At 41.7% G+C, this 144,179-nt stretch overlaps 1 protein-coding gene across 3 annotated transcripts; it reads right to left on the bottom strand.

The window, feature by feature from the left end:
• Positions 1 to 85,087: 85,087 nt before the first annotated feature.
• fam49ba (family with sequence similarity 49 member Ba) lies at positions 85,088 to 142,162 on the bottom strand. 3 transcript variants are annotated; one of them, XM_045693790.1, is made up of 12 exons: positions 141,974 to 142,144; positions 114,635 to 114,753; positions 112,189 to 112,278; positions 110,180 to 110,301; positions 109,328 to 109,433; positions 101,839 to 101,975; positions 91,608 to 91,685; positions 87,719 to 87,835; positions 87,253 to 87,332; positions 86,840 to 86,966; positions 86,341 to 86,411; positions 85,088 to 85,582 (listed from the first exon to the last, which is right to left on the bottom strand). In XM_045693790.1, exons 3-12 carry the CDS (start codon positions 112,259 to 112,261, stop codon positions 85,513 to 85,515), a joined length of 981 nt encoding a protein of 326 aa, XP_045549746.1. In that variant the 5' UTR covers positions 112,262 to 112,278; positions 114,635 to 114,753; positions 141,974 to 142,144; the 3' UTR covers positions 85,088 to 85,512. The 3 variants fall into 3 exon arrangements, with proteins under 3 accessions (XP_045549746.1, XP_045549747.1, XP_045549745.1); XM_045693791.1 differs by having other exon boundaries at positions 114,658 to 114,753; positions 141,974 to 142,141; XM_045693789.1 differs by lacking the exon at positions 114,635 to 114,753 and having other exon boundaries at positions 141,974 to 142,162.
• Positions 142,163 to 144,179: the final 2,017 nt, after the last annotated feature.

Below are 144,179 nucleotides of genomic sequence, written 5' to 3'. Positions count from 1 at the left end.
ACCTGTTGCGTTCATGTTTTTGTTCAGTGTATTTGAAATACTTTGATCATTTGATTCAGCCTGCCTCGAGTGCCAGATGGGTGGGATGTGCACTTTTGGGACAATTATGTTGATTCATTAAGCCAAGCAAGCATAATCAAGCATAGATAAAGTTTTTGCAATTATTTACATTTTTATTAAGAGTATCTTGAAGAAGACTTTCAATCGATCTTATTCCCCCAACCCCGCTAAAACAAAAAAATTATAATTACACTTTTCTTTTCCTACTAGCACTTTACTGATAACTTCTTTATTGAGGAAAATGTACCTACTACGACTGTGATGTGTGGTTGTCTCACCTAGCTATCTTAAGTCGCTTTGGATAAGAGCGTCTGCTAAATTACTAAATGTTAAACGTACTAGCCATAACCTCACAGCTGCTACTGAAAATTTGACGTTTTCTGTAAGAGGCCCCATTTTCGACACGACAGCCTCACACCTCTATAATTTCAGAGGCCATAACTCATTCTGAAGGGGATCATCAGAGGTTATGCTGACATGTGGTCACACACAGCTTCCACCCGCAGCTCCCTGGAGCAATTGTCCAAGTTGACACCAAATGGTTACCAAATGCTTCAACTTCATCATGATGGTTTTACCAACCACTAACCAGGCCTAAGATATATCTGGTATCATAAATAGGACTTCAAAAAAACATGAAACAAATATACACAACATGGATGACGTTGGGTTTGTGTGGGGGGAATGTCCCGATTGTAAGTCTGGCTAGAGATTTGTAATGAGAAGTACGTGAGGAGTTGTTGAGTGAGACACCCCCTTAGGACACTAGCATAAATCAACAAGGTATACTGCTGACCATGAGTCTTCCCAGCTATTTTGGTTTCCAAGAACTGACATGTCTGCTGTTTCCACTAGCCCTCGGTGGACACTTCTACACAGAAGCTGCGGAAAACACATGCTGACCCCCTTATCTCCAACCAACGCAAATATACATGCATGCACACACACAATCACTCACTCGCATGCACACTCACATTCAGTATTTAAATATACACACACACTCTGTGTATTCTCACTGCTCCTACAACACACACAGACACACCCACACATACAGACACTGACAGTATATGCAGTATGCCCATGAACATTCCCAGCTTCAAGTGGATGTTGGACATGGACACTGTGTTCCCTAAAACAGGCTTTTCCTTCTCTCTCTACCAAATCGGTCATGATGACCTTGTGTACCACACAGTGTACAGTAGAGGCATAGTGTTAAGGCTATAGCTCACTCTGCTTAGGACCACAGCGTAAGTAGGGGACCTTGGAGTACGTGTGTGTGTGTGTGTGTGTGTGTGTGTGTGTTTATTGTAGGAGAAGTGTGAATACACACTGTGTATATATTTAAATACTGTGTATGAGTGGGTGCGTGTGTGTCCATCTGTGTGTTTGTGTTTGTTCTGTAATTGGAGGCAGGTGGAGGTTCTGCTCAACGGGAACACACTATTAATTGACCGTCATTCATAGCTCAGCCCCATCCTTCAGCTATCTACCAAGTGCAGGGCCTGCAGTTGGGCTTTATCAAACCATCTCCTCTACACAGACACCATCAAAACTTTTTGTAGGCTTGAGAAATTGTCTGTGTGAACATTGTATCAGCCCAAAATAAGATGGAACACTCTCTTTCCCTCACTCTCAATTCCTCTACCAGGGAGATAAGAAAACAGTCCCCTTGAGCCCTCCCTTAGCCTAGTACTGTATCACAACCACCCACCATTTTGTGTAGATGACTAAATGATGACTAAAAGGCAATTAGCTTTAAGTGCTGTTATTGTGAAGTGGAAACTTCTAGGATCAACAACGGCTCAGCCACAAAGTGGTAGGCCACACACACTGACAGAACTGGACCGCCGAGTGCTGAAGTTAAAATCGTCTGTCCTCGGTTGAAAAAACTCACTACCGAGTTCCAAACTGCCTCTGGAAGCAACGTCAGTACAATAACTGTTCGTCAGGAGCTTGTGGAAATGGGTTTCCATGGCTGAGCAGCCGCACACAAGCCTAAGATCACCATGAGCATTGCCAAGCGTCGGCTGTAGGGCTGTAAAGCTCGCCGCCATTGGACTCGGGAGCAGTCGAAACGCGTTCTCTGAAGTGATGAATCACGCTTCACAATCTGGCAGTCCGACGGACGATTCTGGGTTTGACGGATGCCAGGAGAACGCTACCTGCCCTAATGCACAGTGCCAACTGTAAAGTTTGGTGGAGGAGGAATAATGACCTGGGGCTGTTTTTTAGAACTGAATGACTTGAATGTTTGAAGAATCAACCCATGGGTAAATTGCTATTTTGAAGTTTTATCTTGCATCTATACACCCAAGTAAAAGTAATAAATGTGGACAAAAAAAGCTTTAGTTGTCCGCACTGGTCTATCTCAATCTTCCCTATTGCCTTGATCTTATGCAAATGACAAATCTTCATTTACACTTCATTTACACCGATTTCTACATTTGAGGCTCCAATTTGCACTGTTTAAAGAGTCTTAAAAAGACTTCCCTAACCAATAAGCTTATCGCAATCATCTCCCCCCCCCCACACACACACACACAAACACACACACAACCCTCGCTCCCAAATGACACGCTAGTCATCGTTAACTCCAGATGAACCTATGCATTTTTTATTTCCCCATCATTTCCTTATTTATGACACAGTCTGTCTGTTTAGACTCTGGGCCTGTCGGAGGACGTGTCAGGTGCTCTTAAGGGTCAAAACGAGCGAAGCAATAGCAGTTTCCCATATCTTTTGTCTGCCATATTAAAGGAAACAAACCCCATTGGGCTATGTTCATCCCCTGGCCCCTTATTTACCCCACCCCGCGATAAGAGAAAACATCTGTCGGAAGTCAGCCAGTTAACTCTGATTTACTGATGGTCGTAAACAACAATCTGCAAAGTAACACAGTGCCTAGAGTGTATGTTAACTGCAGCAAAGTGTGAGATTAAATTGTTGTTCCTTCTTCCCTCCCATTCCACTCCATGACACTCAATTCTGTGACGACTGAGACAAGACTTAGATTGGATAAGTGAATATTGATGGAGGGTATGTTAATCAAAGACTATATTTGCTAAACCTATGTTAGTAAGTAGCCTTGAACAAGATGTGGCTTGTGCATGCTGGTACAAGTACACACCCTCGACACTGTAAACCCTAAAGCATTTTTTACTCAAATACTTCTAGTGAACTCAGTCAATGAAAAGTAATTATTACTTAAAATGTTTATGTGGTATGGATTCAACACTAAATGAGAAGTTACTGTACAACTCCTCTTAAGGATTAGCCCCTTTTTTTAAATTTTAGCCTAAAATGACATACCCAAATCTAACTGCCTGTAGCTCAGGCCCTGAAGCAAGGATATGCATATTCTTGGTACCATTTGAAAGGAAACACTTTGAAGTTTATGGAAATGTGAAAGGAATGTAGTATAATATAACACAATAGATCTGGTAAAAGGTAATAAAAAATTTAAAAAACACAAGGCCATAATGTATTATTCCAGCCCAGGTGCAATTCAGATTAGTGTATGTGCAATGTTGTATACAGATCCAATGAAACATTGCATTTCTGTTCAAAATTTTGTATCAAGACTGCCCAAATGTGCTTAATTTGTTTATTAATAACTTTTCATGTTCAAAATTGTGCACTCTCCTCAAACAATAGCATGGTATTATTTCACTGTAAAAGCTACTGTAAATTGGACAGTGCAGTTAGATTGACAAGAATTTAAGCTTTCTTCCAATATCAGATATGTCTATGTTCTGGGAAATATTCTTGTACTTACAACTTCATGCTAATCGCATTAGCCTACGTTAGCTCAACTATCCCGTGGAAGGGACACCGATCCCGAAGAAGTTATGATAACAAATTCTCTTTTTCCCAGCATACTCTACTGCAGGAGTGCGATTGGGATTTTTTAAGATACTCTATGAAGAGGTAGGGCTTCAGATGTTTTTTCGGAAGATGGGCAGGGACTCTGCTGTTCTAGCTTCAGGGGGAAGCTGGTTCCACCATTGGGGTGCCAGGACAGAGAAGAGCTTTGACTGGGCTGAGCAGGAGCTGCCATCCTGTAGGGATGGGAGGGCCAAGAGACCAGAGGTGGCAGAAGAGTACTTGCATTGGGGTGTATGGTTTGAGCATAGACTGAAGGTAGGGAGGGGCAGTTTCTTTTTCTGCATCGTAGGCAAGCACAATGGTCTTGTAGTGGATGCGAGCTTCGACTGAAAGCCAGTGGAGTGTGCCGAGAAGCGGGGTGACATGGGAGAACTTGGGAAGGTTGAACACCAGCGGCCTGTGGTGTTCTGGATAAGTTGCAGGGGTTTAATGACACAAGTGGGGAGCCCAGTCTACAAAGATATTTAGTCCAGACAGGAGATGACAAGTACATGGATTAAGAACTGCCACCCTTGTTTTTGATCATGAACCTGCAGCAGCGAGTCACTGCTTTGATGTTTGCAGAAAACGACAAGGTGTTGTCCAGGGTCATGTCATGGTTCTTTGCACTCTGGGAGGGAGACCCCATGGAGTTGTCAACCGTGATGGAGAGGTCTTGGAACAGGCCTTCCCAGGGAAGAAGAGCCGCTCCGTTTTTTCAAGGTGTAATGTTTACCTTGAATGTAGTCTCCGCGAATGCCGGAACATTGCCTTCAAGGGCTCTACTCAATCTGCAGCACTGAAGATCTGTTTAAAGTGCGATTGACAATTAAAAGCAATTTTCCTGCGGTCGCAGAGACTGCATTCACGGCAAATGTTGCATATGTGGGCTCAAAAGGAAACTTCCTTTACATTTTTACGCGGACCTTCCACGATTCTTCGGTGATACGGACTGAATGTGGCCATACATTTCAATCAAGCTATAACGCATATCTTCCTTGATACTTCGGCAATACGGTGTCACGTTCGTCGTATGGAGTAGACCAAAACGCAGCGGGAATGTGTATGCTCATCTTCTTATTTATTAAAGAAACGAAACAAAACACTTGAACAAAACAACAACAAAAAAACTGTCCCGTAAGGACAAAATGACTATACAGAGAAACAACTACCCACAAATCCCGTAGAAAAACACCCCTATTAAATAGGACCTTCAATTAGAGGCAACGAGGAACAGCTGCCTCCAATTGAAGGTCAACCCAATAAACTAAACATAGAAATAGAATAACTAGACACAGACATAGAAATAGACTAACATAGAACATAGCCCAACAAACCCCGAAACACTCTAAACAAACAGCCCCTGCCACACCCTGACCAAACTACAATAACAAACAACCCCTTTTACTGGTCAGGACGTGACAAATGGATTGAATCCAGCCCTAAATCTCATCTTCAATGCAATCCTCTCTGCCTGCTCCCTCTTGGGTAACATATTGCAGACCTTACATTATTACACTGTGCTCAGAACACATTAGAACCCACACAGGACAGCATTAGGTGTGTGTGTGCATGTGTCTGTACATGCATCCATGTGCATTTGTGCGAACAGTATGTGTGTTTGCGTGCAGTGATTTAGTGTAAAAAAATAAGTGGGTCAACGCTGATTGCCGTTTTCTATACTTTAAACCTTTTTTCCACAAAATGTGGGTAAACGCTCACGCAAAATTAAAAAAAGTGCATAAGCTGTGTTATTTAGGGTGTGTCTGTTATCCCATACGAGCTTTTGTGGCAAACCCATTAAGACGTTTTAAGTGCCAAGTTTATGGTCATGTTGCAGCAGTGTGTAGGAGGGAGATTCCTAGATGTGAGAAGTGTGCAGGATGGCATGACAAAGGAAGGAAGGAGTAGTATCGGTTGAAAATGATGTGTATGCTAACTGTAGGGGTACCCATGGTGCTGAAGATCAGAGGTGTCCGGTGAGTGAAAGGCAGGTTGAGGTTGCCAGGATCAGAGTAGTACAGAAGGTGTAATATGCTGAGGCAGGGAAGAGAGTAGTAGAGGAAGATTGGTCCAGAGCGGGATACTAAGAGGCTCCCTGTGAGTAGGCCAAGGCCAATAGAGAGTCTCTTAGCGTTCATAGCCATGGTTATCAACTGTGCCGCAGAAATGGAACATAAAACAGCGAAAATACATGTATATGTTGAGGTGGCAGCTGCAGAGAAGTACTTGGGTGTACGAGATTTTACTGCAGAGGAGTTACAAGGTTACAAGGTTACTTAGAAATGCATTTTTAGAAACTGTTCTTTGTCCTGTAAGCATTACATGGCAATGTGGGAATTTTGATAGAGCATAGGGCTTGGGGCCAGAAGATTGTGAGTTCTCACACCACCGTGGACAAGATTTTAAAAAGCCTTTTATTAAAATGTCATACAATTCTATGTAATTTTACATATTAGCAGAATATTTTTTAATACCCAATTACCACACAATTACCAAAATTACAGGCAAGGACAGAAAGGACAGAGAGATTGGCCTATGTGTTCATCTTATCATATTTCTCCAATGCCAAATCAGTGTGTCTTGTTTGCAACACAACTGTCCCTGTGTTTGCCAATAATTAAATCTGAGATGTTGTCAGGTATGCATAAATGGCTGTAAGGGAGTCAGGCGCAGGAGAGCAGATATTGGGAAGCAAATGGTGCCTTTTATTTAGGCGAACCAAAAACACACGGCACAACGAACACGAAATACAATATGGGTTGACATAACCCAGCGCAACCAGTCTAACGTGCGCATACATGAAACAATAAACAATCCCACACAAAGACATGGGGGGCAACAGAGGGTTAAATACACAACAAGTGATTGAGGGGATTGAAACCAGGTGTGAGGAAAACAAGACAAAACAAATGGAAAATGAAAAGTGGATCGAGGATGGCTAGAAGACCGGCGACGCCGACCGCCGAGCGCCACCCGAACAAGGAGAGGACCCGACTTCGGCGGAAGTCGTGACAGATGTCATTAGGAATCTGAGCATGGTACTTTCAAAAGTTAGGCCTACCTTTCCACACCAGACAGAGTAGGCCTAACAACTCAGAAAAATGTAAGCTTTAACTGCTGGCTACTCTACAGAAAGTGAACAGCTTAATCAATTCTTAGTCTATGAAACAACGATATCCCCATATGGATCGGAGTCATGTCTTTCATGAGTATTTTACAGATTGTTTCTAGCATAACCTAAAGCATTGCGGACCAGATCACTTTATATAATGTTGTAGATCACTTTATTTAATCAGATCTGTTTAATTTTCTTTAAAATCTTAAGCTAATAAGGAGAAGGCCTGTGCTTTTTGCCATTTTATTTAATAGAAAGTAGGCCTATGGCATACCCTCTTATACCCCCTCAATTCGAGTCTTGGTTTTAACTTAACAGCCATTTACTGACACAGAGGTAGGCTATTTAAAGAGTGCATGGTGGGTGAAGTAATTGACTGACAATGGCTATAGCAGCCTGCAGTATAGCCTAATTTCATCTGTCAAACAGGTAGGCCTACCTTTTACTTCTTAAATAGGAAGAATGAGGCTTTAACCCCTATGATGTAACTGGAATGATGAGATAGATGTTCTTTTATGTTTTTGTTTTATTATTTCACTGCTATACTGTGTTGGATCTTGTCTAGCCATCTTGTGTCAAGAGGACCACAATGGAAATAAGTCCCAGACTTTATTGTGTGTTATCCTCTATGATTTTATTCATGTGCATGTATGGCTTTTAAGTTGTATGTGTGCTTGTTTTTTTTAAATGGTCAAATTAATCAACTAAACTAAACAACACAAAAGCCTATTGTTGTTAGTAAAGTCTAATTGAAATGAAGATGGTTTAAATGAATTATGCCTACTTTTATTTCTTTACTTTCAGCACCATGAGCTGTCCATTTTCCGATTGATCGTGTCGAAACTGCTGCTTCAAGTTTCAGCATCACAATGTAAGTTATTCGAATCTGGCTTATTGTGAGGTCAATCACTCTGATAAATACATCCTGGACAAGATACATTACGTTTTTAATAAAATCAATTATAGTAGTAGAAGGCTATCAAAGTTGTCCTCCTAATCTTCACTCTCTCCTTCTCAAACTGAACAGAACATAGGGTATAGGCTAGTCTGCTCGCAATATGTTTTGGGCAAGGCCTAATCGCCCCCCAAAATTTGAAGAAAACTTTGACTCTCTTCCTGAACTGCCACTGTAAGCCTACACAGCACAGCCATTGGTTAATAAAGAAAAAATACAAAAATAAAAACCTATTTATGGCTTTGTGATGTCACAGGGAAGCCGAAACTCCCGTCCATGTAAACAGGATAATTAGGTCATGTGTAGATTGTATTTTCAACCAGCAACTATCACACTTTTACAGTGTTAGTTTCATCAGCTGTTGTACAATATAGCACACAACACAGGGAAAACAGAATTTTGATAGCATTGGGCCTTTAATTCTTAAAAGTCTAAGACATTGACATATATTTAATCCATAATTTTTTGGAGCACATAAACTACCTCCATATTTTCCATTAATTTATATGGTTACCTTTAGACGAGTCCCGTGACACTTGTGGGGGTTGTAGAGCAAAAGGGAGCACACCAAACTGTTTGGATGCTACAGACGTTTTTGTGAAAAGGGGATGTCTCCTGGTCTGACAAACAGCGCTGTAGCTTTGCCACTTTCTACCGCAGATGCGGAAGGGCGACATAGGAGGGTGTGGTGGATTGAGACGCAGCAGATTTGGATGGGGATTTTTTTATTCTCTTACTTATTGACACACAGGTACGTCAATAGACTCTAGGGTGTTTAAACACCATCCACTGATGACACACAACCATTAACAAATCACAAATTTGGCATGAAATCCATTTAATCTTCCAACCTACATGACAACCCAAAACTAAGTCACTGTTGTCTGAGATATTACTTTTCAACATGATTTGTGTAACACGTCCAAACTCCTCCAAGTCTATAACATGCCAAAGCAGTCATTCTTAGTACATTGTGTTCCATGCCATTGCGTATACTCTATCTGGTTTAGATTATGGCTGAGATGAATACGGCTTTTCTTTGTGGGCCCTGCAAGCAATTAGCAGCAGTAGCTGCAGGGTCACAGGGAGGAAAAGGGGGGTCAAATTCAACTAGGGTGAGGTAGTGCAGTGCACATGTGACATAAAATATGAGGAAATGAGTGGCGGCATGAATACATGTACCTTATAAACATGTAGTGGTGGTTTCCCGGAGGCAGATTAAGCCTAGTCCTGGACTAAAAAGCATGGTAAAATAATTCCACAGTCAGACCATACAGTGGCATCAGAAAGTATTCACACCCGTTGACTTTTTCAACAACAAAAAAATGTGTTGCAGCCTGAATTTAAAATAGATTCAATTTAGATGTTTTGTCACTGACCTACAAACAATACCCCATCATTTTCAAATTTGTTAAAAATCAAAAGCGGCAATGTCTTTAGTCAATAAGAATTCAAACCCTTTGTCATGGAAAAGCTAAATAAGTTCAAGAGTATCATTTTTATTAACATGTCACATAAAAAGTGGCATGAACTGTGTGCAATAATAGTGTTTAACATAATTTTTTTATGACTACCCCATCTCTATACCCCACACATACAATTATCTGCAAGGTCTCTCAGTTGAGCATTGAATTTCAAACACAGATTCAACCACAAAGACCAGGGAGGTTTTCCAATGCCTCACAAAGAAGGGCACCTATTGGTAGATGAGTAAAAAAAAACATGGTGAAGTTCATTACACTTGACATGGTATATCTATACACCCAGTCACCACAATGATACAGATGTCCTTCCTAACTCAGTTGCCGGAGAGGAAGGAAACCGCTCAGGGATTTCACCATGAGGCCAATGGTGACTTTAAAACAGTTAGAGATTAATGGCTGTGATAGGTGAAAACTGAAGATGGATCAGCAAAACTGTAGTTACTCCACAATACTAACCTAATTCACAGAGTGAAAAGAAGGAAGCCTGTACAGAAGAAAAAAAATTCTGCATCATGTTATGGGTATGCTTGTAGTCGTTAAGGACTGGGAAGTTTTTAATGATAAAAAAGAAACGGAATGGAGCTACGCACAGGCAAAATCCAAGAGAAAAACCTGGTTTAGTCTGCTTTCCACCAGACATTGTGAGAAGAATAGACCTTTCAGCAGGATAATAACCTAAAACACAACACCAAATCTACACTGGAGTTGCTTACCAAGAAGACAGTGAATGTTCCTGAGTGGATGAGAGTAGGTCAGGGCGTGACAGGGGGTGTTTTGTGTTTTTCTATGTTTTCTATTTCTATGTTTAAGTTCTAGTTTTTTTATTTCTATGTTGGGGTTGTTTGGGTTGATCTCCAATTGGAGGCAGATGGTCCTCGTTACCTCTGATTGGAGATCATATTTTAGAAGGGGTTTTTCTTCCTGGGTTTTTGTGGGTTATTATCTTCTGAGTAGTGTTTGTTTCTCTCTGCGTCACGGTTTGTTGTTTTTGTAAATTCAGTTATTTATGTTTTGCAAAGTTTCATGGATTAAATAAATAATGTGGAACTACAAACACGCTGCACCTTGGTCCGCTCCTTTCGACAACCGTGACAGTGGTAGCCATGCTGGTTAAGTGTGCTTTGAATTCTAAATAAATCACAGACAGTGTCACCAGCAAAGCATCCCCACACAATCACACCTCCTCCTCCATGCTTCACGGTGGGAACCACACATGCGGAAATCATCCGTTCACCTACTCTACGTCTCACAAAGACACAATGGTTGGAACAAAAAAATCGTAGAATTGGACTCATCAGACCAAAGGACAGATTTCCAACGGCCTAATGTCCATTACTCGTGTTTCTTGACCCAAGCAAGTCTCTTCTGCTTATTGGTGTACTTTAGAAGTGGTTTCTTTGCAGCAATTCGACCATGATGGCCTGATTCACGCAATCTCCTCTGAACAGTTGATGTTGAGATGTGTCTGTTACTTGAACTCTCTGAAGCATTTATTTGGGCTGCAATTTCTGAGGCTGGTAACTCTAATGAACTTATCCTCTGCAGCAGAGGTAAGTCTGCGTCTTCCTTTTTCCTGTGCGTAGCTCCATTCCATTTCTTTTGTATCCTTAAAAACTTCCCAGTTCTTAACGATTACAAGCATACCCATAAAATGATGCAGCCACCACTATGATTGAAAATATGGAGAGTGGTACTCAGTATTGTGGTGTATTGCATTTGCCCTAAACAAAGAACTTTGTATATAATATATAATATATAATCATATTTTATTATGCATATTGCACAAAGAACCATGATTGTAAAATAAACCACGTAGAAAAAAACACTATCTACTCTAAAAATGTGTGCCTACAGAACCAAGTGCTTTTACATGGAAAATAATACAAACCACATTGACAATTGCCACATCGGAATGCATTGGCGCTTGTGTCACTTGTGGTTGTAGTTTTGGTGGCAGGTGTGGAGATTGGTGTGTTTGAATTAGTTGTGGTCTGCTACCACCTGCAAACAACGTGGCTGGAAGTGCAGCCTTGCTCTTCAGTTTAACACGATGAGTGAAACATGAATGAATCATAATCTTTGTGTTATTATTTACTGTTCACCATTATGATGTACTTAGAGCACAATACAACTTTCACATTTTGGGTGTTACGTAATTTTACTCCACTATGGAGACACCTGAGGACTTATGGAGGAAAAACTAAACCATACTTGAGCTCCTACCAAGGGCGTAGGAGACGTGGGGAACAAGGAGAAAATATCCCCGCCTCCCCGCCCCGTCCCGCCTCTGCTGGAAAGTGAGTCACTACTTCCCCCGCCCACACTGACTGCTTTACTCTCACTCTTGGTTGTTACAAGCAGTGCCAGTGTGTGAGTGAGAGAAAAAGCACTGTGCAGCACTACCATCATTACTAAAGTAATAGCTACTAGGCAAATTCCACGCTCAAATGTTCCACGCCCTCTTCTTATCGAGGGAGCCGTTTCCATGGCGTTGTCAGGCATTTCCAAAAGGGAGGAGATGTCATAAAAAATGTATTAAATGTGTTAAAATGACTAAATGACACTACAAAGCTGATGCTAGCTCTTCCATAGAGCTGACATGGCTGGTTAGCTAGCTAGCTAGCTAGCCACAGAGCCTTCTGGATAATCCCATAGACTGTATCAGTGTATCTATCATCGTTTAACAGAGAAAGAGATAGGTCTATGTACAATGAACAAAAATATATACACAACATGTAAAGTGTTGGTCCCATGTTTCATGAGCTGAAATAAAAGATCCCAGAAATGTTCCATTCCCACAAAAATCTTATTTCTCTAATTTCTCTACATCCCTGTTAGTGTGCATTTCTCCTTTGCCAAGATAATCCATCCACATGACAGGTGTGGCATATCAAGAAGCTGATTAAACAGCATTATCATTACACAGGTCCACCTTGTGCTGGGACAACAAAAGGCCACTCTAAAATGTGCAGTTTTGTCACACAACACAATGCCACAGATGTCTCAAGTTTTGGAGAGTGCAGTTTGCATGCTGACTGCAAGAATGTCCACCAGAGCTGTTGCCAGAGAATTGAATGTTAATTTATCTACCATAAGCATCCTCCCATATCATTTTATACAATTTGGCAGTACATCCAACCGGCCTCGCAACCGCAGACCACGTGTGTGGCGTTTGCTGATGTCAACATTGTGAACAGAGTGCCCCATGGTGACAGCGGGGTTATGGTATGCAGGCATAAGCTACTGACAATGAACACAATTGCATTTTATCTATGGCAATTTGAATGCACAGAGATGCTGTGCCGAGATCCTGAGGCCTATTTTCGTGCCAGGCATCTGCCGCCATCACCTCATGTTTCAGCTTATTAATGCACGGCGCTATGTCACAATGATCTGTACATAATTCCTGGAAGCTGAAAATTTCCATGGCCTGCATACTCACCAGATATGTCATCCATTGAGCATGTTTGGAATGCTCTGGATCGAGGTGTATCACAGCGAGTTCCAGTTCCCGTCAACATCCAGCAACTTCGCACAGCCATTGAAGAGGAGTGGGACAACATTCCACAGGCCACAATCAACAGCCTGATCCACTCTATGCAATTGAGATGTGTCGCACTGCATGAGGCAAATGGTGGTCACAACAGATACTGACTGGCTTTCTGATCCACACCCCTACATTTTTTTAAAGGTATCGATCAAATTCAAATCAAATTTGTTTATAAAGCCCTTTTTATATCAGCCGATGTCACAAAGTGCTTATACAGAAACCCAGCCTAAAACCCCAAACAGCAAGCAATGCAGATGTAGAAGCACGGTGGCTAGGAAAAACTCCCCAGAAAGGCAGGAACGTAGGAAAAAACATAGAGAGGAACCATGCTCTGACGGGTTGCGAGTTCATAGCCATTAAGGCCAGATTGTTCTTCAAGAAGGTCAAACGTTCATAGATGACCAGCAGGGTCAAATAAAAATCACAGTGGTTGTAGAGGGTGCAACAGGACAGCACCTCAGGAGTAAATGTCAGTTGGCTTTTCATAGCCGAGCATTCAGAGGTTGAGACAGCAGGTGTGGTAGAGAAGGAAGAGAGATAGGGAGAGAGAGGGTCGAAAACAGTGGGTCTGGGAGAAGGTAGCAGCAGCTCCACAAGATAGCACGTTTGGTGAACAGGTCAGGGTTCCATAGCCGCAGGCAGAACAGCAGAAACTGGATCAGCAGCACGACCAGGTAGACTGGGGATGAAGACAGCCAGGAGTCAACAGGCCAGGTAGTCCTGAGGCATGATCCTAGGGCTCAGGTCCTCTGGAACGGGAGGAGAAAGAGATACAGATGGAGAATTAGAGAGAGGATACCTAAATTCACACAGGACAACAGATAAGACAGGAGATTTTAACCAGATAGGACAGACTGAGGCTAGCCCCCCGGCACAGACTATTGCAGCATAGATCTGTGACCAACAGATGCATTTCTGTATTCCCAGCCATGTGATATCCATATATTAGGGCCTAATGAATTTATTCAAATTTACTGATTTCCTTATATGAGCTGTAACTAAGTAAAATCTTTGAAACTGTTGCATGTTCCGTTTATATTTTTGTTCAGTATACTTGTCAAGTTAGATGACGCTAACATTAGTTTACAAAATGAACGTCTGCTTTGGTGTATTTGGTTGGCTTTGAAATTTAGCAAGCTGAGACCTTAGGGCTCGATTGAATCAGATCAGCTTTAGCCAACATCTACATAGCTGTTGTTTTGGTGCTGTCAGATGTGTAACTGCTGTTAGAGCTGTCATATCCACAAGTGGCTCCCTGCATTACACCTAAAGCGTACAATGCCATTGGCTGTACAGACTTGCATTAACAGAAATCCCAAGCAGCACACTGGAATGTGAGATTAATCTACACCTTGACTAGATAAAATAAATACTCATTATTTAGTTTAATGATTTTTCAATTTGAGCGTAATTATTTCTTTGTAGCATATACTTTCTTTTTCTGAACTTTTAATGCGAGTGGGGCATGTCTGGCTTCCTGACAATGATCACAAGAGCAGCTGCTCACTGATTTGACAGCTGCAATTAAGTTCCACTTCCAACACTGCCAAAACATCCACAATGCGGGTGTGTGCTATCGCTGGATAAAGCTTGATCTGATTGAATCTAGGCCTTACTACTAAAGTTGGTAGTCCAATGTCCTGAGGAGAACAGCATGGTTATACCGCCCCCTGTCCAGTATAGATAGCACAAAACATGCAATATCTTTTGTTATTCTAATGTTACACCTCTTTGTCATTGATCGACTCTACATTTATGTGCTTATTCACTAACTGATTACTCATTCTTACTTACTCTGATGTATTCCAATTGCGCACCATGCAGTAGCAAAAAAAACATATAGAAAGTGCTAATTTCACTCAACAAGTTTTTTTAAAGGGTAGAAGACATTTCTAGATCATAGTCTAGCCCAAAACGAATGAGACTGTTTCAGCATGTACAAATTAACAATACAAAACATACATCATTTTAGCAAACATTTAAAAGTAAACATAAGATAATCCAAGTGACTTGTGACTGAATATATATTTAATAAACATTTAAAAACAATACATATTACTATAGACCTGCCAAATTACTCATATCCAGCATAAAAAAACATTAAACAGAATGAACAAAATGTATTCTATATTTATTTTAGAAGATGCAACAATTATTCATGAAGCAAACATTGGATAACTTGGTGAAGGTGTGGGAGAGAGAAGCTCTGTTTCCCCCCCCTCTTTAATCCGTGGTGCTCATTCAACATAGCATTTGGAGAGTCCTGTCAACATCAACAGTCAGGAACTTGTCATTTTGAACAGCACCATCCTAATTTATGTCATGGCTTTAGAAGCTTCTGATAGGCTAATTTACATCATTTGAGTCAATTGGAGGTGTACCTGTGGATGTATTTCAAGGCCTACCTTCAAACTCAGTGGATATATCGAAGCAACATCTCAAGACATCATTCAGGAAGTAAAAGCTTGGTCGCAAATAGGCCTTCAAAACGGACAATGACCCCAAGCATACTTACAAAGTAGTGGCAAAATCTTAAAACACACCTTTTTAGCTTTGCTTTTCTTAAGTCGTTGAGTTTTAACTTTTTTTTAATTTTTATCCTCTTATGTTCGTTGTTTAGTTAATATTTCAAACAAAAAATTCATCGGTTTTATAATTTTTTTCCTGTGAAGCACATTGTGTTGCATTCCATGTTTGAAATGTGCTTACCTCTGAAGTTTCTGGAGATTTTATTGAGTGTATGAACAATTCTCCATCACCAATTCTGCCTTCCTCTTGTGGTGCTAGGGGGCAGTATTTTCACGGCCGGATGAAAAACATACCCAATTTAAACAGGTTACTACTCTGGCCCAGAAAATAGAATATGCATAATATAGTAGATTTTGATAGAAAAAACTCTGAAGTTTCTAAAACTGTTTGAATGGTGTCTCTAAGTATAACAGAACTCATATGGCAGGCAAAAACCTGAGAAAAAATACAAGCAGGAAATGAATATCTTGTGGCTGTACTATTTTCAAGTCATTGCCAATAAAACACACAGTGACAAAGGATTCATTTTGCACTTCCTATGGCTTCCACTAGATGTCAACAGTCTTTATAAAGTTGTTTGAAGCGTCTATGATGAACAGAGACCGGATGAGAAGGAAGGGAAGTTGATGTCCCTGGGATGTCGTCACTTCATTATTTCACGTTCATGCGCGTTCATGTGAGATGAGACCTTTTCAAAACGTTTTTCAAGAGACAGGAAAGGTCCGGTTGAAATATTACTGATGTTTCACGTTAAAAATGGCCCTAAAGATTGATGCTAAACAACGTTTGACATGTTTGAACTAACGTAAATAGATTATTTTTTTGACTTTTCGTCGTGACTTTTCCCTTCCCTCCATGTTGTTCCATAATTTTGAGTAGCCTACCGAACGCGCTAACAACACGGAACAACATGGAGTTATTTGGACATAAATTATGAACTTCATCGAAAAAAAAAACATTTGTTGTGGACCTGGGATTCCAGGAAGTGCCTTCTGATGAATATTATTAAAGGTAAGGGAATATTTCTAGTGTTATTTATGATTTTAGATGATTCCAACATGGCGGCTATCTGTATTGCGTAGTGTATCTTTCTGAGCAGAGTGCTCAGATTATTGCAAAGTGTGCTTTCCCAGTAAAGTTATTTTGAAATCTGTCAATGTGGTTGCATTCAGGAGATGTTAATCTATAATTCTTTGAATAACAGTTTAATACTTTAATCACGTTTTATAATGAGTATTTTTTATAAATTCACTGGCAGTTTTGGGGGAGACACATTTTCTCAACAACACGCGCCGATGTAAAATGCTGTTTTTGGATATAAATATGAACTTGATAGAACAAAAAACGCATGTATTGTTTAACCTGTTATGGCTAGGGGGCAGTATTTTCACGGCTGGATAAAAACGTACCCGATTTAATCTGATTATTAGTCCTGCCCAGAAACTACAATATGCATATAATTATTAGCTTTGGATAGAAAACACTCCCAAGTTTCTAAAACTGTTTGAATGGTGTCTGTGAGTATAACAGAACTCATTTGGCAGGCCAAAATGTGAGAAGATTCTGTACAGGAAGTACCCTGTCTGACCATTTCTTGAACTTCTTTGCCATCTCTATCCATTACAAAGGATCTCTGCTCTAACGTGACACTTCCTACGTCTTCCATAGGCTCTCAGAGCCCGGGAAAAACCTGAATGTCGTCATTCCAGCCCCAGGCTGAAACACATTATTGCCTTTCTCAAGTGGCCGATCAAGGGACTGTGGGCTTAGGCGCGTGCACTGGCCGCCCCCGTCTTTGTGTTTTTTCCTCTGTTGACCGAAAAGGAGATTCCCGGTCGGAATATTATCGCTTTTTTACAAGATAAATTGCATAAAAATTGATTTTAAACAGCGGTTGACATGCTTCGAAGTACGGTAATGGAATATTTAGAATTTTTTTGTCACGAAATGCGCCATGCGCACGACCCTGATTTACCATTTCGGATAGTTTCTGGAACGCACGAACAAAACGCCGCTCTTCGGATATAACGATGGATTATTTTGGACCAAACAAACATTTGTTATTGAAGTAGCAGTCCTGGGAGTGCATTCTGACGAAGACAACAAAAGGTAATGAAACATTTGTAATAGTAAATCTGATTTTGGTGAAGGCTAAACTTGCCGGGTGTCTAAATAGCTAGCCCGTGATGGCTGGGCTATGTACTTAGAATATTGCAAAATGTGCTTTCACCAAAAAGCTATTTTAAAATCGGACATATCGAGTGCATAGAGGAGTTCTGTATCTATAATTCTTAAAATAATTGTTATGCTTTTTGTGAACGTTTATCGTGAGTAATTTAGTCAATTGTTAGTGAATTCCCCGGAAGTTTGCGGGGGGTATGCTAGTTCTGAACGTCACATGCTAATGTAAAAAGCTGGTTTTTGATATAAATATGAACTTGATTGAACAAAACATGCATGTATTGTATAACATAATGTCCTAGGTGTGTCATCTGATGAAGATCATCAAAGGTTAGTGCTGCATTTAGCTGTCTTCTGTGTTTTTGTGACATTATATGCTAGCTTGAAAAATGGGTGTCTGATTATTTCTGGCTGGGTACTCTGCTGACATAATCTAATGTTTTGCTTTCTCTGTAAAGCCTTTTTGAAATTGGACAGTGTGGTTAGATTAACGAGAGTCTTGTCTTTAAAATGCTGTGAAATAGTCATATGTTTGAAAAATGGAAGTTTTCGGATTTTAGAGGAATTTGTATTTCGCGCCACGCCCATCATTGGATATTGGAGCAGGTGTTCCGCTAGCGGAACGTCTAGATGTAAGAGGTTAAATGTATTTGGCTAAGGTGTATGTAAACTTCCGACTTCAACTGTATGTCCTGGGAAATGTTATTGTTACTTAAAATGTCATGCTAATCACATTAGCACACGTTAGCTCAGCCGTCCCATGGGGGGGACACCAATCCCGTAGAGGATTTAAGACTGGAAGGTTGGAGATTGGCTGAAAATTGCTAATAGCTGAAGAATCTAGATTACTTTTCATCAGAAGGGGTTTCACCATAGCAGTTTTTAGTGCAGTGGAGAAAGTGCCTATGAACAGGGAGTGATTAACAAAAGCTTGCACTTCTTCAGATAGGCAATTAAAAACTGTTTTGAAGAAGGTGGTGGGGATAGGATCGAGAAGGCAGGTAGAAGGCTTAAGTTGTGATATCACTTTCCTGAGCATGTCTGTATCAACCAGTGATAATAAATCCATAGTGCCTTTCCATGGTAGGCTACGGCACATATCATCATCAAACTTCTCATCTGGTCTTGCTTGACTGATACCCAGCCTAATGTTTGTTATATTATTTCTGAAATTTGCCGCAAACTCATCACATTTAGCTGTGGAGGAAAGTTCACAAAGATTTGCGGAGTTAGGATTTATTAGGCCATCCATGGTCGAAGAGAGCATTCTATAATTATTCTGATTATTAGTGATCAAGTTAGAAAAATGAGCCTGTTCGGCATTTCTAATTGCCTTGTTGTATATGCCGAGTTGGTCTCTCAGAATATCATAATGGACCTGCAACTTTGACTTTCTCCACTTCCGCTCTGCCTTTCTGCAATTTCTCTTTAATTGATTAGTTTCCTCACTCATCCAAGGGGCTCTCCGTTCAGATATGGCGTTTTTCAACTTTACTGGAGCTATGGCATCAATGGTTGCCCTTCATTTGCTATTAAAGTTATCAACTAAATCACCACAAGAGGAAGGCAGAATTGGTGATGGAGAATTATTCATACATTCAATAAAATCTGCAGAAACTTCAGAGGTAAGAGCATCTCTTAATAATGCGTTCAGTATTACCCTGTGCTATGGGCAACAAGGTAGTCATAAATACACAGTGGTGATCAGATAAAGCATCATCAACAATAGAGGATATGTCAATAGAAAGCCTCTTGGTAATAACCAGGTCCAGAGTATGGCTGTAGTTATGGCTGGGCCCAGTAGAAAGCCCCTTTGTGATAACCAGGTCCAGAGTATGGCTGTGGTTATGGCTGGGCCCAGTAGAAAGCCCCTTGGTAATAACCAGGTCCAGAGTATGGCTGTGGTTATGGGTGGGCCCAGTAGAAAGCCCGTTGGTAATAACCAGGTCCAGAGTATGGCTGTGGTTATGGGTGGGCCCAGTAGAAAGCACCTTGGTAATAACCAGGTCCAGAGTATGGCCGAGGTTATGGGTGGGTCCAATAGAAAGCCCCTTGGTAATAACCAGGTCCAGAGTATGGCCGAGGTTATGGGTGGGTCCAATAGAAAGCCCCTTTGTGATAACCAGGTCCAGAGTATGGCTGTGGTTATGGCTGGGCCCAGTAGAAAGCCCCTTGGTAATAACCAGGTCCAGAATATGGCTGTGGTTATGGGTGGGCCCAGTAGAAAGCCCCTTGGTAATAACCAGGTCCAGAGTATGGCTGTGGTTATGGGTGGGCCCAGTAGAAAGCACCTTGGTAATAACCAGGTCCAGAGTATGGCCGAGGTTATGGGTGGGTCCAATAGAAAGCCCCTTGGTAATAACCAGGTCCAGAGTATGGCTGTGGTTATGGATGGGCCCAGTAGAAAGCACCTTGGTAATAACCAGGTCCAGAGTATGGCCGAGGTTATGGGTGGGCCCAGTAACATGATGGATAAAGTCCATAGACCTCAAAAGATTCAGAAATTCAATGGCCTAGGAGTCAGTCTCTTTGTCAACATGAATACCAACACAATGATTTTATCATAGTTCTCAAGGACAATAGACAATAGTTCAAAGAAATCAGTAAAGAAAGTGCGGCAGTGCTTTGGTGGTCTATACATTGGTTATGGCCAGCACTGGTGGCTGACATTTAAACAGTATAGCATGATGCTCTAAAGACCCAAAGTTGCCAAAATAAATGTCCTTACAGCTGAGAGCATTAGTAAAAATAGAGGCTTTCGTCCCACCCCTTTTCCCTTTTCTGATAGATTATGAAAAGCTGTATTCGGGGGGGGGAGGCTTCAATAAGAGCGGCACTACAGTCTGAAGACAGCCATGTTTCAGTGAGACACAAGCAATCAACTTTGCGCTCAGTAATGAGGTCATTCACATGAAAGGTTTTACGGCTGCACCATCGAGAGCATCAAGACCGGTTGCATCACTGCCTGGTATGGCAACTGCTCGGCATCTGACCATAACGCGCTACAGAGGGTAGTGCGAACAGCCCATCCAGGACCTATATAATAGGCACTGTCAGAGTAAAGCCCATAACATTGTCAGAAACTCCATTCAACCAAGTTATAGACTGTTTTCTCTGCTACCGCATGGCAAGCGGTGCATAAGACTGCTGAACAATTCATAAAATCGCCACCGGACAATTTACATTGACCCGACCCTCCCCTCCCTTTTGTACACTGCTGCTACTCGCTGTTTGTTTCTTACCTATGCATACTCACTTCGCCCCCACCTACATGTACAGATTACCTCAACTAGCCTGTACCCACACACTGACTCGGTGTAACGGTCGTCGTAAGGAGTGGACCAAAATGCAGGGGGTAAAGTGCTGGGTAAAAATCGTATTTATTAAAGGAAAAACACTTACCGTAATTTCCGGACTATAAGCCGCAACTTTTTTCCCACGCTTTGAACCCCGCGGCTTAACCTGTTAGGGCTAGGGGGCAGTATTGACACAGCCGGATAAAAAACGTACCCGATTTAATCTGGTTACTACTCCTGCCCAGTAACTAGAATATGCATATAATTATTGGCTTTGGATAGAAAACACCCTAAAGTTTCTAAAACTGTTTGAATGGTGTCTGTGAGTATAACAGAACTCAAATGGCAGGCCAAAACCTGAGAAGATTCCATGCAGGAAGTGGCCTGTCTGACAAGGTGTGTTTTATCTTTGCTCTTTTTATTGAAGACTGAGGATCTTTGCAATAACGTGACACTTCCTACGGCTCCCATAGGCTCTCAGAGCCCGGGAAAAAGCTGAACGATATCGAGGCAGGCTCTGGCTGAAACACTTTATCACTTTTGGCAAGTGGCCGCTCAGAGTACTATGGGCTTAGGCGCGTGCCCGAGTCGACCGAATGCTTTCTTTTCTTTTGTCTGTTTACCTAAACACAGATTCCCGGTCGGAATATTATCGCTTTTTTATGAGAAAAATGGCTTAAAATTGATTTTAAACAGCGGTTGACATGCTTCGAAGTACGGTAATGGAATATTTTGAAATCTTTTGTCACGAATTGCGCCATGCTCGTAACCCTTATTTACCCTTTCGGATAGTGTCTTGAACGCATGAACAAAACGCCGCTGTTTGGATATAACGATGGATTATTTTGGACCAAACGAACATTTGTTATTGAAGTAGAAGTCCTGGGAGTGCATTCTGACGAAGACAGCAAAGGTAATAACATTTTTCTTATAGTAAATCTGACTTTGATGAGTGCTAAACTTGCTGGGTGTCTAAATAGCTAGCCCTGTGATGCCGGGCTATCTACTGAGAATATTGCAAAATGTGCTTTCAACGAAAAGCTATTTTAAAATCGGACATATCGAGTGCATAGAGGAGTTCTGTATCTATAATTCTTAAAATAATTGTTATGCTTTTTGTGAACGTTTATCGTGAGTAATTTAGTAAATTCACCGGCAGTGTTCGGTGGGAATGCTAGTCACATGCTAGTCACATGCTAATGTAAAAAGCTGGTTTTTGATATAAATATGAACTTGATTGAACAAAACATGCATGTATTGTATAACATAATGTCCTAGGGTTGTCATCTGATGAAGATCATCAAAGGTTAGTGCTACATTTAGCTGTGGTTTGGGTTTATGTGACATTATATGCTAGCTTGAAAAATGGGTGTCTGATTATTTCTGGCTGGGTACTCTGCTGACATAATCTAATGTTTTGCCTTCGTTGTAAAGCCTTTTTGAAATCGGACAGTGTGGTTAGATTAAGTTGAAAATGCTATGTTTTGGAGCAAGCTTCTCCAGCAGAGCACAATTAAAACACAAGGCAAGCGTAAGCAATAAAAACAGACAATGGGTTAGAGCAAAAAGAAGGGGCCTACTTTCACCTGTCCTGTTCTTCAAGATTCAGTGAGGATAAAGAAAATGAGACAAGGAAAGTATCATGACTAGAGAATCATGACCTGCCCTCTGGCTGGCTGTTTGCTCCAGCTGCTTGGCTCATCTCTCTGACCCAGATTCTGGTTTCCTCCGGGCAGGCAGACTGGTATAACCCTCCAGGTTCCGCTGGGGGAATCAAACCCGGCCCACTTTTCTGGAAACACAGGAAGCAAACAGGGATTGTGCCTATCCAGCTAAAGGGGACCAGAAAGGGTGTTAGACTCTGGTTTAAAAGTAGGGCACTATATTTGGGACACAGGGTGGACTACAGAGTGGAGAGGAGAGCTTTCATTCAATTCAGAAAATCACATTGATATGTCAAATTTGTTATTTGATTTCAGAACCAAAGTGTAAGTTATCATTCCAATCAGTCAAAGCACTTCAGACAGCCAACAGCGTCATCCCGCTTTTTACAGTGTATAGCCATGGGTGTAAACTCCCTCCTGCCCTCTCCACTTGCTCCAATCTCCCCCAGATATCACATATCGGGTAATATACTATCAAGAAAAACATCTGCATCCAACCTATTAACTTGCTGTGTGTATGATGTGTACACACACACACACACACACACACACACACACATCACACCACATTAAAGGGTTAAACAATAACCATACACAGCATAAAGACAATGACTGCCCATACAAGGCACTTCTGTCCTCAACAACTATTGTTCCGGTGCCAGTCCCTGCATAGACCAATGCCAGGAGAGGGCCGGAAATCACTAATCTATCTTGGCGATAAGGCACAACTGGCATCTTGGGTACACAAAGAACAAAGCCCAGGTGCCAACTTTGTTTCCTGTTTCTAAACTTATCTCTGCCATAACCCTTATCACCGACAGAGTGGTGGATTGCACACTTTTATCAGCATACACAATGCAGGTGGAGAGCAAACAAGCTACAGTTTGATCAGTGAAACTCAAACAGTATGCAGGTGTAGGAGCCAGGGTCTTAGGAGCGACTGACATTAGGGAAGAAACAATGTTTTTTTAAAATGGTTTTAAGCTTCAACATTGATAATCTTGTTCAGTACATGAGGGCATATTTACTCCACAGGTTTTTTTATACTCAGGACTTTACAGATTTTTGTTCCAGCCCTTCACTAACACCTAATTCAACTAATTGTGGTCTAAATTCAAGACTTTCCCACAGTGCTATCCCCTGGGACAGAAATCACATCATTATTTTAGAATGAGCTACAAGTTACAATGTCCTGACAAATCTACATGATAAACAATAACATGGGTAAATCTATTTATATCTAACATTGTGATGTTGCACACTTCAAATCAAATTGTATTAGTCACATGCGCCAAATACAACAGGTGTAGACCTTACAGTGAAATGCTTACTTACAAGCAGTTAAGAAAAATACAGATAAGAATAAGAAATAAAAGTAACAAGTAATTAAAGAGCAGCAGTAAAATAACAATAGCGAGACTATATGCAGGGGAGTACCGGTACAGAGTCAATGTGCGGGGGCACCGGTTAGTTGAGGTACATTGTACATGTAGGTAGAGTTATTATATTGACTATGCATAGATTATAACAACAGAGAGTAGCACTGGTGTAAAAGAGGGGGAGGGGGGGCAATGCAAATAGTCTGGGTAGCCATTTGATTAGATGTTCAGGAGTCTTATGGCTTGGGGGTAGAAGCTGTTTAGAAGCCTCTTGGACCTAGACTTGGTGCTCCGGTACTGCTTGCCGTGCGATAGCAGAAAGAACAATCTTTGACTAGGGTGGCTGGAATCTGACAATTTTTAGGGCCTTCCCTAAAGTAGTTCTAAACTTGTGACTGCCTCCTGCCTACTCCTCTCTACACCAGTGACAAATATGCTGAATAATATCCTGGGATATGGTGATTATCCTCGTGGCTGGAAGGTTCACAAGTTCTTTACATCTCTGTAGGCTGTCAGGGTGGGATGTCCTTCAACCTGGAACAAGCAGAGGCAAGGGAGGAGAAATAAACCTCACTGCTCAAATTTCAGTGCTGGTTCAAGTTGCTGAAGCCACAACTACCTTTTAATGTGCAATTGTTTTATTAACAGTTTTGCATATCTTTAGGCTTGGTCAAGTTGTAGAAGTAATAGTAGAACAACATCCTCTAATTTTAACTAGTAACAGCAACCCCAAAGGTGCAACAAATAAGGTGAAATAAATAAACATTTAACAGAGCACAGCATGGCTGCATTTCCTGCATTTTTCATCAGATGTTAAAATGTTTTACCTCCGAAAGAGTCGGGTAGGACTGTTTTCTCCTGCCAAGCCAGGTGCCAACTTTAGTCTCTGAAAACAAATGGGGAAAAACTATTTACTATATGTCTTCAACTGCAAGTTCCCCAATTCATGATTCACCAATTCATTGCTGAATCTACAATGAGATAGTTAAGTTGTTCATCTCTAAACAGCCAATAAGCAGGATGAAATCGCTGGCTAGCTAGCTATCGTGGCCGACGTGTTAAACACCACTTACTCAACATTTGAATTCACAATTCATATGAAAGTAATTTGTAGAAAATGTTTAGATAATTTGGTGAATAAATAAACGTTATACTTACGTTTCGCAATGTTATTGCTTATTCTTCTAGAAAATGGGACTTCTGTCAGCCATTAACTGTAATATTTGTTTTTCATTTTCACTGCGCCACAAGGTGTTATGGGATAGCCTCCCCAGCAAAGGTTACATGGAATTTGGACATGCCGATTTTGACGTCCTGCATAGACATTCTGCCTCAAAAGGCCTCATCCTTATTATCGCCAGCTGATGTCTCGTTAAACAAATTCACCCACACAGCTGATCTCAATTGCAACCATTATTGCTCACCTCATTACCGCTCACTAAAATGGCTACCCAGACTATTTGCATTGCCCCCCCATCCTCCCCTCTCAACACCACTGCCACTCTCTGTTGTCATCTATGCATAGTCACTTTAATTAACTCTACCCCCACACATTGACTCTGTACTTAGCTATTATTACAGGAAAATAAACTGATTATTTCTGGCTGGGTACTCTGCTGACATAATCTAATGTTTTGCTTTCGTTGTAAAACCCAGAAGACAGCTAAATGCAGCACTAACCTTTGATGATCTTCATCAGATGACCCACCTACGACATTATGTTATACAATACATGCATGTTTTGTTCAATCAAGTTCATATTTATATCAAAAAACAGCTTTTTACATTAGCATGTGACGTTCAGAACTAGCATACCCCCCGCAAACCTCCGGTGAATTTACTAAACTACTCACGATAAACGTTCACAAAAAACATAATTATTTTAAGAATTATAGATACAGAACTCCTCTATGCACTCGCTATGTCCGATTTTAAAATAGCTTTTCGGTGAAAGCACATTTTGCAATATTCTAAGTAGATAGCCCGGCATCACAGGGCTAGCTATTTAGACACCCAGCAAGTTTAGCCCTCACCAAAGTCAGATTTACTATAAGAAAAATGTTATTACCTTTGCTGTTATTCGTCAGAATGCACTCACAGGACTTCTACTTCAATAACAAATGTTGGTTTGGTTCAAAATAATCCATAGTTATGTTCAAATATCCTCTGTTTTGTTCGTGCGTTCAAGACACTATCCGAAGTGTAAAGAAGGGTGACGCGCCGACGCGTTTCGTGACAAAAAAAATCTAAATATTCCATTACCGTACTTCGAAGCATGTCAACCGCTGTTTAAAATGCCATTTTTCTCGTAAAAAAGTGATAATATTCCGACCGGGAATCTGTGTTTTAGTACAAAGAGAGAGAAAATAAAAACATGGGGTCGCCTCGTGCACACACCTCAGTCTCATTGTCCTCTGATAGACCACTTACCAAAGGCGCTAATGTTTTTCAGCCAGGGGTTGCCTCGACATCATTCAGCTTTTTCCCGGGTTCTGAGAGCAATGGGAGCCGTAGGAAGTGTCACGTTACAGCAAAGATCCTAAGTTTTCAATAAAAAGAGTCAAGAAGCCCAAGGAATGGTCAGAGAGGGCACTTCCTGTACAGAATCTTCTCAGGTTTTTGCCTGCCATATGAGTTCTGTTATACTCACAGACACCATTCAAACAGTTTTAGAAACTTTAGGGTGTTTTCTATCCAAAGCCAATAATTATATGCATATTCTAGTTTCTGGGCAGTAGTAATAACCAGATTAAATCGGGTACGTTTTTTATCCGGCCGTGTAAATACTGCCCCCTAGCCCTAACAGGTTAAAGCTTGAACTGACATCCATTCCCTGTCGGATCGTTAGCAACGAACAGTATGTTGTGCCAGCGTATCAGCCTCATGTTTCCTGAGCTAGTTTGGTTGTTTTGTGCTTGTTACTGGTTACTCACTCCCGTTCACTCTGTCTACAGTCATTCTCCCGGAACATTCAACTCCCTTGCCTGGCCGTCGGTGGATACAATGACTTCATTGGATCAACCCATTTACTCTCATCAACTCACCTCCGCTGCCGCTCCGTCTCCTGGATCACTCAAATTACACATCAAGACTACCAATAAATACTCACCTTCATTTTACTCACCTTGTCCTGGTCTGCTTCTGGGTTCTGTCTTAGATAATCGTGACAGGTTATTTGTTATTGTAGTTTGGTCAGGGCGTGGCAGGGGGTGTTTGTTTTGTGTGTTTCGGGTTTTTGATTTATGTTATATATTTTCTATGTTTATTCTAATTTTCTATTTCTATGTTGTGTTTTTCAATGATCTCCAATTTGAGGCAGCTGGTTGTCGTTGTCTCTAATTGGAGGCCATATTTAAGTGTGTTCTTTTTTCACTTGTGTTTGTGGGTGGTTGTTTCCAGTATAGTCTGTGCACCTTATTGGACTGTTTTCATCGTTTGTTTTGTTTACCGTAATTTCCGGACTATTGAGCGCACCTTAATATAAGCCGCACCCACTGAATTTAATTTTGAATTTAATTTAAATTTTGAACATAAATAAACCGCACATGTCTATAAGCCGCAGGTGCCTACCGGTACATTGAAACAAATGAACTTTACACAGGCTTTAACGAAACACGGCTTGTAACAAAAATAAATAGGCTTTAACGAAACACGGCTTGTAACAAAAAATACAAAATTAGCAGTAAGCTTTAGTTGTCTTTTTGCACTGAGTCAATTCCTCACGCTACTGTTTCCTACGTCTTATCATCAACTCATTAAGACCAAGCTCCCGTGCAGCAGCTCTATTTCCTTTTCCAACAGCCAGATCAATCGCCTTCAACTTGAAAGCATATGGATTTCTCCGTGTCTTTGCCATGATGAGGGTGACAAAATGACTACCGTAATCAGAATGATGGGAAGTTTGAGAGCGCTCGATTGAATCTAAACAGTAAACAAAAAAGTTGTTTGACCTTAACCCGTTCGTCAATTTCATTGGTCTAATGAAAGCTTCATGCCGCCAAAAAACTGAGCACGTCACAGAATGTGTTTTTTTTGAGAAAAAAATTGGAAAGCAGGAAAAATCCATATATTAGCCGCGTCATTGTTTAACCTCTATGGGCTAGGTGGGACGCTTGCGACCGCTGTTTAAAATCAATTTTTACGCCATTTTTCTCGTAGAAAAGCGATAATATTCCGACAGGGAATCTCCTTTTCGGCAAACAGAGGAAAAAATCACAAAGGCGGGGGCGGTCGGGTCACGCGCCTAAGCCCAGTGTCCCTTGATCGGCCACTTGAGAAAGGCGATAATGTGTTTCAGCCTGGGGCTGGGATGACGACATTCTGTTTTTTCCTGGGCTCTGAGCGCCTATGGACGACGTAGGAAGTGTCACGTTAGAGCAGAGATCCTTAGTAAAAGATAGAGATGGAAAAGAAGTTCAAGAAATGGTCAGACAGGCCACTTCCTGTAAAGGAATCTCTCAGGTTTTGACCTGCCATTTGAGTTCTGTTATACTCACAGACACCATTCAAAGAGTTTTAGAAACTTTAGGTTGTTTTCTATCCATATGTAATAAGTATATGCATATTCTAGTTACTGGGTAGGAGTGGTAACCAGATTAAATCGGGTATGTTTTTTATCCAGCCGTGTCAATACTGCCCCCTAGCCATAACAGGTTCAACCGCCGGATAAAAAACGTACCCGATTTAATCTGGTTACTACTCCTACCCAGTAACTAGAATATGCATATACTTATTAGATATGGATAGAAAACACCCTACAGTTTCTAAAACTGTTTGAATGGTGTCTGTGAGTATAACAGAACTCATATGGCAGGCAAAAACCTGAGAGATTCCTTTACAGGAAGTGGCCTGTCTGACCATTTATTGGCTTTCTTTGACATCTCTTTCCAAAACAAAGGATCTCTGCGGTAACGTGACACTTCCCACGGCTCCATAGGCTCTCAGAGCCCGGGAAAAAGCCCGGGAAAAAGCTGAATGTCGTCATTCCAGCCCCAGGCTGAAACACATTATCGCCTTTGTCAAGTGGCCGATCAGGGGACAGTGGGCTTAGGCGCGTGCACTGGTCGCCCCCGTCTTTCTTTTTTTTCCTCTATTTACTGAAACGCAGATTCCCGGTCGGAATATTATCGCTTTTTTACGAGATAAATTGCATAAAAATTGATTTTAAACAGTGGTTGACATGCTTCGAAGTACGGTAATGGAATATTTAGAATTTTTTTGTCACGAAATGCGCCATGCTCGTAACCCTGATTTACCATTTCGGATAGTGTCTAGAACGCACGAACAAAACGCCGCTGTTTGGATATAACGATGGATTATTTGGGACCAAACCAACATTTGTTATTGAAGTAGAAGTCCTGGGAGTGCATTCTGACGAAGAACAGCAAAGGTAATAACATTTTTGTTATAGTAAATCTGATTTTGGTGAAGGCTAAACTTGCTGGGTGTCTAAATAGCTAGCCCGTGATGGCTGGGCTATGTACTTAGAATATTGCAAAATGTGCTTTCACCAAAAAGCTATTTTAAAATCGGACATATCGAGTGCATAGAGGAGTTCTGTATCTATAATTCTTAAAATAATTGTTATGCTTTTTGTGAACGTTTATCGTGAGTAATTTAGTAAATTGTTAGTAAATTCCCCGGACGTTTGCGGGGGGTATGCTAGTTCTGAACGTCACATGCTAATGTAAAAAGCTGGTTTTTGATATAAATATGAACTTGATTGAACAAAACATGGATGTATTGTATAACATAATGTCCTAGGGTTGTCATCTGATGAAGATCATCAAAGGTTAGTGCTGCATTTAGCTGTGGTTTGGGGTTATGTGACATTATATGCTAGCTTGAAAAATGGGTGTCTGATTATTTCTGGCTGGGTACTCTGCTGACATAATCTAATGTTTTGCTTTCGTTGTAAAGCCTTTTTGAAATCGGACAGTGTGGTTAGATAAAGGAGAGTCTTGTCTTTAAAATGGTGTAAAATAGTTATATGTTTGAGAAATTGAAGTAATAGCATTTTTAAGGTATTTCAATATCGCGCCACGGGATTAGACTGGCTGTTGCGTATGTGGGACGATTTGGTGCCACCTACCCTAGAGAGGTTAAAAAGTTTTATATTGCAAAAGGTACATACTGTATACAGAGCAAAAGTTACGGTAATGTATGGCAGTTGGCTTGGAAGTATATTTGTCACTGGTGTAGAGAGGAGTAGGCAGTCGCAGGTTTAGAACTACTGCGTTTATTTAAACACCATAGAGCAAAGCAGAATGAAACCCAAATACTGTTGTGATCAAAATATATCTTCATAAACAAGAAGGCACAGGGCGAACCCAAAGTGCAAAGTATAAAGTACTCAGGAAGTAGTAGGAGCGATTCCTCTCAGGAAAACAAGTAACATTTACAATGACAAATGGCAGAGGGAGTATATATACAGTGATAGAGTGGGGATTGGTACCAGGTGTGTGTAATGATGACGAGACAAGTCCGGGGTTGATGAGTGAAGGGCCTTTGCCAGCAGTAGGTTTGGCAGCTTCTAGAAGGCCAGCGACGCCGAACGCCTGAGATGGACAGGAGGGGGAGCCAAAGCGAAGGCTGGTGTGACAGTACCCCACCCTGAGGCGCTGTCGACCTTGGGGGACGACCGCAGAGGCGCGGGTCGGTCGGGATGATGCCTGTGGAAGTCCCAAATTAGAGAACGATCCAGGACATCCCGCGCCGGAACCCAGCACCGCTCTTTGGGACCGTACCCCTCCCAGTCAACCAGGTACTGGAGAAGCCCCCAACGATGCTGTGAGTCCAACAGGCTGCGAATGGAGTACGCCGGGGCCCCTGTGATGTCCAAGGGAGGGGGGAGGTGCGTTGTGGGGTCCAGCACTAGCCAAGGGACCAGCTGCCACTGGCCTGAGGAGAGATGCATGAAAGGAGGGTGAGATATGGTAATTGACAGGGAGCTGTAATCTCTACATCACCTCATTGACTCTCCTCAGGACTTTGAACAACCCAACAAACTGCGGCCGCCGCTTCCGGCAGGGTAGGCGGAGAGATAGGTCCTTCGTGGGAAAGCCAGATCCTGTCACCAGAGTGAAAGACCGGGCCAACACTCGGTGACAATCGGCCTGCGCCTTCTGCCAGAGGACGACGCACTGGAGACGGGTGTGCGCGGTGTTCCATAGCTCCTCGGCACGCCAGAACCAATCGTCCACCGCAGGAGCCTCGATCTGACTCTGGTGCCAGGGCCGGCTGATAGCCTAGAACACACTAAAAGGGTGTGAGGTTAGTGGAGGAGTGACGGAGGAAGTTGTGCGTATTCTGCCCAAGGCAGGAATGCTGCCTTGGGTACCTGCCCATTTGATTGGGGACGGTACCCAGAGGTGAGGCTGACCATGACCCCCAGTCATTCCATGAAGGCCTTCCAGACACGGGAGGTGAACTGAGGACCACGGTCAGACACGATGTCCACCGGGATCCCGTAGTGCCGGAAGACGTGAGAGAAGATGGCCCTGCAGACTGCAGAGGCTATTGGGAGACCAGGCAGAGGAATCAAATGACAGGCTTTGGAAAACCAGTCCACAACAACCAGGATGGTGGTGTGCCCCTCCGAGCAGGGAAGGTCTGTGATAAAGTCCACAGAGAGATGAGACCAGGGTCCTTGTGGAACCGGTAGCGGTTGGAGTTTGCCATAGGGGAGGTGTCTCAGTGTCTTGCTCTGTGCACGGGTGGAGCAGGAAGAGACGTAAACCCGGAAGTCCTGGGTGAAGGTGGCCCACCCGTACTTGGCAGAAAGACAGTCAATAGTATGGGCTGTACCAGGGTAACCTGTCACAGGTGCTGTGTGTGCCCAGGTGAGGAGACAGTCCCGCCATCAGAGGGCACGTAGATACGCCCCTCGGGACAGTGGGCAGGTGAGGGATCCTGTCGCAGGGCTCGACGGATGTCTGCATCCACATTCCACACGACAGAAGCCACAATGCAGGACAGGGGAATAATGGGTGTCACTTTCTCCCTTCGTTCCTCTGTGTCATGCACCCGGGACGATGCATCGGCCTTATCGTTCTTTGATCCTTGCCAGTAGGAGATGGTAAAGTCAAACCTGGCAAAGAATATCGCCCACCTGGCCTGATGCGTATTCAGCCTCTTCGCTGCTTGAAAGTACTCCAATTTCCTGTGGTCCATCCAGACAAGATGTTTAGCACTCTCCAGCCAGTGCCGCCATGCTTTAAGCACCTTCTTGATGGCCAACAACTCACGATCCCCTACGTCGCACCAGGTTGTAGGCACTGCGTAAATCCAATTTAGTAAAGTACCTAGCACCGTACATCTGTTCGATATCAGTGGGATCACAGTGGGTATGAGAGGCAGGGTTGTGATCAAAATATATCTTCATGAACAAAAAGGCACAGGGCGAACCCAAAGTACTCAGGAAATAGTAGGCGCAATTCTTCTCAGGAAAACAAGTAACATTTGCAATGACCTACAAAGACTAATGGCAGAGGGAGTATATATACAGTGATAGAGTGGGGATTGGTACCAGGTGTGTGTAATGATAACGAGACAAGTCCTGGGTTGATGAGTGAAGGACTTTTGCCAGCAGTAGGTTCGGCAACAGCTAGAAGGCCGGCAACACCGAACGCCTGAGCTGGACAGGAGGGGGAGCCAAAGCGAAGGCTGGTGTGACAATTAATGTACTGACCTCACATTCACCCTTGTTTGAGAGGGTAAGAGAAAGTGTGTGTATGAATATGTTAGTGAATGAAGTGCATGAATGGTCATATTCATGTCATATATGAGCATTGATTACTACTCAGAGCAGCTGCCACCTGACCCCAGTGAAAACAAGATGAAACTATCTTATTGCTGAGGGCTCCTAACCGCGCCTTCAGCTCTGTCTGTGACATCAAGCTTGCTTTAACACCTCGCCTAGGGGGAAATGAACGTGGTTGAGGCTAAAACGTAGTGTTTCTCTGCTAAGACAGGTTAGCCCTTAGCACAGTGTGGACTAGAGAGGGCCTAGGTGGGGAAGAACGAGTATGTCGGCTTTCAGACTTTGACTGACAACCTGAGTTATACCCTTTTCACACACGAAAATCAAATGTTAAAATTATTTTCCAACCTTTTCTACAACAGCTTTTTTGTCTTTCTGAAAAGCTAGTCGGCTGCTTTTTCTGAGCTGGAGAGGGTCCGTAGATCTTCTGTCTGAATGCTGTGATAAAAAGTTCACAAATCGGAGGACCTCGATTAACAATTGCAATACAACAGTGTCCTGGAATGAAGAATATGTTTTGATGGATAATTCTATAGGCCTATACACTGAGCATTCCAAACATTAGGAACACCCTCCTAATATTGATTTGCAACCCACTTTTTGCCCTCAGAACAGCCTCAATTCATTGAGGAATGGACTCCACAAGGTGTTTGAAAGCAGCCTCTTAAATGGTACACATACACAATCCATGTCTCAGTTGTCTCAAGGCTTAACAATTATTATTTTACCTGTCTCCTCTACACTGTTTTGAAGTGGATTTAACAAGTGACATCAATAAGGGATCAAATCAAATTTATTTATAAAGCCCTTCTTCCATCAGCTGATATCTCAAAGTGCTGTACAGAAACCCAGCCTAAAATCCCAAACAGCAAGCAATGCAGGTGTAGAAGCACGGTGGCTAGGAAAAACTCCCTAGAAAGGCCAACACCTAGGAAGAAACCTAGAGAGGAACCAGGCTATGAGGGGTGGCCAGTCCTCTTCTGGCTGTGCCGGGTGGAGATTATAACAGAACATGGCCAAGATGTTCAAATGTTCATAAATTACCAGCATGGTCAAATAATAATAATCACAGAAGCTGTTGAGGGTGCAACAGGTCAGCACCTCAGGAGTAAATGTCAGTTGGCTTTTCATAGCCTATCATTGAGAGTATCTCTACAACTCCTGCTGTCTCTAGAGAGTTGAAAACAGCAGGTCTGGGACAGGTAGCACGTCCGGTGAACAGGTCAGGGTTCCATAGCCGCAGGCAGAACAGTTGAAACTGGAGCAGCAGCAGTTGTAAAGATGGAATGGGGACAGCAAGGAGTCATCATGCCAGGTAGTCCTGAGGCATGGTCCTAGAGCTCCGAGAGAGAGAAAGAGAGAATTAGAGAGAGCATACTTAAATTCACACAGGACACCAGATAAGACAGGAGAAATACTCCAGATATAACAGACTGACCATAGCCTCCCGACACATAAACTACTGCAGCATAAATACTGGGGGCTGAGACAGGAGGGGTCAGGGGACACTGTGGCCCCATCCGATGATACCCCGGACTGGGCCAAACAGGCAGGATATAACCCCACCCACTTTGCCAAAGCGCAGCCCCCACACCACTAGAGGGATATCTTCAACCACCAACTTACCATCCTGAGACAAGGCCGAGTATAGCCCACAAAGATCTCCACCACGGCACAACCCAAGGGGGGCGCCAACCCAGACAGGAAGACCACGTCAGTGACTCAACCCACTCAAGTGACGCACCCCTCCTAGGGAAGGCATGGATGAGCGCCAGTAAGCCAGTGACTCAGCCCCTGTAATAGGGTTAGAGGCAGAGAATCCCAGTGGAGAGAGGGGAACCGGACAGGCAAAGACAGCAAGGGCGGTTCGTTGCTCCAGTGCCATTCCATTCACCTTCACACTCCTGGGCCAGACTACACTCAATCATAGGACCTACTGAAGATATGAGTCTTCAATAAAGACTTAAAGGTTGAGACCGAGTCTGCGTCTCTCACATGGGTAGACGATTCCATAAAAATGAAGCTCTATGGGAGAAAGCCCTGCCTTCAGCTGTTTGCTTAGAAATTCTAGGGACAATTAGGAGGCCTGCGTCTTCTGACCGATGCGTAGGTGTAGGTGTGTACGGCAGGACCAAATCGGAAGATAGGTAGGAGCAAGCAAATGTAATGCTTTGTAGGTTAGCAGTAAAACCGTGAAGTCAGCCCTTGCCTTAACCTCTCTAGGGCAGGTGGCACCAAATCGTCCCACCTACGTAACAGCCAGTGTAATCCTGTTGCGCGTTATTCAAAAACTTAAAAAATGCAAAAACTTCAATTTTTTAAACATATGACTATTTTGCACGATTTTAAAGACAATACTCTCGTTAATCTAACCACACTGTCCAATTTCAAAAAGGCTTTACAACGAAAGCAAAACATTAGATTATGTCAGCAGAGTACCCAGCCAGAAATAATCAGACACCCATTTTTCAAGCTAGCATATAATGTCACATAAACCCAAACCACAGCTAAATGCAGCACTAACCTTTGATGATCTTCATCAGATGACAACCCTAGGACATTATGTTATACATGCATGTTTTGTTCAATCAAGTTCATATTTATATCAAAAACCAGCTTTTTACATTAGCATGAACTAGCATGTGACTAGCATTCCCACCGAACACTGCCGGTGAATTTACTAAATTACTCACGATAAACGTTCACAAAAAGCATAACAATGATTTTAAGAATTATAGATACAGAACTCCTCTATGCACTCGATATGTCCGATTTTAAAATAGCTTTTCGGTGAAAGCACATTTTGCAATATTCTCAGTAGATAGCCCGGCATCACAGGGCTAGCTATTTAGACACCCAGCAAGTTTAGCACTCACCAAAGTCAGATTTACTATAAGAAAAATGTTATTACCTTTGCTGTCTTCGTCAGAATGCACTCCCAGGACTTCTATTTCAATAACAAATGTTGGTTTGGTTCAAAATAATCCATAGTTATATCCAAACAGCGGCGTTTTGTTCGTGCGTTCAAGACACTATCCGAAAGGGTAAATAAGGGTGACGAGCATGGCTCAATTCGTGACAAAAAAAATCTAAATGTTCCATTACTGTACTTCGAAGCTTGTCAACCGCTGTTTAAAATCAATTTTTATGCCATTTTTCTCATAAAAAAGCGATAATATTCCGACCGGGAATCTGCGTTTAGGTAAACAGACGAAAGAAAATAAAGCATGGGTTCGACTCGGCCACGCGCCTAAGCCCATAGTACTCTGATCGGCCACTTGCCAAAAGCGATAATGTGTTTCAGCCAGAGGCTGCCTCGATATCGTTCAGCTTTTTCCCGGGCTCTGAGAGCCTATGGGAGCCGTAGGAAGTGTCACGTTAGAGCAAAGATCCTCAGTCTTCAATAAAAAGAGCCAAGATGAAACACAACTTGTCAGACAGGCCACTTCCTGCATGGAATCTTCTCAGGTTTTGGCCTGCCATTTGAGTTCTGTTATACTCACAGACACCATTCAAACAGTTTTAGAAACTTTAGGGTGTTTTTATCCAAAGCCAATAATTATATGCATATTCTAGTTACTGGGCAGGAGTAGTAACCAGATTAAATCGGGTACGTTTTTTATCCGGCCGTGTCAATACTGCCCCCTAGCCCTAACAGGTTAACAGGAAGACAGTGTGGGGAGGCTAGCACTGTAGTAATATGATCACATTTTTGGTTCTAGTCAGGATTCTAGCAGCCGTATTTAGCACTAACTGAAGTTTATTTAGTGCTTTATCCAGGTAGCCGGAAAGTAGAACATTGCAGTAGTCTAACCTAGAAGTGACAAAAGCATGGATTAATTTTTCTGCATCGTTTTTGGACAGAACATTTCTGATTTTTGCAATGTTACATAGATGGAAAAAAGCTGTCCTTGAAACAGTCTTGTGACTGTTAACATTATGTTTTCGAATGACATCCCCAAGAGGTAAAATATATAGTGAAAACAATAGTGGTCCTAAAACAGAACTTTGAGGAACACCGAAATTTGCAGTTGATTTGTCAGAGGACAAACCATCCACAGAGACAAACTGATATCTTTCCGACAGATAAATCTAAACCAGGCCAGAACTTGTCCGTGTAGACCAATTTGGGTTTCCAATCTCTCCAAAAGAATTTGGTGATCGACTGTATCAAAAGCAGCACTAAGGTCTAGGAGCACGAGGACAGATGCAGAGCCTCGGTCTGACGCCATTAAAAGGTAATTTACCACCTTCACAAGTGCAGTCTCAGTGATATGATGGGGTCTAAAACCGGACTGAAGCATTTTGTATACATTGTTTGTTTTCAGGAAGGCAGTGAGTTGCTGCGCAACAGCTTTTTTACATTTTTTTGAGAGGAATGGGAGATTCGATATAGGCCGATAGTTTTTTATATTTTCTGGGTCAAGGTTTGGCTTTTTCAAGAGAGGCTTTATTACTGCCACTTTTAGTGAGTTTGGTACACATCCGGTGGATAGAGAGCCGTTTATTATGTTCAACATAGGAGGGCCAAGCACAGGAAGCAGCTCTTTCAGTAGTTTAGTTGGAACAGGGTCCAGTATGCAGCTTGAAGGTTTAGAGGCCATGATTATTTTCATCAATGTGTCAAGAGATATAGTACTAAAACACTTGAGTGTCTCCCTTGATCCTAGGTCCTGCAGAGTTGTGCAGACTCAGGACAACTGAGCTTTGGAGGAATACGCAGATTTAAAGAGGAGTTCGTAATTTGCTTTCTAATGATCATGATCTTTTCCTCAAAGAAGTTCATGAATTTATCACTGCTGAATTGAAAGCCATCCTCTCTTGGGGAATGCTGCTTTTTAGTTAGCTTTGCGACAGTATGAAAAATACATTTTGGATTGTTCTTATTTTCCTCAATTAAGTTGGAAAAATAGGATGATCGAGCAGCAGTGAGGGCTCTTCGATACTGCACGGTACTGTCTTTCCAAGCTATTCAGAAGACTTCGAGTTTGGTGTGGCGCCATTTCCGTTCCAATTTACTGGAAGCTTGCTTCAGAGCTCGGCTATTTTCTGTATACCAGGGAGCTAGTTTCTTATGACAAATGTTTTTAGTTGTTAGGGGTGCGACTGCATCTAGGCTATTGCGCAAGGTTAAATTTAGTTCCCCAGTTAGGTGGACTTTTGTCCTCTGACGTCCTTGGGTAGGCAGAGGGAGTCTGGAAGGGCATCAAGGAATGTTTTTGGTTGTCTGAGAATTTATAGCACGACTTTTGAGGATCCTTGGTTGGGGTCTGAGCAGATTATTTGTTGCAATTGCAGAATCTTTCACCTGTACTCACCTTGTCAGTCTATGTCATGGAAAGTGCGGTGTTCTTAATGTTTTGTATACTCAGTGCACGTCCCTTGCATATATACACCCATCATTGCTAGTTGAGCTCCAATGAGTGTATCTCTGCCTGACAGCTGCAACTGACGACTGTTTCTGAGGAGACATGCAGACTGACTGACTGACTGATTTGTTTTGACAGTTGTCACAGGCCGGCTCATAGCCTGTGGAAAAAATGAGGGGACATGAACAACAGGTATAGGCCAATCAAAAGGTTCTTTATTGTAAGCCAAAAAACTATTAACTTTAAACAAAGAAAAAGGATTGAGGTGTGGAAATATCATAATGTAGGGTGTATGTAAAGTGCATGGATACATGAATCTGTGTGTGTGAACATGACTGAATGGAAACTAAGTAAACCTACAAAGGAACAAACAAAACAGGATCATACCTGGAGGAGCAGGGAGAGAGAGAGAGTGGTTAGTGAAGCAGCAGGTTTAAATACCCTGAGCCCAGGTGGCTCCAATCACGCCAGCTCAAATCACTAACGACCCTCCTCTGCCTGCAGGAGGAACCGACCCTGCACTGCAGAGGAGGGGACGTGACACAGTCCTTGGAAAAGAGTTTACTGGAATGCGGATTCTGTAGCATCGTACTGACTAACGATTCCTTGGGTGCCGAAGTGACTATTAATTATTTATAATACACAATCATTTCACAACCTGTTTTCTTAACACAAATACACAAGCACACAACTATGGACCACATAATTATTGACCAAAACTACTGACCACAGCAACACATTTAGAGACCATAACTACTGATGACAACTACTGAACAAAACGAATCACAAATAATGACCACTATTTACCAAAACTACTGACCATTACTGACCACGAATACTGGCCAAAACGACTGACCACTACCACTCAACTGCTAACCACACAACTACTGAACCACACAACTAATGACCACAACCATACAACTACTGAAAACAACTACTGACGACAAATACTGACCACAACAACAAAACTACTAACCACAACGACAGAATCACAACAACTGACCACTATTAGTGAACCTACTTACCAAAACGACTGACCAGTACCTACCACAGCTACTGGCCACAACTACTGACTAAAACTACACAACTGCTGACTAGACAACTACTGAACTACACAACTACTGAGCACAACCACACAACTACTGACCACAACTACTGGGCAAAACTATTGACCAAAACAAAACTACTGACCACAACTACTGAACATCACAACTATTGACCACAACCACACAACTACTAACACCAACTACTGACCACAATTACTGACCACAACAAACCAACTACTGCCCACACAACTAATGACCACAACCATACAACTTCTGAAACAGCTACTGACCACAAATACTGACCACAAACACCTATCTACTGACCACAACCAACCAACACAACAATGGTCAGTAGTTAGATCAGTGGTCAGTAGTTGTGTGGTCATAATATGTGGTTGTGGTCAGTAGTCATGTGGTTGTGGTCAATACATGTGGTCAGCAGTTGTGTGGTTGTGGTCAGTAGTCATGTGGTTGTGGTCAGAAGTTGTGTGGTTGTGGTCAGCAGTTGTGTGGTTGTGGTCAGTAGTCATGCGGTTGTGGTCAGAAGTTGTGTGGTTGTGGTCAGTAGTTGTGTGGTTGTGTTCACTAGATGTGGTCAGAAGTTGTTGTCAACAGTTGAATACCAGTAGTAGTGAGGTCAGAAGTTGTGTAGCTGTGTTCAGTAGTTGTTTGGTTATGGTCTAGTTGTGTTGTTGCGGTCAGTAGTGTTGTGGTCAGTTGTGGTCAGTAGTTGTGGTCAGCAGTGCTGTGGTTGTGGTAAGTATTTGTGTGGTTTAAGTCAGGCATTGTGTGGTTCTGGTCAGTAGTTGTGTGGTTGAGGTAATTATATGTGGTCAGCAGTTGTGTGGTTGTTGGCAGTAGTTGTGGTCAGAAGTTGTGGTCAGCAATAGAGTAGTCAATAGTTGTGTGGTCAGTAGTTGTGGGTTTACAGTCAGACATTGTGTGGTTCTAGTCACTAGATGTGGTCAGCAGTTGTATGGTTGATGTCAGACATTCTGTGGATGTTGTCAATAGTTGTGTGGTCAGAAGTTGTGTGGTTGTGATCAGTTGTTGATGTCAGTAGTTCTGGTCAGTAGTTGTGTGGTTATGGTATAGCTGTGCGATTGCGGTCAGTAGTTGTGTTGTGCTCAGTTGTTGTGTGGTCAGAACGTTACTTTGTTGTGTTCAGTAGTTGTGTGACTGTGGTCAGTAATTGTGGTCAGTAGTTGTGGTCAGTAGTTATGTGATTGCTGTCAGTAGTTGTGGTCAGTAATAGAGTAGTCAATAGTTGTGTGGTCAGTAGTTGTGGATTTGCAGTCAGACATTGTGTGGTTCAGGTCAGTAGATGTGTGGTTCAGGTCAGTGGATGTGGTCAACAGTTGAGTGGTTGTGGTCAGCAGTTGTGTGGTTGTTGCCTCAATAGTTTTATGATCAGAAGTTTTGTGGTGTTAGTCAGTAGTGGGGGTCAGCAGTTGAATGGTTGTGGTCAGTAGTTATATGGTTGTGGTCAGAAGTTGCATCCTTACAATCAGTCATTGTGGTCAGTCATTGTGGTCTGTTGTTATGTAGTCGTGGTCGGTAATTGTGGTCAGTAGTCATGTGGTTGTGGTCAATACATGTGGTCAGCAGTTGTGTGGTTGTGGTCAGTAGTCATGTGGTTGTGGTCAGAAGTTGTGTGGTTGTGGTCAGCAGTTGTGTGGTTGTGGTCAGTAGTCATGCGGTTGTGGTCAGAAGTTGTGTGGTTGTGGTCAGTAGTTGTGTGGTTGTGTTCACTAGATGTGGTCAGAAGTTGTTGTCAACAGTTGAATACCAGTAGTAGTGAGGTCAGAAGTTGTGTAGCTGTGTTCAGTAGTTGTTTGGTTATGGTCTAGTTGTGTTGTTGCGGTCAGTAGTGTTGTGGTCAGTTGTGGTCAGTAGTTGTGGTCAGCAGTGCTGTGGTTGTGGTAAGTATTTGTGTGGTTTAAGTCAGGCATTGTGTGGTTCTGGTCAGTAGTTGTGTGGTTGAGGTAATTATATGTGGTCAGCAGTTGTGTGGTTGTTGGCAGTAGTTGTGGTCAGAAGTTGTGGTCAGCAATAGAGTAGTCAATAGTTGTGTGGTCAGTAGTTGTGGGTTTACAGTCAGACATTGTGTGGTTCTAGTCACTAGATGTGGTCAGCAGTTGTATGGTTGATGTCAGACATTCTGTGGATGTTGTCAATAGTTGTGTGGTCAGAAGTTGTGTGGTTGTGATCAGTTGTTGATGTCAGTAGTTCTGGTCAGTAGTTGTGTGGTTATGGTATAGCTGTGCGATTGCGGTCAGTAGTTGTGTTGTGCTCAGTTGTTGTGTGGTCAGAACGTTACTTTGTTGTGTTCAGTAGTTGTGTGACTGTGGTCAGTAATTGTGGTCAGTAGTTGTGGTCAGTAGTTATGTGATTGCTGTCAGTAGTTGTGGTCAGTAATAGAGTAGTCAATAGTTGTGTGGTCAGTAGTTGTGGATTTGCAGTCAGACATTGTGTGGTTCAGGTCAGTAGATGTGTGGTTCAGGTCAGTGGATGTGGTCAACAGTTGAGTGGTTGTGGTCAGCAGTTGTGTGGTTGTTGCCTCAATAGTTTTATGATCAGAAGTTTTGTGGTGTTAGTCAGTAGTGGGGGTCAGCAGTTGAATGGTTGTGGTCAGTAGTTATATGGTTGTGGTCAGAAGTTGCATCCTTACAATCAGTCATTGTGGTCAGTCATTGTGGTCTGTTGTTATGTAGTCGTGGTCGGTAATTGTGGTCAGTAGTTATGGTCTGTAATTATGTGGTTGTGTTCAGTAGTTGTGGTCCATAGATGTGGTCTGCAGTTGAGTGCTTTGGTCTGTAGTGGTGTGGTTGTGGTCAGTACTTGTGTGGTTTTGGTAAGACATTGTGTTGTTGTGGTCAGTAGTTGTGTGGTTATTTACATTTACATTTACATTTAAGTCATTTAGCAGACGCTCTTATCCAGAGCGACTTACAAATTGGTGCATTCACCTTATGATATCCAGTGGAACAACCACTTTACAATAGTGCATCTAAATCTTTTAAGGGGGGGGGGTTAGAAGGATTACTTTATCCTATCCTAGGTATTCCTTAAAGAGGTGGGGTTTCAGGTGTCTCCGGAAGGTGGTGATTGACTCCGCTGTCCTGGCGTCGTGAGGGAGCTTGTTATACCATTGGGCTGCCAGAGCAGCGAACAGTTTTGACTGGGCTGAGCGGGAACTGTGCTTCCTCAGAGGTAGGGGGGGCAGCAAGCCAGAGGTGGATGAACGCAGTGCCCTTGTTTGGGTGTAGGGCCTGATCAGAGCCTGAAGGTATGGAGGTGCCGTTCCCTTCACAGCTCCGTAGGCAATCACCATGGTCTTGTAGCGGATGCGAGCATCAACTGGAAGCCAGTGGAGAGAGCGGAGGAGCGGGGTGACGTGAGAGAACTTGGGAAGGTTGAACACCAGACGGGCTGCGGCGTTCTGGATGAGTTGTAGGGGTTTAATGGCACTGGCAGGGAGCCCAGCCAACAGCGAGTTGCAGTAATCCAGACGGGAGATGACAAGTGCCTGGATTAGGACCTGCGCCGCTTCCTGTGTGAGGCAGGGTCGTACTCTGCGAATGTTGTAGAGCATGAACCTACAGGATCGGGTCACCGCCTTGATGTTAGTGGAGAACGACAGGGTGTTGTCCAGGATCACGCCAAGGTTCTTAGCACTCTGGGAGGAGGACACAAGGGAGTTGTCAACCGTGATGGCGAGATCATGGAACGGGCAGTCCTTCCCCGGGAGGAAGAGCAGCTCCGTCTTGCCGAGGTTCAGCTTGAGGTGGTGATCCGTCATCCACACTGATATGTCTGACAGACATGCAGAGATGCGATTCGCCGCCTGGTTATCAGAAGGGGGAAAGGAGAAGATTAATTGTGTGTCGTCTGCATAGCAATGATAGGAGAGACCATGTGAGGATATGACAGAGCCAAGTGACTTGGTGTATAGCGAGAATAGGAGAGGGCCTAGAACAGAGCCCTGGGGGACACCAGTGGTGAGAGCGCATGGTGCGGAGACAGATTTTCGCCACACCACCTGGTAGGAGCGACCTGTCAGGTAGGACGCAATCCAAGCGTGGGCCGCGCCGGAGATGCCCAACTCGGAGAGGGTGGAGAGGAGGATCTGATGGTTCACAGTATCAAAGGCAGCAGATAGGTCTAGAAGGATGAGAGCAGAGGAGAGAGAGTTAGCTTTAGCAGTGCGGAGAGCCTCCGTGACACAGAGAAGAGCAGTCTCAGTTGAATGCCCAGTCTTGAAACCTGACTGATTAGGATCAAGAAGGTCATTCTGAGAGAGATAGCAGGAGAGCTGGCCAAGGACGGCACGTTCAAGAGTTTTGGAGAGAAAAGAAAGAAGGGATACTGGTCTGTAGTTGTTGACATCGGAGGGATCGAGTGTAGGTTTTTTCAGAAGGGGTGCAACTCTCGCTCTCTTGAAGACGGAAGGGACGTAGCCAGCGGTCAAGGATGAGTTGATGAGCGAGGTGAGGTAGGGGAGAAGGTCTCCGGAAATGGTCTGGAGAAGAGAGGAGGGGATAGGGTCAAGTGGGCAGGTTGTTGGGCGGCCGGCCGTCACAAGACGCGAGATTTCATCTGGAGAGAGAGGGGAGAAAGAGGTCAAAGCACAGGGTAGGGCAGTGTGAGCAGGACCAGCGGTGTCGTTTGACTTAGCAAACGAGGATCGGATATCGTCAACCTTCTTTTCAAAATGGTTGACGAAGTCATCCGCAGAGAGGGAGGAGGGGGGGAGGGGGAGGAGGATTCAGGAGGGAGGAGAAGGTAGCAAAGAGCTTCCTAGGGTTAGAGGCAGATGCTTGCAATTTAGAGTGGTAGAAAGTGGCTTTAGCAGCAGAGACAGAAGAGGAGAATGTAGAGAGGAGGGAGTGAAAGGATGCCAGGTCCGCAGGGGAGGCGAGTTTTCCTCCATTTCCGCTCGGCTGCCCGGAGCCCTGTTCTGTGAGCTCGTAGTGAGTCGTCGAGCCACGGAGCAGGAGGGGAGGACCGAGCCGGCCTGGAGGATAGGGGACAGAGAAAATCAAAGGATGCAGAAAGGGAGGAGAGGAGGGTTGAGGAGGCAGAATCAGGAGATAGGTTGGAGAAGGTTTGAGCAGAGGGAAGAGATGATAGGATGGAAGAGGAGAGAGTAGCGGGAGAGAGAGAGCGAAGGTTGGGACGGCGCAATAACATCCGAGTAGGGGCAGAGTGAGAAGTGTTGGATGAGAGCAAGAGGGAAAAGGATACAAGGTAGTGGTCGGAGATTTGGAGGGGAGTTGCAATGAGATTAGTGGAAGAACAGCATCTAGTAAAGATGAGGTCAAGCGTATTGCCTGCCTTGTGAGTAGGGGGGGAAGGTGAGAGGGTGAGGTCAAAAGAGGAGAGGAGTGGAAAGAAGGAGGCAGAGAGGAATGAGTCAAAGGTAGACGTGGGGAGGTTAAAGTCACCCAGAACTGTGAGAGGTGAGCCATCTTCAGGAAAGGAACTTATCAAGGCGTCAAGCTCATTGATGAACTCTCCAAGGGAACCTGGAGGGCGATAAATGATAAGGATGTTAAGCTTGAAAGGGCAATGGTTATTACCACTAGATGTGGTAAGCAGTTGTGTGGTTGTTGTCAGAAGTAAAGTGGTTGTTGTCAGTAGTTGTGGTCAGATGTGGTAAGCAGTTGTGTGGTTGTTGTCAGTGGTTGAGTGATCAGAATTTGTGTGCTTGCTTTTGGTAGTTGTTTGGTTATGGTCTAGTTGTGCTGTTGCAGTCAGTAATTGTGTTGTGGTCAGTTGTGGTCAGCAGTTGAGAATTCAGTAGTTGTATGGTCAAAAGTTTTGTGGTTGTAGTAAGTGTTTTATTGGTTTAAGTCAGACATTGTATGGTTCTGGTCAGTAGTTGTGTGGTTGTGGTCATTATATGTGATCAGCAGATGTGTGGTTGTGCTCAGAATTATTTGATTGTGGTCAGTAGTTGTGTGGTTACGGTCAGTAATTGTGGTTAGTAGTTGTGGTCTGTAGTTATGTTGTTGTGGTCAGTAGTTGTGGTCCATAGATATGGTCAGCAGTTGTGTGGTTGTGGTCAGTAGTTGTGGTCAGTAATTGTGTTCAGTGGTTTTGTGGATGTGGTCAGCAGTTGAGTGGTCAGAATTTGTGTGGTCAAAAGTTCTGTGGTTGTGTTTAGTATTTGTCTGGTTGTGGTCAGACATTGTGTGGTTGTGGTCAGTACTTGTGTGGTTGGGGTCAATAGTTGTGGTCTGCAGTTGAGTGGTCTGTAGTTGTGTAGTCAAAAGTGTGTCAAAAGGGGCGTTTGGACAATGATAGTTTGTTGATGATGTGGACACCAAGGAACTTGAAGCTCTCAACCTGCTCCACTACAGCCCCGTCGATGAGAATTGGGGTGTGCTCGGTCCTCCTTTCCTGTAGTCCACAATCATCTCCTTTGTCTTGATCACTTTGAGGGAGAGGTTGTTGTCCTGGCACCACACAGCCATTTCTCTGATCTCCTCCCTATAGGCTGTCTCATCGTTGTCGGTGATCAGAATCACCACTGTTCTGTCATCGGCAAATGTAATGATGGTGTTGGAGTCGTGCCTGGCCACGCAGTCATGAGTGAACAGGGAGTACAGGAGGGGACTGAGCATGCACCCCTGAGGGGTCCCCGTGTTGAGGACCAGCGTGGCGGATGTGTTGTTACCTACCTTTACCACCTGGGGGCCTTTCCGGAAGTCCAGGATCCAGTTGCAGAGGGAGGTGTTTAGTCCCAGGGTCCTTAGCTTAGTGATGAGCGTATGGTGTTGAATGCCCTCCGAGCATCACTACTCTGGACGGTTCTGACTTAGAATATGTGGACAACTATAAATACCTACGACTAGACCGTAAACTCTCCTTCCAGACTCATATTAACCTGTTGAGGACAGACGTTCCGCTAGCTGCGGAACCCCTAGCCAACAGCAAATGGCATCGCACGGCGCGAAATACAAAACCAACTAAAATACCACAATTACATTTTCTCAAACAATCAACTATTTTACACCATTTTAAAGATAAGACTCTCATTAATCTAACCACATTGTCCGATTTCAAAAAGGCTTTACAGCGAAAGCAAAACATTAGATTATGTTAGGAGAGTACATAGACACAAATAATCACACAGCCATTTTCCAAGCAAGCATATATGTCACATAAACCCAAACCACAGCTAAATGCAGCACTAACCTTTGATGATCTCCATCAGATGACACTCCTAGGACATTATGTTATACAATACATGCATGTTTTGTTCAATCAAGTTCATATTTATATAAAAAAAACAGCTTTTTACATTAGCATGTGATGTTCAGAACTAGCATACCCACCGAAAACTTCCGGTGAATTTACTAAATTACTCATGATAAACGTTAACAAAATACATAACAATTCCTTTAAGAATTATAGATACAGAACTCCTTTATGCAATCGCTATGTCCGATTTTAAAATAGCTTTTCGGTGAAAGCACATTTTGCAATATTCTGAGTACATAGCTCGGCAATCACGGCTAGCTGTTTTGACATGCGCCAACTTCGGGGTCACCTAAACTCAGAATTACTATTAGAAAAATTGGATTACCTTTGCTGTTCTTCATCAGAATGCACTCCCAGGACTTCTACTTCAACAACAAATGTGGTTTTGGTTCCAAATAGTCCATAGTTATATCCAAATACCTCCGTTTTGTTCGTGAGTTCAGGTCACTATCCGAAGGGTGACGCGCGAGTGCATTTCGTGACAAAAAAAATTGGAAATATTCCATTTCCGTACTTAGAAGCATGTCAAACGCTGTTTAAAATCTATTTTTATGCGATTTTTCTCATAAAATTGCGATAATATTCCAACCGGGCAACGTTGTATTCATTCAAACACTGAAAGAAAAACATGGCGAGTTCTCGTGACCGCGCATCTCCAGTCTCACTGTCCTCAGGCTGACCACTTACAAACTCTGCTGCTGTACTTCGCCCAGAGACAGCAGACACCCCATTCCACTTTCTGGCGGCTTTAGAGAGCCAATGGAAGCCTTAGAAAGTGTCACATTACAGCACAGATGCTGTAATGTTGATAGAGATGCAACAGAAGGACAAGAAATTGTCAGACAGGGCACTTCCTGTATGGAATCTTCTCAGGTTTTGGCCTGCCATATGAGTTCTGTTATACTCACAGACACCATTCAAACAGTTTTAGAAACTTTAAAGTGTTTTCTATCCAAATCTACTAATTATATGCATATTGTAGTTTCTGGGCAGGAGTAGTAACCAGATTAAATCGGGTACGTTTTTTATCCGGCCGTGAAAATACTGCCCCCTATCTCAAAGAATTTAAGCATCTCCAATCCAAAATTAAATCTAGAATCGGCTTCCTATTTCGCAACAAAGCATCCTTCACTCATGTTGCCAAACATACCCTCGTAAAACTGACTATCCTGCCGATCCTTGACTTCGGCGATATCATTTACAAAATAGCCTCCAACACTCTGATCAGCAAATTGGACGCAGTCTATCACAGTGCCATCCATTTTGTCACCAAAGCCCCATATACTACCCACCATTGCGAGCTGTATGTTCTCGTTGGCTGGTCCTCGCTACATATTCATCGCCAAACCCACTGGCTCCAGGTCATCTATAAGTCTTTGCTAGGTAAAGCTATGCCTTATCTCAGCTCACTGGTCACCATAGCAACACCCACCCATAGCACACGCTCCTGCAGGTATATTTCACTGGTCATCCCCAAAGCCAACACCTCTTTGGCTGCCTTTCCTTCCAGTTCTCTGCTGCCAATGACTGGAACAAATTGCAAAAATCAATGAAGTTGGAGACTTATATCTCCCTCACTAACTTAAAGCATTGGCTGTCAGAGCAGCTTACTGATTGCTGCAGCTCTACACAGCCCATCTGTAAATAGCCCATCCAACCAACTACCTACCTCATCCCCTATTTGTTTTTGTTTTTTCTGCTCTTTTGCACACCAGTATTTCTACTTGCACATCCTCATCTGCACATCTATCACTCCAGTGTTAATTGCTAAATTGTAATTACTTCGCCACTATGGCCTATTTATTGCCTTACCTCCTTACTTCACTTGCACACACTATACAGATTTTCTATTGTGTTATTGACTGTATGTTTGTTTATCCCATGTGTAACTCGGTTTTGTTGTTTTTGTCGCACTGCTTTCTTTTATCTTGGCCAGGTCGCAGTTGTAAATAAGAACTTGTTCTCAATTTGCCTACCTGGTCAAATAAAGGTGAAGATTTATATTTTTTTAAATGCTGAGCTGTAGTCACTGAATAGCATTCTCACATACACTACCGTTCAAAAGTTTGAGGTCACTTAGAAGTGTCCTTGTTTTTGAAAGAAAAGCACTTTGTTTGTTCATTAAAATAACACCAAATTGATCAGAAATACAGTGTAGACATTGCTAATGTTGTAAATTATTATTGTAGCTGGAAACGGCATATTTTAACCTCTTACATCTAGACGTTCCGCTAGCGGAACACCTTCTCCAATATCCAATGATGGGCGTGGCGCGAAATACAAACTCCTCGAAAATCCGAAAACTTCAATTTTTCAAACATATGACTATTTTACACCATTTTAAAGACAAGACTCTCCTTTATCTAACCACACTGTCCGATTTCAAAAAGGCTTTACAACAAAAGCAAAACATTAGATTATGTCAGGAGAGTACCCAGCCAGAAATAATCAGACACCCATTTTTCAAGCTAGCATATAATGTCACAAAAAACAAAACCACAGCTAAATGCAGCACTAACCTTTGATGATCTTCATCAGATGACACTCCTAGGACATTATGTTATACAATACATGCATGTTTTGTTCAATCAAGTTCATATTTATATCAAAAACCAGCTTTTTACATTAGCATGTGACGTTCAGAACTAGCATTCCCACCGAACACTTCCAGTGAATTTTTCTAAATTACTCACGATAAACGTTCACAAAAAACATAATTATTTTAAGAATTATAGATACAAAACTCCTTTATGCAATCGCGGTGTCCGATTTTAAAATAGCTTTTCGGTGAAAGCACATTTTGCAATATTCTGAGTAGATAGGTCGCCATCACGGGCTAGCTAATTTGACACCCACCAAGTGTGGTACTCACCAAACTCAGATTTACTACAAGAAAAATTGGATTACCTTTGCTGTTCTTCGTCAGAATGCACTCCCAGGACTTCTACTTCAACAACAAATGTTGGTTTGGTTCCAAATAATCCATAGTTATATCCAAATAGCGGCGTTTTGTTTGTGTGTTCAAGACACTATCCGAACGGTGACGAAGGGTGACGCGCGGACGCGTATCGTGACAAAAAATTTCTAAATATTCCATTACCGTACTTCGAAGCATGTCAAATGCTGTTTAAAATCAATTTTTTATGTGATATTTCTCGTAAAATAGTGATAATATTCCGACCGGGAGTCGTTGTTTTCGTTCAAAGACTGAAAAAGTAAATTGGACTCTTCACGTGCACGCGCGCGCCCGTCTCATTGTTCTCAGATCGACCACTTACCAAATGCGCTACTGTTTTTCAGCCAGTAACTGCAGAGTCATCATTCAACGTTCTGGCGCCTTCTGAGAGCCTATGGGAGCCTTAGAAAGTGTCACGTTACAGCAGAGATCCTTTGTTTTGGATAGAGATGACAAAGAAGGCCTAGAAATGGTCAGACAGGGTACTTCCTGTACAGAATCTTCTCAGGTTTTGGCCTGCCATTTGAGTTCTGTTATACTCACAGACACCATTCAAACAGTTGTAGAAACTTTGGAGTGTCTTCTATCCAAATCTACTAATTATATGCATATTCTAGTTTCTGGGCAGGAGTAATAACCAGATTAAATCGGGTACGTTTTTTATCCGGCCGTGAAAATACTGCCCCCTATCTATAGCAAGTTAACGGTGTCGCTTCTTCACTGTTGACATTGAGACTGGTGTTTTGCGGGTACTATTTAATGAAGCTGCCAGTTGTAACTTACCCCTGGGTAGGTGTCTAGGAGCCTTGCACTGGGCGCACACTGAGCAGGAGGAAACATAAACCCTCACGTCCTTAGCTAAGGTGGGCCACCAGTACCTCCCACTAAGACAGCGCATTGTCCGACCAATCCCAGGATGACCAGAGGAGGGTGACGTGTGAGCCCAGTAGATCAATCAGTCGCGGACAGCGGATGGAACGTACATGGCCCACCTTGCCTGGCGAGGATTCAGATTTATAGACTGGATTAGTTTAGAAAAAGTTCGGTTATTTGTGTAGTATAAGATCAATTAATAAATAAATGTGCATCCTGAAATATAGATATTAAAACAAACTATTCTAAAAAGCAACCTGCAACAAAGTATGCTGGGAAATATGATAATGAGGCCTCTCCAATATCTTTTTCCCTCTGATAGAATTAATGGAAATTAACTGAACGCAGTCGAGTATCAACAACGCAATGTGGCGTTGATTCCACCGTGATTCAAAGAACACTTCATATATTCAACGCAGATGGCATCAATTTCAAGCCTACTGGTGTTAACCCCACTAGAATCAACACTCAGATATAACACTCACAACCCTTTTTACTTCAACATCGAGATTTTATTAATACCTGCAATTTTGTTATGTTACTTCAAGATGGCCAAAGTTGCTCCCCTCCTCAAGAAACCAACACTCAACCTCTCTGATGTCAAAAACTACAGACCGGTATCCCTTCTTTTCTTTCCAAAACACAAAAAACTTGAGTGTGCTGTTTTTGATCCACTCTCTTATTATCACTCTCAGTTCAATCTTCTTGACACTAACAAGTCAGCTCACTCAACTGAAACCGCTCTCCTCTGTTTCACGGAAGCTCTCCGCTCTGCCAAAGCTGACTCTGTTCTCATACTCCTAGATCTATCCGCTGCCTTTTACACCGTGAACCGTCAGAACCCGCTTCCCCCTGAAGCTAGAACAGTCCCTGCCTATCTTCTGAAAACATCTGAAACCTTACCCTCCGCCCACATAATAAAAAGCATGTTCCTACTAGCATTGACTTTGCTGATAACTACTTTATTGAGGGAAAATGTACTTGCTAAGACTGTGATATGTGGTTGTCTCACCCAGCTATCTTAAGATTATGGACTAATTGTAAGTTGCTCTGGATAAGAGTTGGGGCACGATACCAATACTACTCAGTGTCTTCTATTGTGTGTGCATGTGTGTGCACATGTATTACTTCCCAAAACTACACACATTGCAAAAATTGAGGATCACTTGCCGAAGCTGTTCATCTATGGCTCTGGCTAGACATCCTCAACATAACTGCACCGGAACTCTCAGCACATAAAAGGGGGTTTATGAGTAGCCATAAAATGTTGATCTTTAAAGGCTTTCGTTATCTGCGATAATATTAGCGTTACCTCTACTTACGGGCCCCATCAGTCTCTTAGCCATAAAAAACTAAGAGCTGTGCAATAAAGGTGAGAATCTAAGATGATACAATGTGATGCTTTTTATATAGTCTCAACTCAAAGTTGGTGAATTGCAAGAGGCCTTAAAGGGATAGTTTACCCAAATAACATCAAGCTGTTTTGTAGTTTGGTTGAACTATCACTTTAAGGTGATTAAAATAGTGTGACTGAGAAACAGTTGACATTAGGATGGGAGTCATTTCCATTTCAACTCAGTAAAGTCATGAAATTAACTATGATTATATTAATGAGTTGCAGAAATAGCTTGTTATTTTTGGGCGATTAGGAGAAAACATATTCAGATGATTTTTCCTTTAAAGGTATTAATATAAATAATAATTCATCACATCTCTAGACCTACAGGTAAGACCAATTAACAAGTGACCATGCTTACAGTCTGACTGCAGTGATTTAATTAATGCTGACTCAGAGAAAGAGAGTGAGTGTACAAGAATATACTAGACCATATGGTGAGATGCTGACTGAATAAAAGCTGATTTTGGGCCAGTAGATACAAAATGTCCTAAGAGAATATCTCAGCAGAAGCAGTATACTGCACAGACAAAATAGTTGTTATTACAGACAAGGGTGAGTGGCTGGCAACCTGACACAGAGTGAAATAGACTATTATGCAGTGAAAGGCCTGAGGGCTATAGAGAGTTGAGATGTGTGTCCTTGTCTTTGTCCATCGAGGGAAGAATCCAGAGCCATAGCTGATACTACTGCTCCACCTGCAGGATCTTGAGGGAACAAGAACATTGTGTACCTCAAGAATGAACACAGACCCCTAGTATAGTAGTAGTTATATAGTACTATAGTAGTAGCACAATATTTATAGTGCCTTCAAATATACAAATAACTTACAAATGTAAAACCTTATCATTAAAATTGGGTAATCTCAACAAATATTATCATTAAGACTGGGTAATCTCAACAAATATTATCATTAAGATTGGGTAATCTCAACAAATATTATCATTAAGATTGGGTAATCTCAACATATATTATCATTAAAATTGGGTAATCTCAATATATATTATCATTAAGATTGGGTAATCTCAACATATATTATCATTAAGATTGGGTAATCTCAACAAATATTATCATTAAGATTGGGTAATCTCAACAAATATTATCATTAACATTGGGTAATCTCAACAAATATTATCATTAACATTGGGTAATCTCAACATATATTATCATTAAAATTGGGTAATCTCAACAAATATTATCACTAAAATTGGTAAAATTACCCAATATTATTCTCATATAGTTTATATATTTCCATTTTAAATATAATATATAAACTATAAAGTTTTACTTGGTGAGCATAGGACATTGACTACTCCTCTCCATCACACTCTGGTCTGGGCAGACTTCTGAATAAACTTTTGCTTCTTTAAGAAAGGTTTAACAAACTGTGCCTGCATTTTAAGAGGGATTAATCAACATATAACCCCTCCCTTCTAAACGCGTTAATGAACTCGGTGTTGCATATCCAAACTCGGCAATCGCTTTGCATTAATTGATACATTGAATGTAATGGCCAATTAGAAACATTACAAGTACTGTAGTATTTCACTTCAGCTGAACTCTTACACCTCCTTTGTATGATTTTCATCCACAAACAGAATATTCTTTAACATCCTTACTCAAACATGGCACTAGTACACTGAATACACATATTTAATTTTGTCAAACATGGGTCTGAATGAATTTTCTTCTATATAAACATGTAGCGCTGTGACACAAAGTAATAGCAAGCTGAAGCACTATGTTAAATATAGATAACATAAATATATAAAAATAATAACATAAATATATACAAATAATAACATATGGAACATAGGTAATAAACCCTCACTAGACTAGATCATTCTCTCTTGGATGCTTGAGAGGACTTAGACATGCTCTGTACTCTGTATCTGTGATTCACTCATTAAGTGGGGCAATGGTACAGCATCATATCAAGTTAGATCCTAGACAGTGTTTTGACTGGATCAGAGTATCAGTGCCAGGTCCAGGACCTGATTACGGTAATACAATTACCAAACAACAGCTGCGATGGTAACCAGTCACTGCTCTGGAGCGGAATAGATCAGTCCAAAATGTGCTCGCACGTTTTCCTGCCCCCAAAAAAACGTTCCCCTGGAACTCCTTGTAGTTGTTTTCAGGTACATATTGGACTGTGAACAAACAGAAAACTGAATGAATGTTCTGGGACCTAGTACGTTCTCACAGAGTTCAAGGTCCGCCAAATGGCATGGTGTCCTTGATGGAGAAAGTGAATGCTTCTCTCAAAGGGCAAGGCATGATTCTAAAGTTGTCTGTTATATTATAGGGGAAACTATCTGTGGTTGTGAGCAGTATGGTGACATCTAATCAATTAGGCTCTAAAATGTTATTCAGTAATTTTGTAAAGCAACTGAATGCAAAAAACAACCTAGTTGAAAACGGCCTATGTGGCATTGATATTAGTCAGAAACATATATTCCAGCGACAAAATTGACCAAAAATAGGAACTGAGATTTGTGAGATTTATATAACTGAGGTCGTCACGATTTACATTAGGATTGGGTTTGGATTACAATCATGCCCACTTGTGCACTAACATGAGATGAAACAGCTGGGCTGATTGCGCTCTATCCAAATGTAGCTCCAGACAGTGAATCAGACCTGTCCATTACACAGCGCCTCGGACTTGGACTTGTTTACATAAGACAACACGTCGCCAATGTCATGTTGAAAAAATACTTGGCCCCTAAGTAAACTCGCTCTCGAGTTTGCCACTGCTTTCGGCAAATGAGAATTGAGGCGATGTGCACTTGTTTTGTAACATGATTCCCTATGAACCACTGCTAGCCTCTCTGGGCTAGGTGGGACGCTTGCGTCCCACCTACTCAACAGCCAGTGGAATCCCGTGGCGCGATATTCAAATACCTTAGAAATGCTATTACTTCAATTTCTCAAACATATGACTATTTTACACCATTTTAACCTGTTATGGCTAGGGGGCAGTATTTTCACGGCTGGATAAAAAACGTACCCGATTTAATCTGGTTACTACTCCTGCCCAGTAACTAGAATATGCATATAATTATTGGCTTTGGATAGAAAACACCCTAAAGTTTCTAAAACTGTTTGAATGGTGTCTGTGAGTATAACAGAACTCATATGGCAGGCAAAAACCTGAGAAGATTTCATGCAGGAAGTGGCCTGTCTGACAAGGTGTCGTTCTTCTGGTCTCTGTTTATTGAAGAGTGAGGATCTTAGCTGTCCCGTGACACTTCCTACGGCTGCAATAGGCTCTCAGAAGGCGGCAAAACGCTGAATCGTGGCTTTGCAGGCTCTGGCTGAAACAAAGTAGCGCGTTTGGGTAGTGGCTGGTTACAGTACTGTGAGACTCAGGCTCGTGCCCGCGTCGACCGAAAGCTTTGTTTTCTTTCCTCTGTTTAGCTAAATGGACATTCCCGGTCGGAATATTATTGCTTTTTTACGAGAAAAATGGCATAAAAATGGATTTTAAACAGCGGTTGACATGCTCGATTGCACAAAGGAGTTCTGTATCTATAATTCTTAAAATAATTAATATGTTTTTTGTGAACGTTTATCGTGAGTAATTTAGTAAATTCACCGGAGGTTTGCGGGGGGTATGCTAGTTCTGAACGTCACATGCTAATGTAAAAAGCTGTTTTTTGATATAAATATGAACTTGATTGAACAAAACATGCATGTATTGTATAACATAATGTCCTAGGTGTGTCATCTGATGAAGATCATCAAAGGTTAGTGCTGCATTTAGCTGTGGTTTTGTTTTTTGTGACATTATATGCTAGCTTGAAAAATGGGTGTCTGATTATTTCTGGCTGGGTACTCTGCTGACATAATCTAATGTTTTGCTTTCGCTGTAAAGCCTTTTTGAAATCGGACAGTGTGGTTAGATAAAGGAGAGTCTTGTCTTTAAAATGCTGTGAAATAGTCATATGTTTGAAAAATTGAAGTTTTTGTATTTTAGAGGAATTTGTCATTCGCGCCACGCCTATCATTGGATATTGGAGCAGGTGTTCCGCTAGCGGAACGTCTAGATGTAAGAGGTTAAAATCAATTTTTATGCCATTTTTCTTATAAAAAAGCGATAATATTCCGACCGGGAATCTGCGTTTAGGTAAACAGACGAAAGAAAATAAAGCATTCGGTCGACTCGGGCACGCGCCTAAGCCCATAGTACTCTGATCGGCCACTTGCCAAAAGCGATAATGTGTTTCAGCCAGAGCCTGCCTCAATATCGTTCAGCTTTTTCCCGGGCTCTGAGAGCCTATGGGAGCCGTAGGAAGTGTCACGTTATTGCAAAGATCCTCAGTCTTCAATAAAAAAAGCCAAGATGAAACACAATTTGTCAGACAGGCCACTTCCTGCATGGAATCTTCTCAGGTTGTGGCCTGCCATATGAGTTCTGTTATACTCACAGACACCATTCAAACAGTTTTAGAAACTTTAGGGTGTTTTCTATCCAAAGCCAATAATTGTATGCATATTCTAGTTACTGGGCAGGAGTAGTAACCAGATTAAATCGGGTACGTTTTTTATCCGGCTGTGTCAATACTGCCCCCTAGCCCTAACAGGTTAACCTGTCTCTTCTCTCTGGGGAGGTTCCCATTGCTTGGAAGGCAGCCACAGTTCGTCCTTTATTTAAAGGGGAAGATCAAGCTGATTCTAACTGTTGCAGGCCTAATTCAATGTTGCCCTGTTTATCAAAAGTGTTGGAAAAACTTGTCAATAATCAACTGACTGGCTTTCTTCATGTCTATAGTATTCTCTCTGATATGCAATCTGGTTTCCGCTCAGGTTATGGATGTGTCACAGCAAACTTAAAGGTCCTCAATGATGTCACCATTGCCCTTGATTCTAAGCAATGTTGTGCTGCTATTTTTATTGACTTGGCCAATGCTTTTGATACGGTATACCATTCCATTATTGTGGGCCGGCTAAGGAGTATTGGTGTCTCTGAGGGGTCTTTGGCCTGGTTTGCTAACTACCTCTCTCAAAGAGTGCAGTGTATAATGTCAGAACATCTGCTGTCTCAGCCACTGCCTGTCACCCCAAGGCTCGATCCTTGGCTCCACGCTCTTCTCAATTTACATCAACAACATAGCTAAGGCAATAGGAAGCTCTCTCAACCATTTATATGCAGATATTACAGTCTTATACTCAACTGGCCCCTCCCCAGATTTTGTGTTAAACGCTCTACAACAAAGCTTTCTTAGTGTCCAACAAGCTCTGTTCTGAACACCTCCAAAACAAAGGTAATGTGGTTTGGTAAGAAGAATGCCCCTCTCTGCACAGATGTCAAGCAAAGAGGCACTGAGTTTGAAGGTAGGCCTTGAAATACATCCACAGGTACACCTCCAATTGACTCAAATGATGTCAATTAGCCTGTCAGAAGCTTCTAAAGCCATGACATCATTTTCTGGAATTTTCCAAGCTGTTTAAGGGCACAGTCAACTTAGTGTATGTAAACTTCTGACCCACTGGAATTGTGATACAGTGAATTATAAGTGAAATAATCTGTCTGTAAACAATTGTTGGAAAAATTACTTGTGTCATGCACAAAGTAGATGTCCTAACCGACTTGCCAAAACTATAGTTTGTTAACCTCTATGGGCTAGGTGGGACGCTTGCACTCGATATGTCCGATTTTAAAATAGCTTTTTGGTGAAAGCACATTTTGCAATATTCTAAGTACATAGCCCAGGCTTCACGGGCTCGCTATTTAGACACCCGGCAAGTTTAGCACTCACCATAATCATATTTACTATTATAAAAGTTTGATTACCTTTTGTTGTCTTCGTCAGAATACACACCCAGGACTGCTACTTCAATAACAAATGTTGGTTTGGTCCAAAATAATCCATAGTTATATCCGAATAGCGGCGTTTTGTTCGTGCGTTCCAGACACTATCCGAAATAGTAAAGAAGTGTCACGCGCATGGCGCAATTCGTGACAATAAAATTCTAAATATTCCATTACCGTACTTCGAAGCATGTCAACCGCTGTTTAAAATCAATTTTTACGACACTTTTCTCGTAGAAAAGCGATAATATTCCGACAGGGAATCTCCTTTTCGGCAAACAGAGGAAAAAATCCCAAAGGCGGGGGCGGTCGGGGTCACGCGCGATAAGCCCGTGTCCCTTGATCGGCCACTTGAGAAAGGCGATAATGTGTTTCAGCCTGGGGCTGGAATGACGACATTCTGTTTTTTCCCGGGCTCTGAGCGCCTATGGACGACGTGGGAAGTGTCACGTTAGAGCAGAGATCCTTAGTAAATGATAGAGATGGAAAAGAAGTTCAAGAAATGGTCAGACAGGCCACTTCCTGTAAAGGAATCTCTCAGGTTTTGACCTGCCATTTGAGTTCTGTTATACTCACAGACACCATTCAAACAGTTTTAGAAAATTTAGGGTGTTTTCTATCCATATGTAATAAGTATATGCATATTCTAGTTACTGGGTAGGAGTGGTAACCAGATTAAATCGGGTATGTTTTTTATCCAGCCGTGTCAATACTGCCCCCTAGCCCTAACAGGTTTTAAGATGGGAGCCGACGTTTTATGGATTCACGAACTGAGGGTCTCGAATGAGTGAACTTGATATGAATCGTAATGCACAAGTGCAGGCTTGCAATACACTGTGGAGAGATTAGATTGGAGGGGTGTGTGTGCGTGTATGTGTGTGTGCGTGAGAGAGTGTGTTCATGTCAATGAGTGCGTGTTTGTTTCTGAGCATGCACGCATGCTCCAGTGAGCATATCAAAGCTTTTCGTGGGCTGTCGGTGTATGCCATCACTATAGCACTGAGACTCATGACAGACGAATATGAACATAAATGCAGTCAGGGATCTGCAGGTGGCAGTAGACGCTTGTTAGTCTGGAGGCAGTCACATATTTAGCCCTGCAGTGGCTCTGGGTTGAAGTTTCCACCAGGTATAGATCTAGGATCTGCTTCCCCTTCTCCAATCCTAACCTTAACCATCAATGGGGAACATGCAAAACTGAACCAATGTCAGCGTCAAAGGCAACTTCTCCCTACACCCCCACAACGCAGACACTCTAGATGCCTCTTGATGTACAGAATCCCTTTCTAACACACTGACTGTACTTTTCTACTGCAAGTTAAAAATAATGTTTCTCACTTTGAAAATACTTTATACTCTCATATAATGAGTACATCTCTCTTCCCTATACAGTAACTTTGGTCACAGTTGAGCAACCTTGAGCTCTTATGCTTATGGAAAGTCTTTTGATGCACTATGGGGTGATAACAGGCACTAGAAGTACAATCATAATGATTCATAATGCATTATAAACAACCATATCACAGAAAGTGTTTCCATTATGTTTTTGTAAGACTACAGTGCCCATTTATTTTTACCTACCCATTCATTCCCTTTTCTGACCACAATACCATTCACATCAAGTGTCTGCTTTATAGAATGTGTAAAGACATTTCAATGAGAGGGTTAGTAAAGGTCTTATCTAGCTGTATCTATGAGGATAGCAGCCCACCTTAGAGCTATAGTTGATCCCCTACCTGCCATTGCAGATCTTTTCCCAGTCCATTATCTAAATTGCGTAATCTACCAGAAGGACCTCAGCAGACTATTTGGTAGGAAAATCGCTAGGTTCTCTATTTCCCCATTGAAATAACAACAAAGTAGGAGCATCAGAAACCTAAGCCTGATGAATGTAAACTGTAAGCAGTTAACTGTTAGTCTACACCTGTTGATTACGAACTATGTGACAAATAAACATTTGATTTAGACCTATACTTCATACAAACAGTTCACTTAACCTCTCTAGGGTAGGTGGCACCAAATCGTCCCACCTACGTAACAGCCAGTGTAATCCCGTGGCGCGTTATTCAAAAACCCAATAATGCAAAAACTTCCATTTTTCAAACAAATGACTATTTTACACCATTTTAAAGACAAGACTCTCGTTAATCTAACCACACTGTCCGATTTCAAAAAGGCTTTACAACGAAAGCAAAACATTAGATTATGTCACCATTTCAATAGAACTGTTGATAGACGTAGCTGGTAAATTCGCTCTGGCTATCTACTCCGATTTCAGAGCACTCTCATCTGAGTGTGCCAAAGCACAGAACAACTGATGAATTTACGACTGCTCAATACCTGTTGAATATGGCCGGTGTCACTAAACCTTGGCAAAAAAGCGTAATTAATTGTTACCAGCAGCAGAGTTGCAGCCACCAACGCTCTGGATAACATAAAAACAGCCTAACCAGCTCTGCTCGGGGGATTAAAATATTTGAATAATAACAATATTGACAATATTGATTTAAATAATTCATTGTTTATTTAGTGGCACTATAAATGTGAATTAATATTTACAAAACAATTTACTAAACAAAACACATCACAAAATTGCCTCATTTCTGTAGACGAAAATAAATAATACATTTACTTTGTATAGTGCTTTTCATTACAATTTCCAGCGAGACTATTCAAGCCATCGACTCACTGATGGTTGAAGATGATGGGCGATTGGCAAATGTCCTTGACTGTCCAACATTTACTAATTTTCCACCCCTTCTAATGTGACTAGCCCCGATGCTCCTCCCTCTTTTTCCCCTGCCCCGCTACAAAGTTTCTCCCTGCAGGCGGTCACTGAGTCCAAGGTGCTAAAGGAGCTCCTTAAACTTGACCCCAAAAAAGTCAGATGGTTTAGACCCTTTCTTCTTTAAGGTTGCTGCCCCTATACTCGCCAAGACTATCTCTGACCTTTTTAACCTCTATGGGCTAGGTGGGACGCTTGCGTCCCACCTACTCAACAGCCAGTGTAATCCCGTGGCGCGTTATTCAAATTCCTCAAAAATGCAAAAACTTCAATTTTTCAAACATATGACTATTTTACACCATTTTAAAGATAAGACTCTCGTTAATCTAACCACACTGTCCGATTTCAAAAAGGCTTTACAACGAAAGCAAAACATTAGATTATGTCAGTAGAGTACCCAGCCAGAAATAATCAGACACCCATTTTTCAAGCTAGCATATAATGTCACATAAACCCAAACCACAGCTAAATGTAGCACTAACCTTTGATGATCTTCATCAGATGACAACCCTAGGACATTATGTTATACAATACATGCATGTTTTGTTCAATCAAGTTCATATTTATATCAAAAACCAGCTTTTTACATTAGCATGTGACTAGCATGTGACTAGCATTCCCACCGAACACTGCCGGTGAATTTACTAAATTACTCACGATAAACGTTCACAAAAAGCATAACAATTATTTTAAGAATTATAGATACAGAACTCCTCTATGCACTCGATATGTCCGATTTTAAAATAGCTTTTCGGTGAAAGCACATTTTGCAATATTCTCAGTAGATAGCCCGGCATCACAGGGCTAGCTATTTAGACACCCAGCAAGTTTAGCACTCATCAAAGTCAGATTTACTATAACAAAAATGTTATTACCTTTGCTGTCTTCGTCAGAATGCACTCCCAGGACTTCTACTTCAATAACAAATGTTGGTTTGGTTCAAAATAATCCATAGTTATATCCAAACAGCGGCGTTTTGTTCGTGCGTTCAAGACACTATCCGAAAGGGTAAATAAGGGTGACGAGCATGGCGCAATTCGTGACAAAAAAATTCTAAATATTCCATTACCGTACTTCGAAGCATGTCAACCGCTGTTTAAAATCAATTTTTATGCCATTTTTCTCATAAAAAAGCGATAATATTCTGACCGGGAATCTGCGTTTAGGTAAACAGACGAAAGAAAATAAAGCATTCGGTCGACTCGGGCACGCGCCTAAGCCCATAGTAATCTGATCGGCCACTTGCCAAAAGCGATAATGTGTTTCAGCCAGAGGCTGCCTCGATATCGTTCAGCTTTTTCCCGGGCTCTGAGAGCCTATGGGAGCCGTAGGAAGTGTCACGTTAGAGCAAAGATCCTCAGTCTTCAATAAAAAGAGCCAAGATGAAACACAACTTTTCAGACAGGACACTTCCTGCATGGAATCTTCTCAGGTTTTGGCCTGCCATTTGAGTTCTGTTATACTCACAGACACCATTCAAACAGTTTTAGAAACTTTAGGGTGTTTTTATCCAAAGCCAATAATTATATGCATATTCTAGTTACTGGGCAGGAGTAGTAACCAGATTAAATCGGGTACGTTTTTTATCCGGCCGTGTCAATACTGCCCCCTAGCCCTAACAGGTTAAACGGCAGAATAATATAATCTGTCCCATTTTAAATAACTTTATTCAACATTATTTTCATTTGATAAAATGTTTAGATATATAACTCAATCACGATTGGCTTTATTTAGTTACACATTTAAAATATGGACAGTGCATAATGAGCATTGCTAGACAGCCATTTTCACTTCTTGCCATATATTTTCAAGCCGATTTAAGTCAAAACTGTAACTCAGCCACTCAGGAACATTCAGTGTCATCTTGGTAAACAATTCCAGTGTATACCATGATGTAGCCGCCACCATGCTTGAAAATATAAAGAGTGGTATTCAGGGATGTGTTAGATTTGCCCCAAACATAACACTTTGTAAGCAGGACATAATGTACATTTCTTTGCCACATTTTCTGCAGCTTTACTTTAGTGCCTTATTGCAAACAGGATGCATGTTTTGGAACATTTGTATTCTGTACAGGCTTCCTTTTTTTCACTTTGTCATTTAGGTTAGCATTGTGGAGTAACCACAATGTTGCTGATTCATCCGCATCCATTAAACTCTGTAACTGAGTGGTTTCCTTTCTCTCCGGTATCTGAGTTAGGAAGGACGCCTATATCCTTATAGTGAGTGTAATTAATAACTTCACCATGCTCAAAGGGATATTCAATGTCTGCTTTTTTTTATTTTTACCCATCTACCAGTAGGTGCCCTTCTTTGCGAAGCATTGGAAAACCTCCCTGGTCTTTGTGCTTGAATCTGTGTTTACAGTTCACTGCTCGACTAAGGGACCTTACAGATAATTGTATGTGTGGGGTACAGAGATGAGGTAGTCATTCAAAAATCATGTTTAACACTATTATTGCACACAGAGTGATTCCAACCAAAATTTTTTGTGACTTTTTTCTTCTTCTCCTGAACGTATTTAGGCTTGCCATAACAAAGGGGTTGAATACTTACTGACTCAAGAAATGTCAGATTTTCATTTTTTATTAATAAATTTTTTTATTGAAAACCATAATTCCATTTTGACATTATGGGGTATTATGTCTAGGCCAGTGACACAAAATCTAAATATAATCAATTTTAAATTCAGGCTGTAACACAACAAAATGTGGAAAAAGTCAAGGGGTGTGAATACTTTCTGAAGGCACTGTATATAATGGTGTGTATAGACAGTATGGACAGTGTCTGAATAGATAAGGTGTGTATAGCAGTAGTTATATAGGATGAGCCTTGACCGTCAGGAAGTTCTGGACCCACTTGCATAGGGAGGGATTCAGACCCAGGGCCCTGAGCTTAGTGATGAGCTTGGAGGGTACTATGGTGTTGAAGGCTGAGCCAATGTAGTCGATGAACTCACCCACCATTGGACCTTGTATCAAATGGTGGAATGAACAGCTACATTGGTATGTGTTCATATACAAAGCCCCTATTTACATCTTTAGCCTGCTCTCCTTCACCGCTAGCAGATACCAGACACAGTCTACTAGGTGGTTGCTACTTAATTGATGTTCTCTGTCCCGCATGCGGGATCAACATCCAGCGTAAAGTCATTTCGCCATGTTCATAACCGAACAATAGAAACATTTATTTTTATTTTTTTCAAATATAGGACTATTTTATATCGTTTTATAGATACACCTCTCCTGAATCGAACCACGTTGTCCGATTTCAAAAAGGCTTTACAGCAAAAGCAAAACATTAGATAATGTTAGAGGAGTATATCGTCAAAGTATTCACATAGCCATTTTCCGACCAACCACATGCATCACAAATAACCAAAAAACAGCTAAATGCAGCACTAACCTTTGACAATCTTCATCAGATGACACTCCTAGGACATCATGTTACACAATACATGCATTCTTTTGTTCGATAAAGTTCATATTTATATATAAAAACAGCATTTTACATCGGCGCGTGACGTTGAGAAACTATTTTCCCTCAAATGCATCCGGTGAAACAGTGCTACAATTTACTAAATTACTATTCGAAAACATTTTCAAAATGTAATATTGTCATTCTAACAATTATAGATTAACATCTCGTGAAAGCACCCGCAATGCCAGATTTAAAAATAACTTTACTGGGTAATCACACTTTGCGATAAAAGGGGATGAGATACTCAGAAAAACAGGCTACCGTTATAGGTCAGTGCCATCTTGGAACAATCGCATATCAAATCTACTCTTGTATACTATTGTAAATATTCCCTTACCTTTGATTATCTTCATCAGAAGGCACTTCCAGGAATCCCAGGTCCACAACAAATGTATTTTCGTTCGAAATAGTTAATAATTTATGTCCCAATAGCTTCTTGTTGTTAGCGCGTTCTGAAGGCTGCTCCATATGTACCGTCGTGCGCGGGACTTCTCTCTCATCAAAATGCAAAAAAAAAATATTTAAGTTCGTTCAAACATGTCAAACGTTGTATAACATAAATCTTTAGGGCCTTTTTCAACCAGAGCTTCAATAATATTCAAGGGGGACGGTTGCATTGTCTTTCAAAACATTTCAAAAGGGGAGGGTAGCCAGGGGCACCCGCGTCACAATGGTGATGGCCCTCCCCATGTGACCAAGATCAACAGCCTCTCATTCAGTCAGTTTTCACAGTAGAAGACTCAAACCACTTTGTAAAGACTGGGGACATCTAGTGGAAGCCATAGGAAGTGCTCAATGAACCATAGCTCACGGTGTGATTTATAGGCAAAGTGCTGAAGTTGAGTCCGCAATTCAGAATTCCACATCCTGTTACGATCTGTCTCGGTGTTTTGACTGCCATATGAGTTCTGTTATACTCACAGACACCATTCAAACAGTTTTAGAAACTTTAGGGTGCTTTCTATCCACATCTATTAATTATATGCATATCCTAGCTTCTGAGTTTGAGTAGGAGGCCGTTTAAAATGGGCACTTATTTTTTTCAAAAATCGCTGTAGCGCCCCCTATCCTAGGCGAACTTCAAGAGGTTAATTAAAGCACCCAGGGCCGTTACCGAGTTAGGCAAGACTGCCTTCTCGTATTGTGCACCAGAAGCATGGAATTGTCTAGATAGTATGGCTCATCTAGACATATTAGTGCCCCTCAGTGTGTTTAAAACTCTGGTGCAAAATACTGTTCAGGAAAAGTGTAAATCTTTCCTGTAGGCTGGATTGTTTTGCTGTACTGATTGTACTGTATGTTTTACATTTTGTAATGTATTGCCTATTGCTGCCTTTGCCAGGTGTCCCTGCAAAATATACTTTGTCTCAATGCCAACTGTTTCATGTTGGCGAAACAGTCTATGACTCTGTCATACAGTACACGCTTTTAGTTTTTTTGTTGTACTAGGTTACCTGGCTAAAATGCTTGCTCTCTAGGCTAACTTCCTTTCACACACAGGCAACGACGAGCCAGCTAGTTAACATTAGCCTACTACATCTAGCTACATATTGAACTTCCATCCTCTCAGACCAGGGGTACAATGTATGAATTGATGGTTGGATCAGAATCTCCGTTATAATCATTGATCACTACGGAGAATTAAGTAAAACCGCAAGTATAAATCCTTATCTCCAACAATTGACGTTTTTTTCTGTAAATTATGTTTCGTATTTGATGCGTTGTGATTGGTGTGAAGCCAAATCCAAACTGGCTTCCCTTGATACTTTTTTTTGGTGCGCTAGGTCCATTCACAGTTGAGCTCACTCAGTTTAGCTCAATGCTGATTGGATATTATTATTTTTAGTTTTTTTTATCAATGCTCGCTGGCTTCCCTTGCGTTCAATGCTACGGACAGCAACAACATCATACTCTTTTTGACTAGACAGAATCAGATAGATGGGCTACACATACAGAGACAGAGGGAGCGCTGTTTCTCACATTCGGATGCTTTCTCCGGTGAGATACATTCAGCGTCTTGTTGACGTGTTAGGGCTAGGGGGCAGTATTGACACAGCCGGATAAAAAACGTACCCGATTTAATCTGGTTACTACTCCTGCCCAGTAACTAGAATATGCATACAATTATTGGCTTTGGATAGAAAACACCCTAAAGTTTCTAAAACTGTTTGAATGGTGTCTGTGAGTATAACAGAACTCATATGGCAGGCCACAACCTGAGAAGATTCCATGCAGGAAGTGGCCTGTCTGACAAATTGTGTTTCATCTTAGCTCTTTTTATTGAAGACTGAGGATCTTTGCAATAACGTGACACTTCCTACGGCTCCCATAGGCTCTCAGAGCCCGGGAAAAAGCTAAACGATATCGAGGCAGGCTCTGGCTGAAACACTTTATCGCTTTTGGCAAGTGGCCGCTCAGAGTACTATGGGCTTAGGCGCGTGCCCGAGTCGACCGAATGCTTTCTTTTCTTTTGTCTGTTTACCTAAACGCAGATTCCCGGTTGGAATATTATCACTTTTTTATGAGAAAAATGGCATAAAAATTGATTTTAAACAGCGGTTGACATGCTTCGAAGTACGGTAATGGAATATTTAGATTTTTTTTGTCACGAATTGCGCCATGCTCGCCACCCTTATTTACCCTTTCGGATAGGGTCTTGAACGCACGAACAAAATGCCGCTGTTTGGATATAACGATGGATTATTTTGGACCAAACCAACATTTGTTATTGAAGTAGAAGTCCTGGGAGTGCATTCTGACGAAGACAGCAAAGGTAATAACATTTTTGTTATAGTAAATCTGACTTTGATGAGTGCTAAACTTGCTGGGTGTCTAAATAGCTAGCCCTGTGATGCCGGGCTATCTACTGAGAATATTGCAAAATGTGCTTTCACCGAAAAGCTATTTTAAAATCAGACATATCGAGTGCATAGAGGAGTTCTGTATCTATAATTCTTAAAATAATTGTTATGCTTTTTGTGAACGTTTATCGTGAGTAATTTAGTAAATTCACCGGCAGTGTTCGGTGGGAATGCTAGTCACATGCTAGTCACATGCTAATGTAAAAAGCTGGTTTTTGATATAAATATGAACTTGATTGAACAAAACATGCATGTATTGTATAACATAATGTCCTAGGGTTGTCATCTGATGAAGATCATCAAAGGTTAGTGCTACATTTAGCTGTGGTTTGGGTTTATGTGACATTATATGCTAGCTTGAAAAATGGGTGTCTGATTATTTCTGGCTGGGTACTCTGCTGACATAATCTAATGTTTTGCTTTCGTTGTAAAGCCTTTTTGAAATCGGACAGTGTGGTTAGATTAACGAGAGTCTTATCTTTAAAATGGTGTAAAATAGTCATATTTTTGAAAAATTGAAGGTTTTGCATTTCTAAGGTATTTGAATAACGCGCCACGGGATTACACTGGCTGTTGAGTAGGTGGGACGCAAGCGTTGTTTGTTTTTGAGGGAATCCATTGGCTTCCACTGGCATCCATGAATACACGCCTCTGCTTCCACTGGGCAAAAATTGGTTGAATCAACGTTGTTTCCAAGTCATTTCAACAATTAATTCAATTTAATAACCTGGAAAACTGATTGGATTTGCAAAACGTCATCAACTTAAGGGAATGACATGGTGAAATGTTTTGTTGATTTCATGTTGAATTCACGTTAGTTGACAACTCAACTAAATGTTAATCAAAACTGTTGAAATTATGTCTGTACCCAGTGGGTTGTTGACAATTTTAAAATGGCACACGCTATAATGGCACAGATACAAAGATGAGTCCGCAATATATCTCTATGGCCTGTCTCATTGGCTAGAATGGTCCAGCCAGATCTCGCCTCCTCCCGTCTAACTTCCATCTTTGAGGACATCTATTTCCATTGTCAGAGCGGTCACTCGACTATCTTGTCAATATAATAGACAATCGTTGGCTTTAGGGAGTGGTAATAAGGTGGCCAATAATGGTTGCAATTGAGATCACCGGTGCTGGTGATCTTGGTGCATATTGATGGTTTATCATAAGATCACCTCGTTATAATACGGTGGCCAATATTGGTTGGAATAGGTCCCAACGTTTACTCTAACTGCCTTAGCAGTGCTGACAAGTAGGTTTGTTTTATTTGGGCCGAATTCAGGCATAGAATATCTATTCCTTTTTAATGTGCTTTGAATTAAGCACTTCTCAGTAGTTGGTATTCAGACATCCCGTATGCAGGTGCATAACAGGCTTTGCAGGTATTTTTCGACAACCTAGAATATACTGTACATGGAGATACAGTTGAAGTCAGAAGTTTACATACACTTAGGTTAGAGTCATTAATACTCGTTTTTCAACCACTCCACAAATTTCTTGTTAACTAGCTTGCACATCTTGGCCCATGAAAGGAAGTTAGGCGTGTGAGTAAGTGTTTTAGCCATGTAGCCTAGGACAACAAAAACTAAAAGTGTGTACTGTATGATAGCCACACACCGTTTCGGCAACATGAAAGAGAGGATGGCATTTGCGTTTCTCTACAAGTAGGGTGAGTCAACATGTTTTTCCCACTTGCACACACTCATGCGCACACACACAAAAATGAATACCATGGACAGCCACATCAGATTTAGCTTACACTGATTAGACAAAATATTTATTGGTATCTTTAAGTTGTCACTGAATGAGACTAAGCATAGGTGATTTGATTATGTTAAAATGTTGAAGTTTAAATGGTGCTGGAATAGTGGAGGCAGCTCCTGTTTTCTTTGTGACTTGTGGTAACTCTCAATCTAAATCAATAATTGTTTAGTAGTCCAAACATGTAGGAAACATTAACATACTTGACCATGCTGAAGGTCATTTAACTGTTTGTTACATGCAATATGCTTTGTGGACTTCACCGGACAGATGTTGCTCTACAATTTTGAAATGAAACAAATGTATGAAATAATTTATTCTGCCACTGTGTGATTGTTGCCTTCTTGTTTTCTCGGCCTTATATATCATGTTGGCATATGAACTAACAGGTTATCGATCAAACAACGCAATTATCACAACACATAATGTAGCTTGTAATTTGGTAATGTTTTCTGGCTTGGGTTCACCAGTGGTTTTATCCACGCACCGCTACTGGTCTGTGTGTGTGTACCTTACGCTTTTGTGTGTGTCTGTGTGCAGTTTCTCTGTGACTTTTTTTGTGTGCAGACAACAGACCTGTGACCTGGTTCTAACATGCGTCCTTTGTCCAGGTCTTGTCCACATTCTGATTGTGCCCACATTTCCAGACAGGTGTAAACTACGAAAATACGCATTGTGGTCTGATTGTGATCAGATCTTTCTGTCCACCTCCGGACATAGTTAAGCCTTGTTCACATTGGCAGTTTGAAGTGACTCAAATCCAATTATTTTTGTATACCCAATTAAAATCTGTAATTTTCGTGCTGTCTGAACAGTCAAAAAAGCACATGGAATCGGACATTGCAAGCCATGGATCTGGATATTTCAAGCAACATTTCAAACCACCTTCGTAGGTGGTTTGAAGTCAGATACAATTCTGATTCCAGGCCATGCGACTTGTGTCTGAACGGTCAAATCTGATTTATTTGTGGTTTTTAGACAGTTATTTGACATATATTGTTGTTTTCTCCTATCACAGCCATTAAACTTTGTAACCATTTTAAAGTCATCATTGGCCTCATGGTGAAATCCCTGAGTGGTTTCCTACTTCTCCGGCAAATGAGTTAGGAAGGACGCCTGTATCTTTGAAGTGACTGTGTGCATTGATACACCATCTACCAACAGGTGCCCTTCTTTGCGAAATATTGTAAAACCTCCCTGGACTTTGTGGTTGAATCTGTGTTTGAAATGCACTGCTCGACTGAGGGACAGATAATTGTATGTGTGGGGTACAGAGATGACAGAGTCATTAAAAAATCATGTTAAAAACTATTATTGATTTTTACTCCTGGACTTATTTAGGCTTGCCATAATTAAGGGGTTGAATACTTGTTGACTAAAGACATTTCTGCTTTTCACTTTCAATTATTTATTTATTTTTTAACAAATAAACTCCTCTCATTGTCAACAGTGTTAATTTTCAACAAACTTAACATGTGTAAATATTTGTATGAGCATAACAAGATACAACAACTGAGACATAAACTGAACAAGTTCCACAGACATGTGACTAACAGAAATGGAATAATGTGTCCCTGAACAAAGGGGGGGTCAAAATCAAAAGTAACAGTCAGTATCTGGTGTGGCCACCAGCTGCATTAAGTACTGCAGTGCATCTCCTCCTCATGAATTGCACCAGATTAGACAGTTTTTTTCGATTAGTGGCCAGAGACTTTAATGCAGGGAAACTTAAATCAGTTTTAGCTAATTTCTATCAACATGTTAAATGTGCAAGCAGAGGGAAAAAAAAATCTAGATCACCTTTACTCCACACACAGAGACGCATACAAAGCTCTCCCTCGCCCTCCATTTGGTAAATCCGACCACAACTCTATCCTCCTGATTCCTGCTTACAAGCAAAAATTAAAGCAGGAAGCACCCATGACTCGCTCTATTAAAAAAGTGGTCGGATGAAGCAGATGCTAAACTATAGGACTGTTTTGCTATCACAGACTGGAACATGTTCCGGGATTCTTCCAATGGCATTGAGGAGTACACCACATCAGTCACTGGCTTAATCAATAAGTGCATTGAGGACGTCGTCCCCACAGTGACTTTATGTACATACCCCAACCAGAAGCCATGGATTACAGGCAACATTCCCACTGAGCTAAAGGGTAGAGCTGCCGCTTTCAATTTGCGGGACTCTAACCCCGAAGCTTAGCAGGTTGAGAGCTTCAAGTTCCTTGGTGTCCACATCAACAACAAACTAGAACGCTCCCAACACACCAAGACAGTCGTGAAGAGGGCACGACAAAGCCTATTCCCCCTCAGGAAACTAAAAAGATTTGGCATCGGTCCTCAGATCCTCAAAAGGTTCTACAGCTGCAACATCGAGAGCATCCTGACCGGTTGCATCACTGCCTGGTACGGCAATTACTCGGCCGCCGACCGCAAGGCACTTCAGAGGGTAGTGCGTACGGCCCAGTACATCACTGGGGCTAAGCTGCCTGCCATCCAGGACCTCTACACCAGGCGGTGTCAGAGGAAGGTCCAAAAATTGTCAAAGACCCCAGCCACCCCAGTCATAGACTGTTCTCTCTACTACTGCATGGCAAGCGGTACCGAAGTGCCAGGTCTAGGACAAAAAGGCTTCTCAACAGTTTTTACCCTCAAGCCATAAGACTCCTGAACAGGTAATCAAATGGCTACCTGGACTATTTGCATTGTGTGCCCCTGCCAACCCCTCTATTACGCTACTGCTACTCTCTGTTCATCATATATGCATAGTCACTTTAACCATATCTACATGTACAGTGAGGGAAAAAAGTGTTTCATCCCCTGCTGATTTTGTACGTTTGCCAACTGACAAAGAAATGATCAGTCTATAATTTTAATGGAAGGTTTATTTGAACAGTGAGAGACAGAATAACACCAAAAAAATCCTGAAAAACGCATGTCAAAAATTTTATACATTGATTTGCATTTTAATGAGGGAAATAAGTACATACTATCTCAATCAGCCTGACTTACCGGTGTCTGTATGTAGCCTCGCTACTTTTATAGCCTCGCTACTGTATATAGCCTGTCTTTTTTACGTTGTTTTATTTCTTTACTTACTTATTGTTCACACAACATATTTTTTGCACTATTGGTTAGAGCCTGTAAGTAAGCATTTCACTGTAAGGTCTACACCTGTTGTATTCGGCGCACGTGACGAATAAACTTTGATTTGATTTGAGATGTTACCCCACTCTTCCACCAAGGTACATTTCTGGGGGGAATGGCCCTAGCCCTAGCCCTCACCCTGGTGAGGACCTGCCTTACAACAGGCCTACAAGGCCTCAGTCCAGCCTCTCCCAGTCAATTGCGGACAGTCTGAGCACCGATGGAGGGATTGTGCATTCCTGGTGTAACTCGGGCAGTTGTTGCCATCCTGTACCTGTCCCGTAGGTGTGATGTTCAGATGTACTGATCCTGTGCAGGTGTTATTACACGATCAGCTGTCCATCCTGTCTCCCTGTAGCGCTGTCTTAGTCGTCTCACAGTACGGACATTGCAATTTATTGCCCTGGCCACATCTGCAGTCCTCATGCCTCCTTGCAGTATGCCTGAGGCACGTTCATGCAGATGAGCAGGGACCCTAGGCATCTTTCTTTTGGTGTTTTTCAGAGTCAGTAGAAAGGCCTCATTAGTGTCCTCAGTGTTTAAACCCTTTACAATGAAGATCTGTGAAGTTATTTGGATTTTTACAAGGGATGTTTCGTTTTTTGCTGAGTTTTTGTAATAATTCCACTTTGACATTATGGGGTATTGCGTGTAGACCAGTGATGGAACAAATCACAATTTAATACATTTTGAATTCAGGCTGTAAAAACCAAATGTGGAAAAAGTCTAGGGGTGTTACTACTTTCTGAAGGCACTGTATGTCCATTTTATATATGATAATTACCAGATTTCATTTGTCCTCCCCCATCGACTCAAGATGACTGGTTTTGAGCTCTGGAAAGTTTTGCTTGTTTTGGTTCTGTGCAGTTAGAATGCACTAGTTGCCACACTGCTGTATAAAATAAAAATGCACCTGCAAAAGAAATGTTTATCTATTTTGTTGTGCTGTTCTTAAGTTTGTATCGTTGTTTCATGTCCGATGGTGTTGGTCCAATGGTGTTGTTACATATCATTTGAGCTGCGGGCACCACAAGCAAATTCATTCTGTCATTTCACTTTGACCATCAGAACCATGATGAGCACCGGTTTGTCTGATTAGGCTTCTCTGTAGCGCAGACTCTGATTCTGAGTAGCCTTCCATCAGCCTACCAAACGTTCCTGTAGCTCGCCGTCTGTCAATGAGTAGCTCGCAAATAGATACTGAGAAATAATCAGTAGGTCCATTATTACATGATTAAATCAGGGAAATATTTCCCCCCCAAGCTGTTTACAGGCATTTAACATCATACTACATTTTTGCCATCTATTTTCCCAACTTCAACAAGGTTAAATCATATTGTTAAAATGGTTTCATTCAGTTACAAAAGTAACAGTCCCGGCTGAGCCCCATATGCTCCATATTTACAATCTAGCCAAGCGGTGTCAGTAGGCACCAAATGAAAAAGCACTGGATATTTGTATCTCAATAAAACAGCTCTGCTTGGCTTGGTAAGTAATGTTGACCAAATAAGCAATTTCTAACCTCTTTGTATCCATTATGTAGAGTATGCTGCTGAGACAAGTTAATTTAAAACCTTTAAAACACTTCAAACAACAGAGCCAAAACAAATCATCAAATTTTGCCTATAAATTTAGAGGCTGTATATGTGTAGCTCGTGACTATTTATTTTGTATGACTTTATGAAAGAAAAGTTTGGAGACTCCTGCTCTAGCCCAAACTGTTCATATATGACCCGTATTACTGGACCTACATTTCATTATTTCTATTGCAGATTCAGGGCCGCAATTGATCGATATACTGTATTTGATGAATTTGACGATTTAATGATAATAATATTATTTTGATGACAACATAATCAATGACCAAATTTAAATGCAAAAAGTTTGCATTTTCAAGTTGACAGTTTTTGTGCAATGCCCTACCAGATAACACTGCCATATTGAGAAATAAAATTGATAAAAGCTCAATCGAAGTTCAGATTTGTAACTGTACTACATGACTGTGATCGCATTATTTCTGACAAACAAAGATGAAAACTTAATTTGTAATTTAACTATGTTTTTTCTTAATCTACCAAGTACAAAATTCTAATTAGAATCCTTTTGGGGTATATATTATTCCTCCCATTTTCGATTTAATTTCCTCATTGTCACAGATCCCTCCAGGACTTTCATTATCCACACCTGGCCCCTATTCCCAGTGATTCGTAATTGTATAAGTGTGGTTTACCAGTGTCCTGTCGATTATTGTTCCCATGTCCGTTGGTGGTGTGAGTACCTATGCATTGTTGCAGCTGTTATACTGCGAGCTATTTATATTGTGTATTACGGGTATCGTGTCGTTCAACGAGGTTTACCCTCGCTCTTTTGTTTGGGTACAGCCCAGTGTTTTTGTTTACCTGTTTGTTTTGGGTGTATTAAAAAACCCTATTGTGTATTCTAGCTCCTACAAATATTGAAATTTACATGGTTTTTAGAGTGAAGTACATCGGAAAAAGCAAAAGAAAACTGCAAGACTGAAGAGGAGAAAAAACAAGCAACAAACAAAGAAGATAGGCTTTTGAAAAATAACTATTTTTCATAACTACAATTTTATCTTAGCTAGCTGAATTGTTTACCAGTTGCTAAGCAGTTGCTAGGGACTCTTTTGGAAGAAGCTAGCTAGCTAACGAAGAACAACAAAGAATATCTAGTTAACAGAAGAAAAGAAAGAGAAAATCAGGACAGAAGAAAAAGGATATCAAAGTGAAACAGTTCTCTAAAGACACAAGAGACAATAATACAAGAAACAAGACTTCTGTAGCTTGTCAACTATGTGTCTGTCTATCCCTGTTCTCTCCCCTCTGCACAGGCCATACAAACGCTTCACACCGCGTGGCCGCTGCCACTCTAACCTGGTGGTCCCAGGGCGCACGACCCACGTGGAGTTCCAGGTCTCCGGCAGCATCTGGAACTGCCGGTCTGCAGCCAACAAGGCTGAGTTCATCTCAGCCTATGCTACCCTCCAGTCCCTAGACTTCCTGGCGCTGACGGAAACATGGATTACCACAGATAACACTGCTACTCCTACTGCTCTCTCCTCGTCTGCCCACGTGTTCTCGCATACCCCTAGAGCATCGAGCCAGCGGGGTGGTGGCACTGGAATCCTCATCTCTCCCGAGTGGACATTCTCTCTTTCTCCCCTGACCCATCTGTCTATCTCCTCATTTGAATTCCATGCTGTCACAGTTACCAGCCCTTTCAAGCTTAACATCCTTATCATTTATCGCCCTCCAGGTTCCCTTGGAGAGTTCATCAATGAGCTTGACGCCTTGATAAGTTCCTTTCCTGAAGATGGCTCACCTCTCACAGTTCTGGGTGACTTTAACCTCCCCACGTCTACCTTTGACTCATTCCTCTCTGCCTCCTTCTTTCCACTCCTCTCCTCTTTTGACCTCACCCTCTCACCTTCCCCCCTTACTCACAAGGCAGGCAATACGCTTGACCTCATCTTTACTAGATGCTGTTCTTCCACTAATCTCATTGCAACTCCCCTCCAAATCTCCGACCACTACCTTGTATCCTTTTCCCTCTTGCTCTCATCCAACACTTCTCACTCTGCCCCTACTCGGATGGTATTGCGCCGTCCCAACCTTCGCTCTCTCTCTCCCGCTACTCTCTCCTCTTCCATCCTATGATCTCTTCCCTCTGCTCAAACCTTCTCCAACCTATCTCCTGATTCTGCCTCCTCAACCCTCCTCTCCTCCCTTTCTGCATCCTTTGATTTTCTCTGTCCCCTATCCTCCAGGCCGGCTCGGTCCTCCCCTCCTGCTCCGTGGCTTGACGACTCACTACGAGCTCACAGAACAGGGCTCCGGGCAGCCGAGCGGAAATGGAGGAAAACTCGCCTCCCTGCGGACCTGGCATCCTTTCACTCCCTCCTCTCTACATTCTCCTCTTCTGTCTCTGCTGCTAAAGCCACTTTCTACCACTCTAAATTCCAAGCATCTGCCTCTAACCCTAGGAAGCTCTTTGCTACCTTCTCCTCCCTCCTGAATCCTCCTCCCCCTCCCCCCCTCCTCCCTCTCTGCGGATGACTTCGTCAACCATTTTGAAAAGAAGGTTGACGATATCCGATCCTCGTTTGCTAAGTCAAACGACACCGCTGGTCCTGCTCACACTGCCCTACCCTGTGCTTTGACCTCTTTCTCCCCTCTCTCTCCAGATGAAATCTCGCGTCTTGTGACGGCCGGCCGCCCAACAACCTGCCCACTTGACCCTATCCCCTCCTCTCTTCTCCAGACCATTTCCGGAGACCTTCTCCCCTACCTCACCTCGCTCATCAACTCATCCTTGACCGCTGGCTACGTCCCTTCCGTCTTCAAGAGAGCGAGAGTTGCACCCCTTCTGAAAAAACCTACACTCGATCCCTCCGATGTCAACAACTACAGACCAGTATCCCTTCTTTCTTTTCTCTCCAAAACTCTTGAACGTGCCGTCCTTGGCCAGCTCTCCTGCTATCTCTCTCAGAATGACCTTCTTGATCCTAATCAGTCAGGTTTCAAGACTGGGCATTCAACTGAGACTGCTCTTCTCTGTGTCACGGAGGCTCTCCGCACTGCTAAAGCTAACTCTCTCTCCTCTGCTCTCATCCTTCTAGACCTATCTGCTGCCTTTGATACTGTGAACCATCAGATCCTCCTCTCCACCCTCTCCGAGTTGGGCATCTCCGGCGCGGCCCACACTTGGATTGCGTCCTACCTGACAGGTCGCTCCTACCAGGTGGCGTGGCAAGAATCTGTCTCCGCACCATGCGCTCTCACCACTGGTGTCCCCCAGGGCTCAGTTCTAGGCCCTCTCCTATTCTCGCTATACACCAAGTCACTTGGCTCTGTCATATCCTCACATGGTCTCTCCTATCATTGCTATGCAGACGACACACAATTAATCTTCTCCTTTCCCCCTTCTGATAACCAGGCGGCGAATCGCATCTCTGCATGTCTGTCAGACATATCAGTGTGGATGACGGATCACCACCTCAAGCTGAACCTCGGCAAGACGGAGCTGCTCTTCCTCCCGGGGAAGGACTGCCCGTTCCATGATCTCGCCATCACGGTTGACAACTCCCTTGTGTCCTCCTCCCAGAGTGCTAAGAACCTTGGCGTGATCCTGGACAACACCCTGTCGTTCTCCACTAACATCAAGGCGGTGACCCGATCCTGTAGGTTCATGCTCTACAACATTCGCAGAGTACGACCCTGCCTCACACAGGAAGCGGCGCAGGTCCTAATCCAGGCACTTGTCATCTCCCGTCTGGATTACTGCAACTCGCTGTTGTCTGGGCTCCCTGCCTGTGCCATTAAACCCCTACAACTCATCCAGAACGCCGCAGCCCGTCTGGTGTTCAACCTTCCCAAGTTCTCTCACGTCACCCCGCTCCTCCGCTCTCTCCACTGGCTTCCAGTTGAAGCTCGCATCCGCTACAAGACCATGGTGATTGCCTACGGAGCTGTGAAGGGAATGGCACCTCCATACCTTCAGGCTCTGATCAGGCCCTACACCCAAACAAGGGCACTGCGTTCATCCACCTCTGGCCTGCTGGCCCCCCCTACCTCTGAGGAAGCACAGTTCCCGCTCAGCCCAGTCAAAACTGTTCGCTGCTCTGGCACCCCAATGGTGGAACAAGCTCCCTCACGACGCCAGGACAGCGGAGTCAATCACCACCTTCCGGAGACACCTGAAACCCCACCTCTTTAAGGAATACCTAGGATAGGATAAAGTAATCCTTCTAACCCCCCCCTTAAAAGATTTAGATGCACTATTGTAAAGTGGTTGTTCCACTGGATATCATAAGGTGAATGCACCAATTTGTAAGTCGCTCTGGATAAGAGCGTCTGCTAAATGACAAATGTAATGTAAATGTAATGTATTCCTGCACCTGTCTCTAAAATCCTTTATACCAACGTGACACTCTTTGTCATGTTGTATCCTGGCCACATTCTTAACAGTTTGGCCTGTCAATTGATCACTGTGGGTGGGATTGTCAGGGAGATGAAGGATATTAGTGTCTTGGATCAGAAAACCCATCAGTATCTGGCACGACCGCCATTTGCCTCATGCAGTGCGACGCATCTCCTTCACATAGAGTTGATCAGGCTGTTGATTGGGGCCTGTGGAGTGTTGTCCCACTTCTCTTCAATGGCTGTGCAAAGTTGCTGGATATTGGCGGGAACACAATGTGGTACATGTTGATCCAGAGCATCCCAAACATGCTCAATGGGTGACATGTCTGTTAAGCATGCAGGCTATGTGTAACGTCTGCTTCCAACTCACACTCTCAAACACATAGATCCCCTAAACGCAGATCACTTTTCAGCCCACTTTCCAGCTCACAATCTCAAACACATAGGTCCCATGAACGCAGCTCACCCTAGATCCCAATCACCTGAATTCTGATCACCTGTTCACACAACATTTAGTTCAGTTCTTTGCAGCCCATCATTGTGAGGTATTGTTTGTTTTGATACACATTCTATTCGGAGCTCTGTTTATTTCTATATTAGTCCTCCTGTGTATCGTAGTTTTTGGCCCTCCTCACTAACAACGTTTTTTGCCTATTCCCTGCCTGTACTTTTGCCTATCAGATTTCCTGTCATCAACCTCTTGCCTGATCTCCCGGACTACGTTATTAGCCTTTTTCCCTGCCTGTACTGTTACCTTTTTGGATTCCCCGTGTATGACCTTCTGCCTGTCCCTGGAACCTGCTACCTGCCTCCTCCTGTGGTCCTTTTCTAAACAAACACCTGCTGCGTCCTATGCTTGAAACCAGCACTCTGTCTCCCATCATACTTATTATAGAATACCTCACCAAAAACTACAGATGGATTCAGTGAGCTGCAGCTACGTCTAACCCGACAGGAGGAACGAATCGATGAACTCTGCAACCTCCTTCGCCAGTCCATTCCTGCTTCACCGATATCAGGTGCCACAGCCTCCTCTCGTTCATCTCTCTCCATATCCATGCCTAATAAATACGACGGCTCCCCAGGGAAATGTCAAGGATTTCTCATGCAATGTAACATGTACATAGACCATCACCCTGCTGACTTCACCTCTGACAAAGACAGGGTGGACTTCGACATCTCCCTACTCACAGGCAAAGCTCTGGATTGGGGCACAGCCCTGTGGACCGCTCAAAGTTCTGAACTGTCCTCTGAATCCCGTTTCCATGCCCTCTTCAAGGAGGTGTTCGACCATTGAGTTTCAGGTCGTCACATGCTTGTCATGTCAACACATCCATCAGTGCTACTGTGAACTGCATCACATGACACATGCTACATCACATGACACATGCTAAACGGAAGATGTATAAAACATGCTATTTCAATGTTGTTTGAGTTGCTTTGTGTATCACCAAATTTGCTTGAGATGATTTTACTGAAACACTTCTCACTGCATTCAAATTTCATGACATAGGTGTTTCAAAGAGCTGTCAGTCAAGGCTAGCTCATGAACATAAGCTCCCCACTTTTCAAACTTCTTGTAGTTAGACATGAAAGAAAAAGTACTTTAACAATTCTTTTTTGTATTTCTATCCCCAAAAAATATTATGAGTGACATTTTAGTCACTCAAAAGGCTATCTTACATGGGAATCAGAATGACTGTTAGGGACCTTTAAACTCTGGTTTTGTTACTTTTGTGAGAGAGAAATATGAAGAGAGAAAGAGACATCAACAAGAGATGGAGTTCTAGAAAAAGTTGAGGGGTCTGAATACTTTCCGAATGCACCGTATATAAATAAAATCACAGTCACTCTCTGTCCCTGGGACACAGGCTCACAAACTCTGACCTTCTAACTGTGGCAATGGCATGTCCAGGGGGTGGCCCAGGGTGGCCACAGTCCCCCATGAAATCTGATTGGCTACCCCAGCTACCCCAGTAGAAATTCTGAGATCTGATAGATCGTCTTTGAATATATGGATAATTTTGACCAAGACAGCAAGACTCATCAATTTCACTCGAGAAAGCATCCGAGCAAGCGAAACAGCGCCCCTCTGTCTTAGTATGTACAGCCCATGTATATAATGCTGTATGGTCAAAAAGAGTTTGACAGGTATTCAGACCCTTTACTCTGTACTTTGTTGAAGCCCCTTTGGCAGCGATTACAGCCTCGAGTCTTCTTGCGTATGACACTAAAAGCTTGGCACACCTGTATGTGGAGAGTTTCTCCCATTCTTCTCCGCAGATCCTCTCAAGCTCTGTCAGGTTGGATGGGGAGCATCGCTGCACAGCTATTTTCAGGCCTCTCCAGAGATGTTCGATCGGGTTCAAGTTCGGGATCTGGCTGGGCCACTCAAGGACATTCAGAGATTTGTCCCGAAGTTCCTCCTGTGTTGTCTTGGCTGTGTATTTAGGGTCGTTGTCCTGTTGGAAGATGAACCTTTGCGTCAGTCTGAGGTCCTCAGTGCTCTGGAGCAGGTTTCATTCAAGGATCTCACTGTACTTTGCTCCGTTCATCTTTGCCTCAATCCTGACTAGTCTCCCAGTCCCTGCAGCTGAAAAGTAGCATGATGCTGCCACCACCATGCTTCACCATAGGGATGGTGCCAGGTTTCCTCCAGATGTGATGCTTGGAATTCAGGCCAAAGAGATCAATCTTGGTTTCATCAGACCAGAGAATCTTGTTTCTCATGGTCTGAGAGTCTTTAAGTGCCTTTTGGCAAACTCCAAGCATGCTCTTATGTGCCTTTTACTGAGGAGTGGCTTCCTTCTGAAAAATCTACCATAAAGGCCTGATTGGTGGGGTGCTGCAGAGATGGTTGTCCTTCTGGAAGGTTCTCCCATCTCCACAGGGGAACTCTGAAGCTCTGTCAGAGTGACCATCGGGTTCTTGGTCACCTCCCTGACCATGGCCCTTCTCCTTCGATTGCTCAGTTTGGCCAGGCGGCCAGCTCTAGGAAGTCTTGGGGATACAAACTTCTTCCATTTATGAATGATGGAGCCACAGCGTTCTTGGGGACATTCAGTGCTGCAGACATTTTGTGGTACCCTTCCCCAGATCTGTGCCTCGCCACAATCCTGTCTCGGAGCTCTACGGACAATTCCTTAGACCTCATGGCTTGATTTTTGCTCTGACGTGCACTGTCAACTGTGGGACCTTATGTAGACAGGTGTGTGCCTTTCCAAACCATGTTCTATCAATTGAATTTACCACAGGTGGACTCCAATCAAGTTGTAGAAACATCTCAAGGATGATCAATGGAAACAGGATGCACCTGCGCTAAATTGCGATTCTCATAGCGAAGGGTCTGAATACATTTTTTTTATTTATTTTTTGCAAAAAAATCTATAAACTTGTTTTTGCGTTTTCATTATGGGATATTGTGTGTAGATTGCTGAGTAAAAAATATTGTATTAATTTTAGAATAACGTAAAAAGTCAAGGAGTCTGAATACTTTCCGAGGGGCACTGTACATGGGCTAAGACAGAGGGACACGGTTTGCCTCGCTCGGATGCTATTATGAAACACGGATAGAAACGAATGAGAAATAATTGTATGTTTGTTTATTTTTTTTTTTGTTAAACATTTCTGGGGAAGCCTGACTTCCCTTGGCACCCATGAATACTCACCACTGTGTAGTGTGTATTGATTTATGGGGAATGTACCAAACCTGAGCTGAAGCATTTAATGCATTGAACCATCAGAATTATATTGAAAAAATCCACCTTGCATCGACTAAGATTCAAATGTTATGGCCCCTCTAAACTGGGTCTGTGCCCCACCTTGGCTACCCCATTCAAAATGTTCTGGACACACCACTGATCTTTGGGACTTCTAACTTGACCAAGTAGGCGCCCCACCCCTGTGTTAGTACTTATACATTATCCATCGTGTTTTTAGTCATAACTATTATAGAACACAATAGAACACCACCCCTGTTGTTATACTGCTATTAGCCTACTATTACACTGTGTATTACTTAATTTGTTTTATTTAAATAGGCAAGTCTATTAAGAACAAATTCTTATTTACAACGACGGCCTACCAAGAGGCAAAAGGCCTCCTGTGGGGATGGGGGCTGGGATAAAAAAAAAAAAATAGGACAAAACACACATCACGACAAGAGAGACACCACAACACTAAATAAAGACAGAGTTAAGACAAAAACATAGCATGGCAGCAACACATGACAACAACACGGTAGCAACACAACATGGCAGCATCACAACATGGGGTACGCGCAATGCCGTCGGGGGTACGCCAAATAAAAATGTGATTCACATTTTCTTTTTTATTATAATAATAATACTTTTTTTCTTCACATTTTCAAACACTCAATTTAGATTTTCCAACGGGGCTATACATTTGGGTGAGGATTTTTTCTCGCCTGAGTGGCCTCGTTTCACTGCCAAAAATAAAATTAAACAATCTAGTGTTCAGCGAAATAACAACACAATGTTAAATACAGGTAGACTTGCCTATTTAAATATAACAAATTAAGTAATACACAGCCTAGTCAAATAATTAACATCCAATCACATTAACCGTTACTCTCTTGTAGGAATTCCACTAATGGTCCATATGTAGCCAAACGTAGCTGCTGCTCATTCCGTTTGCCCCGAAAAATGTATTATTGGTTAAAAAAAGTAAGGTCATAGAGACACATACCAGCTCTACTGGTAGTACTGCTACTACCAGCAGTACTACACCTGCACCTGTCAACGACACAAGTTGTTTTGCTTCCACGAGCACATCCAATGCTAGCATCAGGAATTCTACATTTTTTGTTAGCCCAGCCAGCACAGACAGCGACAGTTGTGAATCTGATGCAGCCGAAGAGCTACTGCCCCCTTACCCAGGAAAGCACCCGAACAACAGATAAGGACATTGGACCATCGAAGAGGCTCAAATATGATGAGAACTACATTGATTTGGGGTTCATTTACATTGGGAGTGCCTTTCCTCAGCCACAGTGTGTTATATGTGCAAAAGTACTATCTCACAACTCGATGAAACCTTCACTCTTGCGCCGACATTTAGAAACAAAACACGCCAATTTGAAAAATAAGCCATAGGAGTTTTTTTACGAGAATAAAGACGACTTTCGTGGAGTAAGACATGTATAAAAGCAACAGAAACGACCAATAAGAAGGGGCTAGAAGCGTCTTATATGGTGAGCTACCGAGTGGCTAGGACAGGCAAGCCCCATACTATTGTGGAGGACTTAATTCTTCCTGCTGCCGCGGATATGGCTGGGACAATAATGGGGGGAAAAGGCCCAAAGAACTACAAAGACAATGCCTTCATTAAACAACACTGTTTAACGACGCATCAGTGACATGGCTGAGAGATGTTTTGAAATAGTTACTGCTTCACATACAAGCCAGTGAGTTCTATGCGTCCCAGCTGGATGAGTCAACAGACGTGGCAGGCCTGGCACAGATCGTGGTATATTCCGAGCTGGTCATGGGTGCACCTCAGGTCCTAAACGATATCATAACAGCCATCGATAAAAGACAGGACTGTGCAGCCGTCTTCATCGACCTGGCCAAGGCTTTCGACTCTGTCAATCACCGCATTGTGATCGGCAGACTCAACAGCCTTGGTTTCTCAAATGACTGCCTCGCCTGGTTCACCAACTACTTCTCAGATAGAGTTCAATGTGTCAAATCGGAGTGCCTGTTGTCCGGACCTCTGGAAGTCTCTATAGGGGTGCCACAAGGTTCAATTCTCGGGCCGACTCTTTTCTCTGTTTATACCAATGATGTCGCTCTTGCTGCTGGTGATTTTCTGATCCACCTGTATGCAGACGACACCATTCTGTATACTTCTGGCCCCTCTTTGGACACTGTGTTAGCTAACCTCCAGACGAGCTTCAATGCCATACAACAGTCCTTCCGTGGCCTTCAACTGCTCTTAAATGCTAGTAAAACTAAATGCATGCTCTTCAACCGATTGCTGCCCTCACCCGCCCTGCTGCTTTCATTTACAACTGCGACCTGGCCAAGACAAAGCAAAGCATATGTACATATTTACCTCAATTACATTATACCCCTGCAGATGGACATGGTAGTGGTGACCCGTGCATATAGCCACATTATCGTTACTCATTGTGGATTTATTTTTGAAAAAAATGTACTATATATACTTTTCTTCTCTCTGCATTATTGGGAAGGGCTCGTAAGTAATCATTTCACTGTTAGTCCACACCTTTTGTTTGATTTGAATTGATTTGAAAATAACATCTTGCTCTGGCTAAGGAGACTTCAAGACTGCATACTGTTTTTGATGCGACCATTCTAAATGACAAAGGGGATAATCCAGGGTGTTCTACGAGACTGGGCTCCTCTACAGTAGCTCCTGAGGATACTACCTTGGACCACTTTCCTTTATTAACACATCCTACCGATGAGAATCGGAAAACTACTGCGTCTTGCTCTACATCATCGGAGGCAAAGTGGAATCGAGTTAGAGGTAGGAGAGGATTTTGTGACATGGAAAGCCGCTGGAGAGACGAAGCAGGTACGGGGAGTAAAACATTTAATAAATAACGGACAAGGAACGATACAGGAACAGCGTCAGCAAACAGGTAACACAAACAAAAAACAATTAATGCAGAAGCGGGGAACAGAGCTGGGGAACTGACAAATTTAGGGGAGGTAATAACAGGTGATGAGTGAGTCCAATATCGCTGATGTGCATGACGAGGGAAGGCAGGTGTGCGTAATGGATGATAGGAGTGCGTGATGCAGGGCAGCCTGGCGCCCTCAAGCGCAAGGGGGGGAGAGCGGAAGCAGACGTGACACATTTGCGGTTCTCTAACTGTTTTACAGCTCTGAGGCCCAGCGCTGAGCCCCAAGCAGATCTTGTCTGCTAAATGAAGTAGTGTAGCCCACAGATCAGGACCTAACAGAAGGACAACTCAAAAGTATGCTATTCTGTTCTTTTGAAATAGACTACATTTTCTTCATATAATGTTTCTTTAGACCTGTCTAAAATAAATAATGGATGTATTGTGAAGGTGTATGCTATATTACATGGATTGATTAGACTTCGTAAAATGTAGATGTTCTAAAGGTCTGCATTAGTGACTTGTTATGCTATGTGTGGAAGCCAGGAGATGCTAAATGTGTTTGTTAATTAATGGTCAATTACAGTGAGACTGACAGTTATTTGCTTGACAATCACCGGCTGACTAAATTTTGTGAACGCCACAGCCCTAGTTGTGTCAATGCCAGGCTGTAAAATAAAGTGTTACCAAATGATCCATTAATCCTACATCATTTCATAAGAACTACTAAATGGCCTAGGACTGCGTTTCCGAGAAAGTGTTTCCCATGATCCTAGGCAGGAGGGAGAATTTAGAAGGGAGGAGGTGGTTCTAGGGTGGGGTATTCGTAAGGCAAATAGTTTGGACTTAAATAGTGAGATAAGAGCCAGTAATGGTGACACATTCTTTGAACCTGTAAATCTATTAAGAAATAAATGATCAGAGAAAAGCTTTAGAAAAATCACAAAAGCTTTATTTTCCCTCTAACATGAATTGTCATTAAAAAATAACTTGACATTATATTATACAAATACTAACTGTAAAAAATCTAATACAAGATTTATGCTGCCATATATAAAATGAAGTCCCTTGAGCAGTATCTTCTTCAATAAAGTACCTCATACTGTGACATTATTACAAATGATTATTGTTTCAGTCAAAATGTTCCAGTGAAATGACTTTTCTTACTGATACAAAACTGTCCAAACATCCAGCTGATGAGACACTAAGTCAGTAGCTGCTACTTGATATGGCCTTGTTTCATTAATGATTTCTTTACAACAGTACCAAACATGGTGCCTTAACTCTCACTGGAAATAGAAGATCATCTTATTCCAGAAACTACAGAGCGCTGGATGCTATTTAAACACATTCTCTCAGTTAACTTGCAACATATTTTTGATTTGCTTGGAGGTAGTCTCGTCATTGAGATGTTTTGTTGTGTACCTGAATGTGAAGAGAGTACAGTCAGAACATCTATCCAAAACAACACTAGTATTACCTAAAAACAATATTAACATTAGATTGCAGCTAAATGGTTTAAATCATCTTAACATCCACATATTTGCTCTGAAGAATTGCTGAGTAATTTGATGTACTGATGGAAAGGTCTGGACTCTAGGCTAAGACAACATAGATAAGAAAGCATTTTATTGTCTGCTTCACAGAAATGTGCCTCATAAATAAACCCCTTACAGGACATAAAAATAGATAACATACAACATACAAAAACATATGGCAGGCAGGGGAATGAACAGAGTAGCTTAGTCGGTGTAAAATATCATCACTTCTGGCAAAACAGTGTTCAAGGACAAATCAACAACATGCTAGTATAGTAGTGGCCTGAGGGCACACACTTCATGTGTTATAGCTGCTGCCTTCCCAGGAACTAATGGGGATCCTTAATAAATACAAATACAAACACAAACAATGTAATATAACATGGGTGGACAACTTCAGTCATGGGTGGCTGCAATGCCAAACTCTTACACATCTGATTAATCTAATCATGGTCAACTTTGAAGACCCATAAATTGGTTGATTACATGAGTCAGGTGTGTTAGTGTGGCCGTTTAGGACTGAAGTTGTGACCCCTGTCATTGAAAAGTAATTTAACATGTAGTTAGCATGTAAGTACAAACATGCTATTATACATTCAAGTTGGCTTCTAACCACAGCATGTATAGGAAAAAGAAGCCACTTACCTGAGAGCGTTTAGCAGGCCTTCCACACTGCTTTGAGGCTGATCCTTTAAGACTTTGATGCACCCTTTCATCTATATCAAAACAAAGTCAGTTACATATTTATGGTTCCATATGTCAGTGTCCCTGTATGTATTCCTTTGGGATCCCTAGGAGGTGCACATTTTTGTTTTAGCCCAGCAGTAACACACCTGATTCAACTAATCATGGGCTGGCTGTTAGTGGATTATTTAATTTGTGTTGTTGGACTAGAACAATGTTTCCCCTCCCTGGTGATACAACAGTGATATATTACGTCGCTTTTCAGGTATGACAACGTCTGGGGCTGTATGTATTAAGCATCTCAGAGAAGGAGTGTTGATTAAGGATCAGTTTGGCCTTTTAGATCACAATGAATCAGATTACATAGACAGGGGAGACCTGATCCTAGATCAGCAGTCCTACCCTGAGACGCTTGATACATACGGCCACAATAAATGTCATAAGAACTCTGTTAACGCACCTCGATCTTGGAGGACTTGACGAAGGCTCCAGCAGGGTGAACATAGTCATAAAGAATGATCACTCCTACCATCACACGCAAACAGAAGGACACAGTATCCTCGCTGGCAAAACGGCTACGGTATTCCCTGTGGACGCACACACGCACACAAACACGTGTGCGCAAAGACACGTGTGTAGACACACAAGCGTACACATGCAGTCACATGCACGCCCCCAAACACACAGACAAACCAAAACACAAACAGCATTTTTAGATCATGTTTAGTGTTCAAAGAAATAAAACCTCAAAGCAGATGCAACAAAGCAGACAGACTTCATGTTACAAAGTACAGTACAGAATCATTTGTGATCTGACTTTCTGAATGTCACAGAGGGGAAAATAAATTAGATTAGAAAAGAGGTCTGTCTCACGGCGTTTCCAGCATGACTTTGCATACGCTGGCCATCGTGCACAAGCAGTCCGTTGTGTTTTCAATGGGTAGATCTGTGTTCTGGTCAAATCAACAGAAAACACCATCTTATTGACACAGCTTTTGTTACCATTTTCATTGATGTTTTCCTAAAGCAAAACAGCATTAAACGGTGCAATTTTATTTGACTGTGCGATACTGTTTAAAGAAAAACTGCTGTACGATAAGCCAGAAGATGAGAATAAACTACGTAGATAACATATTTTGCAATGTCTGTTTTCCATGATCACTGTCAAAGAAACTGATACTGTAGCTCCCTCTTTATCTGTATCAGAGACAGATGCTGCCCTGTTCCATGACATTTGGCAAATTACAATTCAAGTTGTCCAGCGAACTGCCTATCCAGGACTTTCACACTATGAAATAGGAGTTATTATTCTTAATCAATGTAATGCTTTTTCACTTACATCTGAAACAAACTTTGTTGTAGCGTCGCTTAGCGTTTTCAGCATGGGCGTGGCATTCGCGTAGAACAGAGACATCCGATTGGCCAGCTCATTGTTGACTTCGTTCTCCTCCTCTGCCTGAAAGCAAAAGAGTTGGGCCAGGATTTAATCAGATCAGCGGTAACCCGTGTTAGCAGACAAACACGTAGCTTTTGTTTCGGCGGTGTCTGAGATGTAACTGCGTTAGAGCTGTCAAATCGGTGACCGCATGGCTGCTCTTATGGTCATTGTCACAAAACCACACCGTCCTTATAACCCACAAGAGTTACAAGTTCTAAACAAGAAAGTCAGGCTATCTAGAAATAATGACACTCAAATGTAAAATCATTAAAGAAACTAATAGGGATTTCTATCAGCCTAATTGAGGTGTAGAGTACATCATGCATTCCTGTGTTCATTACATTTACATTTAAGTCATTTAGCAGACGCTCTTATCCAGAGCGACTTACAAATTGGTGGATTCACCTTATGATGTCCAGTGGAACAACCACTTTACAATAGTGCATCTAAATCTTTTAGGGGGGGGGTTAGAAGGATTACTTTATCCTATCCTAGGTATTCCTTAAAGAGGTGTAACTTGTAATGTGGCTGCATGGGATTTCTACTAATGCGTCTCAGTGAATCCAATGGCAATGTCCGCGATAAGTAACATAAGGGGCCACTTGTGTATATGACAGCTCTAATGTAGTTACACCTCAGACACCGCCTAAACAACAGCAATGAAAAGCTATGTGTTTGTCGGTTAACATGGCTTACAGCTGATCTAATTGAATCCTGGCCTTGGTGTCTTTCAAACAAAAATAGAATTGAAAGAAGTATACATAGGATTAGTGCTGTTAGAATGTTATAAATGTTTTATCATTCTTTGAAAAGTACTTTTAAAAGTGTTAATATAACACCATACTTCACAAGAAGGCCGGACGGAAAAACACCAGCATCAAAACCTATGGCTAATATCTTTAAATATTGCACTTTTGAAAAAACTTTTTTTTTTTTTACAAATATACTGCTAAAAAAAATAAAGGGAACACTTAAACAACACATCTTAGATCTGAATGAAAGAAATAATCTTATTAAAGACTTTTTTCTTTACATAGTTGAATGTGCTGACAACAAAATCACACAAAAATAATCAATGGAAATCCAATTTATCAACCCATGGAGGTCTGGATTTGGAGTCACACTCAAAATTAAAGTGGAAAACCACACTACAGGCTGATCCAACTTTGATGTAATGTCCTTAAAACAAGTCAAAATGAGGCTCAGTAGTGTGTGTGGCCTCCACGTGCCTGTATGACCTCCCTACAACGCCTGGGCATGCTCCTGATGAGGTGGCGGATGGTCTCCTGAGGGATCTCCTCCCAGACCTGGACTAAAGCATCCGCCAACTCCTGGACAGTCTGTGGTGCAACGTGGCGTTGGTGGATGGAGCGAGACATGATGTCCCAGATGTGCTCAATTGGATTCAGGTCTGGGGAACGGGCGGGCCAGTCCATAGCATCAATGCCTTCCTCTTGCAGGAACTGCTGACACACTCCAGCCAAATGAGGTCTAGCATTGTCTTGCATTAGGAGGAACCCAGGGCCAACCACACCAGCATATGGTCACACAAGGGGTCTGAGGATCTCATCTCGGTACCTAATGGCAGTCAGGCTACCTCTGGCGAGCACATGGAGGGCTGTGCGGCCACCCAAAGAAATGCCACCCCACACCATGACTGACCCACCGCCAAACCGGTCATGCTGGAGGATGTTGCAGGCAGCAGAACATTCTCCACGGCGTCTCCAGACTCTGTCACGTCTGTCATGTGCTCAGTGTGAACCTGCTTTCATCTGTGAAGAGCACAGGGCGCCAGTGGCGAATTTGCCAATCTTGGTGTTCTCTGGCAAATGCCAAACGTCCTGCACGGTGTTCGGCTGTAAGCACAACCCCCACCTGTGGACGTCGGGCCCTCATACCACCCTCATGGAGTCTGTTTCTGACCGTTTGAGCAGACACATGCACATTTGTGGCCTGCTGGAGGTCATTTTGCAGGGCTCTGGCAGTGCTTCTCCTGCTCCTCCTTGCACAAAGGCGGAGGTAGCGGTCCTGCTGCTGGGTTGTTGCCCTCCTACGGCCTCCTCCACGTCTCCTGATGTACTGGCTTGTCTCCTGGTAGCGCCTCCATGCTCTGGACACTACACTGACAGACACAGCAAACCTTCTTGCCACAGCTCGCATTGATGTGCCATCCTGGATGAGCTGCACTACCTGAGCCACTTGTGTGGGTTGTAGACTCCGTCTCATGCTACCACTAGAGTGAAAGCACCGCCAGCATTCAAAAGTGACCAAAACATCAGCCAGGAAGCATAGGAACTGAGAAGTGGTCTGTGGTCCCCACCTGCAGAACCACTCCTTTATTGGGGGTGTCTTGCTAATTGCCTATAATTTCCACCTGTTGTCTATTCCATTTGCACAACAGCATGTGAAATGTATTGTCAATCAGTGTTGCTTCCTAAGTGGACAGTTTGATTTCACAGAAGTGTGATTGACTTGGAGTTACATTGTGTTGTTTAAGTGTTCCCTTTATTTTTTTGAGCAGTGCATTTCATTTAGTATATAATTTCAAATTCGCATGCAAAATACAGTTGAAGTTGGAAGTTTACTTAGGTTGGAGTCATGAAAAATATTTTTTATGTTTGGAGAAAAAAGGGGGAGGCTTGCAAGCGGAAGAACACCATCCCAACCGTGATGCACGGGGGTGGCAGCATCATGTTGTGGGGGTGCTTTGCTGCAGGAGGGACTGGTGCACTTCACAAAATAGATGGCATCATGAGGCAGGAAAATGATGTGGATATATTGAAGCAACATCTCAAGACATCAGTCAGGAAGTTAAAGCTTGGTCGCAAATGGGCCTTCCAAATGGACAATGACCCCAAGCATACTTCCAAAGTTGTGGCAAAAGGCTTAAGGACAGCAAAGTCAAGGTATTGGAGTGGCCATCACAAAGCCCTGACCTCAATCCTGTAGAAAATTTGTGGGCAGAACTGAAAAAGCGTGTGCGAGCAAGGAGGCCTGCAAACCTGACTCAGTTACACCAGCTCTGTCAGGAGGAATGGGCCAAAATTCACCCAACTTATTGTGGGAAGCTTGTGGAAGGCTACTCGAAACGTTTGACCCAAGTTAAACAATTTAAAGGCAATGCTACCAAATACTAATTGAGTGTATGTAAACTTCTGACCCACTGGGAATGTGATGAAAGAAATAAAAGCTGAAATAAATCATTCTCTCTACTATTATTCAGAAATTTCACATTCTTAAAATATAGTGGTGATCCTAACTGACCCAAGACAGGGAATTTTTACTAGGATTAAATGTCAGGAATTGTGAAAAACTGAGTTTAAATGTATTTGGCTAAGGTGTATGTAAACTTCTGACTTCAACTGTAACTTGTGAAGTTTGGGCAATTCATTCTATCAAAACTGTAATAAGACATTACACAGTCAGCACACTATTTGCTGTGCTGTTCTGCATGCATTTTACATGGCATTTTACATGCGCTCTTCTGCCTCATTACATAGGCCCTCAAGTAATTATTCCCCAGCCGCAGGGGCTCTTAATTGGAGACACAAGGTCAATGATCCCCCTGTTTCGTCAACGCCCATGGGGCTTTTCCTTTGATCAATTGGAGGATGAGGTGACTAATGTACTACTGTTAGAATCCATTTACTGTGGGTATGTTTAACTGTGTGTGTGTGTGTGTTTATACAGTACCAGTCAAAAGTTGATATGAAAATGTATGCACTCACAAATGTAAGGCGCTCTGGATAAGATCATCTGCTAAATGACTTAAATGTAAATGTACACTCACGGCAACATTGTTGATGCGCATGCGGTTGAGTGTTCTCCTGTAGTAGCTGAAATCATTCTGGATGGCAGGGTTCGTCATCTGTAATAGAGGGTCCAAATGTCAACACAAAATCACTCATGCTAATCTTCAATGTCCCACAGTGGGGAGTTGAGGAGGGATTGTGCCAATTTGAAATCCAGTTATTAGTACTTAGGCTAGTACGACAGGCTATCTCCTGAAATCTGACTGTCTTGATGGTTAGTTGACTATTTAAAACAGGTGTGTTCATGCTGCGCTGGAACAAAAGTGTGACAGCAACACTTAGCTTGCTTAAAAATATATCTTTCTTGTTCACAATTCATTGCATCCTATGTCTCACAAACAAACATGAACGCCCTCTTGACAACACCTTAGCCAGCTGCACCAACGAAATATAGCAATTTGATGGCATTTCAAGCTGAGGAGTGAGATTACCAATCAATCTAGAATGGGTAACTACTAATAGGCTGGTGCTATTTATCTCCAAAACTAAAAGCTTCGCTCAACCCTAAACCTCATCTGGATCTATTATTGAATAATGTGGCTATTGAGCAAGTTGAAGAGACTAAACTGCTGGGTTTCATCCTAGATAGCCAACTGTCATGGTGAAAACATATAGCCTCAATGGTACTAAAATGGGAAGAGGTCTGTCTACGATAAGGCGTTGCTCTGCTTTCTTGACATCTCAATCAACCAGACAGGTCCTACAGGCCCTAGTTTAGTCGCACCTGGACTACTGTCCAGTTGTGTGGTCATGTGCTGCAAAGAAGGACATAGGCAAATTGCAGTTGGTCCAGAACAGAGCAGCACTTAGTTGTACACGTGTTGCACTTAGATGTACACGACTGTCAATGACATGCATGTCAATCTCTCCTTGCTCAAAGTTGAAGAGAGATTGACTGCATCACTATTGGTCTTTGTGCGATGTGTTGATGTGTTGAAGGTACCGAACTGTCTGTTCAAGCAGTTGGCACACAGTTTGGACACTAACCGGTATCACACATGCAACCAGAGGTCTACTCACAGTCCCCAAGTCCAGAACAGAGGCTGGGAAACACAATATTAAATAGAGCCACGACTACATAAAACGCTCTTAGCAATAAAAACAGAAAAAGACTGATAAAAGAACACCTTACGACACAATGGGGACTGTGAAAAGACACACATTTTGATATATTTTGTATTGTATTTTTAATGGTATTATGTATTGTAATGTATATTATGTATAGTATTATGTAGTGTTATGTACTGTATATTATGTATTGTATTATGTATTGCTATGTACATTATTTATTGTATTATGTATTGTTTTATATATTGTCATGTATATTATGTAATGTATTATGCATTGTATTATGTTGTGCTATGTATATGATGTATTGTATTATCATGTAGTGTATTATGTAGTGTATAATGTATTGTATTATGTATTGTATTATGTTGTGCTATGTATATGATGTATAGTATTATCATGTATTGTATTATGTATTGTATTATGTTGTGCTATGTATATGATGCATTGTATTATCATGTAGTGTATTATGTAGTGTATAATGTATTGTATTATGCATTGTATTATGTTGTGCTATGTATATGATGTATTGTGTTACGTATTGTATTATCATGTAGTGTATAATGTATTGTATTATGTATTGTAGTATGTAGTATTATGTATAATATGTAGTGTATTATGTGTTGTATTATGTAGTGTTATGTATATTATGTAGTGTTGTATGTATTGTATTATGTATGGTTATGTATATTATGTATTGTATTATGCATTATGTATATTATGTATTGTATTATGTAGTGTTATGTATATTATGCATTGTATTATGTATTGTTGTATATATTGTTATGTATATTATGTAGGGTATTATGTATTGTATTATGTTGTGTTATGTATATGATGTATTTGTAAGTCGCTCTGGATAAGAGCGTCTGCTAAATGACTTAAATGTAAATGTAATGTATTGTATTAAGTATCGTATTATTATGTAGTGTGTACTGTATTGCATTATGTAGTGTTATGTATATTATGCAGTGTATTATGTGTTGTATTATGTAGTGTTACGTATATTATGTATTGTGTTATGTTTTGTATTATGTAGTGTTATGTGTGTTATGTATATTATGCATTGTATTATGTAGTCTATCATGTATTGTATAATATGTAGTGTTATGTACTGTATAATATGTATTGTATTATGTAGTGTTATGTATATTACGCATTGTACTATGTAGTGTATTATGTATTGTATTATGCAATGTTATATATTATGTATTGTATTACATATTGTATGTTATATATTATCTATTGTATTGTATTATGTAGTTTTATGTATATTAGGTATTGTATTATGTAGTGTTTTGTATATTATGTATTGTATTATGTCATGTATTCTGTAGTGTTTTTTATTTTATATCTATTTTTTTATTTCACCTTTATTTAACCAGGTAGGCTAGTTTAGAACAAGTTCTCATTTACAACTGCGACCTGGCAGTGTTATGTATATTATGTATTGTACCATGTAGCGTTATGTATATTATGTATTGTATTATGTACCGTTATGTACTGTATATTATGTATTGTATTATGCTGTGTTATGTATTATATTATGTAGTGTATTATGTACTGTTATGTACTGTATATTATGTATTGTATTATGTAGTGTTATGTATATCATGTATTGTATTATGTAGTGTTATGTACAGTTATGCACTTTATGTACAGTTATGCATTGTATTATGTAGTGTTATGTATATTATGTATTGTATTATGCAGCATTATGTATATTATGTACTGTATTATACATTGAATTATGTAGGGTTATGTATATTACGTATAGTATTATGTATTGTATTATGTATTGTATTATATTATGTAGTGTTACGTATATTATGTATAGTATTATGTATAGTATTATGTATTGTATTATATTATGTATTGTATTATGTAGTATTACGTATATTATGTATAGTATTATGTATTATATTATGTAGCGTTACGTATATTATGTATAGTATTATGTATTGTATTATGTATATTATTATTCATATTCATATTATTTATATTTTATCTTTGAACTTTCTTCAAAATACAAATCTACCATTCCAGTGTTTTTCTTGCTATACTTTATTTACTTTGCCACCATGGCATTTTTTTGCCTTTACCTCCCTTATCTCACATCATTTGCTCACATTGTATATAGTCTTATTTTTTTTTTTTATTCTACTGCATCATTGATTGTATGTTGTTTTACTCCATGTGTAACTCTGTGTTTTTGTATGTTGTCGAACTGCTTTGCTTTATCTTGGCCAGGTCGCAATTGTAAATGAGAACTTGTTCTCAACTTGCCTACCTGGTTAAATAAAGGTGAAATAAATAAATAAAAATAAAAAATGTATTGTATTATATTATGTATTGTATTATGTAGTATTACGTATATTATGTATAGTATTATGTATTGTATTATGTAGGGTTATGTATATTATGTATAGTATTATGCATTGAATTATGTATTGTATTATATGATGTATTGTATTATATTATGTATTGTATTATGTATTATATTATGTATTGTATTATATTATATATTGTATTATATTATGTAGTGTTACATATATTATGTATAGTATTATGTATTGTATTATGTAGGGTTATGTATATTATGTATTGTATTATATTATGTAGTGGTATGTCCAGTGCATTCAGAAAGTATTCAGACCCCTTCACCTTTTCCACATGTTGTTACATTACAGCCTTATTCTAAACTGGATTAAAACAAATATTTACCTCAATCTACATACAATACCCCATAATGACAATCAAAAAAACATGTTGTTTTATGTTTGTGCAAATCTGTTCAAAATAAACAGAAATATCACATTAACATAAGTATTCAGACCCTTACATGCTGACCAGACCGGACATGTCGCGTGTGCGAGCGTCACACAATAAATTTAGAAATCCATGTTATTCAATTATTGCACCCACACTGCACGTGCGCCAACGAGCGTCCGCGTTGCCAAGGGCTAAAATAGAAGTAATTCCTATTTCTGACGCAGATCGCGCTGCAAGTCCTGCCTCTCCCATCTCCTCATTGGTTTATAGAAGCAGGTACCCACGTGCCATCTCCTCATTGTTTATACCCACGTGGGTAATTGAAAGACTAAATGTTTTGCCGGTCATCGTGGTAATACTATGAAAGTGTAGATGCCAATCACCATATAAGTTCAAAGATGAAAAAGCCTGGAAGGAGGAGAGATGACTAGAAACGATTCAGTTGGCCGTTTTATGTGTGGATTAATTGTCGGAGTAGAGGACCTTGTGCATTTCAGGTAAAATAACAAATCAATGTTTATATCCCAGGACAAATTAGCTTGCAACAGCAAGCTAGCTAAATAGGACAAATTAGCTAGCAAGTGCAAGCTAACTAGCTAAATTGCCATACATGTTTAATGCTTTTCGACCTGTCCCAAATGAATGTCATTGGTTCAGAGTTTTTTTCAATATATTAACCTGCGTGTTGTGATCGCGTTTGGTGTAGGGGGACAAAATAAATGTATGCATGATAGCCCACGTGCGTAGCCGGTTTGGGTTCCTTGTTTCTCAGTACTTTGTTGAAGCACCTTTGGCAGCGATTACAGCCTCGAGTCTTCTTGGGTATGACGCTACAAGCTTGGCACACCTGCATTTGAGGAGTTTCTCCCATTCTTCTCTGCAGATCCTCTCAAGCTCTGTCAGATTGGATGGGGAGTGTTGCTGCACAGCTATTTTCAGATCACTCCAGAGATCTTTGATTGGGTTGAAGTCCGGGCTCTGGCTGGGCCACTCAAGGATATTCTGAGATTTTGTCACGAAGCAACTCGTGCATTGTCTTGGCTGTGTGGCCTGATTGGTGGAGTTCTACAGAGATGGTTGTCCTTCTGGAAGGTTCTCCCATCTCCACAGAGGAACTCCAGAGCTGTCAGAGTGACCATCGGGTTTTTGGTCACCTCCCTGACCAAGGTCCTTCTCCACCAATTGCTCAGTTTGGCGGCCAGCTCTAGGAAGAGTCTTGGTGGTTCCAAACTTCTTCCATTGAAGAATGATGGAGACCACTGTGTTCTTGGGGACCATCAATGCTGCAGAAAAGTTTTGGTAGCCTTTCCCAGATCTGTGACTTGACACAATCCTGTCCCGGAGCTCTACGAACAATTCCTTCGACCTCATGGATTGGTTTTTGAACTGACATGCACTGTCAACTGTGTAACCGATCTTCCCCCCTCACAGGGTAACACTGCGATCCTGGTCATTGAAGTCCTGTTGTCTCCTCCCTCTGCCCGGTCTCCCTACGGCCCTACAGACTGCAGAGGCCTTGTTTACGCGCATCTTCCGGCACTACGGGGTGCCTGAGGATATAGTGTCTGATCGAGGTCCCCAACTCACATCTAGGGTCTGGAAGGCGTTCATGGAACGTCTGGGGGTCTCGATCAGCCTTACTTCAGGGTTTCACCCCGAGAGTAATGGGCAGGTGGAGAGAGTAAACCAGGATGTGGGCAGGTTTCTGCGGTCCTATTGCCAGGACCAGCCGGGGGAGTGGGCAGCGTTCGTGCCCTGGGCCGAGATGTCACAGAACTCGCTTCGCCACTCCTCCACTAACCTCTCTGCCTTCCAGTGCGCACTGGGGTACCAGCCAGTTCTGGCACCGTGGCATCAGAGTCAGACCGAGGCTCCTGCGGTGGACGACTGGTTCAGGCGCGCGGAGGAGACATGGTAAGCTGTCCATGTTCACCTTCAGCGGGCCGTGCTGCGCCAAAAAGAGAACGCGGACCGCCACCGCAGTGAGGCCCCAGTGTTCGCACCGGGGGACCGAGTCTGGCTCTCGACCCGAAACCTGCCCCTCCGCCTGCCCTGCCGGAAGCTGGGTCCGCGGTTTGTGGGGCCATTTAAAGTCCTGAGGAGAGTAAACGAGGTTTGTTATAGGTTACAGCTTCCCCCCGATTACCGTATTAACCCCTCGTTCCATGTGTCTCTCCTCAGGCTGGTGGTGGCTGGCCCGCTCCAGGAGTCTGAGGTGCGGGAGGTTCCTCTGACCCCTCTGGAGATCGAGGGGGCCCCGAGGTACTCCGTTCGCTCCATATTGGATTCGAGGCGTCGGGCGAGGGGCCTTCAGTATCTCGTGGAGTGGGAGGGGTACGGTCCGGAGGAGAGGTGCTGGATTTCGGTCAAGGACGTGTTGGACCCTTTAATGCTGCAGGAGTTCCACCGTCTTCGTCCGGATCGCCCTGCGCCTCGCCCTCCGGGTCGTCCCCGAGGCCGGTGTCGACGTGCGTCAAGGGGGGGTACTGTCACGACTTCCTCTGAAGTCGGTCCCTCTCCTTGTTCGGGCGACGTTCGGTGGTCGACGTCACCGGTCTTCTAGCCATCGCCGATCCACCTTTCATTTTCCTTTTGTCTTATCTTCCCACACACCTGGTTTAAATCCCATATATTACATGTTGTGTATTTAACCCTCTGTTCCCCCCCCCCATGTCCTTGTCCGGTATTGTTTATCCTCTTACATCTAGACGTTCCGCTAGCGGAACACCTGCTCCAATATCCAATGATAGGCGTGGCGCGAATTACAAATTCCTCAAAAATACAAAAACTTCAATTTTTCAAACATATGACTATTTCACAGCATTTTAAAGACAAGACTCTCCTTTATCTAACCACACTGTCCGATTTCAAAAAGGCTTTACAGCGAAAGCAAAACATTAGATTATGTCAGCAGAGTACCAAGCCAGAAATAATCAGACACCCATTTTTCAAGCTAGCATATAATGTCACAAAAACCCAGAAGACAGCTAAATGCAGCACTAACCTTTGATGATCTTCATCAGATGACACACCTAGGACATTATGTTATACAATACATGCATGTTTTGTTCAATCAAGTTCATATTTATATCAAAAAACAGCTTTTTACATTAGCATGTGACGTTCAGAACTAGCATACCCCCAGCAAACTTCCGGGAATTTGCTAACAATTTACTAAATTACTCACGATAAACGTTCACAAAAAGCATAACAATTATTTTAAGAATTATAGATACATAACTCCTCTATTCACTCGATATGTCCGATTTTAAAATAGCTTTTTGGTGAAAGCACATTTTGCAATATTCTAAGTACATAGCCCAGGCATCACGGGCTAGCTATTTAGACACCCGGCAAGTTTAGCACTCACCAATATCAGATTTACTATTATAAAAGTTTGATTACCTTTTGTTGTCTTCGTCAGAATGCACTCCCAGGACTGCTACTTCAATAACAAATGTTGGTTTGGTCCAAAATAATCCATTGTTATATCCGAATAGCGGCGTTTTGTTAGTGCGTCCCAGACACTATCCGAATGGTAAAGAAGGGTCGTGCACATGGCGCAATTCATGACAAAAAAAATCTAAATATTCCATTAACGTACTTCGAAGCATGTCAATCGCTGTTTAAAATCCATTTTTATGCCATTTTTCTCGTAAAAAAGCGATAATATTCCGACCGGGAATGTCCATTTAGCTAAACAGAGGAATGAAAACAAACCTTTCGGTCGACGCGGGCACGAGCCTGAGTCTCACAGTACTGTAACCAGCCACTACCCAAACGCGCTACTTTGTTTCAGCCAGACGCTTTTTGCCGCCTTCTGAGAACCTATGGCAGCCGTAGGAAGTGTCACGGGACAGCTAAGATCCTCACTCTTCAATAAACAGAGACAAGAAGAACGACACCTTGTCAGACAGGCCACTTCCTGCATGAAATCTTGTCAGGTTTTTGCCTGCCATATGAGTTCTGTTATACTCACAGACACCATTCAAACAGTTTTAGAAACTTTAGGGTGTTTTCTATCCAAAGCCAATAATTATATGCATATTCTAGTTACTGGGCAGGAGTAGTAACCAGATTAAATCGGGTACGTTTTTTATCCAGCCGTGAAAATACTGCCCCCTAGCCATAACAGGTTATTGTAAGTGCTTGTGTACGTTATGTTCTGGTGTGCATCGGGTTATATACCCATTTATTATTGTTCTGTATCTGGTGGGTTTTTATTATTAAACTGAGCCGTTGGAAACACAGTTTTTGCTCTCCTGCGTCTGACTTCTCCGCCATCAGTACGCACCCCTTACAATTACCATGGTAGTACAGAATTGAGCAGATCATGATTGATCGTACATTCCAGCACAGTAGGTGGCGGCTAGCACTTAAATGACTGTTTGCGGACATCCATGATATCATAGAAGAAGAAGAATGGGGAAATGTTTGAAAACGTTTCAATTAAAATAGTTCAGTAATTGTTCTGTTAAAACCTGTTCCACTGGGCTATTTGCCTGGAAAAAGGGAATTACTGGACACATAAGCACTTATATTGAACACCAAGGAGTAGAGAGCCTATCAGGTTGCATGTTGCACTGTTGAATGTCTCTCCAGCTCTTCCCATTGGATAATAATGTCCCATTGGATAATAAAGTCCCTTTTTTGCGTATATGCCTTTTTGGGGAAATAACTCTTAAGAACTGAATTTAATTATTTTAGCGAATCTTGGATTGAAAGACATTTTTGGTTGAACTGAATATCTTTCTGTCTTTGACCATTGAACTTCAGACTATTGACTTTGATTTGATTGCTGGATATTTCCAGTACAAAAAAGCCTCATTGCATCAATTTTGAGTTGGTTTATGATTGCTGTTGCTGATCTATTGCTGCTTTATCAAAGCTTTAATATGATGCTTTAAAGCGGCAATCAGCAGTAGAAACAATAACAAAGCGGCCTCCCCACCCCTGGTTCGGTAAAAAGCTGAGGGATGGGGCTAGAGAAATGTAACCACTCTCAAATTCATTAGCGCAGCGATGGATGCAAGGACTGAACATCCATGATATCACAATATATATCTTAACCATGTTTTGAGGCTATATGATGTTTGTTTACATTTCCTTTGTTTAGAAACATTGGAGTAAAATAAGTTATATTCTTCAAGGATCAGTGGGTAATATTAATTTCTAAGTAAAAAAAAATGGCTGTAGCAACTGCTTATTGCCCCTTTAAAGTAGCCAGCAGATTCCGAACCTACCGTTACACTTGTTTACGCTGAGCTGCACTGGGATCGGAATTCAATCATGGTTAGATTAAGACACTGCAGAGCCGGCACGAGATATGGCTCGGAATATATACCTCAATCCAGGGATGAGAAATTGCGTTGTACTCCGGATTGTCCCATTATACAACCTGTTACACCGGAAAGATTGAACAACTACTCGTTTTTACGGAAAGTTTCCCTTTTCTTCGTCATGCTAGCTAGCAATAGACACAGAAGCCATAATATATATAATGGTACGTCACGTTGAACAACAAAGAAGCTGATTGGCTGACACTGCCATTCCACAATGGCGGCATTGGCTACTGCTAGCTAGCATGTGGACAAAAAAATAACAATTTTCAGGATAAACTAGCAGTATTTCAATCTTCGCGATTAATCAGTTTGGATATGGGTAAAACATGTAGTACGGTGGCTTTTCCCATCCCTGCAATGAGGTACGTTTTCCAAGCCATATCTCGCGCTGGCTCTGCTGTGGCTTAATCTAACCATGATTGCGTTCCGACCCCAGTGCAGCTCGGTGTAAACAAACGTAAAGGTAAGGTTGGAATCTGCTGGCTAACATTAAAGGTGTGTTGCTTTTTGTTGGGGTTGTGCATATTTTTACTTTCTCTAAATTGCAAATAGGTCTAGGGGTCAAGCTATTGCTTATAAGTGAACAGGGTGAGTGAAGGGCAATGCTTCCTTGCTGTGTATTCACCAGGTACTACTTAGACTGACCAAACTAACGAAAATCTGTACATTTCAACACAAAAAAGTCAGACATCCATACATTTGTTATCGACTAAGAGTTGTGGCAGCATTGGATGTTGTTACAGGGAGGAGTATCCTGGGGAAGGTAAAAGGCTACAAATTGCCACAATCACTTCTCACCTCTCCGGTGTGATAATTGATATGTGGTGATCATTCTGATGCAAACCTTCACCTTCATTTACTCTCATCATTTAAAGCTTTTTTGAGTGTAAGAAAAAATATTTTATTATTTACTTTACATTTTTATTTTAAGTGTATATTTAAGATAAATGATAAGGAGATTATTTCATAAAAACAAAGAAGGAAGAAGCACTATGCATATCTTGCTCATTGGAGGGGGTAGAAGTACCTTGAGCTCATCGAAGCGCAGGGTGAAATGCAGGATCTCTGCAAACTGTCTAGCCAATGCCTGCTCCTGCTCCAGATGCTGGGTGGGACTGCAGCGAGCGCTCGTCAGAGCCTTCAGGAGACCATGCAATGACCCCTCTGTATCAAAAAGATGGGGGGATGGAAGAGGGGAAGAGAGAGAAAGAAGGGAGAAAGGGAATGAATGGAGAAAGAGATAATGGAGGGTGAATGGCGAAAGGGAGGGAGAGAGAGAGTAAGGGAAGAAAATAGGGGGTATAATGGATAAATATAGAGGGGGAGAGCGGAAAATAGAGGGTAGAGAGGGAGGGAGACCAGGTGAAAGAGAGGGGCAAGTGGGAGATAGAGAAATGACATGGAGGGATTAGAATGAGCATATGCAGGTCAGATGGGATGAATGTGATCAGGATAGATGGACAGAGGAGGTGGAGGAATAGATGGAGGGACGTAGCCAAGGAGGGGTAAAAAGAGGGGAAGATGCAAGTTAAATGAGAACTTGGAGAGGTGGATTAGAGATGGAGGGAGAGTGAGATGCAGAAATGGATAGAGGGATAGGCGAAAGTAAAACTAGGACATGGAGGAGTGTAACAGGAAATTATAAATATGAGAAGGAGAGATGAAGCTACAGTAAAGGAGAATGGAAGGATGGAGGAGAAGTGAAATAGAGCGGTAAAGCTAGAGAGGGCAAGATAGTGCAAATTATGCTGTCAGTGAAAGTTGTCAAACATTGTAGGCAATAAGTAGGCAGTTCAACTTCATGGGAATTAACTGCAATTCAACATAATTACCATTGACCACCAATGACCATTATTCTGTTCTCAGAATTACAATGGAATTGACTCAATCCCTTTCAAAATGCTGCAAAAGATTCTGAGAATATTTCATTGTCCCTATAAAATAGTAATGGGTAAGAGAAAAGACTTGATCCTAGCTGCTAGCTAGACTATACTATTGGTCTTTGAGGAATGACGTAAATGTGCTCCCTACAATGGGTGGTACTGCCTTTACCAAGCTGTCAATCATTTGCTTATTTGACTCAATGACCTAATCAAGCTCATTTTGATGTAGGAAGCAAATGGCTTCTTTTGGATGAAAGTAACAACCGTATGCAACAATGGACAGTGCAAGGTAAACCCATTGACTCAGTGGCCTCATCTGAACTGTGAAAAAGAGGAGGGACATCAGACACTTGAGATCTGTTAATGAGTATTGCCACGTTGAGTTTTGTTTGAGTGCTCTTTCGTTAGGTAGAGGAGGTTCCATTGGTCCTTTCTTTGAATTAATGTCTGATTTAGACCTGGAAACCCGTTTTTTTATAGATTTCCTATAGAAGCAATGACCTTAATTTATAAACAACCAGTGGACCCTCCTCTACCTAATGAAAGAGAACTCAGCTAAAAGTCCAGACTATTACATTGCAGACTATGCATTGCATCAACCAATTGTTGTGTGCCACGTCATCGGCTGCGTGGTCAGGCTTCATATTGCAATATCTTATCTGATATCGTTAGCTGATATGTTAAACAACTATCCAGGTGTTGTGAGATCTGGCAGGTGTCTACAATTTAGTCAGCCTGAAACTAGGCCATAAAGGCACTGAAGAACAGTCAAGGGCTTTCACTTTTTAGCAATAGTTTTATGTGTAAATCCAACATACTACAGCCCTAGCTACATACCTAAAGTTTTTTTTTTTTACCCCCTTTTTCTCCCCAATTTCATAGTTACAGTCTTGTCCCACCGCTGCAACTCCCGTACGGACTTGGGCGAGGCGAAGTTCAAGAGCCATGCGTCCTCCGTAACACAACCCCGCCCAGCCGCACTGCTTCTTGACACAATGCCCGCTTAAGCTGGAAGCCAGCCGCACCAATGTGTCGGAGGAAACACCGTACAGCTGGCGACCGTGTCAGCGTGCATGCACCCGGCCCGCCACAGGATTCGCTAGAGAGCGATGGGACAAGGACATCCCGGCCGGCCAAACCCTCCCCTAACACGGACGATGCTGGGCCAATTGTGCGGCGCCTCATGGGTCTCCCGGTCTCAGCCGGTATCGAGGATCTGTAGTAACGCAGCTTGCGCTGCGATGTAGTGCCTTAGGCCGCTGCGCCACTCGGGAGGTCTATACCTAAAGTTGTTTTAACAGTCAATAACTATGAAAAGCCCCCACCAAAATAGTGCCTCGGCTGAGGATCGTAAACGAGATAAACAACCCAACTATCGGGGACTCTATATTTTTAATGCCCCTGTCTCGGCACTGGCATTGCAACACAAAATTCTGGAACTCTTGTGAGAGACTAGCTCCGAGATGCCGCTCATCTGCGCAGTGGCTTGATCTCCAGAGAGTCGCACAGTTGGACGGCGTTTAGACTTGATCATACCATGTGTCACAGTTAATTAGGTCATGGCCTAGTTCTTCAATGTTAGTGTAACCCCTTTCTTTCAATCTATTGCAGTTGGTGAGTGTCTTTCCTCGAGGCCAAGTAATAAGACTGCGGCTGGGATTCAACAGAGCAGTGTAACTGACAGCCAACAATGCACCTTTTTAGAGCTGACCCCATTTAGTCGACTGGTTGATTGTTTGGTCGATAGGCTGTTCGTGTACCCCAAAAAGAAAATGTTGAGAGGTCGCACGAGACACCTGCCAGATTGGTGCCAGTCTCCTCGGACCCAATTTTTGCGGTAGAGGACTTGATAACGTTGCCAGCGGAATGGACGGTGAGAGACAACCCTCCCTCCAGACTGAACATCAGATGGACGGTGAGAGACAGCCCTCCCTCCAGACTGACCATCAGATGGACGGTGAGAGACAGCCCTCCGTCCAGACTGACCATCAGATGGATGGTGAGAGACAGCCCTCCCTCCAGACTGACCATCAGATGGATGGTGAGAGACAGCCCTCCCTCCAGACTGACCATCAGATGGACGGAGAGAGACAGCCCTCCCTCCAGACTGACCATCAGATGGACGGAGAGAGACAGCCCTCCCTCCAGACTGACCATCAGATGGACGGTGAGAGACAGCCCTCCCTCCAGACTGACCATCAGATGGATGGTGAGAGACAGCCCTCCCTCCAGACTGACCATCAGATGGACGGTGAGAGACAGCCCTCCCTCCAGACTGACCATCAGATGGACGGTGAGAGACAGCCCTCCCTCCAGACTGACCATCAGATGGACGTAGAGAGACAGCCCTCCCTCCAGACTGACCATCAGATGGACGGTGAGAGACAGCCCTCCCTCCAGACTGACCATCAGATGGACGGAGAGAGACAGCCCTCCCTCCAGACTGACCATCAGATGGATGGTGAGAGACAGCCCTCCCTCCAGACTGACCATCAGATGGACGTAGAGAGACAGCCCTCCCTCCAGACTGACCATCAGATGCAGACCATAGTGTTTTTATTTTATTTACTTTTCTGCTCTTTTGCACACCAGTATTTCTACTTGCACATCATCATATGCTGATTTATCACTCCAGTGTTAATCTGCTAAATTGTAATTATTCGCTCCTATGGCCTATTTATTGCCTACCTCCTCATGCCTTTTGCACACACTGTATATAGACTTTCTATTTTTTCTACTGTGTCATTGACTTGTTTATTGTTTACTCCATGTGTAACACTGTGTTGTTGTCTGTGTCACACTGCTTTGCTTTATCTTGGCCAGGTCGCAGTTGTAATGAGAACTTGTTCTCAACTTGCCTACCTAGTTAAATAAAGGTGAAAAAAAATAAAAATAATAATAATTAAAAATACAAGTTTCAAAATTTCGACCAATCGATTCTTTGAAAGAACAGACCGTTTTGGGTCAAGAGAAATCCCGAAAAGCACTTCAAAGACGAGCTGTTTGTTTTCGACTCCTTACATCTAAGGGGGTTCTGTTTTAGATATGGAATTAGATGGGAATTATTCTATAATATAGTTGAATATTTGTATTTACAGTGCCCCAGTTGCAGCAAACAAATTATGAAAAGGTATCTACTGTATTACATAAAATATACATAATATTGATATAATGAAAAGGTCTCTACTGTATTACATAATATACAGTACCAGTCAAAAGTTTGGACACACCGACTCATTCGGTGGTTTTTCTTTATTTTTACTCTTTTATATCACAACTATAAAATAACAGATATTGAATCATGTAGTAACCAAAAAAGTGTCTCTCTGCACTTTTAGTAACCAAAAAATGTAGTAACCAAAAAAGTGTCTCTCTCTCTGCAGTCCAACGCATCCCAAAACATCTCAATTGGGTTGAGGTCAGGTGATTGTGGAGGCCAGGTCATCAGATGCAGCACTCCATCACTCGCCTTCTTGAGCAAACAGCTCTTACACAGCCTAGAGGTGTGTTTTTGGGTCATTGTCCTGTTGAAAAACAAATGATAGGCTCACTAAGCCCAAACCAGATGTGATGGCGTATTGCTGCGGAATTGCTGTGGTAGCCATGCTGATTAAGTGTGCCTTGAATTCCAAATAAATCCTAGACAGTGTCACCAGCAAAGCACCCCCACACCTCCTCCTCCATGCTTCATGGTGGGAACCATACATGTGGAGATCATTCGTTCACCTACTCTGCGTTTCACAAAGACACAGCGGTTGCAACCAAAAATCTCAAATTTGGACTCACCAGACCAAAGGACAGATTTCCACCGGTCTAATGTCCATTGCTCGTGTTTCTTGGCCCAAGCAAGTCTCTTCTTCTTATTGGTGTTGATTAGTAGTGGTGTCTTTGCAGCAATTCGACCATGAAGGCATGATTCATGCAGTCTCCTCTAAACAGTTGATGTTGAGATGTGTCTTTTACTTGAACTCTGTAAAGCATTTATTTGGGCTACAATCTGAGGTGCAGTTAACTCTAATGAACTTATCCTCTGCAGCAGACGTAACTCTGGGCCTTCCTTTTTTGTGGTGGTCCTCATGAGAGCCAGTTTCATCATAGCTCTTGTTGGTTTTTGCAACTGCAGTTGTATAAACTTTCAAAGTTCTTGAAATGTTCCGCATTGACTGACCTTCATGCCTTAAAGTAATGATGGACTATAATTTCTCTTTGCTTATTTGAGCTGTTCTTGTCATAATATTGACTTGGTCTTTTACCAAATAGGGCTATCTTCTCTATAACACCCCTAACTTGTCATAACACAACTGATTGGCTGAAACGCATTAAGAAGGAAAGAAATTCCACAAATTAACTTTTAACACGGCTGGTTGAGAGAATGCCAAGAGTGTGCAAAGCTGTCATCAAGGCAATGGGTGGCTACTTTGAAGAATCTCAAATATAAAATATATTTAGATTTGTTTAACAGTTTTTTGGTTACTACATGATTCCATATGTGTTATTTCAGAGTTTTGATGTCTTCACTATTATTCTACAATGTAGAAAATAGTAAAAAACAAATAAAAACCCTGGAATGAGTAGGTGTCCCCAAACTTGTGACTGGTATTGTATACATATTATTTATATAATGAAAAGGTATCTTTTGTATTACATTATATATACATAGTACATCATATTATTATTATAACAATGTCATCTTCCAGTCACGCATAAAGACTCAACACTTTTTTTCTCACCCATCTACACACAATACCCCCTAAACATGTTTTTAGACATTTTTGCTAATTTATTGAAAATGAAATTCAGAAATATCTCATTAACATAATTATTCACACCCCTGAATCAATACTTTATAGAATCACCTTTGGCAGTGATTACAGCTGTGAATCTTTCTGGGTAAGTCTCTAAGAGCTTTGCACACCTGGATTATACAATATTTGCACATTATTCTTTAAAAAACTCATAAAGCTCTGTCAAGTTGGTTGTTGATCATTGCTAGAAAAAAAAGTAGATTTCCCCCAAACATAACACTGTATTCAGGGCAAAAAGTCAAGGGGTGTGAATACTTTCTGAAGGCACTGTACATGGGCTCCGATACAATACAGGAATTTTAGTTAGAAATTATTCGGTGCGATTCGGGTTTATTAGAGGAACGAATCAATGCGGTTCAATATGATATGATGCACATTTGTTGCATAAGCACATTCATTTTTCATTCTAAATTTAAATCTGCTGCTGATGGACCTCTCTGTGCTCTGTGTGTGTGTGTGTGTGTGTGTGTGTGTGTGTGTGTGTGTGTGTGTGTGTGTGTGTGTGTGTGTGTGTGTGTGTGTGTGTGTGTGTGTGTATGTGTGTGTGTGTGTTGAGAATTGTGTAGCACAAATGGAGTCACTACAATGTTGTTGATCCATCCTCAGTTTTCTCCCATGACAGCCATTGAACTCTGTAACTGTTTTAAAATCACCAATGGCCTCATGGTAAAATCCCTAAGCAGTTTCATTCCTGTCCTGCAGCTCAGTTCAGAAGGATGACTGTGTCTTTGATGTGTCTGGGTGGTTTAATACATCATCCATATAATAATTATTAACGTGACCATGCTTAAAGAGATATTCAATGTCTGATTTGTTATTGTTACACATCTACCAATCACTGCCCTTCATTGATGCTTTTGAAAAGCTCCCTGGTCTTTGATGTTGATTCTGTGCTTTAAATTCAATACTTGACAGATGTTGTATGTATGGGGGACAGATAAATAGTTAGTCATTCAAAAATCATGTCAACCCCTATTATTTCACACTGAGTGAGTCCATATAAATTATTATGTGATTTGATATGCCACATTTTTGTCCTGAAGTAATTTAGGCTTGCCTAAACAATGGAGATGAATACTTATGCAAAGACAATATTTTAGTTATCATTTATATTCATCTTAAAAATATATATATAATTATACTTCTACTTTGAATATTACAGAGTATTTTGTGTACATGGTTGACCAAAAAATGACAATTAAACCCATTTGAATCCCACTTTGTAACACAATAAAATGTATGAATACTTTTGCAAGGCACTGTAACTAGAGTGCTGATGTGCACCTTGTGTATTCTATATACTATCCTAACTCACAACAGTAAGTTGAGACCCCAACTGAGTCCCTCCCCAAAATAATAATAATTTGGAAGTTGATCCGAGGGTCTTAAAAGGGGGAACGGAGTTACCCATCCCTGCCCTAGATGCTGTCAATTGCCCAACTTATAGGCATGCCCAATTACGGCATATCTTTTAACAACGTGATGTTGTGCTCCAAAGGAATAACTTGAAATAACATGTAGGTTGATCAAATAATCAAAATAAAAAGATGATTATGTATTAGCCTAGTGGTCATAAGTATTTAGGCACATCATGTAAATTAAGTCGCAATGGATAGCCTACTGTTGCATGTAACTGGTTAGAACAGCTCATGAGGTGTCCTAAATATCTGTCGACTAGGTGTGACTATTATGACTAAAGAGGCTTCATGCATAGATTTTATTTTTACCTATAAAAGTAGGAGTAAAATGTCTCTATTCTCAGCACTTATGACTGCTTTGTGGATATGGCCCCTGATCACAGCATTCAGGGTTGTCAAGGCATACGTACCCAACCTCAGAGAGAACTCATAGAACTTCTTTAGTTTCCCGACCAGTGGGACCACAGCAGCCCAGGCTCGCTCCTGTACCTGGTCCTCACTTGGGTTCTGTATCGCCTGGATGAGGGTGAATGAGTGAGTGGATTAAAATGTCAGATGAAACTCCACAATAGCCCCTCTTTACACACAATGGGACGTTTTGATCAACAACAACAACAAAAAACATTTGTAAGAAGAATTCAAAACATTTGCACAGAAAAAAAAGTGATCAGTAGCTGAAAGCAAACTGGCTCCCCTGTTTCCATGGCAACCCTGTACAGTAGTAGCCTGTATCAAGCCAAAATTGCCTACTGGTAACAAAAGCCATAGAGTTTGGCAAAGTTGTCATAACATTTCTAAATGTCCTTTGCATTTAATTCAGTTGTATTAAAATGTTGTGCAAAGCGGCGACCCAGGGACCCACATCATATGTTAGCAAAATGTCCATGTCAAGAAAGCTAACCAGCTGCCAGCGGCACTTGCCGTGACAGGTACTCGTGTGTGCTTTTTCAAAGCCTGGCAGATACTCCAATGAGTAATTTTCTCAATTTTAGAAATTGAGAAATAAAGTTCACATCTTAAAAAATATTAATACTGAAGGTACATAAAATGAAGGTACATTCATAAAATATATTAAACTTTTTTTTAAACCTACTTTAAAAAAAATATTGCGGACCAACTGCAGTACCTCGGGGCCTCGGACCTCAGGTTGAATACCTCTGCAGTAGAATGCTAAAATATTCCAGTGTTCTTTCCAGAACATTTGCTAAAATTGAGGAAATTTAACCAAACTCTGGTGTTTATTAACTTAACCCTTAACCCACCTGTCGTATCTCTTCTCCTGCTCCGTTGTAGGATTGCAGGTCATCTAGGATAGCCAGAGCCTCCATCAGTACCTCGTTCACCTGCTCCCATACTGCCCTCTCTGCCTCTGTAGGCTGGGCATCTGGAGTAGGTCAGAAAGCAATTCAGAGCAAACATTGATACAACTTTTATAGTATGTTGAACCAAAGTGGCGCAGAGTACCAGTATTCAGTGCATCAGTGAGAGCATTGGGCATTTTTTGGTGTGATTCCTTTTTAGTTGTTAATTATCTCTACATGCAAAACAGACAAAAACAGTGCAGGGTAGTACTTAATAATAACGTCATGTAATAAAGCATTTATAATGGATTAGTGAATAGTTTACTCATCATTTAGTAATCATTACTCCCAAATTTGAAAAGTAAATTTGTAAAGTTAGTAACCTAGTTATTCACATTTATAAACAACTTTTTTATAGTGTTTAAAAATGATTCCATTTATAAGATGTTTAATATAGGTTCTTATAAACCATTCACTAATCATTAGTTGAGTATTTTTGCGTGACCTCATCTAAATTGTGGGCTATTTATGAATACCTAATAAATGTATTGAGTGCCCAGTGTAATTTCTCACAAAACGATGGACATGCCATTTGTAGACATTCCAGCAGTACCTGATGCTCCTTAAGGATTTATTTTGAGTCCCGGAATGTCTACCAATGGCATGTCCATCTTTTTGTGAGAAATTACACAGGGCACTCAATACATTTATAAAGTATTTATAAAGTATAGATAGCCCACACTTTAGATGAGGCCATGCAAAGACTTAACTAATGATTAGTAAATGGTTTATAAGGATATTAAACATCTTAAAAATTGAGTAATGATTACTAAATAATGAATAAACTATTTACTAATCCATTATACAGTACATGCTTTATTAAGTGGAGATATTATTAAGTGCTGCAAAATAAACGTATTACTTGATTGTCTGTACATTAGAAATAGTGTGTATGATTTCCCACCCAAGCTTGTCCCCTCACCCCAACGGGCATGGCTACTCCCTCATCTCCAAAGAAAGAAAAACAGTATATTTATAGAGAGCTTTTTCCAAAAATATCAAAATGATGGCTTTTTTACTAGGGATCATCTTTATTTTTTCTCAAGCCCATGTTTGCCAGATTTCTGAATTTCAGGTAGCTCTTTTCTTCTCTGTATCCTACCTATGCGGGCCTCCTAAAGTTTATTTGATCCATTCTACCATATTTTTTAATCCCAACTCGCTTCTCTGCATTTCTCCCTCTCTCGCCCTGCTAAATCCCGTAAACTAACCCTCAGCTGATTCCAAATTCTGACCTAAGCTGCAAATTCCAAGATGAGGGAGAGAGGGGGGAATAGAGAGAGCTGGGAGAGGTTTTTGAAGGCACAATCTGATCTTCCAATCAGATTTCATGCCAGGTAGCATTTCCAGACCCTGCTGTGCCTTCGAAGCCCTTAAAAATATTTGATCTAAATTTGATAGGTAAGCCTGACGCTCCTATGCCTTTAGCATCCCATCCAATAGGTTCACCAGATACTCTGTGAGGAAAAGAACTCCAGTTGTTATGGAAACATGGATTAATAGGACAGACTGGTAATTTAGCCTTACCATGAACTGCTGCCTTAAGTGAACTATGCAAATCAAAGATCTGAATTGAACCGAATGGAAGTCATAGGGGGTCTCCAACATGTTGGACCAGAATACCATTAAGAGGAAAAAGAGGGCCATGGATTTGATATTTTGTTAATGACATGGTTGAGTTTGTACAGGGACGAGCCGAATGCATGGAAAGCAATCTTTTAGACAACTTCGGGGCTGAGGATATTTTAGGCTTGGGGACAATTTGTAGTTTAGAGTTCAGTTCAGGAAATAAAATGAAACTAACAAGTTGGTTTTAAATATAATTTCACCCCAAAACACTACTTTTTTCTTTGGAGGAATCAGTGACGCTATAGATGTGGTGTGTGCATGAATGCATGTAAATCACTTACTCTCAAAGTCCAGGAAGAAATTCCCTGCATTGTTGTCTATGTCCCTGGTCAACACCTTGATCAGGTTCCCCATACTGGCAAATCAAGAACCTAAACACAGGGGGGATGGGTAACATTAGACATGCATGACAGGCTCATCCTTATTTAGTACCCTCACCATTCCTGTGGGCATTGCGGGGCATGTACGTCTGTGTGATTGTGTGAGACCATCTGTCCAGAAAACGTGCATATTGCATGACGATTTCAAGATTAACATACAACAGAGTTTGCTTGTCTGAGTGTGTAAAATGTGTGTGTGTACATGCCTGCCTAACCCTCTCTCAACCACCTGCTCAGTCACGATGGACACATCTGGTCGCCACAGAGAGCGTCACAGAAAACAGCTGCCACTTGGGGACTGACAGGAACAGGGGGAGAGGAGTGTGTGTGCATATGTTTGTCGTGTGTGTGTGTGTGTGTGTGTGTGTGTGTGTGTGTGTGTGTGTGTGTGTGTGTGTGTGTGTCAAGCGTTCGTGCGACACCACATTAACTCTTCCCTCAACTGCCACCTATAACAGGCTTACCCTGACTAATTCATCGTAAGCACAGGGCTATACTACAAAGAAGGATCAATGAGTTAGCCAGCTAACTTGCCTAAATATTCTGATATAACTTTTAATTTGAAGAAGGATAAGCTTGAAACGGGCATGGTCTAATTGATGTAACAAACGAAAAGACATACAGTTGAAGTCAGAAGTGTAAATACACCTTAGCCAAATACATTTTAACTCAGTTTTTCACAATTCCTGACATCTAATCCTAGTACAAATTCCCTGTCTTAGGTCAGTTAGGATCACCACTTTATTTTAAGAATGTGAAATGTCAGAATAATAGAAGAGAGAATGATTTATTTCAGCTTTTACTTCTTTCATCACATTCCCAGTGGGTCAGAAGTTTACATACACTCAATTCGTATTTGGTAGCATTGCCTTTAAAATGTTTAACTTGGGTCAAGTGTTTCGGGTAGCCTTCCACAAGCTTCCCACAATCATTTGGGTCAATTTTGGCCCATTCCTCCTGACAGAGCTTGTGTAACTGAGTCAGGTTTGTATGCCTCCTTGCTCGCACACACTTTTTCAGTTCTGCCCATACATTTTCTATAGGATTGAGGTCAGGGCTTTGTGATGGCCACTCCAATACCTTGACTTTTCCTCCCTCATGATGCCATCTATTTTGTGAAGTGCACCAGTCCCTCCTGCAGCAAAGCACCCCCACAACATGATACTTCCACCCCCGTGTTTCACAGTTGGGATGGTGTTCTTCAGCTTGCAAGCGTCCCCCTTTTTCCTCCAAACATAATGATAGTCATTATGGCCAAACAGTTCTGTTTTTGTTTCATCAGACCATAGGACATCTCTCCAAAGAAGTATGATCTTTGTCCTGATGTGCAGTTGCAAACCATAGTCTGTCTTTTTTATGGTGGTTTTGGAGCAGTGGCTTCTTCCTTGCTGAGCGGCATTTCAGGTTATGTCGATATAGGACTCGTTTTACTGTGGATATAGATACTTTTGTACCCGTTTCCTCCAGCATCTTCACAAGGTCCTTTGCTGTTGTTCTGGGATTGATATGCACTTTTCGCACCAAAGTACGCTCATCTCTAGGAGACAGAACACGTCTCCTTCCTGAGCGGTATGACGGCTGCGTGGTCCCATGGTGTTTATACTTGCATACTATTGGACAGATGAACGTGGTATCTTCAGGCATTTGGAAATTGCTCCCAAGAAAGAACCAGACTTGTGGAGGTCTACAATTTTTTCTCTGAGGTCTTGGATGATTTCTTTCGATTTTCCTATGATGTCAAGCAAAGAGGCACTGAGTTTGAAGGTACGCCTTGAAATACATCCACAGGTACACCTCCAATTGACTCAAATTATGTCAATTAGCCTATCAGAAGCTTCTAAAGCCATGGCATCATTTTCTGGAATTTTCCAAGCTGTTAAAAAGGCACAGTCAACTTAGTGTATGCAAACTTCTGACCCACGGGAATTGTGATACAGTGAATTATAAGTGAAATAATTTCTCTGTAAACAATTGTTGGAAAAATTACTCGTGTCATGCACAAAGTAGATGTCCTCACCGACTTGCCAAAACTATAGTTTGTTAACAAGAAAATTGTGGAGTGGTTAAAAAACAAGTTTTAATGACTCCAACCTAAGTGTATGTAACCTTCCGACTTCAACTGTATATAAATGTAGCGTTTTTAATGGACCAGAAAATCTGTAGTTATTTCTAGTTGTTTTTACAAAATCATACCTCGTTCCGAATTATCCTTAAGGTATATATTTTGGAGGGGAAACTTTATTTTACCAGTAAATGTAGGAAATTGAATGACTGTTTTTTTATTAGAGTATGACAAAGTGTCAAATAACACTTTTTAGTCATATTTCTTATTTTATAAAGGGCTTACAGAGCTTGTTTTGCCACTCACACCTGTCCTCCAGTGTTTGTTATGAAGTTGATGATGAAGTGCCGCAGTATGCTGCAACTTTTAAAGGACGGACCACTGTACTTCTCTGCTATTCAAATCTGAAAATTGGAACAAAAATATATTTTATCGATCAAACGATACAGCTGTTTTACTAACCACATCAACAACATTTCCTTTAACTTTTTATAAACTGAAATTTCGACCACTTTCCCAACAAGTTAGACAAAAACTTAGAGGGTGTGACATCTTGGTCTACCTCTGAGAACAGAATGATCTGCTACCAATCAAAGGTTACAGCTGATTGTCATAGTTTAGAGTGATGAAAAGTAGCTAGCTAATGTCACCTAACAGCTCTACCATGTGTCGTCATTGAGCAGCCCAAACGAAGCCATTGCTATGGATACTCACACACGCAGATGAACATATGGGCGAGCGCATGCAAAAATGATGAAGAGGGTGAAGAGAGTGATTGAATTTAGAACAATAGCATAATGATGAAGAAATGTGAACACCAAGAGAGCAGCCACTGCTGCCAAGGAGGCAGCTAAGGCAACATCGTGTCGTCCTCCTTCTCAGTATCGTACACCGTGCTCTAAATAAATAAACTGGCTAGTTTGCCTGTCTGTAAAAGAGAAGGGTGCGCTGTAAATTGATCCTGCTGCTATGATTTAATAGCGCGAACTGTCTCTATTCACTCGCTTAAAATTTCACACGATCACTTCTGATTGCATACTTAGGTCTGACCATTTACAGTTTCCAGAAACTTTACTTATTCCATATTTTGTTGTGTTACAGCCCATCTACACCCAATACCCCATAATGACAAAGTGAAAACATGTTTTTAGATTTTTTAGGAAATTTAGTGAAAATTGCATTTATATAAGTATTCGCACCCCTGAGTCAATACATGTTAGAATCACCTTTGGCAGTGATTACAGCTGTGAGTCTTTCTGGGTAAGTTTCTAAGAGCTTCGCACACCTAGATTGCACGTTATTCTTTTCAAAATTCTTCAAGCTCTGTCCAATTGGTTGTTGATCATTGCTAGACAACCATTTTCAAGTCTTGCCAAAGATTTGGAAGCATTCTTAAGTCAAAATTGTAACTAGGCCACTCAGGAACATTCACTGTCTGCTTGGTAAGATGTGGCCTTGTATTTTAGGTTATTGTCCTACTAAATGGTGAATTCATCTCCCAGTGTCTGTTGGAAAGCAGAGTGAACCAAGTTTTCCTCTAGGATTTTGCCTGTGCTTAGCTCCATTCTGTTTATTTTTTTGTACTGAAAAACTACCCATTCTTTAACGATTACAAGCATACCCATAACATGATGCAGCCACCACTATGCTTGAAAATATGGAGAGTGGTACACAGTAATGTGTTGTATTGGATTTGCCCCAAACATAACATTTTGTATACAGGTCAAAAAGTGAATTGCTTTGCCACATTTTTTGCAGTATTACTTTTGTGCCTTGTGGCAAACAGGATTCAGGTTTTGGAATATTTTGATTCTGTACAGGCTTCCTTATTTTCACTCTGTCATTTAGGTTAGTATTGTGGAGTAACTATACAGAACAAAAATATTAAAAAAACATGTAAAGTGTTGGTCCCATGTTTCATGAGCTGAAATAGAAGATCCCAGAAATGTTCCATACATAGAAAAAGCTTATTTCTCTCAACTGTTCACATCCCTGTTAGTGAGCATTTCTCCTTTGTCAAGATAATCCATCCACCTGACAGGTGTGGCATATCAAGAAGCTGATTAAACAGCATTATCATTACACAGGTACCCCTTGTTCTGGGGACAATAAAAGGCCACTCTAAAATGTGCAGTTTTGTCACACAACACCATGCCAGAGATGTCACCATTTTTATGGCAGTATATCCAACCGGACTAATAACCGCAGACCACGTCTAACCATGCAAGCCCAGGACCTCCACATCCGACTTCTTCACCTGCGGGATTGTCTGAGGCCCAGCCCAGTCATGCAAAATCCATAGATTAGGGCCTAATGAATTTATTTCAATTGACTGATTTCCTTATTTGAACTGTAACTCAGTAAAATCTTGAAACTGTTGAATGTTGAGTTTATATTTTTGTTCAGTATACAATGTTGTAGATCCATCCTCAGTTCTGTAAGAATATGTCAAAGATAAAAACACAACGAAGAGGATGAGGACGAGAGTACTAAAACAGAGTCCTAATGGTCAATGAGGAATTTTAAATAGGAGTTGGGCTTCAATTCAACAGCTGTTTAGAATCTGTGGAATGTCACTCCTGAACTCAGAGCTACATGTGCTACGTTTTCATTGGTCTGTACATTGAGTCGGGGGCAGGATACTTGTTATTTGGCCATTGGCCAAGTTGTACTGCAAGTAATTCTGATTTGTCAACCCCAGGCTAGGGTGGGGGGTTATAAATGGCATCCTGTTTCTTTGTTCTGTGGGGAAAAGCTGAGGACAGGAGAGACTGAACATCTGAACATCTACCTCCCAGCATAACATCTTGATTTGTCCTTCTCAAATAAACCAATTTTTCTCCCACTGATTTGCTTTGGAGTTTGTGTATGTGAAGAATAACATAAATTGCAAACAGTTCTCTCCCATCACAGCCATTAATTAAGCTCTATAACTATTTAAAAGTCACCATTGGCCTCATGGTGAAATCCCTGAGCGGTTTTGGTCCTCTCCAGCAACTGAGTTAGGAAGGACGCCTGTATCTTTGTAGTGACTGGGTGCATTGACACACCATCCAAAGTGTAATTAATAACTTCACCATGCTCAAAGGGTTTTACCCATCTACCAGTAGGTGACCTTTACGAGGTTTTGGAAAACCTCCCTGTTCTTTGTGGTTGAATCTGTGTTTGAAATTCACTGCTCGACTGAGGAACCTTACAGATAATTTTATGTGTAGGGTAAAGAGATGAGGTAGTCATTCATAAATCATGTTCAACAAGTCCACCCAACGTGTTAAGTGAGTTATTAACCTTACATTATTACATTTTACTACTGAACTGCCATAACAAAGGAGTTGACTGGACATTTCAGCATTTCATTTTTTATGAATTTATAAAAAATAAAAATAAATGTATTCCACTTTGACGTTATGGGGTATTGTGTATAGGCCAGTGACACAAAATCTCAATTTAATCAATTTTAAATTTAGTGTATAACACAACAAAATGTGGAAAAGTCATGGAGTGTTAATACTTTCTGAAGGCATTGTATATATGAGATGGGACTACACCTTTAGTGTGTTCTACTGGTGAAAGGGGGGCGGACAGGCCACCTGCAGTGAGTAATGTATACTGACAGGGTGTGTGTGTGTGTGTGTGTGTGTGTGTGTGTGTGTGTGTGTGTGTGTGTGTGTGCGTGCATGTGTAAGAAGGCCACTATCCGTCATACACATCTTTAAGGTAAACACTTCAACTACTGTTGCTTGGGGAGAACAGTATAGCTAGATTAAGGTCAAAGTAAACCCCACCTCTCAATCTCACCCACACACACTCAGCCCCACTCACGACCCATCGGTAGGGGGTTATTGTGGGATAAAGGGGTTTGACTGAGGGCCACTCATTCGACTACAACTCCCCATTCCTATGCTCTCATTGGCTCAGATGGGAACTCAGCATTCTACTGTATCCATGGAGCCCAAAAAGCTGCTACTGCTGCTACTACTACTACTATGCCAAGCCCATCCAATGAAAAAACAACCCACCCCTTTCTCCCTTTCCTCCTCCTCACACACAAACACAAGTAGTTGAGGAGTCACATGGTGCTCGGCAAGGAAGGCAGCAAGGCTAGGGAGCTGCAGCAGCAGACTTGACCCAGATTTGCCCAGTGACATCGCACCAGAAGTAGGGTGAAGTTGCCCCCTTAGACACAGGTCTAAGGTCAGCTACAGTATGGTTTCTCGCCATAATAGTTAGGGAATGAATCGGGGGTGGGTACTGGGTACTGGTACTGTTAGTACCAGTACCCAGTACTGTTAGTTCCTGTATTTCCTTTGTTAGTCTAATCTCTTTTGACAGAAAAAAGTCAGTTATAAATTATTTTGTCTAGGTTAAGAACAGATTTGAATCCAGTAGGCTTTAATTCAATTTCCAATATCCCCACCCATGTGGACATTTGGTAAGAGTTATGGGGATGCCAATTAGAGAGCGGTCCAATCGCAATCTGTCTCCTATCAAAACAACTTTTAGTGCCAGCGAGGTACAAGAAATTAGTCAAGAAGACTAGCTTGATTAAGCCTCCTCTATGTATATCTCACTAGTTGTAATGTGTCAAAGAGGTTAAAACTTGGTGGAAGCACCTCAGAAATTACAGCTGTAAATCATATATACATTGTTGTATGGATTTCACTTTGTGCACAGGGGCAATGTCATGCTGAAACAGGAAAGGGCCTTCCCCAAAATGTTGCCACAAAGTTGGAAGCACAGAATCGTCTAGAATGTCATTGAATGTTGTAGCGTTACGATTTTCCTTCACTGGAACTAAGGGTCCTAGCCCAAACCATGAAAAACAGCCCCAGACCATTATTCATCCTCCACCAAATGTTACAGTTGGCACTATGCATCACTAAGCTAGGACCCTGGGAGTAAACACCTCCCTTTGCAACTGGATCCTGGACTTCCTGACGGGCCGCACCCAGGTGGTAAGGCTAGGTAACAACAGATCCGCCACGCTGATCCTCAACATGGGGGCCCCTCAGGGGTGCGTGCTAAGTCCCCTCCTGTACTCCCTGTTCACTCATGACTGCATGGCCAGGCACGTCTCCAACACCATCATTAAGTTCGCTGATGACACAACAATGTTAGGTTTGATCACCGACAACGATGAGACAGCCTAGACCTGGCTGTGTGGTGCCAGGACAACAACCTCTCCCTCAACGTGATCAAGACAAAGGAGATTATTGTGGACTACAGGAAAAGGAGGACAGAGCACGCCCCCATTCTCATCAACAGGACTGTAGTGGAGTAGGTTGAGAGCTTCAAGTTCCTTGGTGTCCACATCAACAAACTGTCATGGTCCAAGCACACCAAGACAGTCGTGAAGAGGGCACGACAAAATCTACTCCCCCTCAGGAGACTGAAAAGATTTGGCATGGGTCCTCAGATACTCAAAAAGGTTCTACAGCTGCACCATCGAGAGCATCCTGACTGGTTGCATCACTGCATGGTACGGCAACTGCTCGGCCTCCGACTACAAGGCACTACAGAGGGTAGTGCGTACGGCCCAGTACATCACTGGGGCCAAGCTTCCTGCCATCCAGGACCTCTATACAAGGCGGTGTCAGAGGAAGGCCCTAAAAATTGTCAAAGACTCCAGCCACCCTAGTCAGACTGTTCTCTCTGCTACCACACGGCAAGCGCTACTGTAGCACCAAGTCTAGGTCCAAAAGTGAGTGACCTATTCAAATAAATAGTCGCTATTGACGATAATGAAAAACCATTGCAATGCTTTTTGCAAATACCCCTGTATACCGCCCAAGCTTAGTGGGGGGGGTGGGGGTGTGTAGAGATATGGGGCGGGGGGGGGTTGGACGGAGACATGTTGGACTTTGGGGAATGGGATGGGGAGTTGGGGGTGTAGGCCTGCCTCTTTTTGTTCCTTTTTTTTTTTAAATAGCAATTTTACTATTACAAAATCCTTATTGATTAATATTATAATTCTCTGTAAGTATTTCTTACTTTTATTTTTATTTTGAGTGGCAGACCATGGGTACATATTATATAAACTGAATATATCAATTGAAATTGATATTGTTCCTGTTTACCCCAACAACTAAAAATGACAAAACAAAGAAAACTTGGTCAATTATTCATTTATTTTATATAAAAGTGGGTTGGTCTAAATCGGATGTTCGGTATTATATTTAATGAATATTATATGAATCCTAGTAATTGAAAAGGCCAATTGCAGGAATGATATTCTTATCTGTTTCTAACTACAGCAAATATTTCAGAACAATCTGAGATGGTGTCATGGCTTGCTGAAATGAAACGGAACTACCCATGGTCCTCTATAGCTCAGTTGGTAAAGTATGGTGCTTGCAACACCAGGACAGTGGGATTGATTCCTGGGACCACCAGTACATAAAATGTATACACGCTTGACTGTAAATCACTTTGTATAAAAGTGTCCGCTAAATGGCTTATATTATTGAGTAAAACTACATTACTTTTCTATATCAGCTTAATATCTGACGGTGATAGAAAAAAACTACTCTCGAAAGTGGACAAAATCGTATAAAATAGCATATTTAGAAAGCATTATAACTACACTGAACAGAAATATAAACGCAACAATTCCAACGATTTTGCTGAGTTACAGTTCATATAAGGAAGTCAGTCAATTGAAATACATTCATTAGGCCCTAATCTATGGATTTCACATGACTGGGAATACAGATATGCATCTGTTGGTCACAGATACCTTTAAAAAAAAGTATGGGCGTGGATCAGAAATCCAGCCAGTATCTGGTGTCACCACCATTTGCTTCATGCAGTGCGAAACATCATCGCATAGAGTTGATCAGGCTGTTAATTGTGGCCTGATCAATAAGCTTTTTATGTGTATGTAACATTTCTGGGATCTTTTATTTCAGCTCATGAAACGTTGGACCAACACTTTACATGTTGTGTTTGTATTTTTGTTCAGTATAGATACTTGTTATGTCAAATGTGTATCTTTTGGATTTATCAATCCATATCTATCTGCAAGATATAAGTGTTTTCCTAACGCCAATTCTGCTTTGCTTTCATGCTTCTTTACTGAGACTAGGTCATCAAATCCAGGGCAAGTTTCTTAGAGATGTCCTGGGGTACAGAGCACACAGTAGAGAGGTGCAGCCCAGTCAAGCACTGCATAGGTTTATGATACCCCCTGGTGGAGCCACAGTGAGTGACCTGCAGGTTAAAAACCACTGCATGCATAGAAATCACCCTGTATGCACACTGGGATTTTGTGTCAGAGAATTTCAGATGGAGCCAATGCTTTTCATTAGGAATCATCCATTTCCGGATAAATAACAACGGATGACAATTGTCTAACAAAACCGTCAAAATTGTTGAGTCTTTTTACATATGCAACCTGTCAGACAATAGTTGACTTTATGCTTTTGACGGACAAAAATGGACAAAGATGTAGGCCTTCAGTGCCTACAGAAAGTATTCATACTCATTGACTTATTCTACATTTTATTGTGTTACAGCCTGAATTCAAAACGGATAACATTTATACTTTTCTCACCCATCCGCACACAATAACCCATAATGAGAGTGGAAACATGTTTAACATTTTTGCAAATGTATTGAAAATGAATACATAAAGATCTAATTTACATAAGTATTCAAACCCCTTTGCTATGAGACTCCAAATTTTGCTCAGGTGTATCCAATTTATTTTGATCATCTTCGATATGTCACTATAACTTGATTGGAGTCCACCTGTGGCCAATTCAATTGCTAGGACATGATTTAGAAAGAAACACACCTATCTATATAAGGTCTCACAGTTGACAGTGCATGTCAGAGCAAAAACCAAACCATGAGGTTGAAGGAAGTGTCCGTAGAGCTCAGAGACAGGATTGTTTCAAGGCACAGATCTGGGGAAAGGTACCAAAAAATGTCTGCAGCATTGAAGGTCCCCAAGAATACAGTGGCATCCGTCATTCTTAAATGGAAGAAGTTTGGAACCACCAAGACTCTTCCTAGAGCTGGCCGCCTGGCCAAAATGAGCAATCGGGGGTGAAGGGCCTTGGTCATGGAGCTGACCAAGAACCGATGGTCACTCTGACAGAGCTCCAGAGTTCCTCTGTGGAGATGGGAGAACCTTCCAGAAGGACAACCATCTCTGCAGCACTCCACTAATCAGGCCTTTATGGTAGAGTGGCCAGACGGAGCCTGGCCTTGAACCCGATCAAACATCTCTGGAGAGACCTGAAAATAGTTGTGCAGCGACGCTCCCCATCCAACCTGACAGAGCTTGAGAGGATCTACAGAGAAGAATGGATGAAAGCACCATAATACAGGTGTGCCAAGCTTGTAGCGTCATACACAAGAAGACTAGAGTCTGTAATCGCTGTCAAATGTGGTTCAACAAAGTACTGATTAAAGTTTCTGAATACTTAAGTAAACGTGATATTTCCTTATTTTATTTATAGACATAAAGTTGAAGTCAGAAGTTTACATACACCTTAGCCAAATACATTTAAACTCAGTTTTTCACAATTCCTGACATTTAATCCTAGTAAAAATTCCTTGTCTTAGGTCAGTTAGGATCACCACTTTATTTTAAGAATGTGAAATGTCAGAATAATAGTAGAGAGAATGATTTATTTCAGTTTTTATTTCTTTCATCACATTCCCAGTGGGTCAGAAGTTTACATACACTCAATTAGTATTTGGTAGCGTTGCCTTTAAATTGTTTAACTTGGGTCAAACGTTTCGGATAGCCTTCTACAAGCTCCCACAATAAGTTGGGTGAATTTTGGCTCATTCCTCCTGACAGAGCTGGTATTACTGAGTCAGGTTTGTATGCCTCCTTGCTCGCACACACTTTTTCAGTTCTGCCCACAAATTTTCTATAGGATTGAGGTCAGGGCTTTGTGATGGCCACTCCAATACCTTGACTTTGTTGTCCTTAAGCCATAACTTTGGAAGTATGCTTGGGGTCATTGTCCATTTGGAAGACCCATTTGCGACCAAGCTTTAACTTCCTGACTGATGTCTTGAGATGTTGCTTCAATATATCCACATAATTTTCCTACCTCATGATGCCATCTATTTTGTGAAGTGCACCAGTCCCTCCTGCAGCAAAGCACCCTCACAACATGATGCTGCCACCCCCGTGCTTCACGGTTGGGATGGTGTTCTTCAGCTTGCAAGCCTCCCCCTTTTTCCTCCAAACATGACGATGGTCATTATGGCCAAACAGTTATATTTTTGTTTCATCAGACCAGAGGACACTTCTCTAAAAAGTATGATCTTTGTCCCCATGTGCAGTTGCAAATCGTAGTCTGGCTTTTTTATGGTGGTTTTGGAGCAGGGGCTTCTTCTTGCTGAGCGGCCTTTCAGGTTATGTCGATATAGGACTCGTTTTACTCTGGATATAGATACTTTTGTACCTGTTTCCTCCAGCACCTTCACAAGGTCTTTTGCTGTTGTTCAGGGATTCATTTGCACTTTTCATTTGCACAAAGTACGGTCATCTCTAGGAGACAGAACGCGTCCCCTTCCTGAGCGGTATGACGGCTGCTTGGTCCCATGGTGTTTACACTTGCGTACTATTGTTTGTACAGATGAATGTGGTACCTTCAGGTGTTTGGAAATTGCTCCCAAGAATGAACCAGACTTGTGGAGGTCTACAATTTATTTTCTGAGGTCTTGGCTGATTTCTTTTGATTTTCCCATGATGTCAAGCAAAGAGGCACTGAGTTGGATGGTAGGCATTGAAATACCTCCACAGGTACACCTCCAATTGACTCAAATGATGTCAATTAGCCTATCAGAAGCTTCTAAAGCCATGACATCATTTTCTGTTTAAAGGCACAATCAACTTAGTGTATATGTAAACTTCTGACCCACGGGAATTGTGATACTGTGAATTATAAGTGAAATAATCTGTCTGTAAACAATTGTTGGAAAAATTACTTGTGTCATGCACAAAGTAGATGTCCTAACCGACTTGCCAAAACTATAGTTTGTTAACAAGAAATTTGTGAAGTGGTTGAAAAACGAGTTTTAATGACTCTAACCTAAGTGTATGTAAACTTCCGACTAAAAAATAGTTTTTCTTTTGTCATTATGGAGTATTGTGTGTAGATTGATGAGAAAAAATACAATTGAATCAATTTTAAAATAAGGCTGTAATGTAACAAAATGTGGAAAAAGTCAAGGGGTCTGAATACTTTCCCTAGACTGTACGTGACAGTGTGTGTCATTTCACAGTCCCTATTGTGCAAAGGGATGATGTTATTGTGCTCTTTGGGAGAGGAAACACAGAGCAGTGGACACCTCTATGGAAACAAACATTTGTACATTCACTTAAGTCAATCATTTGTGCTAATAACTAAGAATAATTTGCACTAAGAGGCAATGTATCAAAATCATGTGCCAAAGATACATTCTCAGAATCCACTGTGCTTATAGTGTTTCAATATTACATTGCACCACAGGTACTTTTACATTTTACACATGCAATGCAGCCCTGGCAATGCCCTAAAAAAAACGGTGATATTCTAAATAGACAGGATGCAGCTCGTGACTACGGCATGTAATGCTTCTTCGTGCTATTGACCTCATGTCCACATCCATATTGCATCTACACATGGAAATTATTAAAAGGAAAGTTGAGAATATTAAGGTTTTTTAAATGCTGCCCAGACAGTAATACAAACACACAGTATTTTAGATATGTTTGTAGCATACAGTAAATCCAAAATGATTGATTTTATACATGTACAGTACCAGTCAAAAGTTTGGACACATCTACTCCCATTCAAAGGGTTTTCTTTCTTTTTAAAATGCTCTACATTGTAGAACAATAGTTAAGACATCAAAACTATGATATAACACATATGGAATCATGTAGTAACCAAAAAAGTGTTATATTTTATATTTCAGATTCTCCAAAGTAGCCACCATTCGCTTGATGACAGCATTGCACACTCTTGGCATTCTCTCAACCAGCTTCATGAGGTAGTCACCTGGAATGCATTTCAATTAACAGGTGTGACTTGTTAATTTGTGGAATTTCTTTCCTTCTTAATGCATTTGAACCAATCAGTTGTGTTGTGACAAGGTAGGAGTGGTATACAGACGATAGCCCTATTTGATAAAAGACCAAGTCCATATTATAGCAAGAACTGATCAAATAAGCAAAGAGGAATGACAGTCCATCATTACTTTAAGACATGAAGGTCAGTCAATCCGGAACATTTTAAGAACTTTGAAAGTGCAGTCGCAAAAACCATTAAGCACTATGATGAAACTGGCCATCATGAGGACCGCCACAGGAAAGGAAGACCCAGAGTTTCCTCTGCTGCAGAGGATCAGTTCATTAGAGTTACCAGCGTCAGAAACTGCAGCCCAAATAAATGCTTCAGAGTTCAAGCAACAGACACATCTCAACATCAACTGTTCAGAGGAGACTGCGTGAATCAGGCCTTCATGGTCGAATTGCTGCAAAGAAACCACTACTAAAAGGACACCAACAAGAAGAGACTTGCTTGGGCCAAGAAACACGAGCAATGAACATTAGACCGGTGGAAATCTTTGAGAATGTGGGGGTGCTGTGCTGGTGACACTGTCAGTGATTTATTTTGAATTCAAGTCACACTTAACCAGCATGGCTACCACAGCATTCTGCAGCGATACGCCTTCCCATCTCATTGGCGCTTAGTGGGACTATCATTTGTTTTTCAACAGGACAATAACCCAACACACCTCCAGAAGGAGAGTGATGGAGTGCTGCATCAGATGACCTGGCCTCCACAATCATCCGACCTCAACCCAATTGAGATGGTTTGGGATGAGTTGGACCGCAGAGTGAAGGAAAAGCAGCCAACAAGTGCTCCGCATATGTGGGAACTCCTTCAAGACTGTTGGAAAAGCATTCCAGTTGAAGCTGGTTGAGAGAATGCCAAGAGTGTGTGAAGCTGTCATCAAGGCAAAGGGTGGCTACTTCGAAGAAACTCAAATATAAAGTATATTTTGATTTGTTTAACACTTTTTTGGTTACTTCTTGATTCCATATGTGTTATTTCATAATTTGAATGTCTTCACTATTATTTGTCAATGTAGAAATTTGTTTAAAAAAATGTAAAAGCCGTTCAATGAGTTGGTTTGTCCAAACTTTTGCCTGGTACAGCACAAACGGAGTAGAAATCAGCGACACAGTTGTCTTTGTATCAAAGATAAAGGTAAGATAAAGGTAAACGCAGCCATTAAAAGCTAGCCAACTCTAGCAGCTAGCAGTACTGTATCATTTTTAGTCAATAAGATTTTTGCAATGTAAGCTTAACTTTCTGAACTTTTGAGACGTGTAGTCCACTTGTGTAGCTAGCAGGACTGACTTTGTGTTAGCTAGTCAATGTTTAATCACGTCTGCGTTATGAAAGGAACTAGACACGGACACGTATGAGCCATTGGTAGTTTGTTGTAACCAAGTATTGGTGCTAACATTGTGTATTGGTGCTAACCGTGTGTTGTTGGATGCTAGCATGCTAGTTAGCTACGACGTCATAGGATACGGTGCACTGGAAGAAGCTGGAAGAATACTGTACCAAGTTTTCTAGCTGAATAAACTAAGTTTGAGCCTATTCCTGGAAACATTGAACCACTGTAGTTTACATCAATTATATTTCTAAAGTGGAAGTTGGAAAAGTTATATGAGTGTTTCAGTGAATGGTTAGTGAGGGAGGCCCTGCGCTCTCGCTTCCCCAGTTGTTTAGTTAATTTTCATTCCAATCTCCTTTGCATTAGCGTAGCCTCTCCTGTAGCCTGTCAACTATGTGTCTGTCTATCCCTGTTCTCTCCTCTCTGCACAGGCCACACAAACGCCTCACACCGCGTGGCCGCTGCCACTCTAGCGTGGTGGTCCCAGCGCGCACGACCCACGTGGAGTTCCAGGTCTCCGGCAGCCTCTGGAACTGCCAGTCTGCGGCCAACAAGGCAGAGTTCATCTCAGCCTATGCTACCCTCCAGTCCCTCGACTTCTTGGCGCTGACGGAAACATGGATTACCGCAGAAAACACTGCTACTCCTACTGCTCTCTCCTCTTCTGACCACGTGTTCTCGCATACCCCGAGAGCATCTGGTCAGCGGGGTGGTGGCACTGGAATCCTCATCTCTCCCAAGTGGACATTCTCTCTTTCTCCGCTGACCCTTCTGTCTATCCCCTCATTTGAATTCCATGCTGTCACAGTCACTAGCCCATTCAAGCTTAACATCCTTATCATTTATCGCCCTCCAGGTTCCCTTGGAGAGTTCATCAATGAGCTTGACGCCTTGATAAGTTCCTTTCCTGAGGATGGCTAACCCCTCACAGTTCTGGGTGACTTTAACCTCCCTACGTCTACCTTTGACTCATTTCTCTCTGCCTCCTTCTTTCCACTCCTCTCCTCTTTTGACCTCACCCTCTCACCGTCCCCCCTACTCACAAGGCAGGCAATACGCTTGACCTCATCTTTACTAGATGCTGTTCTTCTACTAATCTCACTGCAACTCCCCTCCAAGTCTCCGACCACTACCTTGTATCCTTTTCCCTCTCGCTCTCCTCCAACACTACTCACTCTGCCCCTACTCAGATGGTATTGCGCCGTCGCAACCTTCGCTCTCTCTTTCCTGCTACTCTCTCCTCTTCCATCCTATCATCTCTTCCCTCTGCTCAATCCTTCTCCAACCAATCTCCTGATTCTGCTTCCTCAATCCTCCTCTCCTCCCTTTCTGCATCCTTTGACTTTCTATGTCCCCTATCCTCCCGGGCGGCTCGGTCCTCCCCTCCTGCTCCGTGGCTTGACGACTCATTACGAGCTCACAGAACAGGGCTCCGGGCAGCCGAGCGGAAATGGAGGAAAACTAGCCTCCCCGCGGACCTGGCATCTTTTCACTCCCTCCTCTCTACATTTTCTTCCTCTGTTTCTGCTGCTAAAGCCACTACAACTCTAAGTTCCAAGCATCTGCCTCTAACCCTAGGAAGCTCTTTGCCACCTTCTCCTCCCTCCTGAATCCTCCTGAATCCTCCTCACCCCCCCCCCCCTCCCTCTCTGCGGATTACTTTGTCAACCATTTTGAAAAGATTTTGACGACAAAAGAGGTTGACGACATTCGATTCTCGTTTGTTAAGTCAAACGACACCGCTGGTCCTGCTCACGTTGCCCTACCCTATGCTTTGACCTCTTTTCTCCCCTCTCTCTCCAGATGAAATCTTGCGACTTGTGACGGACGGCCGCCCAACAACCTGCCCGCTTGACCCTATCCCCTCCTCTCTTCTCCAGACCATTTCCGGAGACCTTCTCCCCTACCTCACCTCACTCATCAACTCATCCTTGAACGCTGGCTACGTCCCTTCCGTCTTCAAGAGAGCGAGAGTTGCACCCCTTCTCAAAAAACCTACACTCGATCCCTCTGATGTCAACAACTACAGACCAGTATCCCTTCTTTCTTTTCTCTCCAAAACTCTTGAGCGTGCCGTCCTTGGCCAGCTCTCTTGCTATCTCTCTCAGAATGACCTTCTTGATCCAAATCAGTCAGGTTTCAAGACTGGTCATTCAACTGAGACTGCTCTTCTCTGTGTCACGGAGGCTCTCCACACTGCTAAAGCTAACTCTCTCTCCTCTGCTCTCATCCTTCTAGACCTATCTGCTGCCTTTGATACTGTGAACCATCAGATCCTCCTCTCCATCCTCTCCGAGTTGGGCATCTCCGGCGCGGCTCACTCTTGGATTGCGTCCTACCTGACAGGTCGCTCCTACCAGGTGGCGTGGCGAGAATCCGTCTCCGCACCACGTGCTCTCAACACTGGTGTCCCCCAGGGCTCAGTTCCAGGCCCTCTCCTATTCTCACTATACACCAAGTCACTTGGCTCTGTCATATACTCACATGGTCTCTCCTATCATTGCTACGCAGACGACACACAATTAATCTTCTATTTTCCCCCTTCTGATAATCAGGTGGTGAATCGCATCTCTACATGTCTGGCAGACATATCAGTGTGGATGATGGATCACCACCTCAAGCTGAACCTCGGCAAGACGGAGCTGCTCTTCCTCCCGGGGAAGGACTGCCCTTTCCATGATCTCGCCATCACGGTTGACAACTCCATTGTGTCCTCCTCCCAGAGTGCTAAGAGCCTTGGCGTGACCCTGGACAACACCCTGTCGTTCTCCGCTAACATCAAGGTGGTGACCCGATCCTGTAGGTTCATGCTCTACAACATTCGCAGAGTACGACCCTGCCTTACACAGGAAGAGGCGCAGGTCCTAATCCAGGCACTTGTCATCTCCCGTCTGGACTACTGCAACTCGCTGCTGGCGGGGCTCCCTGCCTGTGCCATTAAACCCCTTCAATTCATTGAGAACGCCGCAGCCCGTCTGGTGTTCAACCTTCCCAAGTTCTCTCACGTCACCCCGCTCCTCCGCACACTCCACTGGCTTCCAGTTGAAGCTCGCATCTGCTACAAGACCATGGTGCTTGCCTACGGAGCTGTGAGGGGAACGGCACCTCCGTACCTTCAGGCTCTGATCAGTCCCTACACCCAAAGAAGGGCACTGCGTTCATCCACCTCTGGCCTGCTCGCCTCCCTACCTCTGCGGAAGCACAGTTCCCGCTCAGCCCAGTCAAAACTGTTCGCTGCTCTGGCACACCAATGGTGGAACAAGCTCCCTTATGACGCCAGGACAGCGGAGTCAATCACCACCTTCCGGAGACACCTGAAACCCCACCTCTTTAAGGAATACCTGGGATAGGATAAAGTAGTCCTTCTAACCTCCCCCCCCCCCAAAAAAAGATATAGATGTACTATTGTAAAGTGGTTGTTCCACTGGATATCGTAAGGTGAATGCACCAATTTGTAAGTCGCTCTGGATAAGAGCGTCTGCTAAATGACGTAAATGTAAATGATATGATCTGGTCTGTCTGTTGGTCTTAGAGAATAGCTTGATTTATACTGAACATATACTCTATCATATATAGACCTACTAGACCAAACCAGAATCAATGAGTTAGCCAGCTAACTTTGATAAGCAACCACAATGAACTACAGATGTTCTGGTTCATTAAGAAAGCTTAACTTCAATATGTGTTTTTGGTTGTTGTATCAATTAGATCATGCCCATTTAAAGCTTACCTTTCAAAAATGTAATTCATAATATTCAGGAAAGTTTGCTGGCTAACTCCTTGATCATGCTTTGTAGTTTACCCCTCTAGTCTACTGCATACCCATGTCTCTGTGCCATGGAATAAAAGGGGAACGAGAGAGCACAGAAAAATGCCAAGAGCAGGAGAGGTGTGACCCGCAACTTGGGGGAAACCTGTGTGAACTTGCCACCCGTCACGTGACTGTCTGACTGAAACATGCATCTGAATGAACATACTTTGCAAATCTAGTTCAATGCTTTAGTGGGATCCACAATAAAACATTGTGACATACTAGACAGAATGAACATTTTGTAGAGGTGTACTTTTTACGCATAGCAGGTGTGGGCCTATGTACTTGTGTGCTTGAAGTACAACTCAATGCCTCATTTCACCAGTTATTCAATGAGGGAGAGGCCTACATACAGTATTGTTTATTCCACCAAGGCATGCTGCCACCAACTACTGAATCTGAGCGGTAGCCTCCTTTTGCTGAGGCAGGCCTGCTATGCAGCCTCTGTGTCTTGAGCTCATGTACACACACACATACACATATACACGCACACATGTACACACTAGAGGTCGACCGATTATGATTTTTCAACGCCGATACCGATACCCATTATTGGAGGTCCAAAAAAAGCCGATACCGATTAATCGGCCAAGTTCTATAAATATATTTGTAATAATGACAATTACAACAATACTGAATGAACAGTGAACACTTTTATTTAAACTTAATATAATACATAAATAAAATGAATTTAGTGTCAAATAAATAATGAAACATGTTCAATTTGGTTTAAATAATGCAAAAACACAGTGTTGGAAAAGAAAGTAAAAGTGCAATATGTGCCATGTAAAAAAGCTATCGTTTAAGTTCCTTGCTCAGAACAGGAGAACATATGAAAGCTGGTGGTTCCTTTTAACATGAGTCTTCAATATTACCAGTTAAGAAGTTTTAGGTTGTAGTTATTATAGGAATTATAGGACTATTTCTCTCTATACCATTTGTATTTCATATACCTTTGACTACTGGATGTTCTTATAGGCACTATAGTATTGCCAGCCTAATCTCGGGAGTTGATAGGCTTGAAGTCATAAACAGCGCTGTGCTTCAAGCATTGCTAAGAGCTGCTGGCAAACGCAGGAAAGTGCTGTTTGAATGAATTCTTACGAGCCTGCTGCTGCCTACCACCGCTCAGTCAGACTGCTCTATCAAATATCAAATCATAGACTTAATTATAGTATAATAAACACACAGAAATATGAGGCTTAGGTCATTAATATGGTCAAATCCGGAAACTATCATTTCGAAAACAAAATGTTTATTCTTTCAGTGAACCATTCCGTATTTTATCTAACGGGTGGCAACCCTAAGTCTAAATATTGCTGTTACATTGCACAACCTTCAATGTTATGTCATAATTATGTAAAATTCGGTCAAATTAATTACGGTCTTAGTTAGGAAGAAATGGTCTTCACACAGTTCGCAACAAGCCAGGCGGCCCAAACTGCTGCATATACCCTGACTTTGCTTGCAAAGAACGCAAGAGAAGAGACACAATTTCCCTAGTTAATATTGCCTGCTAACATGAATTTCTTTTAACTAAATATGCAAGTTTAAAAATATATACTTGTGTATTGATTTTAAGAAAGGCAATGATGTTCATGGTTAGGTACATTGGTGCAATGATTGTGCTTTTTTCACAAATGCGCTTTTGTTAAATCAATCACCCGTTTGGCGAAGTTGAAGTAGGCTGTGATTCGATGATAAATTAACAAACACCGCATTGATTATATGCAATGCAAGACAAGCTAGTTAACCTAGTAATATCATCAACCATGTGTAGTTAACTAGTGATTATGTTAAGATTGATTGTTTCTTATAAGATAAGTTTAATTCTAGCTAGCAACTTACCTTGGCTCCTTGCAGCCACAAGGTCCTTTTGATGCTTCACTCGCGTAACAGGTGGTCAGCCTGCCAAACAGTCTCCTCATGGATTGCAATGTAATCGGCCATAATTGGCGTCCAAAAATGGCGATTACCGATTGTTATGAAAACTTGAAATCGGCCCTAATTAATCGGTCGACCTCTAGTACACATGCCCACATGCACAAACACATTTTCTTTTTTTTTACCATGGTCACTTCTACAAAGGTTTTGTAAAGGGTTTATAAAATGGTAAAATGCAACTACAAAAGGAGCTACTTTAGCTTCATGGCCAATTTGAATGCTTGCCAAATATTGAACCTCAGCAAAAATAAAGCATTCACAAAAGATTATGACGCAAACATGAAGCAAAGCATGCATGTAACAAAAATTTTTAGGAACTGTGTACATTATGTACAGATAATATCTAATTAATATCTATAAACAACAGAAATCTCTTTAGAAAACTACATCTTATTGACCAAACACAGTGTTTAGAATTTTCTTCCATTCTCATAAATCTAGGAGCTCTGAGAAGGTGTAATGTTAGGCATTGTTATTGCCTAGGAGTTTAAACTCAGTGATGCACAACATTCTGACTGCAGATACCACATTTTACAATAAGTATTATGGTAAACACATTAAAGGGCACCCTCCTACTGTTTTAGTACAACACTGAGGGATGGGGCTGGGGAAATGTAAAGACTCTCAAATTCATAGACAGAGCTATGGATGCAAGGACTGACCATCCATGGGATACAAATGATAGTTGTATCCTTGTTTTGAGGCTAGACAGTGTTTGTTTACAAACAATGGAGTAGAACATGCTTATATGTTGGATTCTGATGGGTTAGACATTTGAACTAAACTCAAGAGGCATTTAAGTTGTATTCTATTCTGAATTAAATAATAAAATATCATCATTTAAAAGTCCAAAAACGGATGTACCAATCACAGATTGGCACTGTAAATGGATACATTTCAGAAGAATGTAATTTTACTAGAGCCAAGCTGGGATTCAATCCGATCGTACTTGTAGACAATGTGTATTTTAAAGAAAATGTTACGGTTTCTGCAGAGATCGCATTCAAGGTAAATGCTGCAGATATTGGCTCAATTGAAAATTACCTTTAAAGCCACAATATGTAGAAATGTCTCTGCCATTTCCTGGTTACTAAAATTCTAACACATTCGCCTAATTTCAGTTTGTGACAAAACAAGCAATGTATAGTGTAGACTAGAGAATCATTGTACAATCTAAATCGCTGAGAAATAGCGCACACAGAAGGGATCTACCGCTTGCTGTCAATGAGAATGACAGATCTATAAACACACATTTCTTTGTGCATTTGGTCAGGTCGCCCACAAAGCTACATACTGGAACTTTAAAATGTCAAGCATGCTATAGCGTAATTTCGGATTGAACCCCGGCCTAAGTGTTACCCTCAATTAAATTTATCATGCTGTTTCTAAAGGAGGGTAAGACGACGAAAAAGACAACTCAAAATATGTTGCGGGCTTCTGGGGACTAGTTCACATTGTTTTAGTCCTGCAGGGTGTTGCAGAGTGTTAAAAGACGGATGTGTCAATTTCATAGTGTGGCAAATGTGCAACATCAGACACAAGCCACCCAGGAAGTTACAAAGTATCAGACTGGCATTTCCTCTGTATTTGTATTTGGCTGTCTCTCTTCAATTCTCTTTTTGGCAATGTGTCAGTGTCTAGCTTCAGTCTGTCAAACAGACATGCCAAGCTTAACAACACATTGAACAAACTGTAGCCAACTAACAAAGGTAACCGCTACATCTGTTGGCGACATACACCAGAGACAAACTCCAATGTCTCTTTCAGACCAGCAATAGACCAGTAGTAGAGCAGCAATGTGGTCTAGGAAAATCCAGACGTTTACTTCAAACATTTACCTTTAAATTGGATTCAGGTCACTAAAAGAATTTACAGATGTGAAATGCAGTGTATGATTGTGATAACATGTTGTTGTATTCATCATGCTACATTCATGTTAAGTTGTCTGCAACTTTATGTAAAAAATGATATCACAGGTAAACCTAAAACATTCAAGGAAGGAATAAAAATGTCATAACACCAGTACAAGCAGTGCATCTTCATTACCAAAACACTAGCATCCATAAATGACCCCTGGCATACAGGAGAGAGACAACAGGCCAAACACAAATCAACACTTACAGAGCTAGCTAGTCACACAAGTATCTTTGCCTTAAGGCTATGTCAAGCAGCACTTAAGTTACGCTGCAGCACATAGGAATGCACACCCAAAGCCTAGACTTTCACTGACACAATAATGGCCACCTTCTGGTCCTGCCCTACGCAGACTAAACCTACACTTTGCTCTCCTATCATTTTGATTTCCATAACACTTCTTAGGCTCAACATTATACTATTCACACACCAGAGATACAGTTACCTCTACATACAGTACCTTGAACTCCTTGAAAACGTATACATTCTTCTGCTGCAAGGTAAATGTTAAGGCAGAATCTACAGTTGAAGTCAGAAGTTTACATACACCTTAGCCAAATACATTTAAACTCAGTTTTTCACAATTCCTGACATTTAATCCTAGTACAAAAACCCTTTCTTAGGTCAGTCAGGATCACCACTTCATTTTAAGAATGTGAAATGTCGGAATAATAGTAGAGAGAATGATTTATTTCAGCTTTTATTTTTTTCATCACATTCCCAGTGGGTCAGAAGTTTACATACACTCAATTAGTATTTGGTAGAATTGCCTTTACATTGTTTGACTTGTGTTAAATGTTTCGGGTAGCCTTCCACAAGATTCCCACAATAAGTTGGGTGAATACTGGCCCATTCCTCCTGACAGAGCTGGTGTAACTGAGTCAGGTTCGTAGGCCTCCTTGCTCGCACACGCTTTTCAGTTCTGCCCACAATTTTTCAACAGGTTTGAGGTCAGGGCTTTGTGATGGGCACTCCAATAGCTTGACTTTGTTGTCATTAAGCCATTTTGCCAAAATGTTGGAAGTATTCTTGGGGTCATTGTCCATTTGGAAGACCCATTTGCGACCAAGCTTTTAACTTCCTGACTGATGTCTTGAGATGTTGCTTCAATATGTCCACATAATTTTCCCCCCTCATGATGCCATCTATTTTGTGAAGTGCACCAGTCCCTCCTGCAGCAAAGCACCCCCACAACATGATGCTGCCACCCCCGTGCTTCACAGTTAGGATGGTGTTCTTCAGCTTGCAAGCGTCCCTCTTTTTCCTCCAAACACTGGTCATTATGGCCAAACAGTTCTATTTTTGTTTCATCAGACCTGAGGACATTTCTACAAAAAGTACAATCTTTCTCCCCATGTGCAGTTGCAAACCGTAGTCTGGCTTTTTTATGGTGGTTTTGGAGCAGCTGCTTCTTTCTTGCTGAGCGGCCTTTCAGGTTGTGTCAATATAGGACTCGTTTAAGTGTGGATATAGATACTTTTGTACCTGTTTCCTCCAGCATCTTCACAAGGTCCTTTGCTGTTGTTCTGGGATTGATTTGCATTTTTCGCACCAAAGTACGTTCATCTCTAGGAAACAGAACGTGTCTCCATCCTGAGCGGTATGATGGCTCCATGGTCCCATGGTGTTTATACTTGCGTACTATTGTTTGTACAGATGAACGTGGTACCTTCAGGCATTTCGAAATTGCTCCCAAGGATGAACCAGACTTGTGGAGGCCTACAACTTTTTTTCTTAGGTCTTGGATGATTTCTTTCGATTTTCCTATGATGTCAAGCAAAGAGGCACTGAGTTTGAAGGTAGGCCTTGAAATACATCCACAGGTACACCTCCAATTGACTCAAATTATGTCAATTTGCGTATCAGAAGCTTCTGAAGCCAACACTAAATACATGACAAGCGTACCAGAGAGTCTGTCATAATGTTTTTTGTAAAGCCTTTATTACAGCGAAGACAAAAAAAACTGTCACATTCATTCGTGAATGCAATTTCCAAAATGGAACGGTTCATTTTTTGTTTATGCTAATTCTCCAAGTGTCGCTTTATTTTATTTGAAAACTAAAACGCTTGATTGCATTTCAAATCATGAACGACTCTGCTGTGTGATGACATGAACAAATGAATGACTGACTGATACAGTAGCCTATATAAGTATTCAAATATAGGCCTAAGTGACTTACGGTTTTAAGACTAAACAGGATGCGCTCGTTGGCCTACACCTCGATGGTGGTTATACAAGGCTGCTATACTAAGCCTACTAATGATATCAACGTAATAATAACGATACGTAGATCAAGAAAAAGGAGGGTTACTATTATTCTAAATATTACTTTTCTGACAATTTGGAAGAGTGTAAACAACACTAAATAAATTATAAGTTATACCAGAGAGGCTGTTCTAAAGAACAAAAAGTGTAAAGCCTTTATTACAGCTTCGCAAAGATTAAAAACAGACACATTTGTGAAATTGTTAAACCGACATGTGGTTGTGTGAAGCTTGGTGCTAACTGAAACAGTTAGGCTATTAAAAAAAACACTCAAACAGAAACAGGACCTGTCTTATTTCTGTAGATATATATGGATGATTTATAAGGCCAGGCACATATAACAGTTAGGCTATTGAATACAGACCTAATTAAGTTGGGGTTTCCACTCTCCTCACTTTTCTTAGACAATAGGCAGGCACTGTTTTCTTGTCTCCTAACTCCGCTTCTCCCTCTACCGCATTGTTCTCAACACCAATATGCTGGCCAACTTTGCTATTATGCACATAGCAACATGGTGTAGGAAAAGGCGCAATTCAACAGCGCACTGATGTTTCAGAACCGCAGACAATGACCGCTATCCAACGCAGGAGAAAGTGCATTTGTTATAAAATAATAAAATGTTTATTAGTATTGCACCATTGTTCTTACATAATAAAACAATATACAATTTCAGTAGCACATGTCTTAGTGATGGACTGTGCCATCCTCCACAATGGATTAGTCCACTCAGACAGGAACCAATCAGACTGGTGTCCTGTACACCATTCAATAATTTAATTGTTTTGCTACTGCTCGAAATCTCAGTCAACAAACAGCCTATCGACCAAACAATCAACCAGTCAACGAAATGGAGACAGCCCTATTTAAAATGATGTCAGTCTTTACATCTATGAATTTGAAAGTGGTTACATTTCTCTAGCCCTGTGACAGGGCTGCCGTTGGGCTGATACATCTAGAATACCATGATGTGTAAACATTCTGTCAGAGCAGATGTAGAAGTACAAACAAACTCCATCAGTATGTTACTACTCATAATCATTCCAATATTAGGAACTCCATCAGTATGTTACCACTCATAATCATTCCAATATTAGGAACTCCATCAGTATGTTACTACTCATAATCATTCCAATATTAGGAACTCCATCAGTATGTTACTACTCATAATCATTCCAATGTTAGGAACTCCATCAGTATGTTACTACTCATAATCATTCCAATATTAGGAACTCCATCAGTATGTTACTACTCATAATCATTCCAATATTAGGAACTCCATCAGTATGTTACTACTCATAACCATTCCAATGTTAGGAACTCTATCAGTATGTTACTACTCATAACCATTCCAATGTTAGGAACTCCATCAGTATGTTACTACTCATAATCATTCCAATGTTAGGAACTCTATCAGTATGTTACTACTCATAATTATTCCAATATTAGGAACTCCATCAGTATGTTACTACTCATAATCATTCCAATGTTAGGAACTCCATCAGTATGTTACTACTCATAATCATTCCAATGTTAGGAACTCCATCAGTATGTTACTACTCATAATCATTCCAATATTAGGAACTCCATCAGTATGTTACTACTCATAATCATTCCAATATTAGGAACTCCATCAGTATGTTACTACTCATAATCATTCCAATGTTAGGAACTCCATCAGTATGTTACTACTCATAATCATTCCAATGTTAGGAACTCCATCAGTATGTTACTACTCATAATCATTCCAATGTTAGGAACTCCATCAGTATGTTACTACTCATAATCATTCCAATGTTAGGAACTCCATCAGTATGTTACTACTCATAATCATTCCAATGTTAGGAACTCCATCAGTATGTTACTACTCATAATCATTCCAATGTTAGGAACTCCATCAGTATGTTACTACTCATAATCATTCCAATATTAGGAACTCCATCAGTATGTTACTACTCATAATCATTCCAATGTTAGGAACTCCATCAGTATGTTACTACTCATAATCATTCCAATATTAGGAACTCCATCAGTATGTTACTACTCATAATCATTCCAATATTAGGAACTCCATCAGTATGTTACTACTCATAACCATTTCAAGTTGAACTGGGCTGACCACTTGCTCAGATTCTCTGCACCTTGGCACACATGCACCCACTCATCCACACACAACCACACACACACACACACACACACACACACATCACACACACACACATCACAACTGCTGCTACCAGACTCTTATTAAACTGCTGAATTTAAACACTTGTCCCCCATCCCCAATACACGTGTATATATTGGACTATAAATTGTGCCTTCCTGTATAATACTTATGCTAAAATGTGTATTCTATTCCACTGAGCCATTTACTTTATGTTCGTATTCTTATCTTTTATTATTTATTAGTGTTGTTGCAATGTCTAGAAGGAACCTGCAAGTAAGCATTTCGTTGGACAATGTATACCATGTGTATCCTGTACATAAGACTAATAGAACTTGAACTTAATTTAGCAAAAGGTTGACTCTAAAACATGAATTCTTACTTAGAGAAATCAATTACAATAAAAGTTACATCTCCCAAGAAGACTTCCACTATTTGCTGGCTGTTCCAAATGTAGACAGACCTGAAAGGATGGCACAAACTGAGAAGAGCCAATAGCGGCAGTCTTGGTTGATTTGAAGGAAGACACCTTGTTGTGGATCTCATGTAGCTGAGAAATAACTCTAACCACAAAGTGGTCCCACTTTGAAATGGAATTACAGTGTAGTATATTACATACACCAATATAGTACTTATAATTGCAATACCTGTTTGCAGCATGCACAATTTCAAGGGTTTGCAAATAAACAGACAATAGCTGAACATGAGGTGTTTACTCTACCCACAAGTAACTGACACCACAGCAAAGAGATTGAGAGGTTCATCTCATTACAAAGGATTTATACCAAAAGATAGCATTGCAGTAGAGTCAGACATCAACTCCCACACCGACTCAACTCCCTTGTGTCCTCCTCCCAGAGTGCTAAGAACCTTGGAGTGACCCTGGACAACACCCTGTCGTTCTCCACTAACATCAAGGCGGTGACCCGATCCTGTAGGTTCATGCTCTTCAACATTCGCAGAGTACGACCCTGCCTCACACAGGAAGCGGCGCAGGTCCTAATCCAGGCACTTGTCATCTCCCGCCTGGATTACTGCAACTCGCTGTTGGCTGGGCTCCCTGCCTGTGCCATTAAACCCCTACAACTCATCCAGAACGCCGCAGCCCGTCTGGTGTTCAACCTTCCCAAGTTCTCTCACGTCACCCCGCTCCTCCGCTCTCTCCACTGGCTTCCAGTTGAAGCTCGCATCCGCTACAAGACCATGGTGCTTGCCTACGGAGCTGTGAGGGGAACGGCACCTCCGTACCTTCAGGCTCTGATCAGGCCCTACACCCAAACAAGGGCACTGCGTTCATCCACCTCTGGCCTGCTCGCCTCCCTACCTCTGAGGAAGCACAGTTCCCGCTCAGCCCAGTCAAAACTGTTCGCTGCTCTGGCACCCCAATGGTGGAACAAGCTCCCTCACGACGCCAGGACAGCGGAGTCAATCACCACCTTCCGGAGACACCTGAAACCCCACCTCTTCAAGGAATACCTGGGATAGGATAAAGTTATCCTTCTAACCCCCCCTCCCCTTAAAAGATTTAGATGCACTATTGTAAGTGGTTGTTCCACTGGATATTATAAGGTGAATGCACCAATTTGTAAGTCGCTCTGGATAAGAGCGTCTGCTAAATGACTTAAATGTAAATGAAGCTTTCAGTAAGTTCTCTGCATAGGTTTTTAACTCACATATAGTATGATCTGTGAAGTACAAGGCAATACACAACTCCAGCAAGCAGAACTAACAGACAAAGATCATTCTTAGTATGATGAAGCCTTTAAAGCTGCAATATGTAACTTTTTGGGCTGCCCGACCATTTTACATAGAAATTAGAGTTATAGATCTGTCATTCTCATCGAAAGCAAGTCTAAGAAGCGGTAGATATGTTCTATGTGCGGTATTTCTATACTTCCCGTTCTTAAGTTTCGTTTTTTGCATCTTGTACTTTCGGTTTTGTACACCAGTTTCAAACAGCTGAAAAAAATCAATATTTTTGGTTCTAGAAAATATATTTCGCAGCTGTTTAGATGGTACAATGACTCTCTACACTATACTTTCTTGTCTTGTCACATAAACCGAAATTAGGCTAACTATTAAAATTTTAAGAACCAGGAAATGGAGGAGCGATATCTGCATAGCGCATCTCAAGTCCTTTAATTTACATGCAGAATCATCAACCTTGTTCTTACAGTTGAAATGCATGTCAAAGCACAGGTGACAGACAGTGTCCTTTCTGTTTCATCACTGGCTATTTCTTCCTAAAATCTGCTAAACGTCCTTCTGCATATATTGTAGTATCATTCAAGTGAATGCCTATAAGACCTTTTCTCTCTGCATATATTGTAGTATCATTAAAGTGAATGCCTATAACACCTCTTCTCTCCTGCTGCCTCTTCTTCTGCCTCTCCTGGGAAATCTTATCAAGGCTGAATAACTGTTTTGTAGTCTACTTGTAACCTTCAATAAAAAAAATCTATTGTATTGTATCGTTACACAAAATTACGTTGTTGCACAAAATAACACATCTCAAACTATAAGTAACAATGCAAAAGATCGGCAAAGCAAATGAGAGAACTTGGCGAATTAAATGCGTGTTTTGAATAAACAAAATGAGGAAGTGGTATGATTACTTTGAAAAGCTGCCTTCACATTGAGGAAGTATGAGAATAGTTGTGTTTTTTCCTTTCAATTTGTAAAGACTGTCTCTATTCTCACACCAGCAGAACATCAGTTCTGTGTTCAACTATAACCACTTTGCTAATTATTTGACATAAGCATGATTATTCTTTGAGATGAGAATTTAAATAAACCAATCGCTTTCTCTTAGGCTATGCAATTTTCAACCGTCGAGTTTATATCGGAGTTTGCTTTATCAGTTTATAACAATTTGAAGGATATAGGCCTAGGCTATCACTCAGGCGCCCAACTTCATTTGTTTACAGGCAAAAGTGTTTCAACATGCTACAACCAAAACATGAACACATTTTTTAGTCATGATACCTGTTGCTAATGCCTGAAATTATGCTGCACGTTTGTAGTAACCCTACACAGATGAATTGAAGACACTTTAGTACCTTCAAAGTGAAAGCACAACAGTAGATTAGAGTCCAGATAAACACATACCTTCAAGATCGAGAAAGTATAGGTCTACACCTGGAATCGATAAGGAAATCTTCGTATTAACACGTAGAACTCAAAACAACCAGGTACGCGGTCCCGTGTGCCTCCTTTTACATGACAGGCCAACCCGGAAAAATGATGGTTGTCAGTTGCATAGGTTCCTTCTAGTACTGCGGATTATGTGTGTGACGTCACCAGCCATAACCGAGAGGGCTGTACGGAGGTAAAGTAGGTTTTATATCAGACATTCAACAGACATTCAACAGACATTTGACGTTAAATCTCTTGCTCACAATAACCTTTGCATTGTCATAGAAGCATCAAAACGAGTGCTAATTATTAAAAAAATGTCTGGCCTACTTTTACAACCTTTGATTTGCATAAAAAGCTGTGTTGATTTGATAGAAATGATCAAATCATATAAAAATGCCTTTTAATCTCTTGTTCGCAATAACCTTTTCATTGATTGTCATAGAAATATAAAATGAGTGCTAATTATTCTGAAAAGGCCTCGCCTACTTTTTACAACCTTTGATTTGTGTAAACAGTCAAGTGTTGATTTGATAGAAATAATCAAATCATATAAAAATGCATTTTAATCTTTTATCCTCAATACATTTTTCATGGATCATCATAGAAGCATCAAACTAAATCTAAATGATTCAAACCATCAATGGAACTGACACAAGTCATCACCGCCATACAAGTTTTGGTTTCGCTAATTGTGTTACAGAATTACCTGCCGGTGACTCTTAGCACACCATCTCACAGCCCTCTCTCAGAGACAAAATATGTAAGTGGCCCTTCCCACCTCTGGCCCTAACCAAACCGATTGGTTGCTAGGGACCAGGTTGCCAGGTGCCTTATCATACCGTGGAGTCAGATCCCCAATTCTTGCCACCCCCTCTCAGCCTTCTTCAAGCAGTTGCCGAGAGAGCATCAAGCTCCTACACCTCTTCCCTGCCCAACACAACTAGACTCATATCTTGACATGTGAGATGGTGTGTAAAGTAAGTAGAGGGAGGGACATTGTATTTGTGTATATTACTGCTGGTTGGTCAGTAATAGTAGAGGGAGGGACATTGTGGTTTTGTATATTACTACAGGTTGGTCAGTAGTAGTAGAGGGAGGGACATTGTATTTGTGTATATTACTACTGGTTATTCAGTACAATATTAGCTTTTAGTTCTGTACAGTTCTTTGCCATTTGTTTCTCCTCTATTCAGGTAAAGTTCTGTATCTGTACATTCTTGCCCTGGTGTATTCATTTGGTATGTGAATATTCATTGTCTCTATTTTTTCCTGTTAAACATTTTTACATTTACATTTTAGTCATTTAGCAGACGCTCTTATCCAGAGCGACTTACAGTAATGAATGCATACATTTCATAAATGTTTTCTCCGTACTGGTCCCCCGTGGGAATCGAACCCATAACCCTGGCGTTGCAAACACCATGCTCTACCAACTGAACCACTACCATTCTACTTTCCATGGCTGCCTGTGAATGTCAATAAAGTATCCCTGTGTGTAACTCTGAGGTTGAATCATTCCCCATATCCTCTGACCGGGGACAGTGATAGCGGGTAACAGACCAGCAAAATACGGAGAATGGTGTATATTACTGAGCACAATGGTGTGCAATTATTGATGTACTTAATTACATAATGTATAGGTCCCCTTGTCTGTCCAGTGCCCTGACCACTGTTTTGTTTCAATGTACTTATGGAGACAACACTGAGTGACCTGTTCCTACCAAAACAACACCACAACCCTGAAGACCTCCACCTGGCTGCCACAGAACAAGCTGAAGAAGTCAAGATTCATTTGGATAAGTAGTAAATGCTGTATCCCACATGCAACAAGTTGCACTGTGCCAGGGTGTCTGTAGACCAGGGTATCTATAATGGGATTTGGTTTGTTAGGTTGATGTGAGGACTGTTAATGATGTTTGTTGTACTAATGATTCTGATGTGCTGCTTGAAACATGAAATCTGTTAAGTCAAGCAAAGGAAACCCAGTGCCTAAATTATGGTCAAAATGCAAACGCTCAACCCAGCTACAGTATATATAGATACTGTAAGTACTGGGTATGTCATGGTTGCATCAACGCCGGTATGAGGCAACGTTTCCCCTGTCCCCTCTCCGTCTGTCATGGCCCGGTATGTTTCTACTCGCCTGTCAGAAGGGGCCCATTTCATAATGGAGGAT

Source organism: Salmo salar, chromosome ssa14, assembly GCF_905237065.1.
Source record: "Salmo salar chromosome ssa14, Ssal_v3.1, whole genome shotgun sequence".
Lineage (NCBI taxonomy): Eukaryota > Metazoa > Chordata > Actinopteri > Salmoniformes > Salmonidae > Salmo > Salmo salar.
Note: the sequence above shows the minus strand (reverse complement) of the source record. Positions and strands in the feature narration are given on the sequence as shown.

Coding starts and splice junctions, on each gene's coding strand:
- fam49ba (XM_045693789.1), bottom strand. CDS start 112,261: ATGGGGAACCTGATCAAGGTGTTGACCAGGGACATAGACAACAATGCA. Junction 109,434..110,179: donor CAGGAGAAGAGATACGACAG/GTGGGTTAAGGG, acceptor ACCCTCATCCAG/GCGATACAGAACCCAAGTGA. Junction 85,583..86,340: donor GGCCTGCTAAACGCTCTCAG/GTAAGTGGCTTC, acceptor CTTCACATTCAG/GTACACAACAAAACATCTCA.